This window comes from Leptonotus elevatus, chromosome 1 (genome assembly GCF_054856555.1).
Source record: "Leptonotus elevatus isolate MCC_2025b chromosome 1, RoL_Lele_1.0, whole genome shotgun sequence".
Lineage (NCBI taxonomy): Eukaryota > Metazoa > Chordata > Actinopteri > Syngnathiformes > Syngnathidae > Leptonotus > Leptonotus elevatus.
In genome coordinates, this window is record NC_141239.1 from 33,906,439 (window position 1) to 34,027,409 (window position 120,971).

The 120,971-nt window shown below is 39.5% G+C and overlaps 2 protein-coding genes across 6 annotated transcripts; both read right to left on the reverse strand.

The window, feature by feature from the left end:
- Positions 1-32,037: 32,037 nt before the first annotated feature.
- ptf1a (pancreas associated transcription factor 1a) lies at positions 32,038-33,059 on the reverse strand. The gene is made up of 2 exons (XM_086086487.1): positions 32,395-33,059; positions 32,038-32,311 (listed from the first exon to the last, which is right to left on the reverse strand). Exons 1-2 carry the CDS (start codon positions 33,002-33,004, stop codon positions 32,109-32,111), a joined length of 813 nt encoding a protein of 270 aa, XP_085942613.1. The 5' UTR covers positions 33,005-33,059; the 3' UTR covers positions 32,038-32,108.
- Positions 33,060-43,507: 10,448 nt separating this feature from the next.
- On the reverse strand, positions 43,508-116,342 carry dlgap1a (discs, large (Drosophila) homolog-associated protein 1a). 5 transcript variants are annotated; one of them, XM_086094199.1, is made up of 15 exons: positions 116,161-116,342; positions 89,715-90,095; positions 79,571-79,785; positions 77,166-77,361; positions 71,662-72,007; positions 66,228-66,352; positions 64,710-64,835; positions 64,476-64,634; positions 64,227-64,309; positions 62,244-62,289; positions 57,718-57,999; positions 57,431-57,563; positions 56,385-56,482; positions 55,158-55,310; positions 43,508-49,247 (listed from the first exon to the last, which is right to left on the reverse strand). In XM_086094199.1, the coding sequence occupies exons 2-15, from the start codon at positions 89,976-89,978 to the stop codon at positions 49,023-49,025; spliced, it is 2,451 nt and encodes an 816-aa protein (XP_085950325.1). In that variant the 5' UTR covers positions 89,979-90,095; positions 116,161-116,342; the 3' UTR covers positions 43,508-49,022. The 5 variants fall into 5 exon arrangements, with proteins under 5 accessions (XP_085950325.1, XP_085950306.1, XP_085950299.1 ...); XM_086094180.1 differs by having other exon boundaries at positions 88,752-90,095; XM_086094173.1 differs by having other exon boundaries at positions 56,385-56,476; positions 88,605-90,095.
- Positions 116,343-120,971: the final 4,629 nt, after the last annotated feature.

The window sequence follows — 120,971 nt, forward strand, 5'->3', positions numbered from 1 at the left end:
CAGTTCCAGACACTGTGGTCCCCATTCATCCCAACACACAGCTCAGAAAGCTCTATGGTGAGCCAGCTGAAAGGACGGGCCTGAGGCCACTTCGAGGAGTCATACATACGGAGGTGGGACCAAGTGACATTTGAGCAAGTCGGTTTAGAAAGTCATAAGTCAAGCCATGCCATCTCGCTTGTACAGTGGAATGATAATTCTAAAGTCGATCGAAAGTTATGTCTCCTCAGACCACATCTAAATGTCGATCTTATGATTGAGAGTTTCTGAGCTACGTGGACATGTACGCTGATGACGTATTTCATTCATAAATATGATAATAACATGCATCAAAACCTCTGAATCACTGTCCAAATTAAGCCAATGAACTCATTATTATTAAATTATTATTAGGAGAAGCTAATGGGGTTTGGTGGTGGGGGTGTGGGGGAAGTTCTGCATGAAGTCCGGTGACATATTTAAGTCGCCAGTGATTATCACCAGCTCATTTAATGAGGGTACACAATAGAGCTCAGACTCACACCCAAAATCTCCAATCGCTATTTGTGTTGATATTAACAAATGCGTTCCGATTGAACTTGAATCGGCTACTCAATTTAATTAAATTCAATTCAGTTTTATTTATCAAGCCCCAAATCACAACAGAAGTTTTCTCAGGGCACTTTACACATGGGGCATTTCAAAGACCACACTCCTCACTTATTAAAAGATAAAGTGAGCCCCAACTGGGCCCTAACTGGACCTCATATGAGCTGATCATGGAATCCTCTCAGGCATGTGTGCATCTTTAGCAGTGGTGTGGGGAGTTCGGTGAGGCCATGGAAAATGACATCCGGACGGCCTCAAGGAAATTCTGGTCCACCATCCGGCGTCTCAAGCGGGGGAAGCAATGCACCATTAACACTGTGCATTGTGGAGATGGGATGCTGCTAACCTCAAGTCAGGATGTTGTGAGTCAGTGTGGAGAGAATTCAAATACCCTCTCAAATTGAGGCCCTCGATTCTACTGGCACACCTTCCTTTGAGGATGCAGAGTCAGGGGACTCTGAGGTGGGCTCTCCTATCTCAGGGTTGAGGTCACCGAGATAGTTAAAAAGTTCCTCAGTAGCAAGGCCTGGGGATGGATGAGATCCGCCCGGAGATTGTGGGATTGCTTTTTCAGGGGTGCTGAAGCGCAGGGTCCGTCGGGACGTTGAATTGCAGATTCAAGAAGAGCAGTGTGGTTTTCATCCTGGACAAGTACCGTATTTTCACGACTATAAGGCATACTTAAAAGTCTTACATTTTCTCCAAAGTTGATGGCGCGCCTTATAATGAAGTGCGCCTTTTGTGTGCACCGAGTTCCAAAATCTGTAAATGTTGCTGTGCGACTTCGGTAAGCGCTCCACTTGATTTCTGCTGAGTGCTTCCACACAGACAGTCAAGCGCAGCAGTGCCGACATATTACATACATACAGGAATTGCGGCCCTGGTTGAAGACTGGCAGGCATAAGAACCCAAAACCACTCAACTGAAAGATGACCTGAGTCTATTGGGTTCTCATGCCTGCCAGTCCTCAACCAGGGCCTGCTTTCCTGTATATAAGCTAGAGTAGGACGTCTTGGGGCCCACTGCTTTCGCTTTATGGAACTGCTTGGGTGAAACGTGTCTGCTTGCACTATACGAACTTTCGCAAAAGCTGACATCATTTCTGATGTAGTAGTGTTACAAGTCACTCCATTGTTTTAATAGATTTCTACTTTAAATATTACATAGCAAAAACACAAATGCTTCAGAGTAAGTCAATGAATAACAGTCACAGAAGAAAACAGTTATTTTATCTTCTCATGACTATTTTCTACTTTGATTCTTAGCTATGGCACACAAGGTCCAACTGTAGCCAAGTACGGCTTGGTTACAACATAGTCACATAGCCTCGGTCATCAGCCTGTGCCAAGGTGAATGGCTCATTGCCCATACACATTAAACTCACCAGCAATTAGCCACGGCCGGCCAGTCAGCCAGCAAGAGACCAACAAACGAATAACTACCTCTTGCCTACCATGCCAGAGCACGGACTGAAATCCAGATGCATCCCAAACGGCACAATCTTTGTTTTCCCCCTCTTTTTTTTTCAGAGCAGTACAAGAGACTCAGTCATGCTTGAGACCATTATCAGCATACACACTCATAAACTAATGAGTGTGACTTCTGACTCTGACTGAAATGATTTTTCCTCACTTCCTTTTATGCCCCGCTTATTTAAATCTTTGTATTTGACTCAGTCAGTTTTCTAACCTGAATAAAAGTTGGTGTTATGGAGGGCTTTTTTGCCTTTGCTGTATTGAAAGGAATCTGGACTCCTTCCAGAGGAGACAGAAAAGCCCATTGAGTTCAGAGCGTTTTTTTCCCCCCTTGAGTCAAATATGATCTCTACTTACAAAACACAGTTGATGGACTTCTGGGTGAATGAAGTCAAACTCAAAACTGTGGGAGGTTTGGGCGAAGGAGGGGCTCACAGACTCACACACAAGCGTACACGCGCGCTCACACACTCTTATTTGGAAGAAAAAACATTAAAGCATGGATATCTCCCTTGTGGTTGCTTATAGTGATATTGCCCGTACATTTATATATATATATATATATATATATATATATATATATATATATATATATATATATATATATATATATATATATATATATATATATATATATATATATATATATGGCAAAAGAGCAGTGGCATGATAAATGTGTGTAATTTTTTATGGATGCAAAAAGTCATTATCCCAAATGATGAAGAAAATATATGAGTTATAGTTATAAAATAATTTAAGCCATGACGAACACTAAAAAAAATATATATATATATATCAAATAACACATATATAACTTTACATTAATGTCCTTTCCCTGTGAGTGTCTTGCATATTTATTCAGAAGGACATTATTTGTAATCTTCATCTAAAAGCTACACCTCCATTCCTCACCTCCCCCACCTTCACCTTCATGCTTACCTCATTTCCCCCATGGCTAATTACTTCTCTGAGTCATTTGCTATCCGCGTCTGTTATGGTTCAAAATAAAATAAAAGCCCAGACTCAGAGCAATTTGCAAAACATTCATCAGTCCTTGTAGTTTGACACCACTTTTATTTGACCATTGTCAGACTAACTGTGGGAGCTCTCTGAGCGAAGATAAACAAAATACAGGTGGATTAACAGCTTTCAAGGGCTTCTTTATCTAGCACAAATGTTTGACTGCTGTTCAACATGCTTATGTAACTTGGCTGGCTTCCTCAAGGGCTCGAGTAGAACTGCTAACAAGACCCATGTAGAGCTTTCCTGTCAGCGAATGATGAATCATTCACACAGAAGTAGCCGTAAGCTCAAAGCGTGCAAACACATTTACGTCTAATAGCTGAAAGATCAGAAATTACACTGCAGGATCTGGATGGCCCTGTAACCTTACATGTTGTATATTCTCATTGCCGAATTGCCCGAAATAAATGAATATTTATTGATTACAAAAAGTAGACTATTATTTTAGACTTGCAAAAACCAAGTCTATCTAGAGGCGCAGGTGGTGTAACGCGATTTCTTTCCGCTTGGCTCTCAACAAAGGCTGTTTGGTGCTGGCTGTTTCCTGATTTATCACAAAAATTCAGAAGACTGGAGCAGCTTCATTGGGAATAAATAAGTTGCCGGTCATGGTTGATGGTTTTGCGAACTACCAACACTCACATTCAGGCGTTGAGTGAACTCACTTGCAGGTTGATGCGACTTATGAGTCACTTTGAATATTGATTACCAACATGGAAAAATTGGTATCTTGTTTTGAAGAATTGATTGCTAATTTGGCCAATTGAACCCGAAATGGAAGTCACAGGAAAAGACTCAAGCATAACCGAAATTATTGTTGGTCTGTTCCCAAACAAACATTATTTTGGACTCTTCTCCTGGATTTTCATGGTGCCTAATGTTGGAGCCCACCTTATCTCCCGCAACCCCTCATTCTCCTGTATATCAATGTTCCTGATTAGGCCAGCCGAGGCTGTCTCCATGGCAACAAGATAATATGCTTTGGCATGCGAGGTGTTTTTTTTCCACGACCCACACTGTGCTCCCCCAAAAGAGCAGAATTTGGGAATTGCCTCTCCCTACTTCATTCCACTTGTTACTCCCTTTCTCATCTATGAAATCGAGGCGCTGTGTAGTGACTCATCAGCGTTACTGTTCTATCCGGGGGTGTCGCTAATCTTTGTTAACTATGGGCTCATGAATGCCTTTGAGACTCTTGTGAGGGCTATACAAATAAACTTTGAATAAGCCACTCCATTGTCAAGTCAAAATATTTTCTTTTCTTTTTTCTTTTTTTTTGAATATTCTGACACATACATGGTAAAGGAAGATGAATCCACAGGTTCAATAAACAATAAATGACTTATGCGAAGTCATCATACATCCACAGCATCAAAATACATGCTAAAAGCTAAAAACTGGTACTATCTGTATTTTGCCCGTTGAAAATCCACTGTGCCAATTCCAGAAACAAAGTAATGGCACAGTTCACGTGCCCTTTTTTTCAAACCCAATAAAACAAAATAAAACACTGATAAACTTGTTCTCTTTGAGGATACATTGATCATGATAGAACAAACAAGCAGTTTTTAGGTCTTCGGAAAGGTGATGATTTTGGAGGTGGAAGGATTCCGTTCCACAACTGACGCCAACAATATAAAATCATCCTAAGCAATGGAGGGGTCAGATTAGTGAAAGCTGTTTCCTACTCCATGTGTCAGTGTAGCCCGTGTTACAGCGAACCAAAAGGCAAATAACGGTGTGACACACCAAATGACTTTATTGGGTTTTATCAGCATTTCCATGCCAGCACACAGCCAGTTAAAGATTAACATGCGTGTACCTATTGATCTATTAAACACATGATAAATAGGTGGCGTTGGGTTGTTCCGTTGTAATATACAGTTTTTTACGAGGCCACAATTTCCTGGATAGCCAATGTCAGCTTGGACTGACGTTTGGATGCTAAAGCTGAAGGAGTCCAAACTGGACGACAATAGAGTGTTAGGACAAACGTTTTATCATGTGTGGTTCATCTGGTCATGGTCAAAAAGTGTATTTTCTAGGGCACAGCACCACCAGAGGATGCTCTGCAGCGCCCATTGCAATCTCACATGCCACATCCAGAAGTGTCTCAGGGGCCAAGGTGAACATTTGGAGCATACGTTGGAATGGCGATAGCAAAAAGCTAACATTTTCAGGACTGAATTGTTATCACTTCAAATCAAATTTGTGTAACAAATACAGCAATTGCATCATTTGTGGACATGATAGGCCATTAGTTGGTTTAAAATTGTTTTGGGTCACATTGTTATCTGACTGATTTTCTTCGGGGCCTTTCGATCTTTGGTCTTACATTTTTTTCTTGCGCAGTCATTTAAGGGACTCTGCTATCTTTCAGACCAGTTTTTTTTTCAGCCGCTGGTTGGGTTGAGCCACCCTTTATAGGTATTATATTTCATCCTCTGCTGAGCTCAGTGGTCATTCTCAGATCCTGGACTTGGGGTATATGAATGAATGGTAGGTGGATCCGCGAAGGTCTTCTTCCAATTCAATTGCCTTTTTCAGACCTACCTGATTCAATTCAGGTATTTATAACCACATCATAGATGTTGTATTTGTGCCTGTTTTGAGCATCTGCAATTTTGATTTCTTGGAATTTAACCTCTTCCATAGCAATAATCTTGCCTTTCATTGCTGTCAATTAGCCAACCATATTTAATCAGGCTAACACTTAAGTGTAATCAATGTTAAATTTGTTGATGTTTATAAGTGAGCCACTGACTCTTGATATCCATCTAGGACAGTGTCTGAAACTAATTTTTGTGATACTCATGCTAACTGTTGTGTCCCACACATTGTCAGCTTGGTTCATTTGGTTTATCGTTTGCATTATATTGTATGTGTTGTCTTAACAAAACGTCACTCGCCCTCCCACAGCTTTCTAAGAAAAATTAGCATTAAAAAAAGAATGATTATTATTTAAATGTATAAAGTATTTCCGATTTATTGATAATATAAGATATTTACACATTTCCATTAATATATACATAAAAACTAGGGTGCATTAATTCCGAGTCCCTTTAAAGTAACACTAAATAGGATTTGAACCTTCAATTCATCTTTTCATAATTCTGCTGATGAAACATTAACTTACAGCTAGATTAATGAAACTTTTGTCATGGCCTGAAGGGGTCTGTATCATTTTTACTGGCACTTAACAACTTTGAGGTGGATGGTGTGAACTCTGCCACACACAAAAAAAAAAAACTACAAACGTGCGACTGCTTTACGACATACGTCCTTTTCCCAGTCGTTCCAGATGGAAGTCGAGTCAAACGTCTACGAGCGATTGCTGTTATCATGCAGAAGCCACAAAACACTCCAAGAAACGAAGATTTTTGTCTGAGGCGACAATAATAATGACGATAAAAAGCCTACCTGGATGCGGTTAAAAACACAAAATTGTATGGTAGCAATAAATAGCCATCAGCTTGATAGTTTGCCTTTCCACACTGACCCGACCAGCCAGGCAACACTCAAAAGTTGTGTTCTTTCTTGTTTATCAATGTTTGTGAATGCATCGCGGGAAGGGTGGGAAGGGGAGAGCGCAGCCGTTTGTGTGTCCAATGAAGAAGGTAAGATCGCAACCACCGTCTTCTGTTAACATACTTGAGAAACGTTACAGTGCTGTATAAAGAAAACATCGAAAATAGCCACTGGAAACAATGTAATTCCGTCCAACTGCGGACGCCATGGACGTTCGGATTTTACGATGAAATGCGCTTGGCCTCATGGGAAATGTGGTTCTTTCAAGGGAAATTCACGGGAAAACAATACCGCTTTTGTCTAAATTTGCCGCCATTATCAACGAAAACCAAATGCTGCTTTGTTCTGCTTTAATGCCACTCATTTTTTTTTATGGCAGTCGCAACCCAGCAGACATGTCTACGTCAAAATTTAGCAGTAATACATTTTATAATAATGCATATATTTGTAGAAACTGGGGTCAGAATTTCACAAGTTACTTCACGTTAAAGATTAGCTAACTCTTAATATGAAAAGAAAAATGTCACCAATTTTTTGCAAATGCAATTATGCCATCTAGTGGCAGAAAAATGACCTCAACACAAATCAATATCACACTCGTTTTTTACAGTAGGCTACAAAACATATTTTTAATTTTAACTAAATTTTATGAATTATTATGAAATCACCCTATCAATTACTAAAAAATGCAGCCAATTTTCTATTAGTTTAACTTTTTTTTTTACACCTATACAAGAGTATGAAAACTTAGAAAAATATTCTATTGTATATTTTATTGTACATTTTGAACAGATATAAAATTTGTGATTAATTGTGAGTTAACTATTGAAGTCATGCGATTAATTACGATTAAAATTTGTAATTGCCTGACATCCCTAATAAAACCATATATACATTCATACAGCCCCTATTGACCATAAAAAAGTGACAACCCAGGCAACGCTATCATTCAAGTACATAATAAAAGACAGATTGGTTTGAGATGTGCACAAAAACCAACAGTGATTGATATATTTAAGGAGGTACGTTAGTGGAGTTGATACCTTTGACCTCTATTTGACTTTTTTCGACCAAATAGCTGGTTGCCTTTTTGCACAACTTTGTTTGCAACAGCTACATGGTGGCACACAATATGATATACATGCCTGACAATTTCAATTCATTGAATGAATGATCTTTTTTTGGGCATAGTGCAAGCAAGGTAATGTTAATGCCTGCAGTGAATGACCCTGATTCCAAGGTAAGAATATATATTTCTTATAAGGTGTAGAGAGACAAGCAGGTGCAGTCTTTTAAGTCTTCATAGTATATCTTTGCTCTCCCCCACACTATTATGTTGGACCTTTGTGTCCTAATGGTGGGCCTCTCAGTCTTAGCGTGCAAACAAATATATACATCCACAACATTATGCTTACAATAATAGCACATTTATTCAATAATCACTCCCCTTCCTTTAGTTTAAATAGAAAACTTCTTTTTTTTGTAGTTGACTTGAGTGGCTCTTTCTTAAGTGTATTAAGAGTAAACATGCACATCCCTCAAGGTCTCTTTGGCCACTAATCATCCTTGCGAGGACAATGTCGCTTTACTAATAGGTGCTATATTCAAAGAAGTGGTCAGTCTCTGCGGGGCCTCAGCACAAGGGTTCATGATGGCAAGGGCTTATAGCTGGGTGTGAATGGTGCTTTATTATTAACATAATTGCCGTGCTTGAGACAAAACAGCACACGCGTTATTGTTTTAAGAACTACTGACTCTGGTGAGGAACACAATAAAGCAGATGAGTAATATGAAAACATGAATAAACCATTAGTAAAAAAAAAATTAAAAAAAACCCTACTACGTCGAAAACTACAAATTTAATCAATACTTGCGTATTTTGTTGGTGTACTCAATGTAGTGTTTATATATATATATATATATTTTCACCTACAAAAAAAAAATCACCAAAAAAAAATCACGGCAACATGGTTGAGGCAATCAGGTCGATGAGGTGTCCCTTATTTATTTTTCAGGGAGTTAGCAACCCTATGTTTGCGTGTGTATGGCAATGTTTTGCCAATTAATGAGCATTATATTAAACTGTAAAGCAATCGGTCATTAAAGCCCATCTAGGCAGTGTTTATACGCTGTTGTCATTACTTTGCTGTTGGTTATAAGAAAAACCTTTCTTTAGGTGGACATGACTACGTTAGAGCGTCGGTATACACTCCGATAGTGTATGTTTTCAAAAGTGTGAATGTGAGGCTTCCTAAAGAGCTTTGGACAACATGGTATAGATAAAGTGCACAAATTAGATTTAAATTTTTATTTTGGACTATGAAGGATCCAATACAGCTCCCCTGTGCCAGGAATCCACCGTCAATGTGTCACCAGTGCCATCATGATAGGTTAAACTCTATCCGTCTTTTAAATGTTTAATCAACAACACCTCACGAGATGTGGTTACTGCATTAGTGCTATCAGAAAAGTAAAAAAAAAACAAAAGTGGCTGCTGCACACATATACCGTTCTCGCCACTATTGATTTTTTGTTAATGTGCAACGGCTGGTTCAGCACAGAGTCAACAATGAAGTTCATTCATTGGCTTTGTCCAATCAACATTTACCAACAACATCAGGAATGCGAAAACATCCTGCTTAAATAAATGTGTATAATATTTTTGAATCCCTACAAGCATAGCTTTTAATCATAATTAGAAATGATGCTTGCACGATATTTGAATTTAGATGACCGCTAAAATAATGAGATATTTTCACTAAGATGAATTTATTACAAAAACAAAACAAAAAACAAGCTGGACATGGATAAAAAAAGAAAGAAAGAGATTGTATGATTACAAAAAACATTTAAATCCCCAATCAAAATGTTAAAAGAATGATAGGATAGTAATGAAGAAGCAGAAGGGCATGTTACGAACAGATAAACACACCTCCAGTAGGGACAATTTTGATTATTTAATAAACCTAAGAAGAATGCTTTTGGAGTGTGCCGGAAAGCAGGGTACCCCCAAAAAACAAAAAAACATGAAAGCATGTGGAGAACATACACATTTTTCATGCATCGGAAGTTTGTAGCCAAGATCCAAAAAAATCCGAACCTCAGAACTGCGAGGCAGACGTACTAACAATTCGAGCACTGTGCTGCTGATTTAAGTACCATGAAAGTAGAACAATGTCAACATGCCTTTCAGTTACCATTGAACCCTGTATTTGGATGGAACCAAATTTCCTTCAATTAGCAAAAAAAAAGAAAGCAGAACAAAACTGAGGCCACTGAGGATTGCTGTTAATACAAAACAAAGACCATGTCCCAAACCATGGTGTGCCGATACATTCGGATCCGACGTTCTGAAGTCAAATCGAACATTCACTAAACAAGTCTTTTACCAGCTGAAAGACATATTTATAGCGCCTCTCCTGACCGCACCAGCTGCCACTGCCACCAAGATTGGCTACCAACGAACCTATTACTTCGGCAAAATAAATAACAATTGTTTTCCTCTATCAGTGAGCAAACAGCTTAATTGATGAAGAGTCAAAGCTTCTGGCCTTGCCAAAGCATTGACCTGACAATACATCCAGGCTCAGCAGAATATTGAGGGGCCGCAGGACTGAACTGCACTTGAGAACTAGTGGTCAAGTGGGTCGACTAAAGTGACAGTGGTGTGTAGGCAGACTAAACTACGCACACTAAAAGCCTTTGAAGAGGGCGAAAAAGGAGGATGGTAACAAGCAATACATAGAAGGGGATGTTGCATTCATGACCACTGCAATTCATGGCATATCAATAGTTTTAACATCAACCGACGCATAAAATATCTTGTGCAACTGCCAAGGAGTTGAATCTTTGGAACAGTGTCATGCCTTTTGCTATTGCTTTGTTTCATTTGTAAAGGCAGTACGTAACTAGTATTGGTCGCAATCATGCCATCCCGACAGGATGACAATCATGGCCACTACACTGTAAGTTGTAAGTATCAATGTTGTAAGTTGCTGCTTTCAAAGTCCAACTACATTTCTCAGGAATCAACTTCGCAACGTCACTGTTTACAATATCAAAAAGCTTTTGTTAGCCGTCGTGATCACATAGTGATAGCGTGGTAGCGTTCACATAAGGTACATTTCCCACAATTCCGAAAACAATTACTAGCAAAGCTAGTCATCCCAAATCGGCAAACATCAAGAGCTAACGCAGCAGTAGCTAGCAATGAGTTTCGCCAACAATGGACGTTTGTGTCAGTGTGTACACTATATGAAAGGAATTTAGACAGAAAGGTAGGAAAAAATTAGAAGATCAATGAAGCTAAAAAGCGTAACTGTGAACCCACAATCACAAATGTCAGTAGTGCAGTTGATTTTCTCTACAAAAGTAAATTTGATTATAAAAAATTTAGAGGAGAGCGATGACCATATTTAGAACTACAGTATATTGCAATAGCGGTTTAGAGCGCACTGTACATACTAGGGGTGGGAATCTTTGAATGTCTCACGATTCGATTCTGATTTTTGGGTCTGCGATTCGATTCAGAATCGACTTTCGATTAAGAACGATTTTTATTCAAAATTATTTGATTGACAATGATTTTTGCTTCAATCTAGAGATGTACTCCAGTCTGACTCGCTAATGCTAATTAGCGCGCTACTCGCAGCATTTTTATCACACAAAAGAACGTCTCCGCACTGCAAAAAAACTACTTTTATTGGAATAACTTGATGGTGACTTTTTCCTTCTACTCTGGCTACAACTTAACAGTGTATTAGACCGTGTGGAACCACACTGCCCCTAAGTGGCCAAATCGGGTACAACATGAACAGCGCTCCAAATAAAGGCACACACAGACAAAGGCAAGAATTTTTGGGACATTTGAAATCGATTCTGAATCGTACTAAATGAGAATCGCGATTATTATGAGAATCAATTTTTTGGCACACCCCTAGTACATAATGTATAGCCTTTGTAAATAATAATATAGTACTATCACTGCATTCATCTAAGACAATATTTTAGAATTATGTATTTATTTATACCCTAATGGTTCAGTTACGCAATAGAAAAAAAGTGGTCTTTCTTTAGAGGCTCAACCCAACTTAAGGATCATTGATGTCGTCTAACTGCTTTTGACATTTTATTGTACCTTCGCTACCTCTATTTCTCTAATGGGTAGTTTGAGTTGTTACGCTTTATTTAATTAATGTATAAGACCTTATAGCTTAGCAAACTGCATTTTCCAAGTAGCTTGCCCAACAGTCAGATTGTTCGACTGACACATACTAAAGAAATTACTTTAAGAACAGTTGTATACTCAGACCCAGACGTTTTTGACAACATTTGATTTTTTCCTCCTTCTTTTTTGTATTATGTTGTTATTTTATTATCTTGGCCACCACAGTTGACAGCCAACAGCCAACACAATTACGACATGAAATTAGCCTATCATGGTGGTGTTGTCATCAAATTTGACCACAGTGTTTCTAGGGTCAATTTAGAAACAGTCAGGAGTGAAGTGGGAGAAGAGTAGGGGGCTGAAGGGCACACCCCTGTGGTGTCCTAGTGTTTAGGACGAAAGTGGGGGAGACGTGGTGGCAGACCCAGGAGTGCTCTCCAGCACCCCATCCGAGGTCTCCGTAAAGGGTGGGTATACTCTGAGCTGCTGCACTGACACAAACAACAGTCAGGACCCCTTACTGCGATAAGTAAGCCTACAAGTCGTATAAGTAAGCCTAGTTCAACCCCTCTCAAAAGGGGTACTTAAGCATATTAAGCCTCACGTTGACTTTAGTCCGGCTACAGTTTGTCGAGCCAGAATCCTTCCAACCTCACACACCAGCTCAGTTCCTTCCCTGCCAGAGAGGTGAAATTCCTCATCCCTCGAGCCAGCTTCTGTGGGACCCTGCATCCTGCCACTTCATTTTGCACCCGACCCCACTGATTCTACGAGGGTAAACAGCATCCAGGTGAGGAAAAACTAGGTCAGCTTGTGACAATAGGCGAGGATAGCAAAGTCGACTACTAAATTGAGAGTTTCACCTTCTGTCCGATAGAGCAGTGGTCCTCAACCCTGGTCCTCGGGGACCGGTATCCAACCTGTTTTCCACGTCTCCCGCAGCCAACACAGGTGATTCATATCATCAGCTAATTAGCAAGCTCTGGAGAAGCCTGATAACGATTCCCACCTGTGTTGGCTGTAGGAGACATGGAAAACAGGCTGGATACCGGTCCCCGAGGACCAGGGTTGAGGACCACTGCGATAGAGGATCCACATCACTGCAGATGCTGCACCGATCCAGCTGTCGACCTCCTGCCCGCACTCATGAACAAAACCTCGAGATACAGTACTTGATCCCCTCCACTTGGGTCAGGATCTCATCCCTTGGACTGATGTGCGCACTCCATTCTATGCCCTCAGATTGGAGGTGCTGATTCTCATCACTACTGCTTCGCACTCGGCTGTGAACCGCTCCAGCGAGAATTCAAGATTATGGCTTGATTCCACAGCTGTGCTTAGAAATTTGGTCCGTTAAGGTTTGGCACAAAATTGGGGACAAAGGGCAGCCTTGGTGGAATCCAACCAACACTGCAAACTATTCTGATTTATGGCAGGCAATACGGACCAAACTCTGACATCTTGTCGTGCAGCTATCAAACAGCCCATAATGGGGGGGGGGGGGGGGGGCCTACCTCAAATACTCAAAACATACTGAAGAGAACTCCGCGAAGGACACGGTCATCATGAAATTTAAAGAGTATAATGTGGATGATTGTCTCTAGTACACGAGAAAAGGTAGGAACCTTATCTACATATTTTAATCCCAATAGGTTAAGTGGTCATCGTGAAGATTCAAATGCCGGTTAGCAACTGAGCAGGACGCTGCTGCTGTTTGCAGCCTTTTGTCCGTGACAACTCCTACACATTTACTGTCTTCTGTGAATAAACAAAGCCCCCCGGCATGAGTAGGGGGCTTCAATTCATCCATCCTCTCTGTGACAGAAAAAGAAAACTGCCATGTTTGTCTAAGCCCGAGAAAAACAGAAAAAGTGCCCACAACAGTGCCATCTGTGGCTAATATGTCAAGCCAGGCATTCAAGTTCACATTTATGATTTTAAGGACCATCGTTGACCGTACCTGATTACAAACAACGACAGTCCCTCTTGAAAGCTGTACATCATGTCCGTGTGACAATCTGCCGGCCGCCTTGGCCAACCGCATGAGTCCTAATGCTCATTACAACTCCATCTACGTGACTGCGGGCATATTGAAGTTGAGTTCAATCGGATGTTACGGTGTTGACCTCTACTGCCCTGACCTTCACCTGCTTCTCTGACCACATGCTTTAAACAGCCCATTCACAGTGGTGGCCAGAGGTCCTCGAAGAAAGGGCAGCGCACAGCCTTTCACAATGCAGGACCATGGGCCATGAAAAGGGACTGGGCGAGCTAGATCAACGGAGACGTTTTGTGTTTAGGCGCAGCAAGTACAAAAACACAGAAATGCCTATTATATGAGCGGAGCATGAAAAATGGAGGAAAACACACAATGATTGAAAGAAACATATGTGGCAACGCCTCCATAATCACGATCCAATCTTAACCTGAACAATGTCTGAATTCAATCCATTGTTGCCTATTGATTTGCGTTGAAATTGTGACTTTCACAGTAGAGGCTGTGCATGTATGGCATAGATGTAAATATAAAATAGCCTGAATTTTGTACTTAGTATGTAAACTCTTTCTAAACATTTTAACATTGGTGGTTGTGAATGGCCAGCGCTAAGCAGTGTGGAAAGTTGCGTATGCCACGTTTTGTGGCTTTATACATGAGACTCCATCTCCCAGAGCTGATTGAACCTGGATGCACATGCCGCCATGAGGCTGACGTCGGGGCCAAATATCACAGCCGCCAAAGAGTGTGGTTGATTGACAGGTCAAACTGTGGAAGTTGGTGGTTATTCATACAGATGCAAAGAGTAAAAAGAGATATTCAATAATTCAGGGAAGTCATTTGAAACAACAAGTTTTGATCCAAAGTAAAATTATGCACACAATATTTTCCTAGAAGCTGGTGTAGCAACAAGGCTTGGCTGACTTCATATAGCAAGGCAAATGCTTTATTCTGATTTCTGTGATTTTATTTTTATTTTTTTCAAATGTCAGAATCGGACCCTGTATGGATAATTCAGGTATGACTGATTTAAAACCCTTATCAGAAAAGGCAAAGAAGCATGAAAAAATTGGATGCATTGGAAAATGCACTGCTACTAACCAGGTTTGAAAAAAAAATCAAGATTTCGGGCTCTATTTTCATTGACAGCTCAGCTTTCCTTGAGCCTATAGCAGGATCCTGTGTGACCTATTTTTTTATGTTTCGCGCATTGCATCACGGATAACCGTGTGGCAAGAAACGTGTTTTACATGGAGTTCGATGGTTTTGCACATTTGGAGGAGGATAAAGAGAAGCAGATGGTTCATTCTTGTTGTGCCATCAATTGTACGGCCCGTCGGGGGCCTGATAAAAAGTTGTGTTTTTTTATCGCTTTCCCACCAAAAGGGGGCGCGAAAAATTTAAGAAATGGCTGCAAGCCGGGAGGGTATAACTTGACGATTAAGCCTGGATTCCGACTGATGCGGACGGGTTTGTGAGGCTCACTTTATTGCCGGTAAGTTATTTGTTATTTGGAGAGGATTCTAAAAAAACTTTTTCGAGTTTGTGCATTATGAAATCCACTGAGTCATATTTTTTTGCGGTCTTATTCAGGTGTTCCAAAGCGCGATCGACAAGCACCCTGACTTGTTCTTTGTCTTGAAATGGGCTATCCCGGATCGGTAATTGAGAAGGCTAAAGAAAAAGCCGTCCAGCGTTACAAACGGAGGATTAAAAGGCAACGAGTAATAGAATTGTGTTATGGATTCCTATAAATGAGACAACATGTATTTTTGTGCCTAGTTTTTCACTTGGGTGTCCACATATCGTTTATCTTATCCGAATAAATATCGCATTCTGCATCTGTGTTTTGATACCTGCCGACCTCACTTGTGTACGCAGTAGCTATAGTTGTTAAGTCCTATCCTGACAGCTGCATTAAAGGTGCTACAATGCTAGTATGCTAATGCTACATAACATAACTGCATGTTTGTCCATGACTGGATTTGAAAAGAAGAATTGTGTACATACATACATTAAGCTTCTCCGTAAACCTTCTCCGCCCTTCGGCCGTCAAAGTGCTAAACTAGCGGCAATTTCGCCCGCTAACTTTCTTCGTGTATGGAGTTTCTATACAGTCCGCCATGTTTTCTGCCGCACAGCCACCCGCGCATGCACTAAAAAATGTCAACAAAGGATCCTCCTATAAACGTTCTTGTTTTTTTTTGCAAATACAAGTCTCATTACACCAGTTTGGGAATTTGGCAGACTGTTCTGCGCCAAAATGCTGTTTACCATATGGCAGAGCATTTAAAGAGAATGAGAGGAGCCTCTTCGATTAGCAGCGAATCAATTCGGCAGTTCACGACCATAATGGCCACAACTGCCCTTTTTTGCTGCCAAAATTGCCTCTTTTTTTCCCTGTGAAAATACCAACACTCGGTCTAACCCACCTCCATGCAGATTTATCACACGCCTCACAATAGGCTTGTGCTGGTCATGAAAATAGAGTCCTTAATGTCAACTTGATGAATAATGCTTGAATCTTTGAGCACAATAAGGAGGCTGACAAAAACAGGCACAATAGTCCAAATGATGTTCTCTGGTGCATTTAAACTTGAAACTGAAAATCAAAGTGTTTTTGCAGGAACGGTAGGTTTTGAAGCATCACTAGATAAGTTAAACATAAACACCTGCTGCCACCGAGTTTAAGGCAACAACTACTGAAATGAACTCCTTGACTGCATACTGTCTGTTTTGAGAGCGAGCATCTTTGGAAGAAATCAGAAGTACAGACTTGGCTTCCTTCCAAGATGATGAAACAACAGACAATCCACTCAGTGATGTGTTTTTAATTTATGTAAATATACTGGTGACATACCTTGGTGTTTGCTTGTTTTGGGGAATGCGTTACACTTATTTTGGACGTGTAGCCCCTCGTCCACAGAAAGAAAAAAAAAAACAGCAACCGCCACATGTACGAAGTATCAGCAGCAGCAAGAAATTGCAAACATACACACACAAACACACTCACACACACTAATTTTTAAATGAATTTCTGTTAAGTTTCACCAGGTGCAGATCCCGCTAAACCCTCCTCATCTCAACCAGCTTTTCACACAACCAATGAATATTCATACTGCTGTGTCCACCCTTCTTCATTAAGACTTTAATTTGTTGCTCCAGCCACTTGGGACCAAATATATTCATGCCCGCATGTGCGCGCACGCTTACACGCACACTCACTTATGCGCACAGACACACACCTAGATTAAAAGAAAGAGAAAAACAGATTAGTTATTCATTATATAGAGTTAATGTCTTAAATAGGAAATCCATTCCATACTTAAATGAGCAATAAACAGTTAGGCATTGCCTATTTTGTGTGTTTGGGGGGAAAAAAAGGATATTGCACTATATTTCTTTCTAACCACACACTGATAAAAAACGGAAGGTACAACATATTTTAGTTCTGGGGTTGGAACGGAGCAACTGCACTTTCATTCAATTCAATGGAAAACATTACTTCAGTTAACAAACCTTTCAGGTTATGGAACAAATTAACCAGAGGTTACACTGTATGTTTATGAATAGGAAAATGAAGTGACATACAGATGAGAATCAACATTTTTTATTATTAATCATGCTGGATGATAAAGTTCTTCTTGTGTAATTTAGGCTGAGAAATCCAACAGCCTTTTGATGGATCAATATTTTAAATCCCTAAATCATTGTTCAAATCTACTTTGAGCTTAGTTGTAAATCTTTGTCATATCTCTCTAAACTTCCAGTCAACACTGGCACCACACAGTGTTATCCTTGTTCTTGTGATGAAGTGAGAAAAGAGCAAAGATCACAGATGGCCTTTCCTGCAGAATGCTTGGACTTGCACTGACCAGGTCAGCTGAGTTAAGACAGCAATAATCTGCAAGCCTGATATTGACTTGGAGATAATTGGCCGCGGCCTTAATGAGCTTAGCTGCCACGACTAAGTCCGGGGGTCGTCGGTAGAAGCTCACCCCTTTGTCAATATGGGAGCTCACAGCACTGACAGCCCTATCAGATGCACAGAAGCCAGCCTATTAATCAGACGAGATGATGTTTTGTTGTTAAAACGGGGTTATTAAAATATCAACAAAAGGATCATGATTTAAACCGCTGGCAGAACCCAAGATTAACTTGATTCTCAACTGTGTGCAAGACTCTTAAGAATGTGACCTCAGACACTTGCACCTTCCTAGCAAATAGTTTATGGAAACTGCCCATTGGTCCATTGTGCCACAGGTGTGTGCCAGTTAACTCATTCACTGCCATTGACGGCTATAAACGTCAAAAATTCATTTGAACTATTTCGATTAGTTTCACCTTTTTTCCCCACTTTTGTTAACAAGAGTATGAATACCTAGAAAAAAATGTATTGTACATTTAGAACAGATATACAATTTGTGATTAATATTGAGTTAACGAGTTGTCATGTGATTAATTACAATTAATTAAAAAATGTAATCGCCTAATGCCCCTAACTAAAAAAAAGAAAATATCAAAAAATTAGGGGTGTCAGACGATTAAATTGTTTAATCATAATTAATCGCATGACTTCAATAGTTAACTCACGACTAATCACAAATATTTTATCTGTTCTAAATGTACAATAAAAATTTTTTTCTAGGTTTTCATACTTTTGTTAACAAAAGTGGGGGAAAAAAAGTGCAACTAATAGAAATAGTTCAAATGAATTTTTGACATCTATAGCCGTCAATGGCAGTGAATGAGTTAATTAAAAAAAAAATAACATTCAATGTATTTTAGGGATTATTTAGGGTAATTTGTGAACCAGAATATATATATAGGGCACACCATAACAAGATATGAGATGCTAGAGCAGGGGTCACCAACTCTGGTCCTCAAGGGCCTTTATCCTGCACGTTGATGTTTCCCTCCTCCAACACACCTGATTCAAATAATCTGGATAGATGTCAGGCTTCTGCAGATGAGCTGATCATTTGATTCAGGTGTGTTGGAGGAGGACAACATCTAAAACATGCCGGATAGGGGCCCTCAAGGACCAGGTTTGTTGACTCCTGTGCTGGAGTTAGCTGACAGGATGATGCAAGAGGACCAGTCCAAATCTACAAATTATACTTACAAAGCGTTCCTTTCACATTAGCTGATGCTCTTCTGTCGCAAATCGCCTAGTTCACATCTGAGGAAATATTTGAAATGTAATTGACCTCAGAACGAAAAAAATAATAATTCAGTTGACCCAATTGAAGGCCGTCCAGTGTCAACAAAGCAAATTGTGGTGAACTGAACATGTCCTTAAACATGTGATTCCCAACGAGCCGTAAGAGATTTACCAATGACTACATCCCAATCGTCACACTTACAAAATTCCGGTCTTTTGGTGACTCTCAAAGCTAAAAAAGAAGTCAGCAGGTGTTTTCTTCAGCATTCTCTATTTGGGCTCGAGCACTCTTTTTGAGTCCGCTTTACTGCCACTTCTCCTCTTGTTTTTGTTTGGCAGTGTGCCGTGATATTTTCCTAATGTGAAATATATGCCATAGCTCAATAACTGGTTGGGAAACATTGTCCTGAACAACAACTCCTAGTTTTTGAATCAACAAGCTACTCGTATAGTTTGGACTGAGTTGGCAGTATGACTTTTTTTGTTGAACAATTACTACCTCCCTGCACATGTCCATCCATCTGAGTCTTGCGAGTCCACTTTGTGCTATGCAGTCAAGGAGAAGTCAAGAGGCCTGACAGGGAGCATGCTAGAGGTTAGCCACCCACTGAAAAGCTACCTGCCATCACATACACCCTGAAAACCAGAACGTGACCCCTTTCAACCGCAAACGATTTACCCCACTCCTCCCTCTTTCATGCACACCACCAGTCATGGGTATGCGCCAGTCCGCACACACTCCTCCAACATGACCATGTGTGTCTCAGGCCACCTCCAGCCATGCCCCGGCCTTTTCATCCCTTACTCGGTCTCCCTCTCTGACCCCGACACCCACCCCACCCCCGCACGGCCCTCATCCAAGGATAAACCAAGAGGGTCCAAGCTCATAGATCACTGCTGACACACCAGTAATTGAGCTAGGATAGATAAGGGCCAGCGGTCCGGGCCCTGGGGTCTTGACACGGTTGAAAAGCCGAGAACAAACATTGCGTGTCACCGCACAACCTGTTTGGCTCTGCTGCCGCTGGTCTACATGCCTCCCTTGTTACTCTCGGGCTAAGTTGCTCTTGAAGGGTTTGATCTTTGGTCTGAGCTGAGGGCCAAAATCCACCTGTCGTTTTCTTCACTGCAGGCATTTTGGTGAAAGAGTTATATATGGTATTTCCCATATCAGTATGTTTTTTCTTTGCATTTTTTTTTTCCTTTTGAGAATCTAACTGTTATTTATTTTTTTATTTTTTTCTGATAAGTGTGAGCTTTTTGCCTTTTTTTCCATTCAAAATGTTCCTTCAAATTACATATGTAACGTTTGACTATAGGCTTTACACAATCAGGATTTCTTGTCCGATCAGTGATCAATAAAGTTGAAAAAATATATATAATCAATCACAGATTTGATCAGAAGATGAAGCAATATGTCTATTTAAATAACTTTTTGATTTACTGGACCGCCGCCTTTCCCAGGGGATAGCAACTGGCTCAGCCCACGAATAGCGAAAAGCCACATATAACTGACATCAATTAAAATGCGTAAGAAGAAAAAAAATGCTGATAAACATTAAATACAACATATAACTCCGTGGAAGCCATCAATGAAGTCATTGGTTGATTGGGCATATTAAGACATTACGGCCGGTCACTATTTTGCTTAAAATGCTAAATATCATCTGATCCCGATCCATTCGTACAGATCGACGTAAAGTCTAGTTTTGATATTTTACATACAGTATATTTGACACAATAAAAAATGCAGAAGAAAATCTCTAGCTTGTGAATGGAGACCATTTGCAACTAAAAGCCCGAATGAACGTGCCCAGAGCCAAAAGATATTACCACCACCCTAGGAACGTTTCCCATCAGCGTTACAGGTTGGTATGGTCTCAAAGAAAACTAGGATGAAAAAAAAAAAAAAAAAACAGGACACGTTGTTAGCAGGACATACAAGTGTGATAAATTTCCATTCGTCTTTTGTCACTGAATACGTCTGGGCCCATATGCTAGAATACAAAGCAATGTGAAAGCAGCATTTAAAAAGCCAGGCCTACCGCATTAAAGCCTATAACAATCTACGTTCATGGTAAGTTATCACTCTCAATTAATCACCTCCCACAATAGGATTTCTGATGTGCTCAAGCACTCTGAAAGCTGCGGGTCAGGCTGAGGGCAGACCCCATTTTCCAACTCCTCACCCCCCTCCGCCCTCCCCTTCCCCTTTCACTTTGTCACATCTCGCAGCCACTGCCAACTCAAGTGCCTTCACATTTTTCTTATTCCTGTTCTCTGTAAGAATGGGAGTAAAGTATCACACAGATCAAAACAAACACTGCGACATGGATGGAGATGAGAGGATGTGCGCTTTATGCTGAGTCCGAGGAGATCACTGGCTGCTGGCTTTATGGCTGACAGCCTTTCTGCCCGATTAAACCCCTCCCTTGTCATTCCTCTGCTTGTGTTATCCTATGAATAGTATTGTATTGTAAAAGCGCTCCCCGTTCCACCACTGCTCAATGGGTTTAACTACTTAGTTTAGATTCAGTTACACGGTTTTGGTTGAAAGTGTACCCCTCCCACCGCTTTGGACCCCATGGTTCCCTTGGTTGACCTGTTTAGAAGCTGCCGTGGAAATGTCATGTCGCCCCTCCCACGGGGTGGACCCAACATTCGCTTTGATAGGTAACAAAAAAATGACTTGGGAAGGGATCAAACCGATGACTTTCTTTCACAGTGATGAACTGATTTGAGCGGAGCATAACAGAGCGGCTGTTCTGTACTTTCAAGTCAAGGTTTTTAATTGAGTTATTTTTTCCAATGAGAGGTGAAGTCAATGTGAAAGAGTTCATGTTTTGTTTGTTATTTGAAGAACGCAGGGCATACAATAAAGTTAAATCCAAGATTATTCATACCCTCACATATAGTGTCATATTCAAGCTATTTTTAAGTATACGATACTTTTTTTTTTGTATGTCCAGTGTCTAAAATTATTCAAAGCGCATGTCAACAAAGGCAGAACCTTCTGCGGTGTAGCTCACCACGTCACTGTTTTCAGTAATGTTTTTTTTTTTTTTAGGCCTTACACACATGAGGATAAGTGGGATGACTCCAGATCTGGCGAGGTTATCTACATGGCAACAAGACGATGTGTTTTTGTGGGCCGGTTGGGACCGAGGACACAGACTTGCTCGCATACTGTACACTCATGATCATACAACGGAATACACAACCCCTCGTGGCAGTGCAGACACGTTGGGAGGTGGCTGGTCCCTATATGGCCGCGTAAACCTGCTCAGTGATAACCCCTACCCCACTTCCACATGTGCAAGTATTCGAGTTGCTAATGTTGAGATTTTTTTTGTTTTTTTTCAGAATCAATTATGTGTTCCTCCCTATAAGCATAGTCTGGGGCTGTTTTTTCCCTGCCCCTTCCATATATATATATATTTTTTTTTTCTTAATTTGAAAACCATGCAAACCATCAGACTATTCAATTGTTTTCTTTCTTAAAGAAAAAAAAAAAAAAGAAGACTATTCAATTGTTGCACCTTGTGTTTCAATGACAGTAAAGTCATTCTGAATCTGTGTTCAAGGAATTTGTCATTGACAATATATTATTCACAATTGCATTAGTTGGGATCCCCCCTTATAAATTTACAGACACATATCTTAGACGTTTTGCTAGGTTCTGTGAAAAAGGCAAAGGCAGAAAATGTCCACTTTTCTTTTGTGGCTCAGATCAAATAATTGTGTTGGTTCTCTGTGTTCGGCTTCTCTTTCCATTTAAAAGTATGAGCAACAATTGTTTGTAGTTAGTATGTGATTGGTTGCTAGTGAGAATTTGACAGTTTAGGTGTCTAGCAATGTGATGGCAAAGACAAAAATGATGATGGTGACCAGGGTGAAATGGAACCAAATGAGACATAGCAATAGCTTCTCACTGTGTCGCGTGTCACTTTACCAGACAATAGTACACGTGTTCAAAACTTGTATTGTACAGCTATTTACTTATGATACTTGTGTGACTGGTAAAAAATAAGACTGCTGTCTATGCAACTGTTGTAACTAAGAGAGAAGAAAAAAAAACACACTTTCCTGCCATTGTGGAAGACAAACAGAGGACGGAAGGAATGCCAACCAGGCTTGACAGTGGTGGGAGGAGATGATGTCACATTCTCCTCACTAAAGTTTATTTAGAACTAGACAAGCAGAAGCAAACTGATGAACTCCTTGCTTTTGTATGACTGCATTAGGAAGCGTTGGGATTCCCCACGGTGTAGGAGGGCTTTGGTTTGAAACTCCCTCAAACCTCTGTACTTGGAAAAGAAGGAAATGGCTTCAGAAAAGATTTCTTTGTGACACACAACCACACAAACACGGCATTCAGTATGTTGGAGTAGGACAAGCCTATAATCAATTAGCTGCTCTCGCTTCATGTGGCTGTCAATTATCCCACCAGAAATTGGGATATGACTGTTATATTAGTTGAACCCGCAGCCTTTCTAATCTATTTACTACTTAACTAACAACCAGTAATTTAATAACGGAATTTGTAATTGATGTACAGCCAACTGTGTCACAAACTGTGCGATAAATGTCAAAATGACAACACAAGAGAAGGGGTGCGTAATGAGTTTATTTGAATAACACATTTTAGATCATCATACATTTCATAACGTAAAACTCTGGAAGTCTGAAACTCCACTTATAGCATGTTCTGCTCCACAATATCTACTTATATACATTTATACAATTATTATTATTTTTTTTACTTTATCTTGCAAGACTAACTTTAGTCTTGTGTGATCTCTTACATGCATTACTTTAATAGCGCAATCAATTTTGGGGTCAAATTATTAACTCATTCACTGCTATTGACGGCTATAAACATCAAAAATTAATTTGAATTATTTCTATTAGTTTAACATTTTTCCCCACTTTTGTTAACAAGAGTATAATAAATAAATAAATAAATAAGTAACTAATATATAAGTAAAATTTGTGATTTATCGTGAGTTAACTAGTGAAGTCATGCGATTAATTACAATAAAAAAAATGTAAACGCCTGTTGAGATGATTATTAAAAATTAGGGGCGTCTGCTGATTTTTTTTTTTTTTTACTTCAATAGTTAACTCACGATTACAAATTGTATATCTGTTCTAAATGTACAATAAAAAAATCTAGGTTTCCATACTCTTGTTAACAAAAGTATAAAAAAAAATGTAACTAATAGTAATAGTTTTTTTTTATTACGTTTATAACCGTCAATGGCAGTGAATGAGTGAATATCTGTATATGACATACTTCAACTTTATTTTATAGCTCACCAAAGCTCCTTGCGCTGTGATCACTATCTGTTCACATAAAAATGTTGTTTCTATGGTACTAGCATATTTCTTTTGCTATTACTGCATAGCAGAGATTAGAATTGCTTTAGAAAAAGGTACAAAGTGAAAGTCTCGGCAAAAGTCAAGAACCCTTTCAATACTCTGTGTACAAATAGTAAAAAGCGGCAATAATACTTTGTATATGCTTTATAAAGGACTTTGTGTGGCCTTCAAGCTGCTCTTGCACAAGTGTGAGTCTCCATGGAAACTGGCCTGGTATATTTTACAGCCTGTTGACGCAGCTCAGGAGGGTTTCCTACTCAGTGTCTGCCACTTCTTTTACAACCATATTCTATTGGTCTGTAGGAACAACACCTAACGTGACGGCGAAGCGGCTTGCTGTAAGTTAATTGTTTTTTATTGGAAAGTGGCTAAAAAGCGTGGCTGGTTGTAGAGGGTTTCCTGCCGAGTTTGACGACTCCTGGGTTAATCACGGCCCTTGTGGCTGGATGATTTCCCAGTCAGTACTGGCCACCAGCCACTTGTGGAAGCTTGAAGCTGTCTGGAAGATGAACTGCGGAGAAAGGATGAAAGGCTATTTTGTTGTTGCGCAGAGATCATCGATAACAAAAACGAAAATCTACTCAATCAGCAGTTGATATATGATCATATGAATGATTTGGGGGGGAAAAAAATCACTTTACTTTTAGGGTGTCCCATATATGCACACATAGAAGTTCAAACTCGTATTATGGTCACAAAAGTGAGACACGCTGAAGCCTTGGGTATAAATCTGGTTTAGTCTCGTCTTTGGTTTACAAAAAGCCAATGAGAGGAACAAAACATGCCCACACAGCAAAAATGGAGTGTTAACATTTCAGATTTAAAAAAAGTTTTTTTCAGAGTTAAATAGTGTCCCAGGGTAGGTGTTATTTTATAAAGTTGATTGCTCAGTGTTAGGTTAACTCTGCAGAGATTACCTAAAGCTTCGCGCCTGCACTTCTCCTGTTTGAGCGAAATGAGTCAGCATCATTTGCCTTCTTGCTTATCACTGGGAAACACTGACAGTCAAACAAAAGGAGTTTGGCCATATGGAGTAATTTTCACTCACAGAGGTGGCTGGAATGTTAAAGTTTGGTATTTTCAACTCTGGCAGTGTTAATTTATCACATTTATTATTTAATATTAACATTTTAGTGTTAATGAAAGCAACTTGTCTTAGAATTAAAAAATATATGTACAACACTAGATGGTGTACACTGCAAAAAGGACTGTAGACATTTTAAGAAAAAAATATACTAAAATAAGAAAATTATTACTTAAAATGAGCAAAATGATTTGCCAACAGAACAAGAAATGTTTACCTAAATTTACCTGCAAGATTTTGAAAAATAAGAAAATAATACTAGGCCCATATCAACCACTGCGGTCTTGAAAATTGTATTTTCAGACTAAAAACAAGTAATGTTTTCAAGCTATAATAAATAAAATATTTTCTTTAATATACATTAGTATTTTTTACGCTTGGATAACTGGTAACAGGTGCCATTTTCTTTGTCATGATCCAGCCAGGAATTGAACCCAAAACTTTCAAGCCTGAGGGTAGGCACTCTACCATTAGACCACTGAGCTGGTACTGAAAGAAGGAAAGGTGAGCTTAGTAAATATAACAAAATTAATCATGTTGCACTCATCTGTTTTCATACTTGTATTTTTCCCCCATTTACCTTATTACTAGATTATGCAAAATCTTAAAATAAGAAAACTTATGAAAGCCCAGTTCAGGGCCTTTGATGTTGGTTAGTTGTTATCTTAAAATGTGGGAAATGCTTGTTTAAATCCTCACAGTACTTAAAACTGGCTGTTAACACTCAATACCAAGACTGCTTGATCAAATAAGATAATTAAGTAATAAATATCTTAAAATAAGCACAATGATCTTGCCTGACAATTAAATTTTAAGTAAAAATAACTTGTCAAATCAAAATAAGCAAATTTAGGTTAAATTTAAGAAATTATTACCTATTTAAGATTTTAGTGTTTGCAGTATAATATTTTAACACTACACGTTATTAATGCAGTGTAAAATCAACTCTGACGAGTGTTGACTAGTGTTAAATTTGAATTACCATCAGGGCTGTTTTAACTCCATCTCAGTGTAAAACATATTCACGTTTTCAAAAGTATTGTTTGACATTTAGTGTGGACCAATATAGACACTTTTTGAAGTGTTAAATTTAACTCTGTAAGTGTTGAAATAACTGCCAATATTGCAGTGCAGAGTAATCCATTTGACCTAAATTGAGTGTGATACTGAGAGCATTAAAACGCATGCTGGAAGAGATTTATTCATTTTATTTTCTGTTGTTTGTCCTCCCAAGTGGTGGCCCCACCGTGTTTCATATAAAACAACACCGAACAAACATATTTAGCAGGTTGCCATTCCACCGGGGTATGCTGTGTCTGCATATTCAGCATGCAGGCTTTTGTTTTTGATTGATTTGACGGCCGCATAATGCTGACTTTCTCCATCCCATAGGCAGACCGAAACGGCCTTTTTGTGCCACTTGACTCCCTCGCACACACACTGTTGCATTTGTCTTGCAAATCCATCCCCGCTGGGCTGCGTTGAGACGAGGAAAAGGGAGCAGCCGGACATGAGTGAAGTTCAAGCCAGCAAACAAGCAGTTCCTTAGTGGCTGCTTTTGTCGATGGCAAAACGGAGAGCTGGTGAAAAATGATGCCTGCTTTTACACGTTTGAATTCTGGCAATGATAGAAGATAGCTAGGGGGTGGTGGAGGGCTAAAACTTAAAAAAAAAAAAAAAAAAAACTTTGTTCCCCTTGAGCCCAAAAGTTAGACTTGTACAACAAAAGAGCCCTAAATGGTGGAGTGTCCTCTTGTGCACCAGTGTGACTGAAATTAGCATATGAGCAATTTATCACTTTTTGTTGAAATATTCTGGCTTTTTTTTTTTTTTTTTTTGTAAATGAAACATTATAGGCCTACCATTTATGGTTCAAGTTGCGTAAGCAATATTCTCTGCAAAATCATGTAAACGATGCACAAGACAATAAATTGTTCCAGCTTCTGTAGCCCTGTTAGTTGCTACAATATGTATTCCTTTATTTGGCTGATTTATTCTTTCAAATCAATCCAGTCTACTTCATTTCCATATCTTTTCATTTGGACTTCTTTTGTGAACAGACTGTAATATTTCATGATGGGGCACGCAAAAGCTGTGCACAATGCCTCTCATATCCACCGGGCTTTCAGGAGCAACAAAGATCATAGCAAGACGTCTTTATGGCTAATTCAGTCAAAAGCGCTTCTCCCGCCCACTTGCGCGGAGGTCAACCCACCGTGTTCCGCCTCGTGTAGGGGGGCTGGGTGGGATGTGGTTGCTTGATTTCAAAAGACGATGCCAAACCCTTGCTTATGTTTTTCGTCTCTCTCTCTCTCTCTCTCTCTCTCTCTCTCTCTCTCTCTCTCTCTCTCTCTCTCTCTCTCTCTCTCTCTCTCTCTCTCTCTCTCTCTCTCTCTCTCACTCTCTCTCTCTCTCTCTCTCTCTCTCTCTCTCTCTCTCTCTCTCTCTCGGACGAGACACGGACGACTACGAGAAGTTTAGTCATCTTTTTAATATACGCAGACACCATACCACAACATTTGCGTCGATTTAACACGTTTTTTAACACACCTTGCGCACCACGTTTGGCAGGAAACACAATAAACACAGCGTATTTTTTTTCTCTAAACTTCTTATTTAGAACTTCACTATTCTATATGACCTCATATAGATATGGCCATAGACTACGTTATAAGTCTGGAATCGCTGCACGAATATGCGCAAAACTACGCAACAGTTCTGGTTTGGTTTCTATTATATTATGTTCATTAAAAGTTGTAGAATAATGTCAGCAACGTACATGACATGCCTGCAAATATACTATATACGTCTCCTTATTCTATTTTAACAGCCGACACTGTCGTTTGCGATTGCGGGGGCGTGAGCTCGTCGTGCGCCCTGCAGGCCACTTGTTTGCGCGTCAAGTTGGAGCAATTGAAAAGTTAAATATTACCCCTCCCCCCCACAAAAAAAAGTGTCTCAAGAGCTTCACAGAAACTAAAGACCAGTGCCTTAGCACCATATGCTTGATGGTCACAGTCGCCGAGCTATTATTTAGGCAAAACGTGTCCCTTTAAAAGTTGGAAAGGTTCTTTTATTTGCGTTAGATGAAGCACTTGCGCACCCAACCAGAAGCGCGCGCTCGCCATTGATTCACACCCCTTTCTCTTTCTTTTGGGAGGCTGGAGCGGCCACCGCCATCGCCGAGTTCACTCCCGCATAAGCTTTTCATCACCCGGCTTTGTTCTTGGTGAAAGTAATGCCTCGAATCAAAGAGATGACAATATTTTCCATCAGCTTGAAGACCCTGGACAAGAGCCCTCGAGCTTTGGCAAAAATCGGAGCCGGTCATTCATCCTGTCACTCCGCACCTGTGCCCCCGCATTCAAAGTATACAAACCTGTCCCTATTAACATTAATTATTCACAAACAACACAAAGGCTGAAATAGAGCAGGTTGAAGTCTGTTTATGGCTCCAATATGTTTTATTCCTCTGAAGATGTGCCCAAAGCTGTCTTGCTCGCAACTCTCTTTCAGTCTTGAGTAGCTCTACAGTTGGGATTCGACAATTGCAGCATCTGCTAAATGTTGCGGATCAAAATATGACACAAAACAGAGTTAAATCCCTGTATAAGGAATGATCAATGCCGGAGACAATGGCACAGGATGGGGACAGCCGTATGGTTGCGGGGCACCAAAGAAGACAGTTTGCTCGCTTGTGCCGAGAGCGCCAGGTGATGGCAAGAAAACGCCGTTTGGAGGAGGAGAGAATACAGCAAATCCTCCTCCTTTCTCTCCTTGAGAAAATGGCACACATAAATTTAATTGTCTTACGGAGGCGCGGCGAAAAGACCTTGCTGTTAATTGGCTGGGACGCACAAAACAAACGCGAAGACGTGTTTAGTCTGGCTCTCCTGCGCTGCTCGCGCTTTGAGCCCGGTGTCACGTCATTGAAACCGTGTTTTATTATTGCAAAACGTCAAGCTTTACAGTTGCCATATTGTGTCCTGCACAAAGGCTAATGGAACATTAAAGACGTGGAAAACGGTGCCAACCCGTCTCGAAGACTCTTTGCTTGTTTTTAGGCAGCTGCTCTCCACAGACTCGAGGCGCAAAGACGTGGAGAAAAAAAAAAAAAGTTGAAACTACCAGGTGCATCCTCCAAGAACACGGCAGAGGTCCGCTTCTGTGGGGTTACCGCTCATAAAGATGTAATTGAAATTGAAAGGTCAAGTCAAGAAGAAAAGAGCGCGCAGCAAGCGAAGATGATGCTCTCAACCTCCCCTCGCGTCTCACCTCCCCCTTTCCCTCCCTTCGTCTTTTGCTCGGCGCAGCCCACTACAAACCTTTTGGACATAAAGATTTAAGATGACACCTTGACACAAGGCTGAAAAAATACAACAAATACAACTAGAATGCCTGCAGGGATTGTTTAATCTGCTGCGTCCTTTAACTCTTCTCTCCCTGCATGGCCTAAAAGGATTAAATAGAATTAGAGGCCAAAGCTGTTATAATTTCCAACCATTAAACATGTTCGAGAAAAGCTTCACGCCTATTGTTTTTAATCACAGAATATTGGCCACACTGGACATCAAATAAGCATTTATTCAGTAACAGCGGTGCTTAAATCTGCGTTATAGCATATAAAGTATATAGTACAAAATAAATAAATGAAAATATTACATAAATAAGAATCATAAAAGCAAATCACATATATTTTTTCATCACTAGCACAATGATGAGAAATATATATATATATATATATATATATATATATATATATATATATATATATATATATATATATATATATATATATATATATATATATATATACGTGATTTTTTGTAATATTTGTAATGTTTTGATGACATGTAACTTATTTTTATTATAGGCCTACTGTAATATTGGCAATTGTGTGAATAAAACAAATTCTTTATTTGCAGATTTGAATCATGGATAACGGGAAAAAAATATTTCAATGACTCGATATCAATTTAAACGTAACAAGAATCGGAATCCAAAGGGAAGAAAACATTGTCTCAAATTGCCTTTTTAAAATTAATACATATACTTTTCCTTATGTATAATATAGCAAGTTCATACCTGTCCTAAAACTTCCTTGGTGGCTTATTTTTCTTTATTTCTTTTTCTTTGAAATAAATCTAAAAACAATTAGAGTCTTTATTTATTTTTATTATTAGCTATCTACTGAATTTAAAAATCGGCAATCATGTGCACTCCTCACAATACCCCCCTTGCCCGCAGCTCCCCAAGATTTGTTTCACACAGTTGATTCTTTGGATGCTGATCTTGCATTCTCTCCTCGGTGAATAATAAGCATGCAACTTTAACTTTACAGCGGCGCGGGCCTTTCTCAAGCAAATGGCGGCTTGGCATGGACCTGCATGTCCATAAAGGATAAATAAAACCTGTCAGGCGGTCAAATAGTTCTTTAACGCTTTGCCAAACCCGCAGCCGGACCGACAAGATAGCCTGAAGTATTTCTGAGCGTTCCTTCCGCTCGGCTGCGAGTACATCAAAAGATGTTAGAGGCGTTAAGGTGCGAGGAAAAACACAATGCTAAGACTGTTTTAGCCACCCCCCAAAGTGCCTCGCAGTCAAACTGGAACAGTCCCTCTTGCCAAAGAGATGAAGTTGGCCAGCATTGACTCGCGAGCATCTGACTTTCTAATGTCTGTAATCGGATTACATGCTCCTGTCGCGCTGTTAATGAGAAGCGGACTGAAGATCTTTTTAAGATATTACCAAGGAAACCCAAATAATCATATCAACCTGGGGGGGGGGGGGGGGTCCTGGCACAATTAAGAGATATGTGGAATGCTAACTATATTGCCAAAAAAAGAAAGAGATAACCAACCTTAATTCTGCTCTTTATTTACACTCCACTATGTCGGCATCAAGCAGCAGCGATTTCGTTGATCTCGTTTCGTGCAACCAACAAGGTTAATATAGTCTGCACAGTGTGGTGTGGGGGTGTGTGGGGGCGTTGACCGAGGCGTTCTCGACTCCAATTCGGATGTCTCTACCACGGGAAAAACCGTCCGGGCAGCACCTGGCAGCATTGAACTGCATTCAACAGCTTCCCACCATGCTGCTGCGCGCCCATGTGCACTTTAAAACATGCACCTTCAGCTGTTGCGGGTATAACGTGGCCCCCGGTCGCATCTCATTAGCATGCCACTATCACCACGCTGTGTGTTACAATGGTGATTCTGGTCCAGCAATGTACTGAACCAAAATGATTTCGTCCTTGTCAATTTGAGTGCAATTTGTAACATGTTTGATGTTTGTTCTCATCAATGCATTTGGGGGTATTCATCCTATCCCATTATCCTTTGCCACACTTCAGATACATTAATTGGTTCCAAATAGTTTTTGTCAGCACGTACGTCATGCGTGTTGTATTTTATAATGTGTCCACACAAAAACAAGATCATAGCTTCGTTTTTATTTAAATTTATTATCAGATTGGATAGAAAAATAATTCATCATCATTATAAAAATAAATATCATCCCATTCTTTGCAATTAAATTACAACATATATTATTACAAACATTAAATACATGATTGCCAGCAGCCTGAATTTAAAAAAAAAATAAAGTAATGCAAAAATATGTACAGTATCAGAATGTATAGTTTTTACAACACCGGATTAACCCCTTCTCGTATAATGTTGGTTCAGTTTGTTTTGTCAGTTTTAGGCCACCAGGCCGAAAGGAGGTTCGTTCTCGATATCTGCGAGGACTGATTTGTTGTGCAGTTTTCTGGGGTCCTCCGGGGTCCACACCTTGGCTGTGCGGATGATGTTCTGGTCCCGAAGTTGCTTCTCATCCGACCAGGATAAGGAGTGACCGGCTAGAGGTGGGAGACCAAAGTCGGGGTCACTCGGAGAGGGAGACCCTAGGGGAAAAGACAAATGTTAATATAACAGTGTTGGTGACCATAAACATTTGCTTGTATAGCAGAAAAAAAAGTCAACTTACTTGTTCCCCTGTGGCAGATAATAACCTTCTTTGGCTGCACATGCGCGTCGCTGCTGGAGTTCCGGATGGGCAGGTCCGACTGCACCAGCTCGGCTAAGAAGTTGATGTAGCCGATGGCCAAGCGCAGAGTGTCCACTTTGGAGAGTCTCTTCTCGTAAGGCAAAGTGGGGATGTGTGAGCGCAGCCCCTCGAACGCGTCATTAATCGACTGCATCCTCCGCCTCTCCCTGATGTTGGCCGCCTGCCGCAGCTGCTGCATCTCCATGTCGGACCTCATCCTTCGCCGCCTTTTCAGCAGGGCCCCCCCGTGAGGGGACATGTCCGGGAGACTGTCGGCGCAGCTGTAGGAGAAGGTGGACGAGGACGAGGAGAAGGAAAGGTTGCCGATGTCGTACTCGCCATCCGGGCCGTGGCCGGCTCTGCTGCCGCCATCCTTGCTGTAATAGTCTTGAAACTGACTCGTGAAGAAGTCGACGTCATCGTCCAAGAAGTCATCTGCGTCCAAGTTTCCGTCCCTCGAGGAGTGGTCGGTGAAAAAGTCGTCATCGTTGAAATAAGGAGGGGAGGAGAAAGAGTCAAGTGCTGAGAAGGGGTCCAACACGCCGTCCATCTTTGTTGTTTACAAACAATGATACTTTTGTTCTGTCTCTTATTGACTCGGTGCTCCGTGGTCACCACTTAACTTTTCGATGGAGGGCAGGCATGCACGCGAAGTGCCTTTATAGCGACATCCACAGTCGCGTGCCGCTTGCTCGAAGCGCCAACCAATCACAGTTCGGTCCGCGAAACGCACCTCCTGATTATCCGCTGCAAAGCCACGCCCACTCCCCCTTGCCGCCGCTCAACATGCTCCAGACAGCCGGGGAAGGAAAAAAAAAAAAAAGTGCCCTCACATAAATATTTCAATATATGTTTAGACTTCAGGTTCATGAAATCACATTTTCTCATTTGTTAATCTGTCTACATTTAAAACGTTAGATAGATAGCGATAGATAGATAGATAGATAGATAGATAGATAGATAGATAGATAGATAGATAGATAGATAGATAGATAGATAGATAGATAGATAGATAGATAGATAGATAGATAGATAGATAGATAGATAGATAGATAGATAGATAGATAGATAGATAGATAGATAGATAGATAGATAGATAGATAGATAGATAGATAGATAGATAGATAGATATAGGTAATAACAGCCCATGGTCTTGCTGAGTGCTCCCTTTATTCTTTTTCTCTAATTTTTTCTGTTCATATTATGAAACTACCGTTTGAATTTTTGCTCCTGTGTTCAAGTTGTGGTCTGAAATAAATGAAAATGAAATTAAATGAAATGGCCAATGAGTACGAGCTACTAAACTCTTAAAATTGCCGAGGCAAAACCATAACCAAGTTTAGGTGAAAAATTGGACTGACCACTTGGGTCAATTTGGTCTAACTTTGTGTATTATTATTATTATTATTATTATTATTATTATTATTATTATTATTATTATTATTATTATTATTATTATTATTATTATTATTATATTGATTTGACAAAATAAGCATTTTTTTTAATCCAAGCCATGCACTCAAAGATGAGTCAAATTGGTCAGTTAGGGTAACAGTGTATGGCATGATGATGAGTTAAATAACACCATGTGTTAACCATGACGGATAGACCCTGTTAAAATAAATGTTGTATGTTGCACATTGAATAATATTGCTCACAAATGTGAAAAGGTGAGTGGGGAATTGTTTTACTGCATGAATGCACAATAAAAAGAGTGCACTTATTAAAAAGGCACCAAAGTTCACATCTTGTAATCTAAATCATTCTCATGGGTCAAACATTGGATTTCAATGAGTGCTCTGTCGATTATTATTTATTTCTTTATTTCTTTATTTTTAATTAGCATTTAACATTGGTTTAAAAAAAAAACCAATTGTAAAAAAATTAATCATCGTTGAACCAAAGTAAGCGCGAACACGTGCTGCTGTAAAGTGCATGGCAGGTCTTCGTCCACTGCCTGTTGAGCACATCCACCCGTGATCTCAAGAGCCCTCAGCTCGCTCATTTATTTGCCAGTAAGTGGGAAACACTGCGGCCATAAATACACGCACTAGCCGAGTGGTCGATGCGCCACTTGTGGCGGCCTGTGCGGTTTTCATTGGGAGAACTGGTTGACAAATAAAAGCACAGTGGTGGCCCCGGGGCGCGCGCCTCCCTGACACCTCGCGCAACAAATTAATGCTCCCCGGTATACCGAGAGGACACTGCCCACCGGTCTGCTTCTGTAAGTACTCCTCTATTCAGGCCATTCAATGGAAGCAGTCACTTTGTTCTGGGGAGAAAATAGACCTTTGAAGCAGTGTGTGTGTGTGTGTGTGTGTGCGTGTGTGCGTGTGTGTGTGTGTGCGTGCGTGTGTGTGTGTGTGTGCGCGCGCGCGTGTGCGTGTGTGCGTGTGCGTGGGTGTGTGTGCGCGCGCGCCCCACGCGTGCGCTTGAAAGCCGCAAGCCCAAGCAGCGGCCGTGGGAAGAAGGCCACTTGCGCCGCTGTCGCCAAATGCAACATGTCGCGTCATAAATGCACTTGTGCTGCTGTCTTCGTGATGAAGCTGTAGCACATGCCTGAAAACACGCACACAATGAGCGCACAACCTGGCAGGCACCAAACAGGTGCTCAACACAACCACCACAGCCCATTCAACTCAAGTCATTATAATTCGTCAGCCTGCACCAACCTGACAACCACAAATTTATCTTGGTTCCACAACTGAGTAATAATAATTGCTTAACGTCCGATATGCACGACAACAATGTGTAGGCTTGATTTTGTCATAAACATTTAAGTCACGTGGCTCTATATGAGTTTCATCGAAATAGCTCATGTTTATCTTTCAATTCTGCCAAATTGTACAAGTTAAAATGGCGACATCAAGAGACTGTTTTCCCGTAACATTTTCAATTAAAGCATCGAATGTCATAGTCTTATTAAGTGTAGTGTAATAAATGTATTAATAAATATAAAACACATTGTAAACTCAATGAGCACAAACGTTTGGGGCTGCATTTGATCTCCTCGGGACAAGTTAAACAACTTGTTTGCAGTAGTCTCACGTTGGGCCATTTTATTTGGCCGTGCGTGGACGTGTACACCCCGCCCCTCCCCTTTGCTCGTGATAATTCGAACCGTGCAAGTTTTTAACGCGGCGTGACCGAGCGCTCCACGCACCTCATTGATGAGCGTGCTGCCATTCTGATGGAGCAGACCTGCCCAAACAGAACAAGTGTTTCGGTTCCCATGCAGCCCCTCGCTCTGCAGCATGCACCAAGCTGGACGCAGCATTCAAAACCGGCCACGTCGCTGCGGGTGAGCACTTTGGGGTTGCAGCACGCACGCGCTCAAGGGTTAATGACATTCGGCGTTAATGTGCCAAAAAACATTCATTATTATTATTATTATTATTATTATTATTATTATTATTATTATTATTATTATTATTATTATTATTATTATTATTATTAATGTGCACGCACTTTTAATTTGTACCGAGAACGGACTAAACCTTAATTTAAAAAATGCAAATATTTGTCATAAAGTAATGTGAAGGGGAAAAGATAGTGCAACATGACAGGGCAACAAGTCCCAGGAAGGATACATCGGACCATTTGTAAATGCGCTTTGTTCACAATTCGTCATTGAGCGTGTCCATGTTTTTATTTATTGTACTGATGACATATACTATTGACTTTAATATTACTCGAATTGAATTTTAATCTCTTTGAAACCACACCTAGCTTCGATATATACTTGTTGATATATTGTTATTTTCAAAACAATGTGCTATTGCAAACCTGTTGATCAAGAGTAGCAAATCGTTTAATGTTGTTATTTTCTTCTTTATCCAAACAATGTATTCTGTGCACCTGTTGAGCAGGAGTATGGGCCATCACATTTCTTCACAAGGGAAAAATTGCATTGGTGTGAACACGGACAACCACAATCATCAATAGGTTATAATAATTACAAGTAAATTTTCTTCCTACAAAATAATTTTTTTTCAACAAAAGAGGTGCATGCATGTGATGCCACGGTGTTTATGAGCATCCTGTCCAGAAGGAGAAGGGTGAAAAAGGAAATCCAGAAAGTGAACTACAACAGACAAACGTGTGGAATTAGATCTGCAGGCGATAATCCCACACAGTCATTCATTTGTAATCCCCCTATAATCCGGGTTACATGGGATTATCCATCTGGGTGACTATTTAACAAATTGAGGAGATTTGGAAAAACAGATAAGACAAACAAGTTGATTAGATGTATTTCAAACATTACTGTAACCTTTGCTACCTTGGCTTTGACTGCGTCTTTTGACTGCTTTATCCCCGCAGTGTTTCTGAAAAAAACAACAACCGAGGTGTCTTTTCTCCATAAAATATGAAAATAGATTGCATGCACTTGCCAGAGATATGTGATAGATCTGAAGTGTAAATCGCTATTTCACACAATGTTAAATAAAAAATCCATCGGAGGTTTCTGTAAATTCTCTCTCTCTCTCTCTCGCTCTCTCTCTCTCTCTCGCTCGCCCACACACTGTTGAAAGCAGGTCACAGTTCGACTGGAGCAATACTGTGCTACAGCACATAGGGGGGGCCTGGGAAATGTGACACTTGGTGCTTGGTGTTGGACAGATAGACAGACAGACAGATGAAGGCAATAATTAATTATACAGAGTGATAAACGGGAATAACAACATTTACAGAAGATATGAAAAAGGCTCTATTGATTCTCACCAAATGTGGGTATATAACTCGAGGCAATTAAAAACAAAATCCATCAAAGATAATATATTCATGTAAAATATTCAGCCACCATTATATTTGTTGTTTTAGCAATGGCATAATGATCATAAACACTAGAATGCCACTTTAAGTATAGTCTTCCACCAGTCAGGATGAACTATTAATAAATGTGGAAACATTTCCTTCAACTTTGCAACAGGCTACTTTGCAGGATGGAGAACAGAGGGCGGGGCCAATATGATTCTGTGGACGATAGTTTCAAATGGTATAATTAACTTATTTTTCATCACAATTTTTTTCAGATGAAAATAAAACTAAAACTAAAATAGAAGCCATTCATTGAGACGATGACCATAACTGCAATGACTGACAATTTTGTCAATGACTACAACAAAAACAACAGAAGAAACACTCTGTTCACTGCACTTTATTTAATATTCAAACATGTTTGCTTTCATTGTGCAGCTGTAAAATTAATCTCAGGCTTTTTTCTTTTTTTCTTTTTTGGTGAAAACGAAGTTTTAAGACAGCATATTATTGTCAGTTCAACATGTTTTATTGAAACAAAAGGCACCATTGTGTTAAATGTGTCTTGCGCGTTAAACTACAGTTACAATTAGATGTGTTATAAATTTCTGCATAAAAGTTGAAATGTATGCTGAAGGAAAACATCGACTAAATTGTCAATTCAGTCGACTAAAATTGCTCTTTATTTTCAACTATCTAAAGACTATATCTAAAACTAAATTAAACGTTCTTCTTTCTCACATGATTACAAAAAAAGGGAGGGACGGGGTAAAGAAAAGCACTCTTTTCCCATTCACTACCAAAAAGTATGTCATGAAATATAGCTATTGGTTGAAAGATAATTGTTGTTCCTTTGCAGTTTTTTTTTATTCATTAGTGACTGCATTCAAGTCTTCCAAATCATATTGGATCCTGTTAGAAAGGGTCATACTTTGTAAAAATCGAGCTAGTGGTAGCCTAAAACTATTTGCATGGCGAAGTACATATATGAATTCTGTCCTCCAAAACTTTGATTGCATCTAATTCATGTTGTGACTGGTCAGCGTTGTCGTAATTGTGCATCACAAACATGTATGGTTGTTTCTTTGGGATTTATCCAATAAACAACAAATTAACATGAAAACGTGTCTTAAAAAGTTGATCTCAGTTTAATACAGTGTTATACTTTACTTCCAACATCAATGTATTGTGCTGACATGCAAATGATAGAGTGTAATTTGATATAGAAATGCTGTACACTGTATTTTTTCTTCTTTTTTTTTCTTCCTTTTTTTAAATTTTTGTATTTTTAACACTATGTGTTTCTTCATATTCTATAGTGTAAATAATGTTTCCCTTTGTGTTGTTTTGGCGTTATTGCGTATGCAAATAATCTCAGAATTTCTTCATCAATTCTCTAAAATTAAAAGGGCGAGAGCTTAATTCTGGATGACAAACAGAGAACACAGAAACATTCTCATTACTAAAGTATCATATTACTTGAAACTCATGACACAGTTTGTTTACTTCTCAAATAAATGTCAATCATGAAATCCATCTTCCCCTCCGTTACACTCCAATATGACAGGCTTAAAATACTGCAGTATTGAATTCTATGATAATCCTCCAATACTCCAGGAGGTGGGGTGGGGGCGTGATCTTCTCCCCTTAAGACTCTGTGTGCGAATATGGGTGTGTTTTGGGGGTGGAGGTGGCGCCGGTAATTGACTCATCTGTTGCTGGCTCTAATTGATTTGGGCGTTAATCTGATGGATCTGGTCTAAGAGTTAGGCTAATATGTGAGGTGACTGGAGAGAGTCCAACTCTGCCTCGGGGCTGTTGACGGCTGCAGGGAGGATTGGAGAAGATTAGCAAGAGATTTTGGAGCGTCCTGACAGAACAAATTGCGCAAATGTCTGGCTGCTAAAGGAACATGATTCGGCCCAGGAACAAGATTCAATACAATCAGATGATTTTTGATTTTGAAAAATGACATTTATTTGCCGCACTTATTTACATTCTTTTCATAACACATAGCTCGGCAAAAGCAATTAAATAAATAGATAAAAAAATAAAATGCTTTTACATCAGAACATCACTAAAACATAGCGCCTCCTCATTCACGTCGCACAGTGCCCCGTTAACAGTCCACATCTCACAAAAACTATCCAAATCTCCTGCTCTCTTGCAAAAACTAAAATCAATAAAGAGTCTGGACTTGATCAACTTTTTGCATAGAACCGTGGGATCGACTTCTGCCCCATCGTCAACTTTCCTTTTACGGGACAACCACACACCCATCTTGGCCTGGCTCAAAACAAAGTTTAAAACCCGTCTTTCTCTCTTGATCTGGCCCTTGTGGTTGAAACCATAAATAAAAGAGTGCTTGTGAAAAACGACTTTGCATTGGGTAAAAACGCTATCAACCAAATCAAAAACAGATCGCAAACGCTCGCACTGATAGAAACAATGAAAAACTGTTTCCCTGTGTCCACAGAAGGGGCAGGTATCCTCCACGGCCAGTTCACAGCCACGATGCCGTGGGGGATCCGCCATTGAACATCGCCGTGTTTCTTGACCACTGGGGCCTTGTATAAGGTGCCCCAAGCTGGCTTCAGTTTATAATCCATAACTCTCCTCCATGGAGTGTCCAAGCGTCCGTTAAGTTTATTTTTATGTAAGGTTTTAACCATTGTTCGGTAGAATTGTTTTCCGTGCGCGGCTCCCAAAGAAACTGCTGCAATGTTCTCCAGCAGGGGGCCGCCGCAGTCACCCAAGTCTGGGAGCAGGCCGATGTGGGGGTTCGGAGTTAGGGAACCGCTGCCATACAGACTGAGGAGGGAGCGCTCATGTCCAGCCAGTCTTCTTTTCCAGTGGTTCAGCAGCTGTTTAACGACCCTCAAGGAATGGAGCCCCAGAATGGAGGCCGGCGGAGCGGGGTCCTCGAGACTGGGACCGGTCAGCTCCACCACTCTGCCAAGCGTTGCGACCCCTGCAGCTTGAAGGGTCTTGGACAGAGTCGCTCCCCCCCAGCTAGGGTAGTCCAGCAGGGTTCCCTGCAGGACAGGTTCTTGCATGAGCCAGTACAGTGAGTCGGCCTGCTCCGCCCGCTGTTTTTTCAGGAAGTTCCAGACTTTGAAAGCACTCCGATAGAAACAAGGCAGAGAAGCTGTGCTCGTGCGAGACAAGTCCATTAAAAACAAAACTGAAATTCAGCCCATACAAACAAGAAGAAGGAGGAGGAGGAGAAGAGGAGAAAAATAAGTTCAAGAAGAAGAAGAAGAATGATGAAGAGGAAGAGGAGAAGGAGACGGAGGGAAAGAAAGGGGAGGAGGAGGGGAGGAGGTGAAGAAGAAGAAGGAGGAGGAGGAGGAGTAGAAGAAGAATGAGGAGGTGGAGGAGGAGGAGAAGGAGGGGAAGAAGGGGAGGAGGAGGGGGAGGATGTGAAGAAGAAGAAGAAGAAAAGAAGAAGAAGAAGAAGAAGAAGCATGAGGAGGTGGAGGAGGAGAAGGAGAAGGAGGAGGAAAAGGAGGGGGAGGAGTTGAAGAAGAAGAAGGAGAAGAGGAGGAAAAAACGTTCAAGAAGGAGAAGAAGAAGGAGGAGGAGTAGGAGGAGGAGGAGAAGAGGAAAATAAGTTCAAGAAGAAGAAGGAGAAGAAGAAGAAGAAGAAGAAGAAGAAGGAGGAGTAGAATAAGAACAAGAACAAGAACAAGAACAAGAACAAGAACAAAGCCTGCTGCTGCATCCTCTCATAATGAAGGTAAGAAATGTTTTTATTTTGTTGCCCACATGCCAGCTGATGACTTGAACCGTGGTCCTCACAATGAGAGGGGACAATCTTTACCACTTGTCCAAAGCTGCCCTACAAGTGACCCAAAGTTTTTCCAAACGCGTACAATCATTCTGTCATTTTTACGTTGACATGCGAGTGCAAACTGGAGATGTACACTGGCAGCGAACTCCAGTGATCCAAAATTCATTTGAAACGTGGACTCGTCAGACCACTGTATCGAATCAAATCGAGTCCAATAGGTTTAATTTCATCTATCTGAAGCTGTCTATCGAGAAGCTATTTTGTATTTTATGCATATATCTATATATATATAAAATGCACACTTGTTAGGAATTATGACACTGCACTTTGTCATGTAAATTGATTCTTGCTCAGGGTGGTGGACTTGACCCATGGTCAATAAGCTCATAGCTTTTTGGGGTTTCCCAATTCAAACAAAAATTGATATTCCCTCATAAAAAGACTTTGTTGATCGCCCGGATGTATACTTGTATTCATGACTTGTGTGATATTGTGAAACAAACAAACAAACTGCACACATTTCGACTTTCTGTCAGTCCATTTCAGCTCACAACCAGAGAAGCCGGCGGCATTTCTGAGACTTGGAGTAGCTTTCGCTTTGCATGCTAGACTTTGTAGATGTAGCGACCAAAATGTGTTAACTGACAATGGTTTTCTGAGGAGTTGCTGAGCCCACGTGGCCATATCCTTTACGCAACAATTGCAGTTTTTATTGCCGTTCCTCCTGAGTAATCAAAGGTCACCAGCATTCACTGTTGGTTTTCAGCTGTTTAGGTGCAGAGATAGCTTCAGATTCTGAACGTTTTGTTGGTATTATGGAGTGCAGATGATAAAATACCCAAATTCCTTGCAATTGTACATTGAGAGATCTTGTTCTTACCTGTTTCTAATGAACCTTTATTTTTTAAACATTCCTCAATGTTTATTGATCTATTCCTTTATTCATTTATTTATATATATATATATATATATATATATATATATATATATTTATATGAAACAAATATTTTCCGAGATGCTCGCCTGTTGGTCAATTACCGCCATCTTGTGGTGAAAGGTTTGAAGTGCTGGTATGTACCAGCATCAGTTGCTCAAGTTGTTCCTGCGGCTCATTGTTTTTTTTTTTTTTGTTATAACACAGCAGCAGCAACGTAAAATGCGATGCAATACACTTCCGTATTTGGCAACATTGATATGAGTTGAACAAGATGTCACTATTTTAAGCAGTTAATCACTGTGAATAAGAAAACAATTGAATAATGAAAATGCTATTTAAATACGATAATATAAACCACTTCCAAATATGCAGTATGTATAATATGTATTTCTAGATGAGCGGGATACACGTAATAATGAGTAAAATTGATTTGTTTATCTCTGCCGTCTCATTTTACGACACACATCCGGTTTGGAGTGGCAGACTCTTTACCTTTGACATACACAGTAGTCATTTTACAATGCAAAATATTTGGGCCGAGATAGGGCGCTGACTTCTGGTGCCCACAAAGGTACAATAATCACCCTCCCACCATTGACGTGGCTGATCGACTAGTGGAACTGAATGCCGACACTACCATCATTCAGCCCATTCACATACACACAATGGGCCCTATTTTCGTTCCCAGCCCAAGTGTAGTAGAAAGCAAAGTCTACCTGTGCGCATGGGGTGGCGTTTTCTTTCTTTTGGTATTTTCGTAGACAGGTAGAATTGATGTACGCCTGTGTATTTGAACAAAGCATTTTCCCGGCAAATCTGCAGGGAGGCTTAGCACGGCTATCAAATTCACTAAAATCACATTAAACCACCTGTACTGCTAGTTAGACCTGGTTTTACATAGTCTAAAATCTGGTCTACCTTTTTATCACTTTATTTTGTTTTGTTTTGCTGCGTTTCGTTTGTGCCTTTCTTGTTTATTTATTGTCTAACTTCTCTATCTCTCTCTATATATACACTGTATATATTAAAGCTATAATTAAAAAAACAATCTGATTAATCACATCTTAGAATTTTTATTAAGCACGATTAATCACTTAATTAAAATGGCTTTTTCAAATAATTTTTTTGTCGCCCAAACTTCAAGAGCACCTGTAATGTATTAATTCTTTCCACATTTAATGTTGAGGTCTTCAACATTTTTTGACCCCCTGCACGCTCTCGTCCTCCTCTTTTTCTAATCAGTTAATTACTTGCATAATTGAAAATGAAAAAAAGAATGACCCCAGTAGTTTGACATGTACAAGTCTTCTGAATTTCATACGCAAACATTGATTACAATTTTAACTTGAATGCGTATATTCATGTTTATTTCTCAAACAAAACCTGTGATACCTTTAACATAACCATCCACTGTTAAACTAAAGGATAATCTGTCGTCATAATCAATAGTGAGATTAATCTGCATAAATACATGATTAATGCAATATTTTTTGTGATTAATTAGTTATATATACGGTATATATATATATGAGATTGGTAAATATCTCAATCAAGGAACAAGACATCTTAGATCATTTTATTACAGTTTCAATAATAGTTATGGACATGTAATAATCTCTTTACAATATAACATAGGATCAGAAGAGCATGACAGATCACTGAACAAAACCTCATAGTTAAAAATAAATATACATTATATAAATTAGAGCATGAGTAAACCAATACATGTTTTCAACTCGGAAATAGTACTAACAAGTACTAATATTGTCTGCATGCGTTATTATATTCATCATCCTCAGCCATGTTGTGTACAAACACACGAGGTTGGTCGCAAGTACAAGTGGAGTTCATATAAAGAATGATGATGGGGCTACTGGACCGCTAAAGAAAGGCCTGACATAGAAAACAAATGACTCAGGAAGCACTTTATAGAAAACACATTCACATACAAACAATAAAACTTCCAGATATTCCGGATGTATGTACAAATGGAACGCAATCACACTTGATGACACACACGCCCACACGCGGAGTTTGAGGAACAGATCATCGTTTCTCGGGATCCAACCTTACAGCTCTTCCTGAGGAAAAAGTCAGCGAGTTTGTTCACACAAACATTGGCAGGAATTAAGAGTTATCAGCAGCAACAGCGAACTTTCCAGATGTTGAAAGTCTGACACATTTGTACATTTTGTGTGCGTGTAAAATTAAGGGGAAAAAAATCGACATAAAAATATATACACTGTATATGATTACCTGGTATACGGAAAATCCCAAATGTGCGTTTCTATTCCCTTACCATTACTTTGAAATACATTGGCAACACTTTACACGTATGGCACGAATCAGGCAGTCATAATTCATCCAGTTTGATTCAATATTTAAGAAATGGCTCAGGTCTGTTCAACTACATTTTCTACTTTTTCATTCAAAACACCCAAAATGCATGTTGCAACTGTTTGCTCCATTTATAGACATGCCACCTTTCCTCAGACACAACCTGCTACTGGAACGCTTAAGACACATTTGCCTAAAAATGAAAACAAACAAACAAAGGACTTGTTGAAAACAACAACAACAATATAACAGGAATAAAAAAAACAACATATTTGCATTTATATGGCCCTTTCTTTTGACAAGTGTCTTTCACATTGAATATGGCTCACCGACATTGTCATTTCAACACAGAGGTAATTAGATGGTGTACAAAATTACCCCCCCCCCCCCCCCCGCCTAACATATAGCACATTTTTTACAGATTACAAAATAAATACATACTTTTATTAAAAATCACACATCACCACCATAATCATACAAGAATCTGTAGTACAGTATCTAATATTTATACTGTTTAATCACCAGAAATCTGCTCTGGGAGAGTTATGAAACATTTTGGCATGTCCATGAATAGCATCATCACAGACAATATACAAAATCACCGGAGAAATCAGAGGTGCTCAATGAAACGAACACAAATTATTTTGCTTTAATATTAAATAAGATCAGCAATTAGATTAAGAAAAGACAAATCAGGTTTCATTTTGAATTATTTTCTGATGATTGTGTGTTGATTATTGAAAACTTTAGTCTTCACATTCTTTGAACAAACCACTTTTTAAAAAATTATTATTATTGTTTTGTTGTTTACACCTTGCAGGGCCAAGTCAGGTAAATGCAGCACACAGCTAATATTATATTGACATATGGCAATGCTCAACTCGGGGCAAATATGGGATTATTTTTATAAAATGTTGTGAATTATGGGGGTGTAGCCGTACAAAACCATACAGAAGGGGAAAAAACACAACAAACAAAAACAAAACATCAAAATGTATTATCACAATTTCCTTTAAATAATCTGGAAAAAAATATATAGTGCAAAAAAATAAATTAATCCAAATATGAACCTGTTGTAATACAGTTTTATTTACAGATCAGAACTGTAAGGCCAATTCATTTATTTTTGCTGCAGACTGAGAATATTTGGGTTTGACATCAACATGTTCATTTCAGACAAGAAATTCACATCTCAGCTTTTATATCCGGATCTTACACACTGTTAAGATGATCGAAACCTTTATTTGAATCTGCTCATTTTTCAGGTGAGCAAAAATATTGGAACGTGATAGATGGACGTGTTTTATTGGCCAATTCTCTGTGTATCCTATTACATTCTATTCAAGCAACAAATAGTATTGAACAACGCTCAGTTTCAGACTTGAGTTTTGCCTGTGTTTATTTGTTAGAGGTGTAACCAACATGAAAGCCAGAGAAAACTTTCTAAGGGTGAAAATGGGCAAAATGGGCATCAGTGCCAGCAATTCACAATAATAATAATAATAATAATAACAATAATAATATTGCATTATATTTAGAGGTGCCTTTCTTGGCACTCAAGGACACCGTACAATAGTGATGGCAAAATGAAGCTTCATGAAGCACTTGCGATACTTTTTGACTCCTCAAGATGGCACTCATGATTCAAAGATGCAATGCAAATGTAATCCATTTTCATTGCACTTGCCTTTATCTTTAAACCAAGAGCACCATCTAGAGGAGTCCAAAAGTATCGCAAATGCTTCATGAAGCTTCATTTTGCCATCACTACCGTACAATATGTTGCAACAAAAAAAGAAAGTAGAAGGGAAAGAAGAAGCGATCCATAACAGAAACAAAAGAAATGTAAAGAAGGCCGCAGCAAAAATAAATAAATAAAAAGAAAAAATATGTCGGAAATTGTACAGAAAATTTGATAAAAAAAAAAAAAATTCTATAGGAAAACGTTTATGGCCTTATATGCCAACGATTAACCTTTACCAAAGTCACGGCCCGTGGTGATTCAAGCGTCAAGAAAGGAAGGATCTGAACCAAAATATGTTGCTAAAATAAGAGAAGAAATAAATGGAAGGTTTTAGACTGGCCAAGTCAATCTCCAGACACGAACCATATCAAGCATGCATTTGACCTGCTAACGAGGACACTGACGGGAGTAATACCCCCCCCCCAAACAATAACAACTGAATGAGGCTGAAAGTTTGATGATTACATTTGGTCACAGAGTTAATGCAGGCAAAAACATTTTAAACTAAATATGAAGTCATTCATCTATTTGAACTCTCTCTGTTCCAATACTTTTGCTCATGTTAAAAATTCCCATCTTCTTGTCTACGAGATGATTTATATACTCGACCTGGAAATTAAAATCTGTTTTTCTCTAGTCACATATACATACTCATTTGTGATGAAAACCCCATTTGTGTTCAGTCTACAGCAAGAATAAAAGCATTGAGCTCACTTCCATGACTTCTCAAATGAATCTAAGAATGCAAGTTTGCAGGATACACACTAAAAGCTATATTGTGACTTATTGAAAACCAACACATTCATACTATTGAATATTATCACTCCCAAGCTTTGTATACACACACATGATTTTTTAACAGATTTTTAAAGTGTGAGACCCCACATATCAATAAAAAAAACAACGTCTGTGTGCTCTGTAACTGGTCTACATTGATGTATAATTGGAAGCACGTCACACATCTTAATCTCTCCAACATTCCAGTCTTGCCCCTCAAACCAATAGTGTGCCGTAGTACCTGGTCTGACCTGTAAGGGGCAGTATGGTGATTTCGGATATTCAGACTGTTGGAAAATATAAAGAAGTAGTAGCCTGGAGCACTAGTAGTACTATTTTTAAAATAGCTTGTTGGCTTATCTGCTAGCTACATTAGCAAGTAGACGTTCAAGATCATCTTTATTCTTTATTAACTCGTCTTGAGAATATGCTGTAGACTGAGATAATAGTTCATAGATTCAAGAGAATACTCTATTTAAGATGTCAACAAACACTAAGAAAAAAATGTGTCTTCTCTTTTCACTAACAGACACAATTTAGTGAGCTTTGATTATGTGCAATATGCAAGAATCACAGAGGGGATGATTGTCCACCAATCTTGATTTTTGGCAGTTTGAAACTTTTTATGACTGTCGTCGCAAGTTTATACTGATGTGATTACATCTTTGATTAGCATAAAATGTAGATACCATTCCGTTTCCCGTCTGTCTATTCAATATAAAAATTTCAAGCTTAATGATGCCTCTTACATCTCTGAGCTTCTTTCAGCTCATAATACTGCTTGAAGTGTATTTTGTCTGGAGAGGGAGAGAATTTTGCAAGAGATGTTTACAGGCTCTGGTGACGACAACAGTTTGTAATAATTCCATTTGTAGATAGCTTGATAATTATCGTTTTCCAATAAAGAAAAACATAAAGGAGACTTAGCATAAAAAAATGGACTGTTTCGTCTCGTTATTTCGTGAAATGTGTCCCTAAACAAACCGTTTGGAATTTTGGCCCACTCTGATGTAACTGCAAATGCAAATTTCCATAATGCCGCCCCAGCACCGAGTTGGATGTCCAATTTAGAATTATTTAACATACAATTTATTTACAATTTATTACAATTTATTAAGACAACTTGGGACTGTTTTAAAAAAATGCGTATAACATGTCTCCTTTAATCCTACTGACATTGTGGAGCGTGTCACATGAGCGGTTCCCACATAAGCACAATGTTAAACAAATGTTAAGTGGTTAAGTGTTAAAAACAGTGCTGACATGTAGGGGATGAGTGTTGAGTGTACGATTGGTGACTAGTTTGGCACATTACGAGACTCTCCAAACAAGAAGGCTTATACTGGACTGAAGGTACAGTTGAGGGTTGTGCTAGCTTCAGACATACTAGCAGCAAGTCAGCGGTCAATAGGGGCCTTAGGCCATCCTTTCTCACACAGCAATTAGTACATTACTGTAGAAATGGATGGAAATTTTGTCCTGATCACAACATAAAGTAATAGAAAATAATTGTAGAAGAACACAAAACAAACAGATGACTACAAGCATGATTTCAATACAAAGAACCAACATCACCTTTACCACAGTCCTTCCCTTCAGTGGGACTAAGCTATTCTAATTACTATTGATGTTGTACATATTATCACCAGTGTAGCATATCTGTCATGGCTTTATAGAAGAAGAAAAAAATCACACTTGAGGCCTTGGAGTAGTAGCATTGTTAAGGTTTGGATATATCTTAACTCATTCACTGCCATTGACGGCTATAAACGTCAAAAAATCATTTGAACTATTTCTATTAGTTTAACTTGTATGAAAACCTAGAATTTTTTTTTATTGTACATTTAGAACAGATGTAACATTTGTGATTAATTGTGAGTTAGCTTTTGAAGTCAAGCGATTAATTAATATTAACATTTTGTAATCACCTGACGGCATTTAAAAAAACAAAAGAAAAAATTATAAAAAATTAGGGGCATCAGGCAATTAAAATTTGTAATCGTAATTGATAAATAAATCAATAAAAAATTCTAGGTTTTCTAGTTGACAAAAGTGGGAAAAAAATATGAAACTATGAGAAATAGTCCAAATGAATTTTTGACGTCTATAGCCGTCATTGGCAGTGAATGAGTTAATAAACTGCTGCCTTCATACTTGACAACTGACAGTAAGATGTAAACAATGTGTAATGTTGTGTATGCTGTCGGTACTGTATGTCCTCATAGCCTGGTCTGCGCCTCAGGGATGTAGATCTCAATGCTGTCAGCGCTCTCTGTGGCAGAGTTTTGTCGCACAGATGCAGCTCTCTTGGCGGTCATCAGGCGCTTCCTGGCCTCCTGTCGCTGTTTCTCCGAACTCTCCAATGAGCGATCTCTGACCAGAGGCGGGTGGTGGAGAGGGGCCTTGGGTGGCTTTTTTGGTACTGGAGGTGGCAGCCGTCTCTCCTGGTGGGAGAGGGCGGTAGGGAGGGGAGGGAAGAACATTTCAAAGAAATACACATGCGCTACTTGTGAAGGGTGCTGAGAACATGCGAGTGCCATGGATTTGGATGTTTGTTTGTTTTTCCAACAAACTGAATCATTGCCATTTTGGAATCATAGTTTTGTGCTCCACCTTTATTCATCTAAATAATGTCAGATAATGGTATGATTATAAATGAGAGTGGAGTTCTGGTAACTATTGTTGCCAACCAGAAACCAAGCAAAGATTAATGAACCGTTTTTTTTGTTGTTGTTGACAATAATGATGTTCTATGCAGTCCCACTAGTATAATTATGGTATTCTGAATACAGTGGAATATGAGCTAAGCAGCAAAATCCAGCCATTTGTATCCATTTCAGGGTGCGGCCATTTTGCCACTTGCTGTCGAGTGACGTCAATGTTGCTCAGGGCTCAGGCAATGACCAATCACAGCTCACCTGTTTTCTGAATCTGAGCTGTGATTGGCCGTTGCCTGAGCCCGGAGCAACATTGATGTCACCTTTAGTTGACAGCAAGTGGCAAAATGGCCACCCCCTGAGATGGAGGAAAAATGGCTGGATTTTGCTTCATAACTCATATTCCGCAAATGTAATATTAATCAGAAAGTCATGTTTAGAATAGTGATGTCACATATAACGTGTTATTGTCAAGAAATGTTTAAGGTTGACTTCCCCTTTTAAAGAAAAAATTATAGGAAAACTTATGTTATGCTTTGAAGTAAAAAGTATCATTATTGCTCTTAAATATTGATCTTAAACTTGTTTTTTTCCGCCATTCACATCTAAAGTCAGCCATTGTTTATTGTGGTACAGTACCACTGGTCAGAGCCGTATATAGAGAGGGTTTGGCCAACTCGGTTTTAGCAGGGTAACAACATGGCGTCCATATGTCATGTGACCAGCAGTTGACCAATCACAGTGGTGTCACGTGACATATAAACGCCATCTTGTTACCCTGCTGAAAGCGAGTTGGCCAAACTCTCTCTATATACGGCTCAGCCACTGGTGGTACGTGGCCTCCCTCTAGTGGTACTCAAAACAATCACAGCCAAAGTCCAGTTCACTTGTATTTTACGTTCTCGAACGATACATTTGCATGTAGAGGTGTTATTTTTGAAACTTTTACAAAGTACAATTTGAAATGATATGCGACACATTTGAATTCAAACGTTATTTAAATACAGTTTTATTGGGCTTTATTTAAAGCGCAGTGGTAATATTCAAGCTGTGCATAATGTTAATGTCTTACAATTATTTTAAATATGCATTTTAGGAATTGTTTTTGATTAACACGTAAATATACTATACTACTGTTTTTCATTTTAAATGATTTTTGTTTTTGTTTTTTTAGGCAGGAATATAAAATATTTTTTTGGGGGGGGGAGCCGACTGCACTGTGCATTATGACACCTGTTTATAAAAAAAAGGCAGGAGCTTTATTAGGACAGTGACTCATTTCTCAGATTTAATTTACCCCATCCAAAATTCTTGTAACATGACACTCCTTAATATTCCCTTATATACTGCAGTGTTGTTGTTTTTTTCTTCATGTTGGGTCCAATTACACTGAGATTTTTAAACCTGGCTATATTTCAACCAACATGAAATCAAATATTATGGAAATTTTCTGCTAACTTTGCCCTTTTATCTCGTTCACTAATTCTTTATGATAATCTCTATAATAATAGTAGTATCCTCAATTTTTTTTTAAAAGTAAAACCTAATATTGACATGATTTAGCTTCTCAGTCAAGTTTCCGTGGTCGTAAAATGCATTGATTAAAAAAAAAAGAAGACGAAGTCAAACCCTCCTGTTTCCATTGACCTTGACACTAACTGCCAAAGGCGCATAACAGAAAGCCACACATGGTGAGGCAGCGGTGGGTGTCAAAAGAAAGGAGGGAAAGGCAGAGAGAATTGTGGTTAAATGGATGGATGGACAGACATGATGGATCAAGAAGGGCCCAGAGAGGTTAAGGCCTTGTGGTGTTTCTTGTGGTGATTGATGCGTGGCTGTTTGCAAGCGCCTTCACTGTCAACACAAAGAAGCACAAGAAACAAAAAAAGGCCATGAGAGCAAATGAGGAAGCCATTAGAGTCAAAAGTGAGCATGAGGAAAAGCCACATCAGATACTGCTGAGAAGGAGCAACACATTCAAAAAACATAGATTGCAATGATGGCATTAAAGCTGCAACGAAAACAAAACGCTTTTAGTTAATGATCTTAAAAATATATATATCTATAGTAGCCTATAACTAACATGCACATGTAGTGCCTTAATTGTCCATAATCCGCATGAAACGCAAGTAGAGAAGGTTTTGGTGTATTAGCTTAGCCTAGCTTGTACTCATGGAAATATTACTAAATGCAAAAATGGTCTGGATCAGTCACATTTGACTTATATATTTTCATGCTTATTTGACACAAAATCAATGTACTATTTCAGAAAGTAGCAGAAAATGCTATGGCTTGACTCATAACACATGAAATGATAACCAACAGCTTGCAGTTATCATTGTGGATGATGAGTTTGCATGGTTAGTGGAGACGATAGCATGCCGACTGTATGTTCATGTGAAGATGATTGAAGTATTCAATTAGTCATTAAATCTACTCTACTCTATTTTGTGATCAAAATTATTCAGGGTTAGTAAATTGTAATTATATGCTACTAATTTAAAACAGTTTGAAATTAACCAACGAAACCACATTTAAATAGTTCAACACAACTAATATTCAAACTGTTCACTTAAACGTATTATGTGGTGTCGAAATGATTTCATTCATTCATGAAAAATACCGTAGTATTTACTAGATCGAACATCGAGTTGTTTGTATCACTATTGTTGCTGCCCAAGCTTCAATGGGCCTTTTGAAAGATGCTATACAAATGTTAACTATGCGGTGCTTTGAGTTACACGGATATTTGTTGTGCGACCATGCTTGTAACTCTAAACACTCATTTCTCAAAACATTTTTGTTACGCAAAAGAATTGGCATTCTATCATATTGCATTTAGTACAAATATCCTGTCAAACGATTACATTTTCTAATCAGATTAATTACACCTTAGAATTTTGATTAATCACTTGATTAAAAAATTTTACCCGCCAAATTTAAAGAGCGCCCGTCATGTGATAATTCTTTCTACATTTAATGATATGAACATCTTGCAAAATTTTAAATTGTAAATAAAAAACAACAATATTTTGACTAGAGCAAATATTCTGAATGTCATACGGCAACATTCATTAAATGCTTTACTTTAATGCATATCATTATGTTTATTGCTCAAACACAAACTGTGCTACCTTTAACGTAACCATCCACTATCAAACTAATGGATCATCTGTGGTCAAAATGAATAGTGTGATTAATCTGCGTTAGTACATAATCCATCCATCCATCCATCCAGCCATCTTCTACCACTTATCCGAGGTCGGGTCACGGGGGCAGCAGCTTTAGCAGGGAAGCCCAGACGTCCCTCTCCCCAGCCACTTCAATCAGTTCCTCCGACGGGATCCCAAGGCGTTCCCGGGCCAGCCGAGAGACATAGTCTCTCCAGCGTGTCCTGGGTCGTCCTCGGGGCCTCCCGCCGGTGGCACATGCCCGGAACACCTCTCCAGGGCCTCCAGGAGGTATCCGAACCAGATGCCCGAGCCACCTCAACTGGTTCCTCTCAACACGGAGGAGTAGCGGCTTGACACTCCCGGATGACCGAGCTTCTCACCCTATCTCTAAGGGAGAGCCCGGACACCCTGCGGAGGAAACTAATTTCAGCCGCTTGTATCCAGGATCTTGTTCTTTCGGTCACGACCCACAGCTCGTGATCATAGGTGAGAGTGGGAACATAGATCGACCGGTAAATCGAGAGCTTCGCCTTTCGACTCCTTTGGCTCCTTCACCACAACGGACCGATACAGAGTCCGCATCACTGCAGACGCTGCACCGATCTGCCTGTTGATCTCCCGCTCCACATTAGTACACAATTAATGCAATATTTATTTTTTTTGATTAATCAAAAAGTTAACGCTTTAACTTTGACAGCACTAATCATAATATAATAGAATGTAACGTAAAGAATTAAACAGTTGTTTTTTTTTGCTTCAATTCAATGGACATTGCATGCGCTGCTTCTTAGTTGTGAGTTGAGTTCATTGCCACCAAAGAGCGCTTGTATGTCAAGGTGCTGCCTGCAAGTCAAAGCAAAAAAAAAAAAAAAAATGAAAAAATAAAATAAAATAAAAAATAAAACAACTAATAAAAACAAAAAACAATAATCTGACAAAAAGCTACAAGCCAGGTCACCTGGATCTCAAAGCACCATTATATTATGTTATCATTATTATCATCATCATCTGAAAACATGACAAATAGCCTAGTACCAGATTCTGGGCCAAGATCTTCAGTTCAGTAATTTATTTTTGCCTGCTACGAATGCTTTCTTGAAAGCTCACTCATACCATGAATGATGTTGATGTTTGTTTCCCAATGTACAGCGATCACCCACTATTTTCAGGGGATATGGACCAAGCTCTACTGCAAATTGTGATTAAACATGAATAACTGACAACCCTCCTTCAAAAGATTTATAATAGATTTGTTGTTATTGTTGTTGTTATGGTGCTCATGGCCTGCATGGAGCCCCAAATAGAAGCTGCCCAAGCACGATGCTCTTGCACCTTGTCACATGCAATGATCAGCCATTCTCTATTCCAGCATTGGGGGCTGACGACTTGACGGTGAGTGTGGTTGTGCTTCAGCTGCCTGCCCACCCAGATTCGTCAGGTACAAGAGAGTGTGGGGGTCGAATTGCTCAGTGCTTGCTTGCTTGGTTGATAATGTTACTGGTTAGTCAGCAGGCACAAAATGTTTATAAGCCAAAGCAGAGGAATAGTACAACTGGGTACACTTACAATTATAATACCATGACACGGTAATGGTAAATTTCTATAGCGCTTTTCCACCTCACAAGGCCCTCAAAATGCTTTACGTTTTGACTACTCGGTCACATGCTGATGATGCAGCATCAGGAACCATTCGGGGTTCAATATCTTGCTCAATGATATGGTCACAATGTCCTGGAATCGAACCCACAACTTCAGGGTTGACAACTACTGTACCACTGACCCACTCCGCCCACATTTCATGAAGTGCCCATTGATGCCACAAGATGGTGCCAAAGCACTACTTGTCTTATAGCCAAAGATTTAGGGCTACTGTATCTTGTGGCATCTTACGGCATTTCAAAAAGGGCACAGCAACTGCAAATAGGCAATTTTCTAGTAAATAACAAAGCATACTTAAATATCTGACAATAGGTGAATTTGCCTGTAGCAAATTGTGAATAGATGGGGAACGCTGTAACCATTTAATCAGCTGTTGCCATCAGATCCCTGAGACACGCAAAAGGCTACACAAGTCTTGCAGCAAGATTTGAGTCAGACACTAAAATCACTGGAATACAGCACTACACCTTGAAGGTCTTCATAGGCAAACGCCAACACATGTAGAACACAAAAAGAACCAGCGCCATTATGGTAAAAACACTTGACTTAGCCACAAAAAGCTTGATGAGTCAGCACTGTGGAGTGAAAAACAACGGAACCGGCGTTTTGTCTATAGTATAAGACTACAGCAAAGCATGTATGGAGAAAAAAAAAAATCAACCTGCCTACAGTGAAAGATCAACAGCTCGTAATATTAATTGTGTTGAACTATACTTTTAGTCATCTTTGTAAAGGTAGCATTTTGCTGAATCTTGTAATAGATCTCATTATTTTTAATTGTGTAAATGCTCATAATCTTGTGGCTGGTCACTATTATTTCCAGAGACATGACACTATCTTGCCTGCCATGGGTGTGTTTGTGTACCTTTCTCTCAGGTGGGTCGAGGGGTCTCCAGTTGTTGGCTCGGAGTTGGTGAAGCTCATCAAACTTGAGGCTAATGTTCTCAATGGACAACTGAAGCATGTCCCAGAAGCCAGCCAGATCAGAGGCTACAGGTCGAGGGTGGACATGGGGGTTCTAGGAAAGGTGGAGAAGGAGGTTAAAAAGGAAAGTCTAAAGAGAGGAAGACCGTAATGAGGATAAGCGCAGTCGAAAATGGATGGATGGACAAAAGATTCACACATTGGCACTTGTCAATTTTCTCTATTTCCTCTCATTAGGTGTGTTTCCATCCACCTATTTTTATAGGAATTTTCAAGAATTGCGAAAAAGAAACTGAATGGAAACGCCAAAAATTCGCAAAAATTCCCCCAAAAAGTTTTTACGCTCGGAGGAGGTGGTTTTGGAAGCGTATCAAAAAAAGGAAAATGCGCATTTTGGCGATGGAAACAGGTTTTGCGAATAACTACAAGACCGGATATACGTCGCACGTTTTGACCGATACTAGGTCACACGCACGTTTGTAGTCACAATAAATGGCGGATGATAAAGTAATGATATGTTTGGGGAGACGAAGAAACACGATTCTTTTTATAATTAATTAAAGGAAAAAAAATGCAATTTTAGATGGCTTTATTAACATCAGCTCTCAATGTAATGACACACTTCACCCCTCATGCGGGAGGGAAGCCAACAAGACAAACTTCTTCCGTTCAGTCTGTCAAAACCAACATTCCCACCTGGAACTCCCTATTGTCCCAAAGTTCCGTCACTACAACGTCACCTCGCGGCGCATATTCGCAAAAGAGCGGATGGAAGGGATCCAAGTGGCGGAGTGGAACCGTCACTTGCCCTTGATGCAGATTGCCGTGGGTTCGCTTCCCCGCCTGGGAGACCATGTTTGTTTGTGTGAGTGAAAAAAAAATAAAAGAAGAGTGGATGGAAACATTTTACGCATCTTCACAAAATTTGCATACAAAATTTATAAACATTTGGATGGAAACCTGATCAGTGTCTTTGACGTTTTATGTATTCTTTTTCTGACAGCACTATATGCTGAAGAAAAATCCTGCTATTCATTGTCAATTAAGGAAATTAGTGTGTTTTTTTTTTTTTTTATCACATAATCTGGCACTCTAGTAGCAATTTGAATTTGTACACCAAGAATAGTGAGTAATTATGTTTGAAAAATGAATAAAGATGATCACTCACCAAGTTCTCCTCACACAGTTCCCTGAACTGCTGAAACTTTTGCGACATCAACAGCTGAGCACTTCCTACGGCACTCCTCATCTTGCCCAGAACTCCAACCACAGAAACAGAAAAGTATATACCATGAAACACAAAAGCAATAGGAAATGGAAAATACTGTAATACAGCACAATGTATTGGATCTAACCCAAATGAGTTTGAAGTAATCAATACATGTTTAGTCTGCAAAAAGTAATCACACTCCCAAATGAGCCGCAGAGTTGTTTATAAAGCATTGCAGCGTGAGGTTGCTTAAGGACAAAACAAACTAGAACTTGCAATTCCCTTTAGAAATTGCACATCGATGCTGATAAATGTTATCTACTTAAATGTCACAGAATGGATGAATTAAGGACAGTCACACAGCAGATCTCCAGATGTACCAAATTGCTTGCTACGCCTCCATAATGACAACATTTAACGCTGAGAGGTAACTTCAATCTTCAAAATCTGAATAATCAAAGTCGAGTCAAATAGTGTAGTTGAAGGAAAAGTACACAGAGGAACAAAAACAAAACATTGTGACGACTTGACAACATTGGTTGAGGGGACAGAAAGGAAGAAGGTGTAGCCAGGTCATCAGACTGACGGTGAGCAAAGGCATATAAGATAGCGCCGTTTGCTTCTCACCGGGCTTCTGCTAGAGAATCAATCTGTAAAGTGGCAGGAATCGTCAAGTTAGAGTGTAAAAGAGTGTGGAGAGAGCTGATTGGCTGACACAAAAGGAGCAGAAACAGATGAGATCAAGTAGACAGACAGACTCGATGAGCACATAGGGATTGCACCAAAAGCAGATAACAGAAAACACCAGATATCCTAAAACCAAGACCCGATTATTAAAAACAACAACAAAAAATACAATTATTTTCTCATTTCAAATCAAATCCAAACCCATCTGATACAACCAAATACAAATGAGGGACAAAAACTTTATTTATGCGTATGCCTAATAATCTGCTTCATCAGAACTGCAGGCTCGGAAGACACAGTCCCTATCAAAGACATACCATCCTCAGGAAGGTCATTACGTTGTTGGTCCATCTCCATCTGTCGACACCAGCCCTCCATGCGGTCAGTCTCAGCCTGCAGCAGCTTTAGGAACCATCGGCCGTCTCGCTGACACACTGTCCTCTGCACCGCCTGCCAGACATAAAGCACATTTCCAGTGCCACGAGGAAAAGTGGTATCGAGCATTCCTATATTTTCTTCTTCTTCATAATCTTGATCTTCTAAAACCTTAAAGCATTTCAAAATCAAGGTATGGATATCAAAATACACATTATCTGCCACTTACATCTAAGATAGCTGAGCTGTTGTAGCTGACATCTGGTGGCTCATCACTGACACTATCTATCCAAGGGTCTGGAGGGGGAAGAATGGATGGATCAAAGCCCACATCCTCATACTCATCAGAGGCACAGGCGTGGTAGTGGTTCCCTGAGCCCTGGATGCTGACGGTTGAGGAGGCAGCATCGCGGGAGTATTGACGAGAAAGAACGCCAGATGACAGGACTTCCAAGTCCGTGTCAGAAGAGTCGAGAGGAATGTCAAGCAGGCCCGGCAAGTCCAGATCTGCCTGGTTGAGGCAAGCAAATCACAATTGCATTCATTGTATGTGGCGGAAGGGTAGGTTGTGTTCTACATCGTACTTTTCAAGAATATACAAGATATATTTAGGCTATTAGAATGGATGAAAATCAAGTCATGTCAAAATAGTAGTAGGAGTAGTACACTCTAAAAACAGTTGGGTCAAAAATAACCCAACTATGGGTCAAAAGTGGACCGATCTTCACGGTTGATAGCATTTCTATTTCTATTTGACCCAACTTTGAGTCAAGAAATGGGTCTCTTAATGTAAAACAACTCATAAATATTGGTCAGATAAAAAATTGGGTCATTTTGTATAAAACAACTCAGAAAGTTCAATCAAATTGACCCATAGTGTGGATCGGTCCATTTTTTTTTTTATCCATAATTGGGTTACTTTTGACCCAACTAGTGTAGTAGTAGTAGTAGTAGTAGTAGTGGAAGTATTAGTAGTCCCACTGTCTTCCTGCTTGAGAATGCACAAAAATTGACATTGTGTAGAATAGAAAAGCGCTTCATAAATCCAATTCTCTCTTCTTCTTTTTTTATAACTCATGGCACACCAAACATGTCACATACTCTGTGTGTGTGTATGTATATATATATATATATATATATATATATATATATATATATATATATATATATGTTATTAGTGATGCACCGAATATTCGGACACCATAAATAATATTAAAGCCGAAAGAATATGGCAGAAAAAGGATGTTGTGGTGACGCAACCAAAAAAACAGCGTCTGTTTGAAACTTTGAATTAAACAGCGAACGCGGTGTGAGTTTGCACCGGTCGGTCGCAGCAGCTCCCGGGGTCATTGCGCACACCGGAGGAGAGGGGCGTCGCATGGTGTACAACATTTAAGTGGGTCGAAAAAAGACAGCACTGCCGTGTACAGCGACTTTCCTTTATAAGAGCCCCTCGAACGCTTCCAATTTTTCACCGGCATCCCGGTGGCCGCGCTAAATACTTTAGCTAATGCTAGCACTATTGCTATCAACCGTTTTAAACACAGAAACATACCGCTATCTCCGGGTGGCGACAGACCTGTACAGGACGCCAAGTGTGACTTTGCAGTCTGTTCCCGAAGCCGATTAGCTGGTGCGAACAAATGTATTTAATTTATTTTTAAACGTTGGTGGATAAGTGACTGTGCGGATTTTAAGTGCCCTGCTTCTCGTCCCGCGGCACGCATCTGTGCCTGCCTGTGCGAACTACACTGACTATAAAGTGCAATCGAACCGCCAGAAAATGCTCAATCCAACAACATGTCTGCAGGGTGGGCACATTTCAATTTATATTGTGCTTGGTTAAAATGCCAGTGCTAAATAAATATTTCGTAATAATAATTTTAATAATTATAATAAATGCAATGATAGACTGAGATGGGTTGGACATGTCCAGAGGAGAGATAGTGAGTATATTGACAGAAGGATGCTGAGTTTCCAAATGACAGGCAGGAGGTCTCGAGAAAGACCAAAGAGGAGGTTTATGGATGTAGTTAAAGAAGACATGAAGGTAGTTGGTGTGAGAGCAGAGGATGCAAAGGACAGGGTTAGATGGAGGCAACTGATTCGCTCGTGGCGACCCTTTGATAATAAAAAATTGGCCTTTTTTTTTTTCAAGGTTTCGGTTTTCGGTCAAACATTTTCATTTCGGTGCATCCATACTATATATATATATATATATATATATATATATATATATATATATATATATATATATATATATATATATATATATATATATATATATATATATATATATATATATATATATATATATACATACATACATACATACAGATCACAGTGCTTGACAGTCACTGCAATATACAGCAGGACCATTGTTATTATCTGAAATTATCCAATTTCAGTTATTTTGTCCAACAATTGTGTGTTTAATCTAAATATACAGTATCCGTGCTCAAATAATCAAGCCAGCAACATTTAGCAATAGGCAAAACAATAAAATAACGTGTATCCACCATTTGTGACATACTTGTTTGCTGGTCTGCCATGAGATTTTTTTTGTAACGTAAACAAAAAGAGCTTTGTCATACATGTCATGTATATTACCCAATATTAAAATATGACATGTTTACACTTTTCCGTATTGTTCTTGCCTTTAAGTGCTCAAAACTTGTAGATCTTGTCACACCGCGGTGAGGTTGTCTTGTCATTTCCTGTTTTATTTAGAAAATTCTGACTCCTCTCGTTTCAGGTCACTTGCCCTTCCTCGTGTGGTGTCAGTGTCAACCCCGATTCCTGATTGTGTCCACCTGTCTCCCATTACCCTCATGTGTTAAATGGTCTGCGTCTCACCTGTCTTGTGCCTAAGTGTTTTCGTCAGAGCCACTAAAGCCAGTTACCGTCCACAGCCTTGCTGCCCTGTCCCTTGAGAGAACTTTGGTTTGTAACTTTGAATAGCCACAGTATTGTTTTAGTTAAGGAGTGATTTTGTTTTGATTGTAGTTTAGACTTCCTCCCTTTTGGAGCGCCTTTAGTTTAACCTTGAATAGCTTTTGTTTTTTCCCTCTCAATGAGGAGCTTTTGTTTTGTTTAATAAAAGCTGCTTTAGCCTCAACCTCTATCTCTGCGTCTGGGTTCTAAAACGACCACGTTGTGTCAGATCTCAGCTGACCATGAAAATATGTACTGCAGCTTTTCTAAGAGTCCACATTGCATTGCTTTGTGAATACATAAAGTGCCTTTTATGTATTAATTATTAATTAGTGAGCATGTACTTCACAGCAAAACCCATAAAACATTCTCCTCAGAATATGAAATATACATATGAGAGCACACTAGGTTAAAAGCTTGTCACACCAAGATGGATTGTGGCGTGAAGTATGACCTATTTAAAAATAAAAATAATAAGACCAAAAAAACAATGGCAAGTGTTCCAAAAAGAATGTTACACAATGTGAATAAATCCTTTGGAGGTCATATACTGGGTATTTGGCAAAGGGCAACAATTCACCACTAATCTGTGGGGGCTAGGGACAGAGCTCTGCCAAAAAATAACTGAAAAACAAACAAACAACCAAACAACCCCAAACAATATGTTTATGTTTAAACCGTGAATATATCACAAACTATGGTCACCAAATATATCCTTTCAAACTGATGTTTTGATTTAGAAAAAAAATACAAATTCAGTGTCACTTCAGTAGTTTCTTGGCACAAAGATGAAGTACAAGTGGTAACTCGGAGTTTGAACATAATTCGTTCCTGCGAAGTGTTCAATGTCCGAATTGTTCAACTTCCGAAACATTTTTTCCCATAGGAAATAATGTAAATGCAATTAATCCGTTCCCAAACTCCAAAAACAGAAAATTCCTATTTTAATTTAAATTTGTTTTTTACATTTACAGTACAGTACAGTATTTAAACAATAAAAATACCTTACCTTACCTGTTGTGGTGTGATGGCATCAGTGGATGATAAATGCTATGTTAATGCTAGCTTTAGTTCAGTGCTGAAATTGTGTATTTTACATTGGGCATATTGTTAGACTACTAAGCGGTCCTTGTGTACGTTGTTTGACGTCAGGCACGTTGTTGAACAGCTAATTTACAGAAGTAGTAACAGTAGTTACAACGGCGCAATAATCTCCTTCCTAATTTCACTGTGGTTCGTAGCACTGTATGTTTTTCTTTGATGCCACTGGCATTGTTGTCTTTCTTTGGGCCCATGGCGAAGAAAATTGTCGTGGAAAAATCAAAATGCACTCGCGAGTATGGAGCACCTTCAGAAGTATTCACAATCTGACTGGAAATGAGCAATGCATCGTCTCAACTATCGCAACGTGAGCATTCGGCATTGTTCGGCTTCGCTCGCCTTTACTCGGCTACCCGTTTTCAAGGTACGTTCGGCTTAGCTTGGGCGTTTGATCTCCGAAAATGAGTTCAAACTACGAGGCATTTTTTACTCAAATTTTTTGGTTGAAGTCCGATTTGTACCAGTTCCGAGACGTTCAAACTCAGAGGTTCCACTGTAGTTCTACTTTTCGATTAGATAGGGCTTTCTTTGGCGCCATCTTGTGGCATCTGAGACCATCTAAGAATGAATCCCCAAAAAGTGAATAGGCAAGTTTTTCAGTAAATAACTGAGTATGTTCTGCACAATAAATCTGAAATGTTGAATTTGCAAGTCGCAAACCATGAATAGGCAAGTGATGTTCAGATAATGAAAGATGAATGTGTGATCAGTGTATCTTACTTGTACTGCTGCTGTCACACTGTTGGAGCGTTGGAAGCGACGATATCTGACCAACGGACAAAAGCAAACAGCATTCATTCAATCTCTAGTGGTAGACGCAGATTAACTAATAGCTCTCTCGTCTGCATGAATGACAACTAGTAGCGCCATTTCTTATATAGGATCATACAATACTCATAAAAAGATTTTGCTTTCAGGTGAAATTTCAGGCTGAAACGAAAATGCACTACAACCTTTTCAGGTGAAAATGAATGCACGTGACCAACTGTTTAAAATTTCTGTACTTTTTGCATAACTCAATGTTTTCGAACAAGGAGCTGGACATTGAGGAAGTGTTTGATTCAACCCAAATATTTCCAAGGGCGTCCACTTCTATGCCTTTCTGTGATACTCCCAGTCTCTCTAACACTTTTTCAACCTGTTGATGACAGTGTGATGCTAACCTCAGTGGCCAGTCAGGCCACTTCCTCTGAGAGCATCCTGCTTGCTAAAACACCCGTTGCAAATTAGCTGTTCAGCTTCTCATTAGAGGACATAAAGTTGTGCAAAAAGTACTGAAACAACGACCAGCTGGACAGGAACAGAAGGTCAAATTAAGTTCACCTGTAAAGGTTATAGTAAAGTCATACCCCCCACCCCCTCCCCAAAAACAATTCTAGACAATAGTATATTCTATGCAGCCCCACTAGTAAACACGGTATTTTGGTTAATATTGCGTTAGTTGAATATGAGTTATAAATCCAGCGTTTTTTATCAATATCAGAAGGCGGTCATTTTGCAAGTGAATATGACATCACAGTTGCTCAGGTCTCAGGTAACAACCAATCACAACTCGGCTTCATAAAACAGGTGAGCTGTGATTGGTCATTGTCTGAGCTTTGAGCAACTGTGATGTCATCTTCATTGACAGCGAGTGGCAAAATGGCCGCCCCCTGAGAAGGATAAAAACGTCTGGATTTTGCTGCATAACTCTATAAATCTAATATTAAGAATGTCATGTTTAGACTAGTGAGGTCACCTAAAAGCCTAATGGCCCTAACTTTTTGTGAGTACTGAGTAGTGTTTATGAATTCAATATAATGTAATCTCATCTACAGGAAACAACAAATCAATGATTGAGAGGTATATTCCAACAAGTCCTCCAACAATAACGACCATATTGGTCGTTTTACCATGCACCAAAATATGACCAAGTGTTACGTATTGTAGTTTAGCGACCTCTATCGACTATGTTGTATCAGCCATGTTAAATAGCGAAAAAAAAAGTAACAGGAATCAAACCCAGGTCATCTGGTCAGAAGACGAATTTCTATCTTACTGAGCTAACGGGCCAGTAATGATCATAGTGTTTTTTTTTTTTTTTTACTGTACACATGTATGTCAATTCGCAGTCATGGACTAATGGTTGGGGTTAGGATGACGTTTCAGTGAGGTTGTAGACCGCAAGAAAACATGTAGACAACACTAAAACAACCACTGGCCAAATAGCTCAGTCAAATAGCTTCAAATCTCACTTTTGGATTTTTGCGCTATTTAACATGGCCAATAGAGGTCGCTAAACAAAAATACCTAACACTTGGTCGTAATTTCGCACCTTTTCAAAACGACCTATGTAGTCGTATTTATTGGAGAACTGTCTCTTATATTCTGTTATGCAAAGTGAAAACGTAATGAAGATAAACATACAAAAAATACTGCAGTATTTTTCGCCGTTAATATTTAACATTTTGCAAACCAAGCAAACAGCAAAAAAAAAAACCACAAGTAAACAAATAGTATAATGCTTTAGCTTTGAAAACACATCTGACTTAATTCCAGAAATTAAATATTGAGGAAACTAAGAAATGCTTGAAACTAGTCAGAAGCAATTTCGTCTGATGAGAAAGGAGGTGACTCACCAGACTGAGACTAATAATCATGCATCGATTTTACAAAATAAAACATGAACAGATGTGCAACTAGAACAAAGAAGCAAATAGTCACCGTCTGTCATCCTCCACTTGCACCCCAACAGAGGTGAACTTAGATGGGTCCTCTGCGTCCAGAATTTCCTCTGGTCCATCCACCTGCAGTCCCCCCCAAATCCCACCCAGAAATCATCATCATGAATTGGCCTATTTTAAACAAAGAACTGTGTACCCTTTGTGCATCTTTGCGAAATTATTTTCACACAAAAATTATGCTCATTAGATCAAGTGTGTGTGTGTGCGTGTGTGTGTGTGTGTTCAATACCTGGATCCCTATGGAGAGACATTTGCTCTTCCTGAGTGCCTCTTTCCTATACTCGTCATGGTGGTCTTCAACAATCAGACCTCTGCTCAAGACTGAGGCTGCAGGGGCGTTGATTGTCACAGTGGTGTTATTGACATGCTGACTGGCTGGTCCATGTATCTACAGCGGACAAAACAATAAATTGTACACTGTACAACAAGAAAGACATCCGTATAAGCAACGAGGGCAACCCACCTGTGCATTGGCAGCCTCGATGGCAGCAGTCAAAGCCTTCATGCTGTCAATGCTTTCAGTTGAGTTACTGAGCCCGGACTGGATAGTCATGTCACCTCTCGGTCCCTCTTCTTCCATGTACGCGTCCTGGTTGGTTTGCAAAAGCATGTTTCTTTTCCCCCAAACATCCCATCAACACAATAAAAAATGATACCCCATCCATCGTGTTAGTAAATTACTTGACCGTGCCAAGTTTAGGCACATAGAAAACCCTATTGTGAGCTATTTTGTAAACTCACTATTTACTTGTTTGGAGCATTAATGATCAGTTTAACAGATGACAAAAAAGTGACTGTGACTGGAACACAATGAGCTGTATAGAAAGAACATGGATCGATAGATTCCCCCAAGGTCATCAAATTTGGAATTGGACTAATATTTGCGGGAAATAAGCCTCGGAATCTGTTGGGTCATTTAAAAGAGGTAAGCAGACTTGCGTTCAAAGTACTAGAATCAAACGTCACCCTACGCCTTGCTGCAGGTAAATGTAGTTAAGAAAGATTATATTGTTGTTGGGTGTTCACCTTCACATTCCACCTTTGTCATTCAAGTTATGACGAAGCATTTTATATTTTGAGATTGGACTATTTACAGTATTTAAAACATTTTGTTTGTATAGAAATTAGTGGTGTCGGGTGATTACATTGTTTTTATCATAATTGCGTGACCTCAATAGTTAACTTGTGATTAATTGCAAATTTGATATCTGTTCTAAATGTACAATAAAATAGTTGTCATACTTTTTATCATAAAAGTGGAAACCATGTTAAACTAATAGAAATATGGCTGCATCTTTACAGTAGTTTCAGAATAATTCATCAAATTGAGTTAAAATTAAAAAGATGTACTATAGTATAAGAAACGAGTGTGATCTTGATTTGTGTTGAGGTCATTTTTCTGCCACTAGATGGCATAATTGCATTTGTAAGACGTTATTGACAGCTCAGTGCATTTTCCTTTTCATATTAAGAGCTATCTAATCTTTAACATGAAGTAACTTTTGAAATTCTGCACATTTTTTAAATGGTAAACTACAACTTGACCCCAGTTTTCACAAATATATGCATTATTATTAAATGTATTACTGCTCAATTTTGACGTGGACGTGTCTGCTGCGTTGTGACTGGAATTCCCCCAGTTTTAATTCCAAGTAAGAGACCGTCACTAATAGTGCATTAAAAACAAATAGTGGTGTTAAAGGAACTACAAATTCACTTAAAATCAATGCACTCATTTCGACACCCCTAATGGAAATACTTGCTTTAAATAAAAAAAGGGAAATGGAGTCAGACACAAAGATGCACTTTTAAAGGTATCTGCCGGGTCTTCATAATAAAGCTGTGTCCTTAATGTTTGCCCAGAACAGGTAGACCTCATAACTCATAAATTGTCTGACAATGATCCCTACTGTGCAGTCAATTCAAGTCCACATGGATTGTTTGGTGAGACACATATTAGACTGAGACTGCTGCTGCTCACCTGTGCAGACTCTGTGCTGCTCTGTGCCGTGATGGAGATATACGGCTTGGAGGCTGTCGAGCAAGTGGAGGTTCGCGGTGGCACTGGGGGAGGAGTTTTCTTATATGTTGTGATACAAGATGAAACTACAATAAAAAACAAAAAAAAATGATAGAAGAAGACAAAGGGGGAAGACAAAAACGTTATGTATGAAATAACCTGGGAATAACTTTCAACAGTAAGATTATTTTTTGGTCACATTTTTTAAAACAGTCCGTATTGATAGTATGTGCTGTAACGTTAGCAATAAAGTAAAAATTGGTTGCAAAATGTGCATGTTAAGGCTAATTTGCAATGCCCATACATAGTCTGACTCTTTGATGTGAACATTGCACCGACCAACGTGGTCTCAACTTCGGCACTGCCAAAGACGGGCTGCGACAGCACGCTGCTGTATCTCGTCTTCTCTTGCACTGGTAGTACGTCAAAATTGGACAAACGTACACAAAAATTTTTCCTAAAATAGCACTTTAACATTGGTCTGTTCAACTCTGACTAGGGACATTTTCTTTTTCTTTTTGTACTGTAGGGTATTGAAAGGCAATTAAATGCATTTTTACAGAGTTAAAAAACACATCTAATATAGCCATTTCAACTTAATATTGTTTACTTATAGGGCAAATAATGCTCTATGATTAAAATGTGATTAATCAAGCTGAATTAATTACAAAGCCTGTAATTACAGTAGTTTGTTTTTTAAAACAAAAACAAAAAACAATTGCAGTCTGAAGAGGATAACAATTCTAATCTGTCCCAAATGATGGCACAGATGTCTTGAGTTTCTCTCTTTTCTGCTTCTGTGTTACTAAACAATGTGCGAGTATTGGCCATAAGGGGGCCTGAGGGCTAAATGTGACAAGCCTTTTTTGTGCAGATTTGTTAAATTTAGAAGCTTCCTTCATCCTCATGCTTCTGTTCTCACTCTTCTTTTCCCAGGACCAAACAGGCTTGTCACAACTCAAGAATTTCAGCAGAATAGGCGACTTTTAGACAAGGTCAGGGCAGACCATGTTTTTTTTTTCCTTTTTTAATGAATCAGCACGATTGTATAATGGTTCACTGGTCAACTTTGAAATTGAAGCCTTTAAAAACAGCCTCTTTGCTTTTCAAAGTCTTTGATTGAATTGTTATGCAATCCCGGCTTTCTTAGATTGGCCAAATGTAATGTCATCAAGAAACAATGCTATATCCTCCAGAGGATTTTCTCCTTGTGGTTTTGTGGGTTCTCTTCAGGCAGTTCACAATTAAGGAGGATGTGGGGATTCAGTGAAGACTATATAGGAGCAGCAGTGGCTCATTTGTTAAGTAGTCTCTTAAGCCATGTGCCAAAGCTTCAACCTAAATCTCACTTTGATTGGTTATAATTGTCGCTACAAATCGGTTAATATCCAGTAAATACGTGCTTAAACATACAATTTCACATTTTAAAACATGATTCCTACAGCTTGAGATCAGTTAAATAAATGACCAATATGTTTGGATGGAGCAAATCATTTACTAATCACTATACCAACACTTTCAAGCATGAATGAATTAATCCACAAATAAAAATACACCATAATGAGAAAAAGTCCTGTAGCAATAATTCACTTTTGCATTCGGCCAGTAAGGGTACTTTCAGTTCACTGGTCATTGAAGCACCATTTACAGTAACATGTCCATTCATCTATAAGGAGCTCAGTTTCCAGTGTGCTGTTAAGATGCTAAAGGATGTGCGAATGTGGTTGCACATGTATTTCTAAACGAATTCCCGGTGGAGCAAGAAATGTAGGTCATCTGTAACAGACTGAAGATAAAGACAATCCCAAACAGCCAACACAAAGTCCCTTGGGGCACTGCCATTTGAATGTCATGGATGAATATATACAATTATTTTTGTGGTTTATTATAGTGGCTAATAGCAAAGCACAGCATATACTTCAGCGATAATATAATAGTTGCACTTTTGGAATATTGGGTTTATGTGCATGAGTTTTTGATGACCTGAATGACTTGTCAAATTGTCTTTGCCATCACATCAGGACTTTGATTAATTCTTTGTACTGACAGTCTACACAACAGGCGTATAGAGAGAAATTTGTGTCTTTATTTTCAATCAAGGAATACACGACTTATAAAAAACGAACCAGCTATTCTGTGAAATTGAAATTGTGAAAAATTTCAACTCTTCCCTGAAAAAATTGTCAATTTATGTTGAGCGATTATGATTTTATAGCACTTTTTATGAGTATTTTTGCATTATGTACAGTATCAGCCATTTTGGACAGTCACGTGATCATGGTGTGTCGCGTGCGTAAAACACGCATATATAGAATTACAATTAGAATGAACTCATTAGAATTAGCGGCTTTGTCATAAATGACAATGCCACTCACAAGGAATTATTGTGTCCCACGGCGGACATCAAAAGTGGAATTATGCCCTAAAGCGAAGAAGCACTTCTTCAAAAGCAGTACAGCCATGGAGGACTCGCCAAAGATTTGTATCCAGCCGAAAGCCGGATGAAAGTGGCCAACTAATTCAGCCGGCCGGCTCATAGCGAGTCGAAGTTGGGGACCGTCTACAAGTTGCATGTTACAGAGGCTCAAATTACCAGTTAAGTCACCATTGCCAAATGTAATTTGTGGAGGGTCCCTAACCTGGACTGTAAACACCCGGGTGACTTTTACTCTGCTAGGCCAAGCTACATGTTGTGTGCTAAGCATGCTTTTGCCCACATTAGGAGAGGCCACCCCCCCCCAGCGCCCCACCCCCACACGGAATGACATGAAACCTGACGTGCTGAGGATTTTTTAGGATCATCATGTCAGCAAACTCCCATTGAAATGAACTAAGGCGGCTTTCGTTTACGCACGGGATACGTCATCACGATAATGTGACCAGGATAATGGCGTTCACCACGGTATGTTCTTATTTTGATACTTAATCGGTTTAAAAGAAAACTCAGGGAATACGATGCCAGAGGTATTTGCACTTTTACTCTTTGTACACAATGCCTAATCCAATACTGAACAATTAGTTTAAAGGTGCATTGTTGTTGTATTTGGTTCGGGACAAACACTCCGCAGTTTCTTGGTTGTGGGGAGTGTAGTGGTGGATGGTGACGTCATGCTTGTCCCCGCGGACATTTAGTGTTAGTGTACGACACAATTGGGACGGAAACTGAAAAAAACAACAGGCCGACTTCGAGCACATCCCGAACTCCAGCTCAGACAAAGAAAACTGATCAAATAAAGAGTTTATTCAAACGCACGTATTTGCACGAGCACCCTGCACGAGCTTAACACAGAGGCTGCAGTTATGCTTTAGGCCAGAGGTGGCAGTCGTGTGTAAAAAAGTGACAAACTCCACAAAGTGCCGTTAAGGATTTACCGTCCCCCCAAAATAATCTGCATAGCAACTGATTTGTTTAGCAATAAAATGCAGTTCATATTAAAATGACAACAGACTCACACAATAATTTTTTTCCGAATATCTGTTAAACCACTGGACTACTTGTTTCAAGAGTACTATTATTTTGTATGTTTGAGGTCACGTGGTTATGGAAGCGTAGTGCTGCCAATGTGGAGTAAACATTTTTGGCTGGTGAGTACGTTCGAACGTACTTGCGAATACGTCAGAACGTACTCGCAAGTACGTTCGAACATACTCGCAAGCCAAAAATGTTTACTCCACATTGGCAGCTCTATGCTTCCGTACGTGGTAACATTTTATACACGTCAAAGAAGAAGAAATAAATGTGTCAAATCCAGAGAGATTGTTGGGTGAGATGCAGAGATGGGAAAAGTACTCACATTTTCTTCTTGGGTGAAAGTACAATTACTTGTGTAAAAAAAACAACTTTGGTAAAAGTACAAGTACTCATTCAAATATTTACTCCAGTAAAAGTAAAAGAGTACAGGCTCTGAAATGCACTTGACGAGTAGAAGTAAAATGTAAAATGTCTTCATTTGTTCCTTCTAATATTTTCTTTCTGTCCCTGTAGGTAGCAATAATGCACATTCCAAAGTGGCTGACAACTGTAATAGGAGGATCCTGTGTGACGTATTGTTTATGTTTCGCGCGTTGCATCACGTGAAATTGTGTGGCAAGAAACAACGTGTTTTACATGGAGGTCCATGGTTTTGCACATTTGGAGGAGGATACAGAGAAGCAGATGGTTCATTCTTGTTGTGCCATCAATTGTACGGCCCGTCGGGGGCCTGATAAAAAATTTTTTTTTTATCGTATTCCCACCAAAAGGGGCCGCGAAAAATGAAAGAAATGGCTGCGAGCCGGGAGGGTATAACTTGAGTTAAGTACTTGTGACTATATATTTGTTATTTGGAGAGGATTAGAAAAAAAAAAATCGAGTTTGTGCATTATAAAATCCACTTAGTCATATTTTTTTGCGGTCTTATTCAGGTGTTCCAAAGCGCGATCGACAAGCACCCTGACTTGTTCTTTGTCTTGAAATGGGCTATCCTGGATCGTTAAATGAGAAGGCTAAAGAAAAAGCCGTCCGAACAGAGGATCAAAAGGCAACAAGTATCAGAATTGTGTTATGGATTCCTATAAATGAGGCCTAGTTTTTCACTTGGGTGTCCACATATCGTTTATCTTATCCGAATAAATATCGCATTCTGCATCTGTGTTTTGATACCTGCCGACCTCACTTGTGTACGCAGTAGCTATAGTTGTTAAGTCCTATCCTGACAGCTGCATTAAAGGTGCTACAATGCTAGTATGCTAATGCTACGTAACATAACTGCATGTTTGTCCAAGACTGGATTTGAAAAGAAGAATTGTGTAAACTGTGAACTAGAGACCAGATGCCATTGAAATTCTCGCATCGCAAGACAAATGCCACTGTACTAAAGTCACTGCATTTCCAAAAATAAAGAAAGAAAAAGGTGTGCTGCTTGTTGACATAATTCCCCCATGGAACTAATTATTTTTGAGTGTGTTGCTGGGATGGTTTTGGAGTGACGTACTTCCACAAACTTAACTGTAATGCGATAGACCGTCCTTCCCTTCGGCACCACAAAGAACACTTCCATGAAGAATAATTACCCAGCTTTGCACAGGAATTTGTATTAAATAAGAGTAAATGTCCCCAAAAGCAGATGTGTGGCCAGGAAACAGGTGAGTTGGACAACATTTTGTCATCATCCCACGTCTCATATGGGCCTTCAATAGTTACAGTTTTGTCGCCAATACATACATTAAGCTTCTCCGTAAACCGATTTCGCCCGCTAACTTTGTTCGTATACGCTGTGTCTATACAGCCAGCTATGTTTTCTGCCACGCAACCATCGCGCATGCGCTAAAAAATGTCAACAAAGGATCCTCCTATAAACTTGTACTAAGAAAGGCATCACATTGCCAGTTCAACAACAGGCACAGTTCATCCTACCTGTGCTGTTCTGGATGGTCCTGACAGTCGTGGCAGATGTACGTGGTGGAGAGGACGGCAGCAGAAGCAGTGGTCTTCCTCCTTCTCCCTCCTCCTCCCCAGTGCAGCCCTGATCAATCGCTCTCACATAGCTGTGGCTCCTCATTCGGAAACATCCTGGCATGGGCAACGTATCCATGGTATCCATCCTGTCCATCCTGTCCATCCTGTCCATTCTGTCCATTCTGTCCATCCTGTCCATTCTGTCCATCCTGTTCATGGCAGCCTCCATGGCCTGAGCCTGCAATTCGCTGTAGACCTGCTCGCATACCTGCTCAATCTGCCCATTCACCTCCACTTCACTCAACTGAAGAGAAAGATGCAAACCCAGACAGACGATTAAAGGAGAAGGGACAAATCGAGGGACAAAAATCAGGATAAAGGACACTGGTGAGTCTTAATTGCTCAGAAGGCCAGAGACCTGTCAAAAGTACAGGTCAACTGAAGCGCTTGATTAGTCATTAGTGCTGGACTTTTTTATAGGACATCCTTTTCTCCTTTAAGTTGTTTCTTTTAAAACAGAACATTTTCGATATACCATGTTAAGCTACCGTATTTTGAAACCTTGCTGTCAGACCCCTTTATTTTCTTCCTATTTGGTATGCTGCCGTCTGTTACTTGCACATTCAATAATGACAAAGCAAAAACAAAATTTGAGAGTTTTTTGCACATTATTGTCGGAAAAGATGCAACAGTTTGGCAAAATAAATTGAATGGTTTTCTGTCATTTGTTATATATAAACAAGCAGTTTAACTCATTCACTCGCAGCAATCACTGTTTTACTGGATTTTGACTGATTTTGCAAGGCCCACAGAATATTGGGTTCTATTGCTATAAAAACATGGACCTACCAAAGAAAAGATTAGAGTCTCTTCTTTCACCAGGAAAAAAAGTATACTCTTATCTGTTTCTGTTTTGTAGCAATTAGCATTAGAATATAGCTAAGTTTCATCATTATTCACAAATCTAATTAGAAATGTAAATAAAATATTTTTTTTTCAACTTGGCCCTGGTTCATCTCTTTTGCCACCTGCTGGCCATTTGTGTAATAACAATTTCTTCAACCGTTCTTTGCAGTTGAGAGGCTGCATCAAAGCCTTCTGTATGCTCGAGCATAAAAAAAAACATAAAACACGTATAAATACGTCTTTGGGACACTTAAAACCTTTGAAATAGAACGTATTTATACGTTTTGGGGAGCAAATGAGTTAATACGTTTTGTCGACATTGGTTCAAATCGGAGCTCTGGATGAGACATTCTCTAAATGCTGAGAAACACAGCATGATACTTTCACCACCATGCTTCATTATCAGGACGGTATTTGGAAGGTAATAAGTGGTGATTCGTGACACAGAATTGAGGCAAAACACATTATGAGAAAAGATTCAATGGTTTTGTGATGTCATTGGGTCGCAGGCTTGATGCAGTCATTGTAATCAAATGATTTACAAATTAATAAGTCACATTCACTTTTATGCGTGTCCAGTTCAATGCTTAAAAAGTGCAATTTTAAAGTAAGCTGATTTTCTGTTAACATACTCATTTCTGAAGTGTGGAGTGCAAAGGGAACACCATTTGAGTTGTTAGGGTCCCTGAGGTCCTCTGAGAGGTGTCATTTTTGTTAACGTGCTGTTGTTTGTGCTTTTTATTAGGTGATCTGGGATGCTTGTGGCACTCAAGATTCAGTGGGTCACTTAAATCTTGGCTGTAAGATCATTTAATTACGCCCCAGCCTTGTAGCAGAGTACAGACCGTGTGATAATTTACTTTCACGTACTGTACTTTACTGTAGAGCCTTAACTTAGTTTGAATTGTTAAAATTTGCTATAAACTGGTTTAATTTGGATTGTTTTACTTTATTAAATCATTCACTGCCATTGACGGCTATAGACGTCATAAATTCATTTGAACTATTTCTATTAGTTAAACATTTTCCACTTTTTTTGAAAACCTAGATTTTTTTTGTACATATAGAACAGATATAATCATCTTAAAAAAAATAAAAAGATTATTAAAAATTAGGGCTGTCAGGCGATTACCATTTTTAATCGTAATTAATCGCATGACTTCACTAGTTAACTCACAATTAAACACAAATTTTATATCTGTTCGAATACAATAAAAAAAATTCTAGGTTTTTATACTCTTGTTAACAAAAGTGGGAAAAATGTTAAACTAATAGAAATAGTTAAAATTAATTTTTGACATCTATAGCTGTCAATGGCAGTGAATAAGTTAAATCACTTTTGGATTAAATTTATGCTCTATCTATCTCTCTATTTTTATGGCCTTTGTCGAAGTCATAACACAAATTAACTTAATTGAATACACTCTTAAGACAGAACCTCTCAAATATGATCAACAGAAATAAAAGGACCTCAATTTCCCTTTTACATCACAGATAAGAGTTAGGAATTTAAAAACTAATTTACTGCTTTGTCACGATCTTGACATAACTTGGGATACTGATAGTAGATTTGGAGGGGAAAAAAACTAATCACAATGTTCCACCTTGTACTTACCTGAAGAAGACGATGTTATAGAGATTAAATTGCTGCAGTGTAATTTTGCCAATGTTGGTTATTTGTAATCAAGCTTTGGGGGTGTTTCAAGTGGTAATTCTGAAAGGATAATGGGAACACACTGACTCTTGAGGGTCAGTCGACCAATGAAATGAACAGATTCTCTTTTAACACAAACATATAAGCAAACATGCCTCCTGCAAAAAGCCATCTGGATCTATCCTTTTAGATACTTAACGGTCTTCATTTTCAAAATAAAGTCAATTCCAAGTGGATTGTAATTGAATGGACCCCTTGTGCATTACCAAACCCGATTGTGTCAAGTTGTTTAACTGAGATTGTATTGTTAGCTCAATTAAATGGAGGCATTACCCCATGAGCGAGCCTTTTTAACAGTCAGGAGCTGACAGTGGGGAAATGGTTATTAGGACACATGCAGGAAGTTGTAAAAATACAGGTTCAAGGTAAGGTTGAAGGTGGTGCAAAGGAAGGCTGATGTGGAAGAGGTGCATTGTTGTTTGTGAAGAAAAATCTTTACTACCGGTAATTTATAATGTAATGTAAGTTCTAAAGGCTTTATATCCATGGTTACCAATCCCTACTTTTGATAGCAAATTTCTACAGTTAAATAAAAGCAACCACAGAATAAAATAGAAACGCAACACTTGCTCTTGCTCCTATTTTTCATGAGCTCAACTCAAAGATCTCCTTTTCGTTATGTACATAAAGGCCTATTTCTCTTTAAATATTGTTCACAAATCTGCCAAAATTTGTGTTAGTGAGGACTTCTCCTACCGAGACATTTTGGGAGTCCTCTGCACTAGGAGCGATGGCAAGCCGTGGTCCGTTTTTTGTGTGAAGGTTTGAAGATCCTAGACTGGTGAGGTTACACGTGGTCTGCAATTGTAAACATGCCAATTGCACATTTCCTCAAAACTTGTGACATTAGCAGCACTGTGGTGCGTAATAAAACTGCACATGTTTAGGTGGAGAGGCCAAGACACACCTGCGCAATAATCATGCTGTCTAATCAGCAACTTTATATGCCACACCTGTGAGGTGGATGCTCACTAAACCCAGATTTAGGCCCCGTCCAGACGGAAGCAAAGCCGGCTTCGTTCCTCAAACAAATCTCGTACACACAGAAGCGTTTCAAGACTTGCGTGTGTCCAAAAGAAGACGCTGAGGACGTTTAACGGCTGTAATGTATATGCCAAGTCTGGAGTGGCGCTGTAACGCAGCCACAGGGAGTTAACGGAAAGCGTAGAAGAAGAATCAGCGAAGGAGACGGACAGTTTGTTCCCCAAACATGGTTTTGCATGTATCAAAACAACATGAAACAGACGAACACAGGAGAAGTGACAATGGCGGCCGATTCAAGTACAACACCGTTTCTTAAATGTGGGAATAAAGAAGTAATATTGTTGTCATCGAGCTGCGACCATTACGTCATCACTGGAGGAGTATCCTGCATATGGTGTCCAGACGGACGCGTACGGGGCGCGTTTTGAAATCTTTCCACTTTCAAAAGTGACCGGTTTCAAGCCCAAAAACCGCGCCATCGTGTGGACGAACGGCCTAAACGGTAAGAAACTTGTGAGGATACATTGGAACTGGCTTTCGTGTGGACGGGGCCTGAGATTTGTGAACAGCATTTGAGAGAAATAGGCCTGTTGTGTACGTAGAAAAAGCTTTAGATTTTTGAGCTGAGCTCATGAAAAAATTAACAAAAAAGTGTTGAGTTTATATTTGTGTTTAGTATATTTAAATTTGCTTAACGTATAGCCTCGTAACACTTTACCAGGAAACCATTACAGAAAATCTGAAACTATTAAGCAAAGTGTATCCATGATTGTGTCGTTTTCCAGCAAAATGTGGGCTGCTGTCTGCAAAAGCTACAAACGCGTGCAAGCCTACACACTCCAAAAACAAGGCACATGATTTGTTTACAAAGTCCTTGTATGTGCAAAAAAAGAATAAAGAATTCAGTGCAGAGGGGCGTTATTTTGCCTTATTTTGTTATTCTATTGATAAATACATATTTGATGAATATATAGGTAAGTGATAGTAAATGTGTGGATTGTAGTTGACGAATATGTTTTTGTTTTTATGGTTTCCTGAAAAGTGATGGTATTGGAACTGCAAGGACACAGCCTTATGCCAGCGAAGTCAAGCCATATTTATTTATATAGTGCTTTCAAAACATTGTCTGCGCAGTAAATGTTTTCATAATGGTGGTCATTTACACACCGTGATTATTCTAAATAAAATGTACCTCAATTGGTAATTTTGGTTGTGGAAGAATGTGTTCTTTCCTAATTTACTTGCGTTCATTCTTTTTTGAGTTGGTATGGTTGTACTGCACTTTGGTATGAACATACAGATCATATACACATATACAGTATATTGTGTGTATGTATAAGTTACTGAGCCATTTAAAGTGCTTAATAAATGTAGTAGACCACCTGTAATTACCATCCAGCATCATAATGCTTTGTCTCAATGACGCATAATTCCATTTTAACAGGAATGAGGAATTTCAAACTGAATTCACTTTTATTTTATGTTATTGATTTACCAAAAAAACAAAAATTGAGAAGACAAAATCTGAGAAGTCATAAATTAAATCAAGCATACAATCAGCCATGGAAATATCTGTTCAGAAATACAAGAAAGAATAACACTAATAATAGCTTCTCCTTTTTTTTTTTTAATTAAACAATGCATTTGTAAAAACTGTGGATATTAATGAGATTGTTATCCTGGTATTAATAAAATAATTTCAGTCAAAAAAAAAAACCCCGATAAGAACCAATGATGTAAATGTAAGGCAGCTGTAACAAAACCTTTAATTGTGTGGCAGTCTAGTACATTTTCTAAGCACCGTGTATTTGACTACACAACTTGAAGATACTGTATATAGTTCGGCAGCACAACTAACCTGACTGATGGTGCTCATGGCCCTCATGTAGCTTTCATTGCGTGAGCGATATTGGGGTGAGGACAGCAACGATTTGGGGTCGAGAAGGGTTTTAGGGTCCAGGGTGTCCAGGCTTCTATTGATTGAAACCTCACTCACCGCGCGCAGGTAGCTGTGGCTCCGGATCTGTAGCTTTGGGGAATGTTCTGATGAAATCCTGTGGGAGAGATAAGAGCAGTGTTTGAGTTTGAGCCTCACAGAACAATTTGAAGTCTTGTGAGCAACACATGTAACACACGTTTACAATAACAGCAGCATAATTTGAAAGATATTATGCCTAAATTTGTTTAACTCATTCACTGCCATTGATGGTTATTGACGTCAAATATTCATTTGAACTATTTCTATTAGTTTAACATTTTTTTCCACTTTTGTTAACAAGAATATGAAAACCTAGATTTTTTTTATTGTACATTTAGAACAGATATAAAATGTGTGATTATTCATGAGTTAACTCGTGAAGTCATGCAATTCATTTTTAAAAAAGGGGATTAAAAATTAGGGGCAAGAGGCGATTAAATTTTTTTATCGTAATTAATCGCATGACATCACTAGTTAACTCACGATTAATCACAAATTTTATATCTGTTGTTTTCATACTCTTGTTAACAAAAGTGGAAACAAAAAGTTCAACTAATAGAAATAGTTCAAATGAATTTTTGACATTTCTAACCGTCAATGGCAGTGAGTGAGTTAATTGCGATTAAAAAATGTAATCGCCTGACACTCCTAATTGTTTAATAATCTTTTATTTTATTTTTTTAATCGCGTCAGGCAATTCATTTTTTTTATTGTAATTAATCGCATGACTTCAATAGTTAACTCACGATTAATCATACATTTTATATCTGTTCTAAATGTACAAGAAAAAAATTATAGGTCTTCATACTCTTGTTAACAATAGTGGAAATTTTTAAAAATAATAATAGAAATAGTTTTTGACGTCAATAGCCGTCAATGGCAGTGAATGGGTTATCTTGAGCTTCAGGTGTTATGCATCTACTCTACATGCAGGCCAGATAAATTGGCCAATATCATTACTTGACTTCTATCATTATTTATATCATTACTCTTTTTGACTGGTCTCGCCTCGAGATCAGATACTACAGGTGAGACTGCAAGGATAAAATCCTCTCATGTCCCAAATGAGCAAAGACGTCAGTCACACACGTATTTTGGTTCTGAACTTTTTCCAATATGGCGTCAGTACCATAACGCAATATGAAAATGTCTACCGTACGGTATAACCTTCATTTACAATAAATCCTATTTATTAATAATACTTTTTAATTACTTGTATTTTATTATTATTATTATTTTAATAATGTATGGGGTATTGTGTAAGCTCTGTTGCTAATGTAGTATTCGAGACCATAACATATTTGCTTTTTTTTCTTACGTCATCCTTGAGCCTTACTCTACAGGCACAACAAATGAATCATGCCTGAATGAATCAATCCACACCTAAACCAACTGTTATAGAAGTCTAACAGTTTTATTGAGGGTAAATCGATTAGTCATGCCTGGAGGGTGGGGCGGCGGGATGATGTGCTTAAGAGGCGACTGTTATACTGTTACTCTTATCACTTGTGAACTGAATTCAATAAATGGAGTCTGTTAAGTGTGACTGTGTAACGGTTGCCAGGTTGTGCTGCGCAAAAGCACTGGACATTAGTCAAACCTAACTCCTCAACAGCTGAAAGAGTAACACTAACCGGGAAGTTAACAGCCCGGGCTTTTATTTTGCTCGTTATTACACATGAGTCAACCTAGGGACAGTGGTCACGTGGGTTCGAGTCTTGGGTCTTGAGTCTTGGATGTGAGACACGTTCATTCATCCTTTAGTGCTAGTAGCAAACCAGCCATACTGCATTAGACATTCCCAGGGACTTGTTATGTAGCTTTGTGAGGTCCAAGCACATAATCCTCACGCAGATGGTTGATACTGCTTGTCAGATTTCAGTATTTTCTAAGTATTACAAGATGCAAGTAAGTTGTGTTCAGCATAATAGCAGTCTTTTAAAAACATGTGCAAAGCTGTAAATCTTTATCATCCATCCATCCATCCACTGCGTCTTCCATTTAGCGAGGGTTCTAGTCAGACGCCTACGCCGCCTCATCTGGCTCCTCTCAATGTGGAGGAACAGCAGCCCAGATGACCGAGTTTCTCACCTGGAAGAAACTAATTTAATTTTCATACACTATAATTATTATTATTATTTTTATCCTACAAGATTAGTTTTTTCGCGGTAAAAATTTTGACCAAGTTAAATACTTTCCATGGACCTCCGCAAAATTGAATAAAGGATGACAACCGTGTTGATTAATGCAAGCAGACCTAAGAAATGCTGGAAGAAAAATCTTACTGTAGCGTGGTCATCTCAGACAGTGATGGCTGCGTGGCTTTCAAGTAGCTGGCACGTCGTGCCTGCATCTTGGGCGAAGGTTTGGGACTCCCGTCTGAGTCTCCGCTGTCATCCTCAGCCATGGCTTTCACGTAGCTGCCGCTCCTCATCCTCCGACATGGAATGTCATCCTCCTTCCCCAAAGGAGAGAAACCGCTCCACTCATCCTGAGGTACCTGGTAATTTATGCAGGTCAACAAGCAATTACCATCACGGCTGTCTGCGTTCCTGGACTCACTAAATTGTCCTGCTGGTGCATGGCTGATTAAGAACATGGAGCGTGCAAAGCAAACATAAATAATATAAAGTAGATCTAACAGCAAAAATTATATTCTAGTTCCCATATTCACTGTCCCCCCTCCCCCCTCCCCCCCCTCCCCATTCGTGTAAAGTTTTGGTACCGTGTGTTGGCTAATTAGTAGAGTAGAAAGTGTATGTGTGTATGCGTGTGTGCGGGCGTATGTTCACAGTAAGCCTAAAGGAGGTCTGAAATTTCTCTCAGGCTAATTCACACATCTGCTTTCCAGGAGTCGATTAAGTTCACCAACACACTGGCTATAGACAAGGAAGTGCATAAGAACGTGTATGAAAAGAAGATTTCTAATATCATTATCCTGAACCTAATTGAGACACATATAAATACTTTTTTTTTTTTTTTTACATAATAATAAGAATAATGAATAATAATATTTCTTATTATAAACACTCCTCCCTGAGCCATCACCTTATAATGGTGGAGTGGTTTGTATGTCTCAATGAATTCAAGTCTGGGATCTCTGAGGCAAGGATTGGTCCATTTTTGACCCATAGTTGGGTTATTTTTGACCCAACTGTTTTTAGAGTGTAATATATGTATCCATCCATCCTCTGAACCAATTTCCCTCACAATGGTTGCGGTTTTACTGGAGGTTTATCCCAGCTATCTTTTGGGAATCGCAAGTAACAAACAGACAAACAACCATTCACGCTCACATTCACACCTACGGACAATTTAGAGACTTCAATGAACCCACTCACCCAACCCAACTATGGGTAAAAAAAGGACAGATCCTCTACTTGGGTCGATTTGGCCAAACTTTGAGTCTTTCAGCATAAAACAATTCATAAATATTGGTTACATCCTTTACTTGGGTCAAAAAATGGGGTCATTTTGTATAAAACAACCCAGAAAGTTGGGTCAAATTGACCCATAAAGTGGATCGGTCCATTTTTGATCCATATTTGGGTTACTTTTGACCCAACTGTTCTTAGAGTGTATCATGCATGTTTTTGGAATGTGGGAGTGAAACCAGAGTATCTGGTGAAACACGGAGAGAACATGCAAACTCCACACAGGAAGGCCGAAGCCCGGACTTGAACCTACGCCGTGGTGGTTTATACAAGTATCAGCTCCCCCTCACTTTTTTTTTATCTCACTGTCAAGCTGTGCAAGAAAGGTATGAAAGATTACAGGAAGACCGGAACTGGCATATGTGAATTATTTCATTTAACAAATGAAGTAATAATTATTGTATGTTTTTTACTCATTGTATGTGTGTAGTCACTCCCACTGCCACAGCTTTTGAGAACATTAGTGCCAGTGGGTTTAATGCCAGTGGCATTTGTCAAAAAAGTGTCGCCTTCATACTAGGTAGTGTAAATTTGACAGACAATACAGGAGACAAGCAGCAGGCGAATTTTACTGCTGCTCTGACTAATTATGCGTGAGTCACGGAGGAAAAGAGGATGAACGGATCTGCTTTCTATATATGTGTGCGCGCGAATGTGTGTGCGCGAATGTGTGACGTAAAAGAGACACAAATGAGCAGTTTGGCTATAAAAAGCGAATGCGGGGAAAGGACCAGCTGCAGCAGCATCAGCAGAGCCTCTCACCCACGCACAGTCCTCGCTCCCACTGCAGCCTGCACTTGTTGTGCTGAAAAAGCAGAGGAGCAGTCGATAATGCAGCTGCTGATGGATTTCATTGCTAATGTTTGACTAACGTTGATTCCTTTTTGATCGCAAGCAGAACGACGGCGAAGCACGTGAAAGTGCACGTTGCAAAATCAACATTGTTTATTTACAGATCCAAATCATCATACTGTATAGCCTGTGGGGTGTTTGGCAACATTGGCTGCTGTGATGGCTGAAAGCGGTAGCTTTGCAAATAACAACGATGCAGCTGCTCCATTGCTGCTATATGCTGTGCAGTATAAGACGAGTCTTTAGATACAGTAGATGGCAGCCTGTAAATGTAACTGCCAACATGAGTGTCAATCAGACTATTATATAGAGACTGTGACTTTTTAGTTCAACTTTAATGTACAGTATTACATGTGATGGATGTTGAATAGCTCCTGTTGTACTGTAATTAAATGATTTCGGTAACAAAATGAATGCCAACATTTTCTGCAACAGTTGTTATAGCATAAATTTGGAGTCAGTGTTTTTGAGCGCAGGGACAGAAAGAGAGAGACAGCCAAAACGAAAGGCTTACAAAGACAGGCAAAGGAACTCATCAATAACAAGCTTTTAATACACTAATGACAATTTTAGTTTAAACATATTTCTGATTTTAGAATTGTAACAACACATTGGAATAGCATGCCTTAATGTCAAAACCGCTAATTTATTCACCTGACTTACCATGTCTATGGATAAACTTCTTTCATAGACACAGATCAGAAACCTATTATTGTACTTTTTTGTTCCATTAGGGGTCCCCACAGCGGGTCATTCTTTTCTCTCTAAACCTGTCTTCTGCATCCTCCTTTGCAAACACCAAATGCCCTCAGGTCTTCCTTCAATCTCTACATCTATCAACCTTCTCTTCGGTCTTCTTCTAGCTATCTTGTCTGTCAGCTTCATCTTCATCATCCCTCTTACCAATAGACTGTACTCACTATCAATCCTTAAGAGAATCTCAAAATATTCATCTCCGCCAACTCCTCCAGTTCCTCATCCTGTCGTCTCTTCTTTGTCGCTGTTTCTAAGCCGTACATCATGACTTGCCTCAACATTTTCTTATGGACATTACACTTTTGTATCACCTAACACAGCTGACACTTTCCTCCATCTGTTGAACATAGGTATTAATTTAGGGGGCTCAGAATTGATCCCGGATGCACCTCTACTCTAAACATGTCTGTCACACCCAAACAATGCATGAAATGTGTTTGCCATGAACCATGAACTATACTGCTGCTCACAAATACTCACTTCTGTCCTGAGTCTAGCCTCCACTACTACTATTCTTCTACTTCTACTTGATTGTGTTAGTGATGGACTTTTCGTCTATATTTCCCACAAAAATGGTCACCAGCACTTTTCCGCCATTCCTCAGGCATCCCCTCTACCTTTAGAATTCTATTGAACAACCTGGTCAAAAACTCCACAGTGCCACAGGCACTTCTCTTTGATGTTTCTATACCTCCACAGGCATGTCATCAGGACCAGCTCCATTTTCCATTTTCCATCCTCGTAAGTGATTTTCTAACTTGTCTTATTCAAATGATTGCTCCCACCTGGTCCACAACAATCAGCTCTTCTACCTCTCTCATTTTCCACATTTATCAACACCTCAACAGTATTCTTTCCATCTACACTACTACTAAGATTTGTCAACTGTGGGCCCGTGAAGCTCTTTGAAACTCTTTTGTAATTAAGGGCTACATAAATAAATTTGATTTGACTTGATTACTGGCACAACACATTTGTACATCTATCCTTAATCACCTTAACCTGCTGCCCACCCTTCCCATCGCTATTTCTCTGCTCCTCTGAAACTCTTACTCTTTACTGTCCAACCTGCCATACAAGTCATCAAATGTGGCTTTTTCCTTTACATCCACTACTTTTGCCTTGTAACACATCTCCCTGTATTATTGTCTTTTCTGATTCATGTATTTAAAAAAACAAAAAAACTAATAAACTTCATTCACATTGCAACATATGCATAAGATATGAAATATTTATACAATTCACATTGTACCTTTACGGTGGACCCCCACATACTTGCGGTTTGAACCTGAGTTCGTTGAAACTCATATTTTTTCTGAATATTTTTTAGATTTTGATACAATATAGGAGGTTGATCAATGTTTTCTGAGGCATTTTGGGGGTTTCAATGGGCATTATAATACGTGTATTTTCACATATATTGGCAACCTGGCCCCGTATACCCTACGAATAGCAGGGGTCCACTGCATACACATTCAAACACATCTCAACATAATCACAGAAAAATAGGGCAATTGCTGGGGAGGATTTATTTGAATTTTTTTTAAATAATAATGCTGTTTCATTCCAGTGCTGTGCAGTCCCTACTTACATTTGCTTTATCAGTATTTAGTACTGTAGTCACATTTGTTAAAACTGAATATATGGATTTACCATTTAGTAAACAAAAACAAAATAATAATAATAATAATAAGCCGGTCACCTAAAAGTATGCTAGATTTCTGATAACTGTTGACCTCATGTGTCTTGAATTCAGTACCAGTAATGCTGTTCATAATATATATATATATATATATATATATATATATATTCATCCTTATTATTATTATTATTATTATTTCTGTTATTGAGAAGACCATCAATCTATTGCAATAATCAAGCCAGTAAAGTTGTAAAACCCCTTTCCGCAGTTTGCGCCAATCCTCCTGTATGTACAGTACTCCAGCAAAGTAACACACAAAAACATCTCCCCAACAACAGCTCAACAAAGCAGACCCCACATCACGAGCACAAAAAGACAAGAACAGATACAGTACAACAGCAATAAGAAAATGACAACTGACTGAAGATAGGACAGAACTGAGAACAAATTAAAAATGATGTTTACACAGAGGAAAGGATGTTGTTCTTCATGAGTTCATGTTATTGCTTAGCATTCAGAAAGTAAGGCTGCTACTGACTGCACTTACTTCTCTATTAAACTAAAATGGCGTAAAGAGGAAGAGGAGGAGGAGGAGGAAAAGGAATAAAGAGGCTCTCCAAACCAAGAGGGACTAAAGGAGGTGCAGGTGGGTGGCAGGGGGTGAGGTGCATAAAACTCCTGAATGTGAGTTGGGTACGTGAATGAGAGTCAGGAAGAAGAGGGAGAAGGTGGCAGTGGGGAATCTACGGGTTTGCAATGTTCCCTCAAAAGCTGTAGGCACTAGTGCTATCCAAATAGAAGATGTAAACACTGTTTTGCAGACTCTATTTGTTGGTTTGTTTGTAAATGTTTTATGGGGTCATGGCAGGACATTTTTGATTGAAGGAATGCAACCTGTGATATCTGTTAGTAGGAACTAGTCTTGAATGTATGGCTTAAATCAGCATTCCGCCTACCCAATCGATCATAGGTCTACTGATGCAATTTACAAATGACGTCATTGAACAATCTTTTGTAACAGTTTCTACTTTCAGCATGTATCATAGTAGTTATAATCCACGATACGTCTCCCTTAAGGGTCCTCCGAACATAGCTGTTTCCATAAAGAAGCAGACAACTAAAATTCTGATTTTGACTGCATTGCCGTGATTTATCCATGCATCATCTGAACCACTGCCGCGTTCAAACCCTGGGTGGGATGTGTCGGGGTATTCAGCGTGTGCCATCACGCGAGTGACCGGGAAAAGCCAAAAGTCACTTCTTTAGCTAGTTTAAATTAGTAGGTTTGCTTGTAATCGATTATTGTTTTAAATCTATAACATAATCCCATTTCATCTCCATGGTTAGTTCTCCCAAGCATTTCAAATACATTTTCAAATACTTGTGGATGGTTCAAATTAAACACGCAGGTGCCCACTGATTGGTCGATGGAGAACTGTTACTGGGAATGAAACGTGTAACTGCCTCCTTAAGTTAGCAGGATCTATTTATTTGTATGTATTCTTGGTTTCTATCTATAATGCAGTGCAGTCTTTCATGGAACTAATTTTTCTCCACTTAAAAATCCCCAATGCTGTTTATCATGCCGTAACAGCATCACAAAATTACAACAGTATGTCGAGAAGGAAGTGAACCAAGATTTAGACCAATGTATATGTTTGAGGCACTTTTGTAAGGTAATCGATAAGGTGCACTGTCTTATGTCTAATGAAGTTTTGCACTTCTGATTAAAGACTTAAAATCAATTTTTAGCCAATGCATCCAGGTGGATGTGTTACTAAGAATGCTACAGAATAGGAGGAACACAAAAAGCATTGTTTATCAAATGTTCTAGGCTTAGACAGAGAGGATATTGTGAGGTTAGTTTTTGTTGACAGATCCTGTTCCGTACACAGCAATCTTGTTGAACTCAGTGACAAATTACACCAAGTCTTGCTGCTATTATCTCACAGTTTTTTTTATGGGGCTGTCGGCCTCCTGGCAACACACCCAAAGTGCCATCTCATGATACAATGATGCTCTTGCTAACACATATCAAAACGGAAAAATGAAAAGGGAAATGCTACCAAGCAACTGCATTATGCTGTATATGCTAAAAGCTCTGCATATCTTAAATTTGCTATTAAGATTGATACTTTAGTTGTCAACAATTACAAACTGTCAGGCTGGCTTTTGCCTTTGAGAATCTGTAAAAGTGGAATTGGTTGCAGTGCTCTCAGCTGTCAGGCTGAGGAACCATCTTCCACTTTTGCTCTGACAGGCAATCTCAACGGCAAACCTAAAACTTTTATTTTAAATCAAGCATTTAGTTAAGGTTCCTTCAGGTGAGTCCTCATCCATTACTTATGCTGCTATGAAGCTAGACCAAGCATTATTATAGGGCAGGCTTCCCCGAACCTGGTACTTGAGGGCCAGAATCCTGCAGGTTTTAAATGTTTGCGTCCTCCAACGCACCTGATTCTAAAGATTAGGATCATTATCAGGCTTCTGCAGAGCTTGCTGATGAGCTGATAGGTTGACCAGACGTTCCAGATTAATCAAGACATTTTGAGCCTTGTGTCCCAAGTCCCAGCAGATTTCGCCAAAGCCATTGTATACAGGTCCCGTCCTGCCAGGCCGTTTTTTGAGGTTTTTTTGGGGGGGGGGTCCAGTCAGCAAGCCAATTGTTTGGGGCCATGTGTATGTCAATATCACATAGTTGACATAGCGATTCATACGACTAATCTAAATGTAGCTAATCACTTACAGGCGTGTTATCGTCATATCAGAACTAAAACCATTTTTGGTGTGGGTATCAGGTGTGAGTGGGTGCCAGATTGTATCGGTGCCCTGCACGCCTGCCAATGACATCAGAACAGCAGTGCTACTTAAACTAAATAATCTTCGACGTCACTGGACAACGTGCAAGCAATCCTGTCGCGAGCCAATCGTGATGTCATCTATAGGCGACCCCGATACGATCCGGCAGCCCGATCGCATCTGGTACCCACAACCATGGATATTTATAAAGACTACATGCGCAAAATCCAACGGGGCGGCCATCTTGTCACAGGCAGGCAGTCTGGTCTGTTGTATTGATTGTGAGCGAAGGTGAGTGATCTGAACAAACGTAAACTCTGTTATCTCACTTCGACCTTGACAGATTTACACACCATTTGCTTTCTCACAAACTTTAATAAAGTAGTAATAATTCGGTATGAATAATTATTAACTATATGTATTATTAATTATTAACAAGTATGTAGTATAATAACTACGCTTATAAACTAAACTGCTCGAAAACCAATAGTTTTTTGGCAAACCGCTATTTTGAGTTGTTTAAAAGAACATGTACGATTAAACAATGTAGTAATGAATGAGAGAGGCGGAGCGAGGTGACTGTGGCAAGATGGCCGCCCTGTGCAGAGGTTCGATTCCATTGGCTCGCAGCGCGGACAAGACATGTAGTCTTTATAGATATCTATGCCCACACCAGCTTCCGTGTCTAAGAATCAGGGGAAATGTAGTCCTACTATCTTAATGCTCCCGTCGCTGGTCAGAACGCAAGTTGAGTTTTTTCTGGCGACATATTTCCAATGTTACAATGCGGGACCGGTGTGGAGTAAACAACACAGCCAGCTTCCAATAGGTGTCGGGACTCGGGGCTGAGAAAAAAAGGTTGGATAATGGTGTGTGCATTGGCTTGTCTTACACTGTTGAACTGTCAACCAAGATAGCATTTAGCATTAGCTTAAGCAATAACACAACCACTGGTCACCAGACTGACTAGTTATTAAATTTGTTGTAAAAAGTTCCTGATGAGAATACATTGTATATATGATTCTCAGCTAATCTGTAATGTCCTAGTTGTGGATTTTGAAAACCTTATCACCCTACATTAGTGGCTGTGCTGATAATAGAGGTATGACCTTATAAATGGCTACAGTGATAATTATTACTACTACTTATGCACCAGATATTTAATACTGCACTGTGTTATGTACATACTCCAGATTCACAGAGCTTCAATTGTCTTTATATTCCTCTCTTCTTCAACCAATCTTTGCAGATGGCAGCACCACACACTGTCTGGCTAGTTGTGGTCAGGGTTTCACTATTTTCTTTTAAGATACATTGGGTACTTGAAACTATTCAGACAACATATGAAAAGTGACATAACAGTTGTTATAATGTAGCCCTATAAAAATTTAACAATATGCTTTATCTCCCTATTCATTTGATTTTTTGTTTGTTTGTTTGTTTGTTTGTTTTGTCCTGCTCAGCTGCATGGTCATGTGGATCCGTCTGCTTTTTTTTTATGCTGGAACAGTTTGTCTGTGTTCTCTCTATCCCAGTAGTTGAAGTGTCTCAAGCAGAAGTTGGTTAATGGCAAAAATGATGTATAATTGTAATATTTTAGATATTGGCATATCGCTGAAGCTGAACTATCTGGACAGTTGATGTCTGCTAAACTGTACTTTTATTACCAACTGAAGTGAAGTGTAATTTTGCAAATACACTTGAGTGAATACCACTGGCTCAGAGGAAACATTGTCAATGATGAAGAGTACGTCGAGGTGGGAGGACGGTCAACAGAAAGGAGAGGGGTGAATCGACTGGTTGGTTGTGGATTGGAATCGAGGTGGAATTAATTACCTGTAGGAAATGGCAAGTGCGCTCCTGTTGCTGACTGGCCTTAGATTTGACTAGAGCTCTATCTAGGTTTAGGTTACCGGCTCCTGCGCTGGCTCTGAGTTGGTTGTGGCTGCTGTTGTTGGTGTAGACCTCACGGGCCCTGCTCACCGTTAAGCTCGACGACCACGCCCCTTTCTTCACAACGGGCACGTCCACAAGACCCAGAGACAGCAAGGGACCACTTCCTCCACCGACACCGCCTCCGATGTTATTGCTGCTACCACTAATTGGCACACAAGAGGGCGACGCTGCATACTTCACATCGTTGTTGCTCCAGGAGGCTTTGAGTGCAGAGTGGTGATGCGAGTGGCCATGATGTGCATGGGTGTGTGCGTGCTCACTGATTGTGCCATAAGGGTCCATCATAAAGTACTGTTGTGACTGGGGGAACTTGTCAGGGTTGTTGCCAGGGTAGCGACCCATTGTCATTGCTATGGGTGAAGGGGAAATGGAGGGCGCAGGTGAGGGTGGTGGTTGGTGGTGGTGAGGGTGGTAGAGACACAGCTCCCGTTCCAGGTTATCATCCGAGCTCCAATATCCAGAGCCCGGTGCAGATGCTGAGCCGTGGAGCTGGTGGTGATGATGGTGGTGGCTCCGATGTTTGGGCTCTGCTGATCGGCAGCGCTCACGACTCTTGCTGCGCTTCCTCTGGCGCACTCCCATCGGTGGAGCGTCACCCTCTGGACTGGCCCTTGAACCACCACCACCACCTCCTCCACCACCAACACCACCATTAACACTCCCATTATTGGCCCCCTTGACAGACTGTGTGTGGTGCGGCCCCTCCAGTGAATGTGACTTGGTGAACAGTTTCTGGACTGAGTGGACCAGGTGGCGAATCCTCCCTGGGCTGTCATTGTTGGTGTTGGACCCGATGCCCGCGCTCTGGGCCAACATTCCTCGTTTGTATTGTAGTGTATGGTAACCGTCTCTGGAAAATGATGGCTGATGCTCAAACGAGTCTGCAAAGTTTGCTGGTACCCGGGTGGGTGTTTTACCTCCATAGCCTCCACCACCACCTCCTCCCCCTCCTCCTACATACGGCACCATGGCCATACACTCATCCTTTACCTCAGGATGGTGAGATGAGGAGGTGGAATGGCATCGTCGAGGAAAGGTTCCGTATGGGACGATGCTGTTATTGTCGGAGGGGTATGAGGTACGCTGAGCGTTGTAGTAGGCCAGCTCATTTGGATGTGGAACGGCAATGGGAAGTGGCATGTCCATCTGACTAATCAAATATGGCTTGCGGTCAATGTGCTGACCAAGTGGATCATATGATGGCTCATAGGACACCACATGATGGTGACTCCGGCTACTCGAAAGGCCTTTCATGATGCGGGGCGGGAAGGGTGGATGCAAAACGGGTATGATGTGGATGAGAGATGCCAGGCGGGCCCGTGTTCACAGAAAGGCTCTGGATGACTTTCCCTGAGAGGAGAGCTTCAGACTCTGAAAGAGAAGAAAAAAAGTCTCGTAAGATACTGTACAGAGGTGCGTTTGACAGGATTCTGTTTTCTGTCTTTTGAATCCAGGGTTCATTGGTCTGGGGTCCATCGGTTCTACTGTACTTGATATGAATGGACTCAGTTTCTGTTCCTTGAGTGATTGTAGTCATTACTTGACTTGTACTTGATATGGGTTATTTATTATTGGAAACTGAATACTTTATACAAAAAAAAACATACTGGCATTGTATATTCTGAATACATTAACATTTAAGGGTCAAAAGACATCTGGCAAAGTGTTCAATAATAAAAGGAGAAGCCAACCCCCCCAAAAAAATTCTTGACAATAATATGTTCTATGCAGCCCCACTAAATACGGTATTCTGGCTAATATTACGTTAGTGGAACATGAGTTAAGCAGCAAAATCCAGCAGTTTTTATCAGTATCGGAAGGCGTCCAATTTGCCACTTGCTGTCAACTAAAAATGACATCACAGTTATTCAGGGATCAGGTAACGACTAATCACAGCTCAGCTTCAGAAAACAGGTGAGCTATGATTGGTCGTTGCTTGAGCCCTGACGAACTGTAATGTCATCTTCAGTCGACAGCAAATGGGACAATGAGATGGATAAATATGGCTGGATTTTGCTGCATAACTCATATTGCACAAATGTTTTTAAGTCTTACATTTTTTGCTCCGCAATCTTCTTTTTTTTTTTTCTTCGAGCAGGGTTCATACTCATCGCCTCCGGTGCGGCAGCTCAACACTTGCCACTCAGCTAAATTTCTGGCCCGCCATCAGCCAGTACACATTCTGCCAGCCACAGTAAACGTTGCAGTGCACTCTGCCGCACAACAAAAAACGGACAATTTCTAACCCACCCGGATGCCCGGAAAAAATTTAATAAAGTGAATATCTTCCGGTAAAACAGCCTAATTCTTCACAAAATCAAGTACAGTGAAACAGCCAGTTAATGGAAGCACATCCACAAAGCCAATCTTTCTTTTTGCACCATTCTTTGTGAAAGTACGAATAATTCGTTGTTCCTTACTTTGCTGAAGATCCAGTAGCTAAGGCGTTGGTCTCCCATACTTCAAAATATGGTGTTTTCCCTCAAAAGAAAGGCGTGAAAATAATTTTATATTCTCTAGAGTCTTACTGCTTTGCCGTGCACTAAGTGTGTTTTGAATTCACGAATGCACTGTGCGAACGTACGTTCGCATAGGAATAATACAGCGACGTAAAAAGGCTGCGTAGCGATCTGCCTATTTGCGTAAAGGACTTTTCCACTGGGAAACTGACCACGCATGCGCAAACACACATCGCTACGCGGACAGTGCTGGGAAAAGCACAGTCGCGGTGTGCCTTCAGGAGGATAATTTTTTGCCTGCAGGCCAGACAAAGTAATGAGTCATTTTTAATTGAGGTATGAAAATCACCAAATGTTGTCACTTTTAAACCTGTAGGTAGTGTAGGCTTTCTGAAATGAAATAAATAATTAAAATAAATACAAAAAGGCAAACGGTTTCAACTTTCCTTTCAGCTTGGGGTAGGCAGTGCCTAGCTTGCCTATCCTAACCTCACGTCACTGACAATAACTTCACAAGAGTAATTGCATGACTACTGCACTGGCAAAGTGGATTATATTTGTATTCATCCATCCATCCATTCTCTGTACCCCTTATCCTGACTTGAGTCGCGATTGTGCTGAACCCTATTCCAACTGGTCACCAGCCAAACACATTTCACAAATAGTAAACAACTATTGACACTCACATTTAAACCTACGGATAATTGAGTCTTCAATTACCCTACAACTTAAAATCTCATTTTCTTCCTGCTTAGGTTTATATGTCAATTTTACTTGGGGTCCCCCTTAAATACTGCTTTAGCATTTGTCTTTTTATTTATTTTTTACTTTGGTCGCACCTATTTTTTGGTGTGATTGTGAATATTGCTGCTGCGACAAAATGAATAAATAATATGTCACTTGATCAAGTGATCAATCCACAGATAGCCATCAATATAAATTAAAGTTTGAGTGTGAATATTTCAAGGTAAAGTACACTGTAATGCAGGGAGTCCAAATGTTTTCTGGGCCACATACAGAATTATTCAAGGATTTGGGCCACTTTGACACATTTCCCTTATTAGACATGCAAACAAACCTTAATTACACTTTAATTTCACACTGTATACACTACACATTGTCATTTGCTGTACTTTTTACTCAGTGTACAAAGCAAACAAATGGCCACATTTAAAATAACACTGACTTCGTGGCTCAAGTGACTCCAAGGATCCCAAATGGCCATGTCTGTCAGCAGGATAGTTTTGTATTAATGTCAGAGTTGTGGGATATGTATTTGGCCTTCCTCTGTCCTACTTGCCCCAAGAAAGTACTTCTTAACACATTCAGACAGTTCCACTGGTTGATGCAACATTGCGCAGCTAGATGAGCACTCTCTCTCTCTCTCACTGTCGCTCTCTCTACTTCATCATACTCGCTCTCTTTCTCCCTCTCACTCACATATATTAGACTTAACACTGTCTGACATAATGCTATTTCTTTTTCCACGTAGAACTCAATTGTTAACTCTGTTCAGTTATTCCCTCTTTTCCGTGTGGAAGTATTTGTTTTTTTTTGTTTTTTTCCATAAATTAGATGGTTATGTGCAGAAATTCTGGAGGTGGAGAAGTGGTCGAACAATTGTAAAGATTACTTTTTCCGTTACAGACTTCTTCTGCCAAATATCCTTGAGCAACACATGAATGCTAACTAATTTAGTATGGGCAATAACTGCTGTGAACTACTGTAACAGGTTACTTGGCTTCGGAAGTGACAATCGCTAATTGTATGTTGTTAAAGGTTGTATTTATCATCATCACAAATTGCTCTTGGCAATCAAACGATAGTTTGTCGTTTCATTCAGAAAAAAAAATACTGGATGTGATATGCATAGATGATAGTGGGTTGGAAGTCTTGAATTACACAGTCTCACTAAAAAGACTGGACTCACAACAATGTGTATAAAAGTACATCTTGTCAAAATTGAAGAGGAAGTGATTTGCGTGTTGTGTTAGTAAGGGCAGACATTTCTGTACATAGTAAACAACACCATTTTTACTTGTGTATATAAAACTGCATACGACAGAAAGCAAGGTACAATTAGTTAACGTAGTCCAATTGGACCATGTGTTGTGATGTCTCTTCTAATAGCCAGTTAACTTAACATGGCCGGTTTTGAACTGGCTGCTGGGCCCTTGCAGGAAACTTGTGGATTTAAAAGTACATGTGACATAACCAATAAACAATGTCACGTTAAATTAAAAAAAATAACACTGGCTTCATTGTTTCGTTCATTAGTACTTATGAAATTGTATGGTAAAGTATTATTGTAAAACATGATATATGTGTACTAAATAGTAAAACTACTTCCATCATGTGTTACTGGTTCACGGTCGCGGTATTTTGAAGGGTTTTTTGTTAGTATTTTGACGTGAGTGTTTCCCATGATATAATGTAATGGTAGCAATCTAACATGTGTCGTGCACTGCAGTTTCATTGCTGAAGCCCAAAACAGAAAGAAAGATCCAGCTAGCTTCCACTGTGCATGCTTGAGCACAACTTTACTGGAACGTACCATGACTTTTAAAAATATCCAAGAACAAACCGTGTTAACGAGCTAGCATTACAGTGATTTCCGTAACAAAATACGGATGATCCGTAACAGTTGTCAGCTCTGCAATTATCATCATTCTCTCCTTGTTGATTGCAACTTTGTCGGAAAAAGAGCATGTTTAAACGGTAGCTGAACAGGCCCCAACCTTTCTTGTACTGTCATCCTTCCATTAAGAGCCACATGTACCAGACTGCTGTGTTGATGCTGTGTGTAGGCGTGAGGAGGAATGAAAATAGGGCTGGGATCAAGTTATTTTCGGCTAAATGAAAGCTGGTGAACAAAAAGCCTTTGAGTCACCCTGCAGTTGGATACCAACACTGCAGGTGGACTGGTCCGTGGAAAGTTTACATTCATAACAGGGGAATGACACACGAAAACGAAACATCATAGTAGTAGTTAGGTTGGACACATTCAAATATTAAGACAGCTTTGTTCAAAATGGATGGCTGTTGGGTAGGAACTGTGTCATGCTTTCAGAATCAAATAAGTGTGCAGATGCAGATTCATTTTCACCAATTAAATTGCTCACTGTTTCATTTATTGCATCACCCATGGCTCTAAGACCTTCAGAAAAAGAATTAGACCGCTGTCACGAGCCAGCTAGAAACCTGTTAAATCAATGACAGCATAATTAATTTGAATTTTTTTATGCATTAAATCGGTGATTGAACATGATTTACAAGATGGTGTTGTCTTTATGGTAGCAACAATATATATGACGGCAATATAAGGTAAGATGCGAGAACAGCAAGAGGCCGTTGCGAATCAGCCAGGATTCCACTTGACAACAACGAAGTATAGATAATATCGATACTAAATCAGTATAAATAGCAAATTGATATTAGCATGATGAGATTGATATCATATGATATTTTGGTTGATATTGTGTTAGTGGAATATGAGTTAAGCATCAAAATCCAGCCATTTGTATCCATCTCAGGTGGCGGCCATTTTGCCACTTGCCGTCGACTGAAGATGACATCACAGTTGCTCAGGTCTCAGGTAACAACCAATTACAGCTCAGCTTCAGAAAACAGGCAAGCTGTGATTGGTCGTTGATGCACTGATGTAATCTTCAGTCGACAGCAAAATAGTCGCCCCCTGAGATGGATAAAAAAGGCTGGATTTTGCTGCTTAACTCATATTCCACAAATGTAATATTAAGCAGAATGTCATGTTTAGACTAGTGAGGTCACATAACATATTATTGTTAAGGTTGACTTCCACATTAATCAGCTAAAACTTTTTTCCAGTGAGATTTAATGTTTAAACAAACTGTCTAATAGGGAAATGTAATGAATGTTCAGTGGTGTGTTTCTTTAAATCCTAAATGCATAATACTCAGGTACACGGTGTATAACCTCGTAGCAACAGTAAGCTCATGATGCCAGCGCTTATTCACAAGTTAGTTGCCATAACAACACAGACAATATTGAATGTGCGTTCTGGATGTATTGCACTGTGAGCCAGCAAAGAGCGAGTTAGCAAGCAGCACGTTTGCTGTTGGAGAAGTCTTCCCTTTCTTATTCATTGCGCTCTAAATGTCACAAAGACTGTTTGAAAGTGATAATCAAATCACACTATCTGTCTGTCACCTTGCGGCTTTGTGACAGTTAATCACAGAATTTGTCACAATGGACTCTGAAGCTTACTACAGCACTGTAGCTTGTGGCTCTAGTCTAGACAGTCATCACACAATACCGTGTACTAAATACTAGAGATGTTAAAAAAAAAAGTGATTCGGCAATATATCGCGATATTACAGCGCACAATTCTCGTATTGATTCAATACGTAGCCGAATCATTTTAAAAGATAAATTTTTGATGGAAATATTCAACAAAATGTCTTATTTAGGGTTAGGGTTCACAGTTTAAGCATGGAAGAATGTTATATTAATGGAACATTAAGCCTTCAAATTTGATTTCCATGCTGTTCAAACATGAAACAGACCTGTTTGTTAAATACAGTGGCATCTGAAACATCTTCTAATTAACACATCAGCTGTTCACAGTGGTTACTCCTGCAAGCTTCTGGCCAATAGTTTTCACACTGAAGTCGGGTTCGAAATTCCCGCTCTCTGTGCGCATTGTGTACGTGAAGAAGGGTGTGTGCAGTTTCATTTTTCGGCCACAGGTGGCAGTGGCGATTCAAAATTAAATGTTCTGAGTGTTCTGTAACTTTAAAAGGCTGACTGTCTTTCAGAAGAAAAAAAAAGAAAAATCCTCAAATATGTACTGTAGCAGGCTTGTTGCTGGAGTAACTGACCTGCCTAAAAAAATATCTGTGACGAATGTTTTGACCAAAGTAGAAGAAAGAAGAATGAAATCACACTTTTCATCCTCTTTTTATAGCCCCCTTGAGAAAAGCTGATTCTGAGGAGGTGGTCCTGTCTCATGCAAATGATTCACTGCTCACTCTCCATTATGTATTGTGCCAATGCAAGTACGGCTTTGTGTTACAATGGCTGAAGCTAGGGGGGTGGATACTTGTGCTCAAGCCCTTAGTATGAATTTGCCTTCAAATAAAGACACATAGGCTCTTAAATTACACTTGTCACTATACTTGTCAATCAGTGTGCAGATCCGTGCATGTGACACTTAAAGCATATGCATGCTAACTGTTTTGTCACATCCATCCATCCATTCTCTTTTCCTCACGAGGGTTGCGGGGGTGCTGGAGGCTATATCAGCTGACTTTTGGACGAAAAGCGGGGTACACGCTGAACTAGTCGGCCAATCAATCCTGGGGCAAAAATAGACGACCAACCATTCACACCTATGGACAATTTAAAGGGATACTTGACACATGAGCTGTCAAAGTTAATATTTTGTCCAGAATGCATTTGATAACTTCCTTATTTTTCTTGTATAATTAATAACTTTGAAAACTATTTTTTTTTTCACTTGCTATCACTGAAGATGCCATCACCTGTGCTGAGGAAGTAGGTAATGACCTGTTACCTGTTTTCTGGGTTTGGTCAGCAAACTGAGCCATGTTTGGTCGTTACCTACTTCCTTAGCGCAGGTGATGTTAAAAAAAAAAAAAAAAAAAAAAAAATTAATGTTTTTTTTAAAGGTATTAATTGTACATGAAAAATAATGAAGTTACCAAATAAATGCTGAACGAAATGTTAACTTTTTGCTTCTGAAAATGGCTCAAATGAGTCAAGTATCCCTTTAAAGTTTGCAGTTAACCTAGCATGCATGTTTTTAGATGTAAACGCAGGAAGACACACGGATTTGAACTGTGAACTATGAACATGAGCTAACGACTGTTACTGTTACACCAGTCAGGTCAAATTCTGAACACCTTTTTGGCATAGGCAGGTTACAAAAATGATTTCACACTTGATGGTTGGACAGACAATCCAGAGAGTCAAGCAATCCAAAAGTCTGGTTTTCCACATCTCCTTAAGTTATTTAGGAATCACTCTTTCCTTTTTCCATATCTGTAACTATTAAACTTGACTTTTATGCTTTTGTTCCTACTCCTTCCATCTATATGTAGGCAATTTTCTATTTACATATTGGTTGAACAACTCATTCCACGACTGTCAATATAACGACTCCAGATTTCTGAAAACGGAGACAATGTTTTTCAACTGGATAGCTTCAAGAGTTCACAACACCGAAAAATCAATCTCTTCTTTCATAAGGAGAGGAAAAGCCTAATGAATATCTAAGACTTCCTATCATTCCCCCTCCCCCCAAAAAGTACTGTATGTCCGAATGTGCGTGTTTTTTTCCTTTTCTGTTCGCCCACTGACTGATGTGATTCAACCTAGCCTTCATAGCACAGGAATGAGGAGAAGTGCGTGGGCACCTGCTTCTCCTTCTCTCTGCCTTTCGATACTCTCTCTCTCTCTCTCTCTCTCTCTCTCTCTCTCTCTCTCTCTCTCTCTCTCTCTCTCTCTCTCTCTCTCTCTCTCTCACGGTCCCTGACTTTCTCAATCTTGGCGCCTCGTGCGTAGAGCTGCGATGCTGCACACAAAATGTAATTTTATGTTTGTGCATCCCTGGGAAGTCGACAATAGACAGACAGAGAAGGGAACAGCTCAGTGGTGGGATGTGTGAAGGAGTTGGGACCGAAATGACCAGATGACTGTGAAAGAAGCGTGAATCATAGAATTTGACACCTATCTTCTTCCCATCATTTCCGTAGTGTGGGACACTGATTGCTCTAAATTCGTATTTCAATTATACTCAAACTGCTTGATTGTAGAATGAAAACAATGCTAAAGAAATATCAATCAACACATGAATTTGCAAACTCCTATTAAGTGTATTCCATTAAGGCTAGCCAGTTAAACAATAAAAATTGATGAAACTGTGTTGTAGCAGCATTTGGCCATTCAGTAATTTTTAAGACAAGTAGCAGAATTTAGTATATTTGACAGCTGTCTGTCAAAGAGCAACATTAGGAAAATAAATGAATTGATTAGGCTCTATCTCTCTTTATAGAGAGATACATTTTTCAATATGTTCCAATCTCTTTGTTCTGGTCAGAACCCGAACTGCAGCATTCTGAATAAACTGCAGCAGTTTGATGCTTTTTTTGAAAGAGTCCAGAAACTATGAACAATAGTCAACCGATTGGCTCCAGCATAGAGCAGGATAGAAGTTCTACTGGAAATAAAGACATGGATAACCTTCTTCTGGTATGCTTGGAGCATGCAATCCTTTAGCCTGGATGTTTTTCAGATGGTGAAAGGTTGTGTTATACTGATTGATTTGATAAGACTGCTGAAAGAGATCAGATCCGTATATATCGGCACCCCAAAGTTTCAGACTTATTTTTTTAAAGACAGTGATTCTAATTGTTTACTCACAGCAATCCTATTTTGTTTATTGCAAACAAAACGATAACCTCAGTTTTGTTCGGGTTTAGCTGAAGGTAATTTTGGTTCATCCAGTTATTCATTTGTTTTATTCATTTGCTTTGCGTTAGGGGTGCAACGGTTTCGGATTTTGGTGTACAATTATTGCCTGAGAAAAAAATGTGGTTTTATGTTTTTTTAGTTATTTTTGTAGACATTTAAAAAAATCACATCAGCATTCTTTGAAAATGTTTATTTTTAACAACAATAAATAACTGAAAATGATTTTTTTTAAAAGTTGCTACCTTTTAAAACAAATTAGACAGATTAGACAGACAAGTGGACGGTATGTATCCTCTTTTTCTTTCAACTTAAAAAAAACCCCATCCTTTTCTTTCCTTTCAATTTCTTTGCATTTCAACCATACTTACAGGTGAAATGTTCGTCGACAGCCTTTAAACTGGCGATTTGTGTAGTTTACCGCTACAAATGTAGGCATTTTGCAGCCATAATGCATATGCCGAGATACGTTTCTTGGGAGTCCCAAGATGGCGGCCCCGCGGCTTCAAAAGTCTCCGCCTATGGCCTCTCCAGCGGGCGGCCGTGGCTCACGAGGCTCGCAGGAGCTCCCCGCCCTGCCGCGGACCCGAGCCCCGGGGTTGGAGAGGCGGCCGGCGGTCAGTCGGTGGTGACGGAGCGGCAGCGCAGCGAGCGGTGTGCCGGTGGTTCCTGCCACGGCTGCCTCGTTTTGGCCTCCTCTTGCCCCTCGTCCACTTAAACTGGTCCAGGCTGGGCCGCGGCCAGCGCGGGGACGCCCACCGCCGGTGCCAGCGCGGCCCGGCCGCCTCGAAACCCTGTCCCCAGCTGTCGGGTACGCAACTCTCCCCGGGCGGCGTTCAAAGCTGAGCCCTTTGTTGTTGTGCGCCCGCTAAATGGGCTGTGTAGAAACAGAAGAGCGATGAACTATGCGGCATGGCTCGTTTTGCGCCGCACGTGAGCGGAAATATATTTAATATTAAATATTTAATCCTGACGTTTAAAAACCACGGTTCATCGTAAAACTGGTTAATTGTTGCACCCCTACTCTGCGTGTCATCTATTGTACATAGCCATGCTAGCCAACTTTATATAGTTCTGAAGAATTTGACCCAATGGTAGAAAAGAGACTCAACAAAAGGGGGGAGTCCAAGAACTGACCCTTGAGGGACCCCACATATCATGGCCATTCGATTGGATCCTCAACTTCCAGTGGTCACAAAATTACTCCAGGACTTGAGCCATTTAGTCACAAATTAGTTTCTGACATGGTCAACAGTATATCATCTATCAGCATATTTTTCATGTTTTTTTTGTTTTTTTGCTCAACAAAAAGAAAAGAACAACATGATACACATTCATTATTTTATTAGTTTCCTAAATCAAGAAGCCCCAGTAACGGCTCATCAGAGACCAGCACAATGTGAAGCAGTGAGCTCTGTAAAAGATCAGCTCCCTTTGCAACAGAGACATTTACTTGTCAGTGAGAGAGCCCCAGCCCAGACTCACTCAGTATTCAAAATATTCAGTATTCAATAGTGAATCTGTCTTTTAGAACATGATTTGAATTGCCGTATTAAATCAAGAATATTTTCATCAGCTGGAGAATTATTGGCAAATTATTGACATTTACAAAATAAGTCATTTTAAAATCTTTTTACAGGGTTTTTCCTGTGTACAAAATTCAGAGACGGCCACCTGCACCTTATTTGCTCGCCACCTCCAGCCTGAGTGACTGATAATGAATGAATGCTTTAACATGATAATAGTCATATTCTTATTACGATATCTTTGTCTCCACTTTTGTCAGTTATGCTCCTCCTCTATCAACCAGTCAGCTCGCTTGTGTATTTAGTTACCGGTTTCTGCTCAAGCTGACCCTCCTTATTGTCATGTGTTTGCCTGTTCTTGAATCTTTTGTTTATGTTTTGTTCACTTTGTATCTTAGGCTTTGTGTAACAGTTTTTTGCATTTGCCATTTTTACAAATAATTGCGTTTTTTGGGAATCCCTTGCACTAATATTAGTCTTTGGCGCTATCCTGCCTTTCACCTACACTAATGAACTTCTGCCATTACAGCAGATATCATTCACGACTAGAACGACTATTAACAGAGGGCTGTGCGTAACATTTACAGCACTAACTGCTCACACTATTTTGCCAACAATGTGTAAAATGTGAAAAAGCTGTTTGCCCAAGTCAAATGACTGCACTGTTAGTCTGGGAAATATTTGTGTTTTTGTCGTCACTTAATCATTTTCTAAATCTCTTCAGGGTCAATGGCATATGGTGGTAAGAGTAGACAAAACTTACACTCAAGTTAGAATACTTTTATTTTAGAATAGAATGATTCAAGTAAGAGAAAATAATAAATAATTATCTGACTAAGCATAAGTATTCAGTGAAAAAAATACAGAGTGACTGGTGAGTAACTTCTGACTCCTTTTTAATCAAAGCACTTAAAAAGAAAGGTTGCCGCTTTAAGCCTCACTTCACTAAAACAGACAGCGATGACAAAGTCTGACATTTGTTTTTCGTAGTCTGCACAAGGTAAGCATAGAATAAATGTGTGGCCAGAGGTCAAGGCTAAAAATAAGTGGGTTTGCATCACAATTTGCGAGGCAACATTTGCATTTTGCTCCTCATACAGACACCGCAACAAAAAAGCAAAATTGCAAGCGGACGTACATACGCTGACGTATAAGTGCCATAAAGTGCTTATGTCACATGCGTGCAGGACGTCGGAGTTGGAAGCGAAGCTTCTATAATTGTAGTGAATCCAGACACCTGTCATGCTGCGTTGAACTTAGGTAGACAGAGACAATTTTGACAGTTGGAGTTACAGGTAGGTAGGTATCATTGTAATAACAATCTGCAACAGGTGTCTTTATCATTGCCACAACTTGTCTTCATGACACAATACAACATGGGGAACAAAACACCGCTGATCTAAAATTAAAGAAATTGAACTGTCCACATTTTATGCTGGTTTGATTACTGATCCAGCTAGAAGTCCGCATCACAGATACTTGCAACGTACAATGGCTACTTGTCAGTGTGACATAATGAAAGGCACAAGCAAGTTAATTATCTCAGGGCATTGATGTCATAATAATCCATTCAACCATTTTAATCCCTTTCCCTTGGCAAAAATACAAAACCACCAAAAAATATTCAATTCAATAGATGCATAATACAAACTGTTTTGTATCTCAACAAGACTAACGCTGCAAGCCATGAGAGGGACTTTTATATCCTCCTTCATTTTTCTGTCATGGTTAAAGCAACAGTAAAATCTTGACAGTGGGATGTACAAAGCAAACAAAACTTAAAAAATTATATATATATATATATATATATATATATATGAAAATGTTACAACTCAAGTATCTCGAAAGCCAGGTTCACACAGCAGGAGAATTGACTTGATTTTAGCACCGAATTTCCCTTCCCGACAATCGTAAGGACGCACTGGCGTCATTATCAGATAATCCTGCCATGTGTGTTGACGCCACACATGGCTCAGACCGATATCGGCCGCTCGGAAGGACTTCCGAGCTGAAATCAGGGATCGGGGATCAACATGTTGGATTGTTTTGGCCCTACCGTTCAAAACTGTTACTCCCTTGATTTTTTTTCTCTTCACGCGTGGCATCTCTCACAGTTTGTAAGTCAGCCAACAATTTTAAAATGGTGCCGTGTGAACCAGGCTTGATAAAGGGTGGTGATTGATATAATGATATTGAGGGAAGCCTGAACCTTCACATATATTGCTATACAGCAGGCTTCTCCAGCTTGTAGCTCATTCGCTCACGGCGTAATTTGAGTAGCTCGCGGACAGATAGCTAAGGTTAACTTCAAAATAAAGTTTACCGAATAATACACTGACGGCAATAATAATTATATATATATAATAATTAATAGACTTTTACTTTGAAGTTGGGCCACGTTGTGGCATGATGGCTAGCTTGACTTCCCTTTTCGACATTTAGGATTTCTTTACCGTACTTTTTATTGACATTATATAGTTGCGACAAACATCAAAACAACGCTACCCAGAACTCATCATAAATCGGACACTAAGAAACTGCTATTTAATTACGCTGTCATTGTTTGGCATGGCACAAATCTCCAATGTTAGTGGCTAGCAACAAGCTGTTAGCATTAGTAACGGGTGCCTGGCTGGAAACATAAATGTGTTTGATAGCTTGTACCTAGCTTGCTTTCTTTATTCTGGACCAAGACTACTTTGTAATTCACTCTCCATGTTTAAAGGAAGAGAATGTGCCTTAAATTGCACTTTGAGGTATTTTCATTATTAGGGAAAAAAAGAAGATAAATAAAACTTTGCCTTCATTTATTTTATAAAAACCCTTTTGCGCATTAAATAAATGTAATTAAAAAAAAACACAATCAAAAACATTCAACTCAAAATGTCAAGCATAGCCGTTTAGATTTTAGGAACACAACTTTAAGTCATTAATACCTTATTTTACACATGCACCATGTATAAAATAAGAATGTATCTGCTTCATATTGCACTTAAAGTTGTGTTCCTAAATCATAAACTGCCATATTAAACATTTTATTTTTTGTTTTATTTTTTTAAATGGGCAAAAACGTTTTACTATGTATCTCTTTTTTTTTTGCTGATCCAAAAAAGTATCCGATCCAAACTGTGACTTTGTGTGATCCGTTGTACCACTAGCATGTGTATTCAGCATAATTTTGGTACATTTTGTTGTATGCCAACGTATGCATTTTGTGACTACTGTTGTTGAGTTTGAAGTAAAGGCAAATAACAAAAATTTGGCAATAAAATACATGTTGTGAAACATGAGTAGCTTGCTGTTGTTTTGCTTTTCTAAAAGTAGCTTACGGTGGAAAAAAAGGCTGCTATACAGTATAATATAATAATATAATTATACAGTATATTAATAATATTGTAATGATCCTTGGTGTATTCACCCAAACACATTATTGCAGTATTATGATAAATGGATTGTTCCAGAATAGATCAATTAGAAGGAAAGTTGTTATTATTATTTTTTTTCTACTTTGAACTTTGTTAGTCTTCTTGCAAGTACACAAATGTCCGTCCAGGGGTACCGTCATCACACTGCTCTGTGGCTGGCCACACTTCCACCAATAGCCCACTGATTGCCAACGCAGCCAACACAATGATGAGACCTGCCAGCCTCAAGAAAGTGACTAACGGCAATGAGATAAAAACTGTGTTCAATATCAAATCAAGGAGAAAGACAATCAGAGCAAAGCCTCTTTACAGATGAAATGAGAAATTTGACAGTCATGTCAGGCATTTAAAACCAACTAAAATAGCTTGAAAAACATAGCATCATTGAAATTTCTGAATTGTCAAATTATCTTTGAAACCTGATCAAAGATGTTAAAGATTATTATTATTATTTATTTATTTATTTATTTTTTAAGTAAGAATGAAAATAATGTGGCATGAGACCTTTAAAAAATGCAGGTATCTATTGTAGGTATGTGGAGTTAATAAATATGTTATAAAAGATATTTGCATGCCAAATAGTGTTAGGATTAGAATTGGAAACTTAATTGCCATTGTAATTAACTGTACATATGCAATTAGTAGCCTACATGAAAGGCAAATAATAGAAGGCAAATAATAGACTACAATATCATTCAGGAGCAGTTTGATAGCAACTGCTCAACAAAAAGCAACAACGTGCAGCTGTCGTGTTTGTCTTGTTTTCCTTAGTCCTTCCCCTGTCTCGTTATGTCCGATTACGTCCACCTGTGTGTCTTTTCCCTTCCCAATGTGTTTGACCAATCAGTGCTTTTTACCTATTGTGTTCCCCAGACGTGCCTCATTATTGTTGGTGTATTTAGTCTGTTGTGTTTGTCCAGACAGTGTGGGATCATTGTCGAAGTCATGTGTCGTTGTCGATGTCAAAGTCCTGTGTGGGAGTCTGTGTTTCTCGTCGCGTCGAGCTAAGCCTCGTCACATTTAAGTCGTCTTTGTTTCAGTCTAGTTGTCTACGTCTCAGTCTAGTCATCCTCATCACAGTCTAGTCGTCCTCATCACAGTCTAGTCGCCCTCGTCTCAGTCCAGTGTCCTCGTCACAGTTAAGTCACCCACGTTCTGCCAAGCCAAGCCTCAGTCAAGCCAACCTCAGTCAAGCCAGCCACAGTCAAGCCAGCCACAGTCAAGCCAGCCTTAGTCAAATCAGCCACAGCCAAGCCAGCTACAGTCAAGCCAGCCACAGTCAAGCCAGCCACAGTCAAGCCAGCCCCAATCAAGCCAGCTACAGGCAAGCCAGCCACAGTCACGCCAGCCTCAGTCAAATCAGCCACAGTCAAATCAGCCACAGTCAAATCAGCCACAGTCAAACCAGCTACAGTCAAGCCAGCCACAGTCAAGCCAGCCACAGTCAAGCCAGCCACAGTCAAATCAGCCACAGTCAAGCCAGCCACAGTCAAGCCAGCCACAATCAAACCAGCTACAGTCAAGCCAGCCACAGTCAAGCCAGCCACAGTCAAGCCAGCCACAGTCAAATCAGCCACAGTCAAGCCAGCCACAGTCAAGACAGCCACAGTCAAGCCAGCCACAGTCAAGCCAGCCACAGTCAAGCCAGCCACAGTCAAGCCAGCCACAGTCAAGCCAGCCACAGTCAAGCCAGCCACAATCAAACCAGCCACAATCAAACCAGCCACAATCAAACCAGCCACAGTCAAGCCAGCCACAGTCAAGCCAGCCACAGTCATGGCTCCCAGCCTCCTCTCGTCCAGTCCAGTCAAGGTGACCAATCTCCTTTCATCCAGTCCCGTCATGATGACCAGTCTCCTCTCGCCCAGGCCAGTCGTGGCGACATGTCTACCCCCGTCACATCCAGTCGTGGCAACCAGTCGTCTCACTTCCTGTCCAGTCACGTCCCGTCCAGCCCTTGTCCCCTCACCTTACTTCCTATGTTTTAATAAAGTTCCTCACATTGCCTTTCATTCATGTCTCCCTGTCGTTTTTCCCCGCATTTGGGTCTACCCTCTGGCAACTATTCCCACCTACCATGACAGCAGCATCATTTATTCTTCTTCAATCCGATTGGAAAGCAGTTTCCAAGAGTCTATAATCTATCTTCCAGGTCAACTTGACGCCGAGGTCTGCTTGCAGTTCCTTGTAAACGTACATTATTCACTTTCACCTCCAGCATATCAGTTACTCCTTCCGCCGTGTCAACGACTGTGCACCTTTCGGAAATATTTCAAAGGAAATGAGAAGAGCTGCTTCTAATTGAGGCGAATCAAGATGGCTGTGTTCACACACACAACGGCACAAAACACCCATTTTAAACTGTGTAGGTCTGCAAAAATATCCAAACAAAGTCTTGTTTTTTGAGACAATCTGAGATCAGTTATTTTAAAATGTGTCATTCATTTAACAGTTCATTCATACTGCCACAAACCAAATTGCACTGCTGTACACTGAGAGTGTAACCATTTCACATTTTCATAGAAGTCTTTTGTTAAACAAGCTCAGTCATAGCGCTTTGAATACCTTTCCCTGCAATATTATTCAAAAAATACAATTCAATAATATTGCTTTGGTAAAACGGCAACACTAGCACATTGTGAGAGGGGCAAAAATGACTTGCCTACTTGCATATGCCAGAGGAAGACATAGATTATAAGAGGCATCTGAACTGGAGGCGCGTTTATGGCTTTGTGAATCGAGCTCATAAAGAGCCTCCAAGGTGTACAGTGTAGCACAGCATTAAATACCATGAGTAAAACAAGCCCTCCACAGCCTCTTCACAGTCATGCACAGATCTGTAATCCTATTTCATACAACACAATATGGTGACACCGTAGGCAAGCACTAACTCTACAGGACTCGTGCAGCAGCTCCAAATGGAAAAGCTTCATTCTGTGTCCTGACAAACAAGTAAGTCTTCTCCACAAACAAGAAAATGGTCTACCAGATGTCAAATGCATCCGATTCAGCACTCGGAGTTTGTAAAGTCTTTGAATAAATATGCATTGTCTGAAACAGTGACAGTCTGCTTCCAAAATGTTTCTAAGTGGACTGACAACAGAAACATATTTTCTCACAGGCATTGATAAGATTTCTGTATTTTCAAATCAAGCCAATGAAAGCATCAGAATTTTTTTTTTACAAATTCAGTTCACGTGAGTCTAAACTGATTTAAAAAACAACAACATATTTTTACATGCAATCAACCAGAACTTCACAATTTAAGATGATAATTTATTATGCAATTGATTTGTGTACAGGGTTATTCCTTCCTTCATGCCCAAAAGACCGTAAAGTACATTTTAAAATGTCATGGAAACGGGATCACACATCTCACTATTCTTCATCATTGCAATTGTTAAAGGCCGGTATCCAATTCAGATGCTTGGTTAGTGGGTTAGTAATTTGTCTCTGTGATGGGATGCTGATCAAACAGGCTACTCCTCATCTCTCGTGAGTGAGTGAGTGAGTGAGTGAGTGAGTGAGTGAGTGAGTGAGTGAGTGAGTGAGTGAGTGAGTGAGTGAGTGAGTGAGTGAGTGAGTGAGTGAGTGAGTGAGTGTGTAACACCAGAATTGGCTGACAAATGGGGAACCCCTCCCTCACTCCCTCATCGCTCATACTTTTCAAGTGATTCCATCTGACTGAGCGAGACCCATGATTTTCTCTGCCCTACTTTTTCCACCCCCCCAAAAAAAAACTGTCGAGATTTTACAGAAGCGCATATAAATGACTAGTGTGTGGAAAAATGTAACAAATTCAGTTGTTACTGAATGGTTAATGTCCTGAAAAATCAACAGACCCCAGGTTAACGCCCCTACTATAGCATTTCAGTTCAACAACAAAAAACAAAAAATAAATGTTATACATCACCATGTTACTGTTACAGGCACTGGCAGAGCCAGAGGGGAGGCCGAGGTGGCACGTGCCCCTGCTCAAATGAGATTGGACTCCGCAGGCGCCAAATGATTGACATATCACGGCACTGGCGCAGTGACGCCGCACGTCTTGCCAGTGCAGCCTCCCATTTTTTTTCAATCAAACGCCTACTAATTGTTATGCCCCTCCTGCGCACTAGGTGGCGCTATGTACCACAATATAGTGTAATCCACCTCAATAGTGGTCTGGAGAAGAAGAATCTCCCGAGTCCCATCAAGACACTTCAGATCAGTGCATCAAGATGACACGTTTTTGGCAATGTCATGTTGGTTTTCCCGTGAGATGTGAGTGACTGTTTAAAATATATTTTATATTCAGATAGATTGTTTTGAACGGACATCAATAAGTTAACGTTGTTTTGCACAAGCTAAATATAAATGCATGATCTGAATGACGAACAAAGACGTGAAACAGGAAACAGAAGTACGGAGCGGCCTTCCGAATTAAAAGCATATATTCCAAAATAAGAGATTTAAACATCACACACAAAACAGCTTGAAGAATACAGCTTAGCACTTACTCAGTATATATGCCCTAACTTTTTTAGTCTAAAAGTGGAAAGTTTAATAGCAAGATTTAATAACAGTATTATTAAACAATAACATTAGTAACACTATGTGGTTGTAAATAAAGTGCTAGGAGTAACAAATGTTTTCTTTCTTTTCATAGGGTGTGTGGAAAATGAAACAAGAAAATATGAATTGTTCCTTAAACAAAACAAAATTCAATTTTCAAACAAATTGCAAATTGCATTCATGTTAAACACTGTTAATTGTTCATTGTTTGAATATTGTACATTTTGTCCAGCACATTATGGGCAAAAATCTCCTGTGTGCTATAATCCACATGTGCACTCACATGAGCTATAAGATGTACTTAAATATATTTCAACATTTAGAGACTCCGTTTGAAATTAAGTATTTGGCATCAACTTTGGATACGCATTCTAAGTAACTTTGTCCCCCCCCTGCCCCCCCCCCCCCCATTTATAAAAGTCTGGCTCCGCCACTGGTTACAGGATACTGTCGAGCTGGTTTGAGCTACTTCCCAAAGACAAAAGTCAGCAAGGCACACACAGGGCAAGGAGAAACACTGCCCACTCACTCACGGAAGACCGAGTAAGGCTGGGGGTCGAATGACTGTAGGAGTCTGGCAGCATGCACAGAGCGTGGACAAAGTGGGAGTATGCAACTGCCGGGTAAGATCACACGGACAAACATCATACGGGAAGACCGATTTTGTGTCCAGTTCCTTGCACAGCTCCATGCCAACCCCGGCAAACATCCACGTGTGGGAGAGAAGTGAGACACCTTTCTGCCCACTTTTCGTCTACAGACTCCTCAGCAACCACCAAAAAAATTGTACTTGCAGATCGTCGCTGGCGCCATGGCCAGGTGCTTATATGTCAGTCTCTATAGGCCACTAGGGATGGGTTTTAAAAAATCCAATAATCAATATTGAATTGATTTTCCTTTTCAAGCGTGATGTCGATTTATAAAACCATGAATCGATTATTTTAATATCTCTTTTTTTCATAAATTCACAAGAAAATTGAATTTTAAAGGCCAATTTTTGGGGGTATCTTACTGTTTTCTTAAAATGTACTCTTCGTGTGAATTTAAAAGTATTTTCTTACATTTATGAAAGACCTGACTTATTGCACTTTATGACAATTCAGAATTATTGAATTTGAATTATGAAAACATTTTCATCTCATCCATGCTGACGTCAATGTTTGTGTAACACTTAAGTGATAACACGTGTAATTTTCATTCATAAATAAATCATTTAACTAATTACTGCCTCTGCAAAATTTTATTTGGAATTGAATGTTTGTGGTATTTTTTTTTTATCATGTCCAAATAATTGATGCTCCATAATTAATCAATATCGGATTGAACTCTTGTGAATCGAATCGAATCGGGAACAAATCGAAATTGAATCAAACTAAACTCTTGTGAATCATAATTGAATCGATTAAGGAAATTCTAACCCATACATAACACACAGAAAGCAGTTACCTGCGTTAAAGTTCAAGAGAATACACATGGAAATACCAACAATGTTGAATTCACATTTGTACACCCAAGTTTGAATCAGGAATTGTATAATTGTGTTTTATGGTCAGGGATGCAAACAAATAACAAAAATTTTAACTCATGAAATAATAATAACAGTATAATAGCCTTACAGTTGTTTTAATATAAACACCACACTTGGACATTCCATTGATTAGAACAATTACAAATATAATCAAAAAGAATTTATAGAGATTATTTGCAGACTTTTTAACCTGCGATGTGGCAAGAAAACAAGAAGGCAGAAATTCTATTGTGACTCTCAGGAGCAGTAATAGTCCCACTTGCATATATATATTTTTTAATCTATAGCAGATTTGTGTTTCTTTCAAAACGCTACTGCATAGCATGCTGTGAGATTAATTATAAAATGCGAGATAAAGCAAATGATGATGCCGATGTGTGCATGTCTCGCAAATGTAGAGAGAGAGGCTTGAGTTGTTCGCAGCAGAGCTTCTACAGTAATGTTGATGTCCTTGACCCAGTCACAGTCGCTTGGCAGATATGTTGTGCTGACTTTTACATTTCATAGCACTGACACTAATGTAATCTAGCACGCAGACATAATGAAAACTGAGGTACACATAGCGAAATGCAGTCGAAATACATTAAGATAAAACTAATTTGGTGGCTATGAGCCAAATATGAAATATTGAGCGGGTGCCCAGGCCAGGTTTTCTCTCTGTGATGGATGGACCCGAGTCCGCCTATCTTCAATGTGCCTGAACGGCAACTACAGGACGATTCTGGTGACTGCACGTCATGTGCACGCGTGATGGTGTTGGTTCGCTAACATGTATCCATAAACGCGTTGCATGGAATTTGTCAGTGAGTCCGTGCAGGCTGAGAACCCGAAATCCGTTTCTGAGCCTGAACAGAATGGCAAGAGTGCACTGAGATCAAGCACCCTTACCCGATCCCGCTTCTGCGTCGTGATTGGTTATTGTGCATGGCAGGTCACCTGGGCTCGATTAGTTCATCAACCTTCTCAATAAGAAGCCTGGACGGTGCCAGAGAATTCCATCTCATCCGTTACTACTACACAGTATATCTTCCAGTGGTTTTCCCTGGACCTTTGTTTTTTGCTACAGTTTTCTTCGTGAAGCTTCTCCAGCCAGCCAGCCCGCCCTCTCCCTGCCTGATTGCCTGCCTCCTGAGTCTTTTTTCTTTTTTTCTTGCCGGACCTCAGCAAATAAACTGTTACAATCCGTAACATTCTGACCGCCACTGAACCACTCAACCCTCCTCACATCTTCACCACAGAACAGGCATTGTTATGCAAGATCCAAAAGTCATCCCTCACAGAAAAGAATGATCAAACGCTTTTTTTTCTACAGGACAGAAAAAATAAATACATGGAAAAAAATGAGACATTTTTAAAACAGGAAATAACGACGATAGCAAGCTCGTGATTTTTCACTCATGACCAATTGAGTAGTGAAAGCAGAATGAGAAATGAAGGATGGTACACTGAGTGTTGCAATTCACTTTCGAGTGGCGCAAATACTATTTGCAGGAGTGCCTCTGCTGGACTGCGCTTTTGTGGGTAATATATAATTTACAATAGTATACCAAAATACACCTATTCAAGACATGGGTTTCAAGGGGGAAATGGTGACACAAATAGAATTGTGGTATCCACTCTCAGCTTATGCAGCTTTCAATGATTTAAGTGGAGAATAGTGGGAAGCAAAAAAAATTCTCCTTAACTCAAATTGCAAAAGAGATTTTGATCAGGTCATGTTTGTACCTCACCAATTAAAAAAATCTATTTTTTAAAGCATAGTAATTACTACCACTGTATATATTTGTGTTATATATTTTTAGTGATTTGCATTTTGACTGAGTTAAAAAAAAAAAAACGGATTTAACAGCATGTTGATGCGACTGCAATTGCATGATCACTACTGTTCTCCATTCGACTCAATCCATGTGGAATGCAAAGCACCAACCAAGTATGTGTCACAGTGTGGTCACGGAGCGGCGTGGTGTCTGTCGGCGTGTGAAGTGGAGGACCCAAAATGCAGGGAGGCAGGAGAACCACAGCAGGAGTGCGAAACTGGCGTGCTTTATTTTACAGAAAACACTAACCAGGGTACTGGTTAATGCTAACTAAACAACAAACTGAAAAGACACAAAATCAAAATGACAGACAGAACTCCGGTGGTGACCGTGACAAGCGGCAATGATCCCACGCCGACTGATCACCACCCGGGAATTAAATACACTCACACTAATTGGGTAACTAGCCACACCTGGGGCCAGGCATAAGTGGCTGAGGGCCCGGATTGGTCAACCCGGAAGGGCTGGAACCCACTCAGGACCAATCGGGACCCTCAACCAAAACCAGATCTTCCCAGACATGACAGTATGCAGTCAACATACATAATATCGCTACCAACAAAAAAAAGAAGAAGAAGAAGCATAAGGTAAAAGGGCAATATTTAAAATAGTAATGGCAACATTATTTGAGCATACGAAGCAAATTAGGCAAATTAAATAAACTATAGTGAGAAAAATGTAAGAACAGTTTCTTTCTAAAGTGCACTAGTTCCCAGTCAAGAATACTTTTTGGACATATACAAGATACAAAATAAACAAATTTGGAGTGTAAACCTTATCATTCTCGAGTTGCAAAATTATTGTATACTGCCACCAGTGACGTGCGGTCAGGATAGGCAAGGTAGGCACTGCCTGCCCCAGGCTGAAATGAAAGTTGAAACCGTTTGCCTTTTTGTATTTATTTTAATTATTTCTTTCATTTCAGAAAGCCTGCACTACCTACAGGTTTAAAAGTGACAACATTTGGTGATTTTCATACCACAATTAAAAATGACTCATTACTTCGTCTGGCCTGCAGGCAAAAATGCTGCAAAAATTATCCTCCTGAAGGCACACCGCTACTGTGCTTTTCCCAGCACTGTCCGCGTAGCGATGTGTGTTTGCCAGTGGAAAAGTCCTTTACGCAAATAGGCAGATCGCTACACAGCCTTTTTACGTCGCTGTATTATTTCTATGCGAACGTTCGCATAGTGCATTCGTGAATTCAAAACACACTTAGTGCACAGCAAAGCAGTAAGATGACGCCACTCGAGAGAATATAAAACTATTTTCACGCCTTTCTTTTGAGGGAGAACACCATCTTTTAAAGGATGGGAGACCAACGCCTTAGCTACCGGATCTTCAGCAAAGTAAGGGACAAAGAATTATTTTTTATTTTCACAAAGAATGGTGCAAAAGGAAAGATTGGCTTTGTGGATGTGCTTCCATTAACTGGCTGTTTCACTTTACATGGTGTTTGCCATTGCTATTGCTAGCTTGATTTTGTGAGGAATTAGCCTGTTTTACAGGGAGATATTCACTTTATTACATTCTTTTCGGGCGTCCGGGCGGGTTTGAAATTGTCCGTTTTTCGTTGTGCGGCAAATGGGAGGCAAAATGCAGACCGCGCACTGGCTGTGACGGTGGCCCAGAAATTTAGCTGAGCGGCAAATGTTGAGCTGCTGCACTGGAGGCGATGGGTACGAACCCCGCTCGAAGTAAAAAAATAAATAATAATATTGCGGAGCAAAAAATGTAAGACTTCAAGAGAGTAATGTTTTTTTGTTTTATTTTCTACCCATACAGAGGAGGCATATGATAAAATAGTTTGAATGTATGGCATCTTGTATCTGAGTATCAAGTATCTCGAGGTCAGGCTGAGTGTCCTCTTTTTTAAATGAAAATATGGTCACCCTAGGATACGTATGTGCATCTGCCTGCCTGCCTCCCCAAACCTAGCACTCACTGCACATCACTGACTTTTAGCATCATTGCTCCTTTGAAATGTGCATATCTTTAATAAAAAATACACACTAGATAGTCTTATAATAACGATGAAATGATATATTGCTGTTTTGGTCTGGTGGCAGCACTGCTAGTAGTGACTAACTGCTAAGGCTACGTGTGCTAACGCTAGCAGTGAGTGATAGGCTGTAGTGACTGCTCACATTTTTAATGCGTTCCACTGAATTACTTGGGTGGTACTTCTGCTCGTTTTTGAGGGCACCGCCACCGACACGCCTTGTTACTCAGCTATAGGTATAATTAGCATTGCTCCACGTATTCTTTGGACCACCACACGACATTGAGTAACCACCTATTAGCGCACGCTAGGCGACAAGTAGGAATCTGGTGGTAGGCTAATCTTTCAGTTGGTTGAGAGATCCTGCAGCCATACAGTATGAGATCAATTGTGCATAATAAGCAACTTGAATTAAAACACTGTTTATGTCCAAACAAAGTCTCAACCTGCTGTTTGTTGTATCTCCAGCCAAAATGTGATTTTTGTAAAGATTAAGGCCAACTTTTATTGTACTATTTCAACTGTGTGTTCATAATACCTCAGCAAGGGAGGTTATATTTTGATTTTTGCTTTGTTTTTCCGTCTGAACAACTCTATTAATTCATTTCTTTGTAAATTTACAGAAAATTAACTTGGTAATGTATGGTCAGACTGCTAACAGATGTGCTAAACATCAAATCAATGAATCTGAACATGACAAAAGGAAGCTATTTTGAATTACAAAAAAAAAACAAAAGCCAACATTCATTGAAACCATACTTCCCATTAAACTAACAATAAATAAATATCAAGTCATTTATCAACTTTTAGAAATCACCGTGTTCCCACACGATCTGTTAACATTGCAGCATTTCCGAGAGCTGTCATCTCTCGCTAATGTGGGAGGATCACTTAACTCATCACAATCCTTTTTTTGACGATTAACTATCTATAAAGAGTGTCCCAAAAGTTATTGTACACTTTCCTTTTGTCGTTTTCGTTTTTGTTTTTACTTGGAAAGACGTGAAGGCTTTGCAGTTTTATTGTAAAAGAGAGCATATTACAATACGTTGTTTCAGAAAAGCCCATTTGTAACACATTACAGAACAAAGTGAGTATTGACTCACACCCACATAATTCTTAAACATCACACATTGCTTCCAGAACTTCACCGCCACCGGAGGATGCCTGCCTGCCTGCCTGCAGTGTCGCCTCAGTGTGCTCTTCTTTGCCATCTTTCTAAAAAATCTTCACTCAAATTTGTTTCCAAACCCTTTACATCTTAACACGATGGAGTCAAAACTTTGGACATTCTATGTCCTTTACAGACAACTTCTTGGCTCTCTGCCATCACACATTTCCGAATGGTATCCACGGCAACAGTCCACAGAACACAGGTGTAACAAAGCCTGGGTGCTGAGATTTGGCTTTGATTTTTTTTTTGTAATCAAATTAATCGAATAAACTGAATAAAAAGTTTATGATCGATATCATTTCTGGGAACACACAGTAAGTGAACTACATTACCCGAACTACTCTTAGAACCTTGATATGCCGTACAGCTGCCATAAAACTGGCTGAGCCGAAACACATTTGTTTGAAATTGCCATAAAGAGCTTCCAAATTAAATTCATTTAAAAACATGACACCTGATGACATTTTTACAATTGGCAAAAATCATGTACTTCAAAAACATTCTTATGTTTATTCTTCTTTTTTTTTCATTTCTAGTTGGATATTTCATTTGTTTTCATAAATTATATTTACCGTGGTGGAGACTCAACACTGTACTAATGCAAAAGGAGTCTTTTCAGCGCTGACACTCTGCCCACACTCTTATCATCACCAGTTGGTCCTCTTGAATTAGAAGCATGCACAGATCTCTTGTCCTCTCATCCACAGCCACAGGCGACAATCTGACTCAAGCTCCTCACAACTTCTCACTGAAGCGGAAGAAGATAAGGCGGACAAATCCCAGCCAAGGATGACTGCACCGCATCACACTTGACATCACTGGAGTCTTACATTTCATTTGAGCTTGGGATAATAAGAATTGGCCCTGGCAGTGCAACAGCCTGTCAAATATGTTATTTCCCTGCAAAATACAACCTTCCATCCAGTTGTGTGGTTGCCACTGTCTGCAAAACGGCGTAGAGACGTTCTTACATGATGTTGACGCAGCTTTAACATAAGGAGCCTTGCATATGAAGTGGTGTGAAATGTTGCTTAAAGCAGTTGGGAAACTCTTTCATTCATTCATTGCCTTCAAGAGTCACGTTTGTGCACTTCCTAAAAACGTATTACCAAAATATCACCCATACTCAAGTATGTTATGAATGTGGGCGTTTGGTTCATCCTAATTGACATATTTTAAGGCATTAAGCCATTTGTCGTAAGACATAAGGCAATGCTGGGGGGAAACAAATACCCACAGCGCGACAGATGCCGAAGATGCCGATGATGCTGAAGCTTTACGAGCCAAGGTAGCAGAGAGTTGTTGAAGCCACCGACTATCATACGAGCAATCCCTGGTTCAAACAGGCTCTCCTTACCGGTGCGAGGTGAGTCATTAATCCACAGCAGCATCGCTACAGAGGAACTGCTCGTTCACTCATGAACGTGTCGCGCGCCAATGCCTGACCCATCAACAGACCGCAAGGTGCAAGACGAGCTTACCTCGTTCAGCTCTTCACATCATCGCTAAACAACTAGCATCCATAGACGCCTCCCTTCGTGTGCCCACGGCGAAGTCCACGCAGTCACCGGCGGAATGTGAGTGAGACCGAGAGACTGTGTGAATGTGTGAACGTCAATGTGTGGGCATCAAGTGGCGAAAACCTGCGGTCAGTTGTTGAGGTAAAAAATAAAAACGTCATTCTTTGCGCCAATGGTTCCGGTATTTGCTTACAAAATAAAAGCGTATACTCTATATTTTTTTTTCCATGAACACTTTAGTGGCCTCCAAGAAAATTGTGAGATTACATTCAGTATACAATAAACTCATTTATGCAGATCTGTTATTCCACTTGTTTTGATGATGATGATGATAATTATCAATAATAGTCATATGTATGCATCCATTATATTATAATTAACATTACCTAATAATAATAACAATAATAATAATCCATCCATTTTCACTAATAAAAATAATAATAATCCATCCATTTTCTTAACTGCCTGTCCTCACAAGAGTCACAGGGATGATAATAATAATAATAATAATAATAATAACAATAATAATAATAATAATAATTATAATAATAATAATAACAGCAGCAACAATTGTTGTCATTGTAGTAGTAGCAGCAGTAGTAGTCATCATAGTAGTAGGAATAATAAAAATCTGTTTTGTGCACTCTCCTCTTACTTATACACTAAATATTTTGAACTCATTTCATAAATCATTTATACCTCTTTTTGTCTGTATTTATTTATTTTATTTATTCTAATCCCAAAATAAACATCCAGTGCAATATTAACACAAACATTTGAAAGTAAAAGAATGAAATAAATGAATAAAAGAATGGCCAATTAAATTCTGAAGTGGCATTTGTAAGCCATCTATAATTGTAATATTTGGTAATGAATATTAATGGATATTACTGGATTTCCAGAAAGCACACGATTTTATCAGGGTCTAGAACTAAAAGCTAAAAGATACTGTTTTTACTGTAACATAATCCATTTTGTATATTTTGCCTACTTTACCTTGTAGTTTAAGCCAAGGATTTTATTTTGAAGGAAAAGTGGGAAACGAACTGAACGGTTTACCTGTACTTGATTTGGCATTCCTAGAACGAAATAGGCTGTAGAACACCTTTATGATTGTTATTTGGTTGATTGAAATCTTTATTTCGAACATAAAAACATAAAAGCAATAAACTCAGCCAAATCAAAACAATACATAAAATAAATAAATAAATAATAAGGTAGAATGAATGAATGATTGAATGAATGCAAAATAAGAAAACAGCCATAGTAAGTAAAATATTTAGTTAATCCTACCCCAATATATTTTTCATCAATATAATAATTATTTGTTAATTATTAATTATGTTCATCCAAAGTGACATCTTACCTCATCTACATTGTACCTATCAAATACAAAAAACAGAACCAAGTACTGATTACATAATATTTTTTAAACTATTTTATTTCAGGGGTAGAATTGAAAGATCTGTTAAACTAAAGATCACGATGATTTTAGCAGATGTAGCATCCTGAGATGTTCACGGCAACAACAACAAAAAGGAAGACGAATAGGAAGATGGTGCCTCCCTCTGCATTATTGCATTATTGAGGGGAGCCAGTTCAATTGGCTGGTATGTCGCCTATGCCTTCCCTCCCACAATGGCGCACAGTGTTGCAAATACCCTCTTCTATATGCACTAGTAATACCAAAGAAAGAAAACTCAACCCATGCACACAGTTAGACTGCGCTTTGCGCTAGACTAGCACTGGGCATAAAAATCGAAGTGTTTTGCGTCAGGTGACATTTTTGTATCACTGATCCAATGTGTATTGGTGAGCTACTGTCCAGGAAATTGCATATTCCAAGAACTGCAAAGCCTAACATCTCAAATGCCCATAGCCTTACCACTGTCAAAATCATACCCAAAATGAAAAGGTAACAAGGGCGTGTATTGTTACTTTTGGGACACCCGGTATGATAGTCAAATACAAATCAAAGGACAGTTCTGCCCCAGCAATTGCATTCTAAGAACAAAATGATAACATATACACCTTTTGGAAATAAGTCCACTAAACAAGATATTTGGCCAAATCCTCAACATTTCTGCAGTTTAAAGAAGCATTAAATTGAGTTGAGATGCAGCCTTTTTCAAAGACCTGCAATATCCTGATGCCTTGGGCAAACATGCCATTTGACATTCTTCCCACTCCACAAACTTCCTTTGTGGACTCCGCACATACAATGTTTAGAACAACTGGGCAAAACATTAGGTTTTTTTTCATTATTGTACTGACTGAAACTGCTAAGACAAAGTATACTGCACAGAGCATTATGCATGGTAGTCCACTTTAATCTGTATTCATTTGATGGAATTACAGTTTAAAAAGACAAACATTTTAGTGTGTGGCCAGGAAACAACAGGAATGGCTACACCAATACACACTGCTAACAGTGGCAATGGGGTTGCCTTGGCAATAGCAGAGACATTATTCCCATGATTCTAATCATGCGTACCATTATGATGTTGAAGCAGCAATTTACAGGTAACATTTCCCACACTGTGCTATTTAAAAAAAAAAAAAACCGCAAAATCAATGCTCCTTTGTATATATGTATGATAAGCCAGTAAAAAGAGCTTTTGCAGCTATGTCCATGGATACCATCTGGCTAATGATTATAGCCAGCATGATACCTCTGCAGTCATTAAGAACTGAGAGGCACTTATTTATTTATTTATTTAAATTCATGTATTTATTTATTTATTTATTTTTACAAACTTCTATCTCGCTGAGATAAGGGCTTTTAGGTATCAAGAAAATGATTCCTAATAAAAAGATTGACAATAATATTACATTCACATACAGGCACAGTACTTCTACCAAATGAGTACTATCAATCTCTCATTGAGCCCCAAGGTGGCAGCAAATGACTGCTGTAGTGAGAGCTCATCTACACACACTCGCACACACAGGTTTGTTTTACTATCTTTGTGGGGCCATCTCATTGACATAATGCATTTCCTAGCCCTCTTCCCCTAACCCCAACCATCAAAAATGATTGCCTACCCCTATTCCTTACCCTAACCTCAACCATAACCCAATTCAAACCTAATCTCTAAAACCAAGTCTTGACCCTCAAAAAGAGGTCTAAACTTGTGGGGCCCAGCAAAATGGCCCCACATGGACGGGTTGGCCCCACTATGTAACAAAAACAAGACCACACACACACACACACATGCTTAAAAACCATAACTTACAATGTATACTATTGCCTTTGCTTGTATTATACAAAATCCCAGTATTCTTTATTTTTTCAAATAAGAAAAAAAAAAAAGGTCATATAGGAGATTTTTCATGTGTCTCAAGCTTGGACACATGTGTTGTACATACCTTCAAGTTTTTGTTACAAGTGCTCAATGTGGCCACCACCGTCAACACGGACAACATCAAGCTGACATGAGAATTCCTCACATTCCCTCGCATCCCCCTATTCCTCCCTTATAGTGGACTCTTACCAATACTTGGGTGTTCACTTTAATAGGAACCTGGACTGGACTGACACCACTTATTAAGGACCTTCTATGACTCTGTGGTGGCCTCGGTCCTATTTCACGGTGTGGTTTGCTGGAGCAGCAGCATCTCAACTGCGGAGAGGAAAAAACTGAACAAAGATGGCGGGCTCTGTTCCGAGCTCCAGTGCCATGACGGTAGAGGTGGTAGGCAACAGGAGAATGGTGACAAAGCTGTAATCTATCCGGGGTAACGCCTCCCACCCCCTGTGCGGGACTGTTGGAGCCTTGGAGACTACATAAGCTTTTTTTGTGATACATGTTATTTATATATGATATGTGATGATGTGTATTGCTGCTGGTAACGCTGTGAATTTCTCCACTGTGGGATAAATGAAGGTGTACCTTATCTTATCTTATCATCTTGATGATGACTATGCTGGCGGTGGTGGCCACATTGAAGCACTTGTAAAACATGAAATAAAAATTTGAAGGTATGTACAACACATGTGTCCAAGTTAGAGTTTTTCATTTTTGAAATATTGCATGATTTTGGCCACCTCTTCAAGGACCCCCCCAGGAAGCAAAATTGACTCACAATGTAAAGTGAGCATGGGAGAAGATTGTGAAGTTACTGTGTGACAGCTTCACAACATTGTGCAGCATATATATTTGTTGGGGAGGAATCAAAGTTGACCTACGGAATATAAAGGCATATGCGTGAGACAACAGTCGAATAGATTTCAACTGGGAGTGTCAGCATAAAAGCTATTGGCACACCTACAAATGTGGGTACTGTCTATGGTTGCCATTTTAAATGGAGCATGACTGAAGACATTCATGTACGGAAACAGTCTGAATGGGAGGATGGAAGAACAAATAATGGATTTCAGATTGAGGTTACGTAATAACAACAAAACAAACATTTCTGAGTTATTAACCTCATCAACTTTGTGCCAACATACCCTGAAAAACCGCATGATAGCATTTGATACTACTGAAATTGTCAACACAAACTATAGAGTTTGATACAAAGGAAGAATGTTTGATTAGTGCACATTTTGAGGAACCCATCCCTGAATTCCGTTGTATTTTTGTTAGTTAGTGCCAAACTACATGAGGTCTTATCTCAATGGCACAAACACATTATTTACACAGTGCATCGTCCAATAGCGTCTAATAGATACTCTCATTAGTGTGCATTTTACAAATGAAACATTTCTTGAACTTTAAAAAGGATCAAGATTCTATGTGTGTAAAATAAGGTTTCTGTCTCAATATGAC

Bases quoted from the DNA above. Each gene is read 5' to 3' on its own strand.
- dlgap1a (XM_086094164.1), bottom strand. From the start codon at position 89,978: ATGAAAGGCCTTTCGAGTAGCCGGAGTCACCATCATGTGGTGTCCTAT. The intron at 64,310-64,475 runs GTATTGAACACA...GGGGGACTGCAG, and splicing joins GTCTCTCCATAGGGATCCAG to GTGGATGGACCAGAGGAAAT. The intron at 57,564-57,717 runs GTAAGTGGCAGA...TATGTCTGGCAG, and splicing joins ACAGCTCAGCTATCTTAGAT to GCGGTGCAGAGGACAGTGTG.
- ptf1a (XM_086086487.1), bottom strand. From the start codon at position 33,004: ATGGACGGCGTGTTGGACCCCTTCTCAGCACTTGACTCTTTCTCCTCC. The intron at 32,312-32,394 runs GTAAGTTGACTT...CTTTTCCCCTAG, and splicing joins TATCTGCCACAGGGGAACAA to GGTCTCCCTCTCCGAGTGAC.